Below are 144,179 nucleotides of genomic sequence, written 5' to 3' on the forward strand. Positions count from 1 at the left end.
AATGCTCCATAACACTGGTATGGGCAAAGATTTCTTGGATATAACCCCAAGAACACAGACAACAAAAAATACATGGCGCTGCATCAAACTAAAAAGCTTCTGCATAGTGAAGTGAATGATAGAATGAAGAGACAACCCATGAATTCGAAGAAAATATTTATAAATCATACATCTGATAAGGGGCTAATATCCAAAATACATAAGGTACTGAAGCCACTAATAAGAAAATGAACTCAATTAAAACATGGGCAAAGGATGTAAACAGATATTCCTAAAAAAGACACAAATGGCCAACAAATATATGAAAAGATGCTCATCATCACTAATCAGAAAAATGCAAATTAACACAAGGTATCACCTTACACCTGTTAGAATTACTATTATCAAAATGATAAAAGTGTTGACAGGGTGTAGAAAAAAGGGAACACTTGTGCACTGACGTTGGGAATGTAAATTAAAACAGCCAATATTAAAATCAGCATGGAGACAGAAAACTAAAAATAGAATTACCATATGATCCAGCAATCCCACTTCTGGACATATAGCTAAAGGAACTGAAGTCAGTGTGTCAAAGAGGTATCTGTACCACCACGTTCACTGCAGCATTATTCACAACAGCTAAGATATGGAAGCAATCTTAATGTCCATCATCATATGAATGAAAACAAAATGTGGCATATATACTCAATGGAATACTATTCAGCCCTATAAAAGAAAGAAATCCTGTCACTTGTGACAGGAACCTGGAAGACATTATACTAAATGAAATAACCCAGGCACAAAAAGGTAAATACTATGTGATCTCAGCTATCTGTGCAATCTAAAAAAAAGGTGAATTCATAGAAGTAGAATGGTGGTTACCAGAGGCTGGGAGAGAGAAGTGGATGGGAAAAGGGGAGATGCTGATCAAAGGGTACAAAATATCAGTTAGACAAGAGGAATAAACTTTACTGATCTATTACACAGAATGGTGAGTATAATAAATAATGCATTGTACATTTCAAAAATATTAAGAGTAGATTTTAAGTGGTTTTTTTACCACAAAAAATGGTATGAGGCAATAAATTTATTACATTGATTTAATCATTCTACACTGTAAACATATATCAAAACATCACATTGTACTCCATATATATAATATACACAATTATCAATTAAATTTTAATAACACAAAGGACAAAAGAAAAAGTGGCATAGTTTTGAACAACTCCCATTTAAAATTAATTCATTTCAAATTAAACTATTCAACTAGTGAATACCTATTGCCAGGCACTTATAAAATAATGTTGGCTCTTTAGTACTTAGTAAATTTATTTTGATGCATGACCAAAATAAAAGGGAAATTTAACATGTATATCATATGAAAATAGGTTTTAGTGAAGAAATAAAAACTGAGTTTGATTTTAAAATCCATGACACTATAAACAAACTACTACTTCCAACATAAGCTAAAGTTAATTCATAAAGAGTTCTATGTACTGGTTAAGAAGACCCCAGAAACTAAGAAATGAACAACTTGATATACACTCATTTTTTTTTTATACATACATCTTTAATGATAAAAGAAGCTGAGATGCTATGCACCAAAAAATTCGTAAGGGTATTGTTATTTTACTTTTTTCAAAAATAATCCAAATAAACTATAGATACAAATTCTGCGGCAGGGCAACCTAACTTATTTCAGGGACAGATAATTCTAGTGTACTTAAGATCTGTCTAAGTATTTAACATTCCTGTAAGCATTATAAAAAAGAATAGGAAAAGAATGAAGTTGTCTGTTAAAATGTTAACAGTAGTTCTCTCTGAAAGAAGGGATTGTTGAGAGTTTTTTACCTTCTTTCTTATAGAGGTATAACCTATACTTATGAAGTCAGAGAAAGAAAAAATATTTAAGGGTAAAGTTATGTATTTTAAGTTTTGCATACTGAATGGTAAGGGATGTAGATTTTATTCTTATTGTGAATGAGAAGTGTTGAAGGATTTTAATCATCGAGTTGACGTGTCATGAACAAATACTTGAAGCAACCCTGGGTACCGAAGCCTAGAGACTTTGAGTACATTTGAAAATTGCTTTAAGTGCATGACTAGACAGCATAAACGAGTGATTGCATATGTACTCTGCATTATTTTGGACATGTTTGGATCCTAAGTTAAAGAAACAATCAGATTGTGAAATAAGACTTTCTAACTAGAGTCACCTAAAAAAATGAAAGGTTAATCTATCAAATCATGAGCGCTTCAATGATATGGATGACTAGCTGTGAGGGGTATTTTAGCAAAATAGAAGTTTAGATCAAAAGCAATGTGGTAAAAGTGGGTTTGGAGTCAAACTTGGATCTGATTCCCAACTCCAACATATAGTGTCTGTTATTTACCCCCAATGTGTCATTTTAACCTCTAAACCTCAGCTTTCTTGTCTATGAGGACAACACTTACCCCACAGAATCATTGTAGTAATTAATGCTAATGCATGACCCAGCACAGATGTTGAAAACAGAAGAGCCTTATTATTATATACTCACTCCTATTTAAAGATCCAATGATTCAATGATTAAAAACAATAACATGATTGGTTTGGCAGAATAATACCAAACATAAAAAGTAATACATCTGGACCAAGCACAGTGGCTCATGCCTGTAATCCTAGCCCTTGGAAGGCCGAGGTAGGAGAAATGCTTGAGCCCAGGAGTTCAAGACCAGCCTGGACTTTGTTTCTACAAAACAATTAAAAATTAGCTGGGCATGGTGGCACACACCTGTAGTCCCAGCTACTCAGGAGGCTGAGGTGGAAGGATCAGTTCAGCCCAGGAAGTCAAGGCTGCAGTGAGCTACGATCACTTCACTACACTCTAGCCTAAATGACAGAGCAAAACCACTTCAAAAAAAAGTATTAGATCTGGAAAACTAGTCTTTACTTATCTGTATACTAATTGGTAATACCCAGGAACATCCTTTCCCAAATGAAGATCAGCACTGCTGCTCTGGCCAGGCCAAGGAAACAGATGAAGGGAAAGAACATAAGAAGAGTGGAATACAGAAGACAAGAAGGTGGGATAAAATAAAGATCTGAGTCCCAAACTGCTGCCTTTATCTAGGTGAATAAATTTCAACAAAAGAAGAAATAAATGTGCCAGAACTCTTAGGCTTTCTAGTTAAAAGGCTAACTTCCTTATTCAAAGAAGATTCAAATAGCTCAAAGTTGGAAATACAACTGGTGCTCAATAGGTACTTATCAACTGATAAATGTACATTTTACATCCTAGCCTAATGGTAAAGCTATTACGGAGATAACAGTGTCAAAGTCGGCTGGATCATCAAACATATTTGTTAACTTTGTTCCTGAAGTAAGAGGTATATTTAATTCCACTACATGAGCCCAAAAAAGTATTATGAAATCAGAGATCTTGCCAGGAATATCCCATGCCCTTCCCACTCATCCATCCCCTATTTTCACACGCTTAGGGAAGAAATATTCTATTCATTTACAATAAGACATCCACTCCTTGCATAAAGAAAAATGAGTACATTGATCAAATATGATGAACAATAGAATGTACTGCTGTGAGGACAAGGACTTTTATCTTTATTGTTCACTGTTGTCTCTACAGCATCTAGAAACATATCTGCCACATAGCAGTTGCTCAATAAATACTTGCTAAATGAAGGAATGAATGACTCTTTGAAGAAATAATTTTGGGCAACCTAAAAAAAACTGTTTTCAATGTTGATGTTTTTATTAAGGCTTTGGAAGAGTCTTATTATTTTACATAATAATTTTCCCAACTACTTTTATGGAATACCTCAAAAGAAAGAAAATTTCTTTTACATTATAGAACTGATGATACTGCCCTAATTGAGCCAAACATAGAAAACTTTGGAAAAAACTTTCTATAAAACAGTTTCAATATAATTTTATTAGCAGTTATTACATCAAAATTCACATTTAGAGGATCCAGAGGACTGTCTTAGAAAATTCTAAAGCATATTTAATTAGGTTTTAACAGTAAGGGAGAACTTAATATAACACAGCCCTTAAAAAGTCAAGACTACTACTGAAAATTAAGTGCAGTTCTATCAAGAACTAGAAATGAACTGCACGCGTAGTGTCACTTAAAGCAAAGCTTCATGAAAATATAATACACTTCTATGAATGTATCAGTGGCAAACATCATTGGCTTCCAAAAAACTGACACTAAAGGAATTTCCAATCAAAACACAAGCACAGTGGCTTTCATTCAATATAGAGCTATGATAAGTCTATCAAGAGACCCTGAATCCTTACGTACTTGTAATATGATTTTATGCTGTGACACTAGTACAAAACACATCAACTCTAATGCATAGATGACGACACATGATAACACGATACCAAGGAAAGCCTTTTTCTATATCAGAAAATGCCAAGTTCTCCAGTACTGTGTAGGCTCGTCATTGCTGATCCAGTGAAATTCTACGTCCTCCAGCTTGAGCAGTATTATAGGATTCACAAATCTTACATTTCATGCCTAATATATGAAACTGAACAGTGGATCGTCCATTACAGTCATTGCAGAGAATCTGAAAAGAGATTAATTCAAATTAAGTATTTTAAACCTTATAAATACAAGTAGCATTGTCTACTCATAATCCCTTGAAAATCATATTAAAGATGTGAAAATACATACATAAGTCTAAAAATTTCCAAAAGTAGAAATTTCTTCTTATTTTTTCACTGAAAACTCTAAAAAGCTATTAAGGTGGCTCTGAATTCAGAAAATGAAAAGGCAGATTTGAGCAAAAAAAAAGCTTATTTTAAAATAGTTTCCAAATATTAAATAGTATAAATAGTACAAGCAAGAAAATTAACCTAGGCATAATCAGATGAATACCTGATACTTATAATTCAAAATAACAACATGATTTCATTATTTTTCAGTCAGAAATGTATCTCAATTAATAAAACCAAAATTTTTACACAAATAATATTTTTGCTTATTTTTTAGGTTTAGTATACTGTTCCCTGTCTTCTCTGCCTTAGGAATGAATTAAATTCCAAAAAGAGTGTTCCTAAAATTGAGTAAACAGAGAGGCTCTTCGCTCATCCCTACAATAACAATAAGATGCCGTTTAAGAATTAATTTCTTCTAGTGCTAAGTAAGAACCTGAAAAATAACAAAGGTGTTAACCTGAAAATCAATACATTACTATGCAAGAAAAGCACTAGTTTTTGAATAGTCACACTATAATAAGCAGAAAATTTCCAAATTTGCTCTAAATTATAATTTGGAAAATAATTATTTAAAAAATATGATCTAAATGGAGAAAGTGGATTAGTGGTTGCCTAGGCCTGGGGCGTTAGGGAATGACTGCTAATGGGTATGAGTGTTTCCTTTTTGGGATGATAAAAATGTTCTAAAATTGTGGTGATGTTTGCATAACTACATGAATATTTTAAAAAGCACCAAATTGTACAATTTAAATGAATGAACTATATAATATGTGAATTGTATCTTAATGAAGCCATTATTTCCAAAAATTATCTACATGGAACATAGCACACTTCGGCCTCTAGTCAATCACATGATTATCGGTTAGTATTCCAAAAGTGATTTTTCATTGCCCTAACAATTATCCACATGAATTATGAAACACTCCAGTGTAAATAAAACAAAAAATAATTTTCATTTGGCTTTGCTACGTGGTTTTTATCCTCGTATGCTGAAGTATCTGAAGATGTTCAGAAAATGTGTAATATAACCAAAAATTATCTAGCCAGAATACTAGGCTTTCCCATTCTAATCTAAAACTCAATACCATGTATGGCTGAGAAGAGACAGCAACACATCTTAATTAAACGAAAAAAGATGATCACTCTCCATAAGCCAAAAGGCACAGAAACAACCTTTTATGCTTTAGGTTGCAAGCTAATTGCAACCAAATAAAGAAAGTCAAGACCCTCTGAATCTATTCTGGTTCAGGGCTGCCTGATTCACAAACTGTTTCTCAATTAAGTTCTGTTAAATTTAATTTGTGTAAGGTTTTGCTTCAAACAGCTGGCATCAGAAGTGGGATTTGAAGTACAGCTTTCAGTGACCGCCAGGAGCACCAAGGGGACCCAGTAAGGTACCGTTAGGCCCTTTGTGTCCACTGCTCTCTTGCAGCCATTAGGAATCATGGTAAGTTCTCAGATTCTAAAGCTCTGCGCATTTGTGTTTTGAGCTATCCAAGTTTTTTTGAACACATTTTCTATCTGAACTGAATTCAGAAGTCGCAACAAAAACTGGACTGGGTCCAGGATCCAACTGCCTTGGATCTAGCTAAAGACCTCTTATGCCTGACTGGGTCGGGCAGAAGCACAGTAAATGGCAAAACAGCAGGGGGTGGGGGTGCAAATTTTGGCTTTTGGAAATTCACAGGGTTTTTTGTGTCCTGCCCTCTTCAATTCTTCTTCTTGCACATTTAAGTAGAGAAAAATCACTGGTTAAGTTTACCAAGGAAATATGAGAGCCAAAGCCAAGATTCAAGGTGAAAATGGGATCCTTAATTTCTGAAGAACTGAGCAATCTACCTTCTGGCTCTGCCTACATTTACAAGTGTAAGTATTAGGCCCCAGAAGCAGCACTTTTTAAACATTTTATAGAAGGATAAAATGCCATTTGCTTATAGAAATGGCAAAACCTTACTAAAAGTAATTTAAAATTATAATGGAACGTCCCAAATGAACACTTAAAACTACACTTTAAGAAGTGCATTTGATGATGGCCATAAGCTGTTAAAAACCAAACCAAAAAAAAAAGTGCATTTGAAAATGAGGGCTCCCAAATTAGACTCATCTAAGAATGCCTATTGAGTGAAGCTTCTAAAAATATTTCAATATTTTTATTGCCTTAAAAAAAAGATGTTTTAAAAGGCAAATAAAAAGCTTAACTAACTGATAAGACAAATTAAATCTACTAGCCTTTTGGCTTAGTTACTATACTGCCCTGAAGGCTAAAAGAAAGCTAGCCTGGATTAAATGTTTATAAAATATAGGCCCTTAGGTAAAGCTGACTTGCCTCTTTTTCAGATCTATCCATACTGTGCCCAGGCATGGACATGGACACTAAGATACTTCTGTTTAATTTCTGAGTAAACTGCAAACAATAAAAAAGAACGCTGTCTTTCCCCTACTGTCTTAGTGGGCTCCACCCTGAACTCAGTAATTTTAGCTAAGAAACAGTAGTTAAATTTTTAAAAACGATCTATGGAACTAAAGTATACCTTTCTGGCATTCAACTGGCTATACTGAAGGCTATCCTGAAACCCTTTTGGTAAAATCAATTTATATCTATAAAGGAAATTTACATTTGTAAAGGTGTCTGTGTACATTAGGAACTCTTATCACTATTTTAAATTTATATAGTAAGTCATACCTTTGTTTAAGGTGACTGGCCATCTTGTCTTAACTTTTACTCACACCATTTTTTCCTTGGTTTGAGCAAATGATGGTACAATATTTACGTCTAAAGTCTTAGCTGTGTGCTTTTGAGATATACATTTTCTACCTTGTTTGACCTAAGAATTGGCCCTTTAGAAATGCATATTTAGGGCTGCCTAGCTAACAATTGCTTAGGGCAATGAAACAGGTTAATTGGTAAACTGATAGTCTGAATGGTGAATAGAAAAACTATTTAAAAGCCAGCAAATGAGAATCCTTTAGGAAAGCTCTAAGATCTGCTTCTGTCTGTGTCTGTATTCCTATAGGTGTTATGTGTATGTGATAACATTTGGTAAATAAAGCCAGTTTTTATATTGTTAGTAAATAGGAATGGCTTCAGAGGTGTCTGTTGAATATAATTCAACACTTGCTTGATTTGACTGTGAGCTTGTTTTGGGTTTTGAACCTCTAGATTCTCAAGTCTGGCTAGGTGAGACCTGGGTACATGTTCTCAGTGCCTAGACCTGTAGCTACAAAGCAGAATCAAGCCCACTAGAGCTTCTTCTTCCCTGTCTTAGCTTTGCCTCCTGGCTATTCTAGGAGGGGTTCCATCCTCCAAGCATCATCTTTACAGCTCTGTCTTCTGTTCAAAGCTCTGTAAGTGGTACGTAAATTCAGGACTCAGACAGGCTCTGCCCTTCATAGCCCTCCTGGTTGACATATGACTACTTGAGACTCAAGATGACTGAGAAAACATTCGGGAGGGTACATCTGTGTCCTAATTTCAAATTTTTTTTCAGTAATTTAAAATCTTATAGTCATATGTTTAAGTAAATAATCATAAAACTTTTAAGTCATTTATAAGTTAAAATGCTAAAACATTAATTATAAGTTTAAGTTTATATACTTTGGCATCTTATTTTTATATAGTATAGAAAAACTAAATATATTTAGATATCTTAATAAATAATAATTTAAGGAAACATCCTTCCAAAAAATTAAAATGGCTTCCATCTATAAATACTGATACAAAACAGTTCAAAATTACTTCCTAGGGTTTTCACTGGAAATTAGGATTACTAAGAGTTAAAACTGTAGTTAATATATGTAATTAAAACTACTAGATGTAAGAAAAACAATTCCCTATAAGGAGTGTAAAAACAAGCAAGATATACTTTTGGTAAGACAAGTTGCAAAGGCATGTATTTAAAAAAATTCAGCTTCAGGAGGCCAAGGAGGCCAAGGCGGGTAGATCACAAGGTCAGGAGTTTGAGACCAGCCTGGCCAATACAGTGAAACCCCGTCTCTACTAAAAGTACAAAAATTAGCCAGGCGTAGTGGTGTGCGCTTGTAGTCCCAGCTACTCGGGAGGCTGAGGCAGAAGAATTGCTTAAACCCTGGAGGCAGAGGTTGCAGTGAGCCAAGATTGCTCCACTGTACTCCAGCCTGGGTGACAGAGAAAGACTCCGTCTAAAAAAAAAATTTTGGTCTAGTTTGAAGTTACTTAACGGTTGTTTCAAATTGAAGGAATAAAAAAGTGTAGATTAAAATACAGAACGTTCAAAAGAAAGAATTTTAAAAGTTTATAAGGGAATATAAAAGATTTATGGAAATCTTACGTGGTAAAAAACTGACAGATTGGATGGATTTGTTTACAAGGTTTTATTAAAATTCGCTTTAGTCCTAACAATACAAAAGTAAAATCTGGTTTTCTCTCTTGAACAAAGATTTCATGTAGTATTAATAAGACAGTTAAATATTTTTGTTTACTTTTGGGTAAATTTCAAACAATAAAAAGAGGAGACAAGGGGAAACAGATTTTGTCTCACGCTGTCTCAGGACTTTTAATTGTTTAGAAAACTGAGTTTCGAAGAGTAAAGGTTTTTGCTTTTTAAAACCTGTTAATTCTCATATTGGCTATATAAATGACTATATATAAATATATATATAGTCATATATATATTCACAATATATATAGTCATATATATTCATAATATATATATTCATAATATATATATTCATAATATATTCATAATATATATATTCATAATATATTCATAATATATATATTCATATATATATTCATAATATATATTCATATATATTCATAATATATATATTCATAATATATATATTCATATATATTCATAATATATATATTCATATATATTCATAATATATATATTCATATATATATTCATAATATATATTCATATATATATTCATAATATATATTCATATATATATTCATAATATATATATTCATATATATATTCATAATATATATATTCATATATATATTCATAATATATATTCATAATATATATATTCATAATATATATTCATAATATATATATTCATAATATATATTCATAATATATATATTCATATATATATTCATATATATAAATGTGATCCTATTTTGGTCAAGTATTTTAAATCTTCGACACACTTGACAAGCTTCCCAAAATCAAATTTCAACTTCAAAATTAAGTCTTTTTTTTTTACCTCTAACTTTGGCATGCTACAAAGGGCCCCTGCGGTATTCAAAAGAGAAAAAAATGATTATTTGATCTGTTAAATTACATAGGAAGCACTGTCAAATAAGAAATGATATTTAACCTTTGTGTTATATTTTTATTAAGATTTATTCCAAAATTATATGAGATTCTAAAATTCTTTATGTCGGGGTATATGCTATCAGTCTTAATTATGGTTACTGTGTTATTGCAGGCCACAGAAATAACCAAATTTCCTTGTCAATCATGTCTTTAACTATAACCATTTTAAGTTGTTTCCACAGTTAACTGCTTAATTCTGATGCAGTTTCTCTGAAAACTAGACAAGCAAGCAAAATCCTACAGTACTGTGTCTTCAAGGAGGTTCATGAAAGGATGAAAAGGACCCTGACAAACTCTCTTAAATATAGACTTCTGACAACTTTAGGACTTGGACTGGATAACAATTCCTAGAACTCTAATGGAGAGACTGACTGGTTTATAAAACTGCCAACCCAAGCAGGATAAAAATTGATTGAATACCAAGAAAATACTTTGCCAGATTTTCACACTAAAGCAGCCAGTACTGAAATTGTTTAGATTTCAATCAATTCCACAATCCAAGTCAAATTACCTATAATAACCCTTCAGTTATCAGTGGTAGGCACCTAACCTGGTATTTAAGAGGACACAAATCCAATGTTAAGCATGGACTCATGGAGAACCTGGACAGCCACCTGGCCCTTCCTAAATCCTTAAAGCTTCCATTATTAAAAGTTCTGCATTCCAGCCAGGCAAGGTGGCTCATCACTCCTATAATCCCAGCACTTTGGGAGACCGAGGCGGGTGGATCACGAGGTCAGGAGTTCAAGACCAGCCTGGCCAACATGGCGAAACACCGACTCTACTAAAAATACAAAAATTAGCCAGGTGTGGTGGCGGGCACCTGTAATCCCAGCTACTTGGGAGGCTGAGGCAGGAGAATCGCTTGAACCCTGGAGGCAGAGGTTGCAGTGAGCCGAGATTGTGCCACTGCACTCCAGGCTGCACAACAAGAGCAAGACTCTGTCTAAAACAAACAAAAAAAAAAAGTCTGCATTCCATGGCTCATCATGGAAAAGATAAAATATTCCAAATTTTACATGTATATATAAAATTTATATATATTGCTAAATTGCTAAAATAATTTATGACCAATGTTTGCTTTGTCGAAACCATAATCCTGGGAAGACAATCAAAACTTCACGTACATTTCTGCTACCTGATGGGCCATTTAAGTATTTATAGAAGGATTACATTCAATTGTCATTTTGAATGCATGTTTTCTGGTTGTATAGAAGGTATCCCATGCAAGAGGGTTAACTCTATTACAGTACCTAAAAGGTTATTATAAAATGTGTTTCTCTCATGGGACATTCCTAGAGAAATCTCCAGTGACACAGGTACTTATTTCACTGGATAAGTTGTAAAATAGTTAAATAAGATACTACAGATACAATAGCATTAGGCAAAACTAACTGAATTGACTGGATTGCCTTGGTCAAAGATATTGCAGATTGATGGTAATCAGATCCCCTTGGAGTGGAAAACGTAAGTTGACCCCTTACGAAATAATCACTGGAAGGCCTGTATACCTAATAATAAATAGAATCTCATGTATCTTCCACTACCAAACTCTGATATGACTAAATGCCGCAAGGCTTTTATGCATTATGCCAAAGTGTATTTTCACCAAGTAAAGAAAATTTTGATGGTCCAATGACTAAGAACAATCAAACCCTTCACAATCTAGAATCTGGAGACTGGGTCTCTGAGAACAACATCAGAGAAAGACTGCCTTTTCCACCTACACTAAAGCTTCTGGACTTTGAACTTAGGTTCATTATCTCACATTTCAGAAGGGACCCTCCACACTCTTGGAAGTGGACACCCATGAGAGACCTTAAGACAAAGTTAACCAGGAAAGTTTCTCCCCAGAAGCAAGCAGCATTTTAGTGTGGACAGTTTTTTCCCAAGATCATGAATCAAGACTTCTCTGTAATTATGACTCTTATCTCTCAATTTGTTCCTTGCTTATGATTCTGTGAACAACAGAAGTGAAAAAGGGGTCTCCTGTGTGCACTCCATAAAAATAAGTCTAAGATGGAATAAAAAGGGTAATAAACACTAAAAACCAAAACGTAATCTCAAAAATCAGCAAATATGTTCTCCTGAAATAAAATGTAAAATAATTAAAAATAAAATGTACTTAAAAAGTCCCACCAGTGATCCAACCCTAGTCAGTTATATTACTGACTGACTCTGGCAAGTAATATGTAAACAATTCAGAATGAAGTTTTTGCCTGCCATCTAGTGTTGGGAAAAACTACATAAAGGTATTCTTAAGACTTTTTTTTTCCCGATCTGAGCTACTTAACTAAAATTTAAAAATCATTTTGTGCTTTCCATTAATCATCACATTAGCATCTGTGTCAAACCAGTATATATATATTTTTTTTTTGGCAAATTCAAGCAGGAGGGCAAAAATAAGAGTGCCAACAAGGAGTCTACAAAGTTTTAAGTATTGATTCTACTCACATCCACAGTCATGTTCTGATATTCTGATGGCATAGGAGTCTGTGCTACTTCATCATCCAGCTGTCTCCAATACCTGGTCATATCTAAAGCAGAGTGCATACATAATGGACATCTGTAGCCTCTGAAAGAGATAGAAAGGTTATTTTCCAAATATTAAACAAGAATATATTAATTCAGGTATACAAGAAGATGCAGGCTAACTGCCACATGAACCATTCAAAACAGGCATTTTCCTCCATTTCAAGATAATCTCTTAGGAACCTGGGAACTTTCACACTATAAAACTTTTAAATTAATTCCTGTATACTTATTTAAAACTAAGTCTTTTTCCTCAGTACTCTAAAATGGAGAGGAATTAGTCCATATTCTTTGTAGAATACACTTCATATATTTTTATAAACTAATTAAGCTACTCCTTATCTAAACAACCTTAATTTCTTAATACACTCATGTAAAGAGACTGTATTTGTTTAAAATTATTCAGATATTATTTCCTTTCTAAAAATTTGAAAAAAAGAATGCTCTCTCTAGCTCTTCACATTTTTGCTCATCAATATGTAGGACCAAAATACAGTCTTCTCTTTTCAATTATTTTCATCTAATTTTAATATCTTTTCCATTAATAAAGTCTTAGCTTTAATGATCACTTCACCTACTTTCTTTTAGTTTACTATACTTGGCCAATATAACAACCTAACAAATTTTTGGCAATATTTTTCAGCATTTTTACAACACTATAACTGCATCTGGCAAAAACTGCACTTCCTGGTATATATGGCCAGAAAAAAAAGAGGTAACTACCTCAAATTGTGGGAGGAGACAAGATTTAAGAGAAACATATGGCAAAAGTGTAGTTCTATATCCAAGACACTTTGTCCTGTTTTAACAATATTCATCTACCCTACCCATTTCAATATAAATATTGCCATGCCCAATATAGTATAAGTAACAATGTTTGTCCACCTCCCCACACCACACACACAAAAAAGTCAAACATCTTACAATTATTTTTAAAATCCCAAACACTCACTCTTTCAACATTTCTTCATAACACGTTCTGAAAGAAAATATAAGATTATTTTAGTAAAACAAAAACTGTCTCCACTATTTTCAAACATCATTGAGAAAAAGATGTTACTTTACCTATGTAAAAGATGTCCACATGGCAAGACATGAGCAACAACACGGGATGTGTGAATGTCCTGTAAATGAAATAAATGTTAGTGCTTGTATGAAGACAATATAAACATCCAAGTATTTTAAATTCAAGAGCTGAGACTTCCAAAGTAAAAAATATTTTAAGCCTACCTCCAAACATATTGGACAATTCTGTCGGGACACATTTTCAATACACTGTTTAAAAGAGAAATTCACATTAACAAAAGCTTAACTAGATTAAAATGTCAGGTATAAAAATATTAATAATAAAAATTAACAAAACCAACTTACTAAAAATAATAGCTAACATTAATATATGCTTTTTATATGTAAGAAGAGTTTTTTAATAGTTATTTAAATCTCACACTATTTCAGGCTTGGCATATTATCTGATACAATGAAAATGTCAATAAACATTATTGAGATTACCTTCATTTCACAAATAAGGAAAGTGACTTAGGAATTCAAGACACTTACCCAAGATCCAAAGATAATAAGATTTGGAACCTTTGCATATTATGTATGTTTTACTCCAAAGCCAGTGACCTAAATTAGTAAGCTCAACTTACTAATAATATTGGTAATAATAGTTCATATTATTGAAATTTACTACATGCCATGTTCAGCACAGTACCTGTATAAGATCAATTAAATCTCACAATCCTAGATGAAATAGGCTATGATTGTTATACCATTTTACAGTTAAAGCAGTGGAGGCCTAGAGAAGCTAAGGAACTTCCAAAGTCACACATTAATAAGAGGCAGAATTAAACTGGAGCTCCAGCAGGCTAACTTCAGAGCCAGAGTTCTTAATTTGACAAGATGTAATGTCTGATTAAATCCAAGGAGGTAAGGGAAAGCACTGTGCCATGGAAGACTCCCAGGTTTTTAACGGAAGCACTTAATAGATGGCAGGACCACTTAGTAATATAGACAATAAAAGATAACTGAAAAACAACATAACAAAAAAAACCATAACAAAAAAATAGATGTAAGTTTTTGAAAGATGACAGTATAGTGGGGAGAAAAACCCTCAAAATAATAAGCTTAATAGTAAGTTTAAAAATCTAGACTGTAATCCTAGCTCTGCTATTTACCAGCCCTTGAGATTTTGGACTAGCCACCACTTTAGTCTTAACGTTTCTTATTTATAAAATAAAATTAATACATATTTCATTTGATTCTAAAGTGCACCTCACACATACATTTTAACATCCCCACAATTACAACATATCTGATCATCAGTGGCATCTCTGAGTTGATGGAATGTAAATGCTGAGGTGAGGATGCAATGAATTAGTGTGTGCACACACACTACACATGCTTTGGAAACCAGAACATCATAGAAATGTAATCTATAAGATACTATTGACTCCTGGCTATCTCCATTAGCATAGCTTGCCATCACCCCAAACTCAAGTTTAAAAACCAAACTCAATCTTTTATCTTCAAAAAATTTACAATCTACTAATCAAGTACCTTAAGCTGGGGCTGAAAATCTTCAGAGTCATCTTTACTCTGCCTCATTCTTTTTCCTTAATACCATTACCACATCATATATGTTCATTATTCATCTCAATTTTCCTCACCACTTTACTATTTAGGCCAAGTTCTAGCTAATATTATATTTCTGCAATAACTTCTTATTCTTATATTCTATCGAACCTACTATACTGCTAAGTAAATGATTTCAAACAGTCTCTTTCCAATTAATGTCTATCTGTCTCTCTCTCTCTCAACAGCTACAATGTTGCTACTTATACTGTTCTGCCTTATCTGGAATTTCCTATACTTGAACAAGTACGATTTACACTTCACTTTACACCAATCCTCCATTCTCTTAATTAAATTCTTACAGTAGATAGAATCAGTACTATAATGTAATACTTTATTAGATTTTTTTTTAAATAATGAAAAAGGGCCTGGGATTGTGACATAATTCCTACATCCAGATTTAAAATATGTATGTCTTAATTATAAAAAGAAATAGTAAAATATTTTCTGAATTTTCTTAGAATGTTGTGCTAATTAGGTTACACCATTCAGTATTTCTCCTGTTTTAAAGTTATTCTTAAAAGCAGTACCAATGGTAAGAATCCATAAACTAACTTGGAAGTTGCCAACATTATGCTAGTAAGTGATATAAGCATTCTTACACTACAGAGAAGAAAAGGAACTGTAGGTCAGATATTCTGAGGTACATATTTTAAAATATCTACTTGTTAATACTGCTTTTCAAAAAAGCAATATAGTTGCACTTGGAAATACATGAAAATTAGCATGCTTCCAAAACATATTAGAAGTTAAGCTTATTGCAAAAACACTGTAATATTTTTAAAATTATACAAACTAAATTATATACCTTGTGTCTTCCTTGAAGATTCATAGCTAGGCATAAGTTACATTTCAAACAATGGAAAAAATCTTCCTTTGGACCAATCCTAGCAAAACACATGAAAGCCAAAAGATTAGATTATTTTTTACTACAGTCATGATTTGTTCATTATGTAAAACACAAGTTTAGTCTCTGTAAAAAAAATTTCCAGCCACAATGGAGAATATGGGATAAATCCCTATCTCCCCAACATCCCTCTCCAAATGTAAGCACTATACACAGAGTGGTATCTACCCTTCTAGGGCTTTTTTTTCTTTTTCTATAAAATTGCAAAAAGAGAGAAACACAGACACACACACACATTTCGGGTTTGATTTCTTACATTAATGGATTCTTTCTACAGATGCCATTCTGCAACTTTTTTTCACTTGATATATTCTGAGGATTTTATGTCTGTCTACACAGAACCACTTCATTCTTCTTAATAGCTACATTAATGGCATGGATGTATACTAATTTTTTTAAATATTCCCTCAGAAAGATCATAATTTATGATCTTTAGTTGCTACAATGATACAGTAAACATCCTTGTCCAGACATCACTTAGTTCACATGTTGATTATTTTTTACGAGATTCCTAGAAGTGAAACTACTGAGTCAGAAGATGTTGCAACATTAATTGTGATACTGCCAAACTGACCTCCAAATAGACAGTACCAATTTATACTTCCACCAACACTGCATGAGAGTAACCATGTTCCCCACACTTTGGGTAACATGGTTACTTGTATTATAGACAAACAAAAGATGTCATTTTAATTTGCATTTCACAAATAATGAGACAGGGACTGTACATTAATGAACTACTTGGATTTCTCTGTGGATTGTCTGTTCATATGTTCTGTCCATTTTTCTACTGAAGTATTTGTTTTTAACCAATTTACTGGTAAAAAATATATCATGAATATTAGTTATTTATATAATGAATATCAATGTTTTCATTCGCATGTATTATATTTATATATCACCAATATCAATTTTTTATTTGCATATTTTATATTTACTTTTCTGGTCTGTGATTTCTCTTAACTTTGTCATATAGCCATTTTTAATTACTATGTGGTAAAAAGTCATCAATATTTTCCTGTATAGCTTATGCTTTCTGCCTCTTGTTTAGGAAACTTTTGTAACCTATAGATCATAAACAGACTCTCCTATGTATACTTCTAGTACTTACAGCTTTTCATTTTTATATTTTTCTTTAATCCATTTGAAATTTGCTATATATGGCAAAGGTTAGATTGCTACTTGTCCCTAAATTTCTATTCTCCACTTCTTCTACAATGATAGGGTATTTAGCTAGGCACTGAGCTATTCAGAACTGTCCTGAATAAAGACTATTTTCCAACATACCTGGACGTTGGGAACAGAAGAGATACATGAAAATTCTGCATTGTACCCTCAAGAGGAAAAATATGCCTTCCCTTCACCTAACTAGCCTTTCTACAGACCAGAATATGAGGCATTTTAGACTACAGAGACAAGAAAATATCTTATGGGTGACAAGGCAAAAAACAAGAAGAGCCTGAGTTCCTGTTTAGCTACACAACTCAGATTTATTTCCATGAGAAATGAACTTCTGCCTTTCTTGAACCACCATTACTTTGGGTTTCTGTCACAAGATGCTAAATCCATACTCTAATGAATACAGTTTGAAGAGTCAATTTTTGGTTTCCGAATGGATAATCAATTATCTTAATACTACCCTTTCCTGATTTGAAATGTCACTTTTGCCATAAATTCATATGTATAAATATTTGTCTGTGTATATACACACACACATATTTATCTATTCGTCTATTCCTGCACAAACAGCAAACTATTTGAATTACTATAGCTTTATCATGTTTTGATATGTGGAACGGCAATCCACTCTTCGTTGTCCTTCCTTCAAAATTTACTCAGCTATTGTGAATTTTCTCTTACAAATGAACTTTAGAATAGGCTGTCAAACTCCATAAGTAAAATTCTGCAGGGACGTTTCCACTACTGCCAAAGATAGAATAACGGAGATCAGACCTACCCTCCCATCTGAAAAAATAATGACAAAAGACAGAATATATGAAACAGCAGTTTCACTGAACATCAGGCAACAACACAGAGTGATCTGTGAGAGATAAGAAACAAAGTAAGTGAGCCCTAAAATTGCTCATTTATTGCCTAGAGAGTTTTGAGGCCAGGACAGGTTAGAAGAACTAAGGGTGAGCTAGGAAGACATCATGATTGAAATGATGAGCTGAGACAGTCTAGAGAAACCAAGACAGATTCATAGGACAGAGCATCAGATAGGAGAGAGCTGCACAGAGAAACCTCTGAAATATTTAGTAGGATACCCATCAGCACATGGATGTAAGAAAACTACCCAAAGCCAGGGAAACAACCTTCTAAAGAATGAGAACAGTACTACTCACACATGGCTAGGAACAGTGCCTGATCCCATCAAACAGACTGGGGAAACTCATAATTCGCAGGCTCCGGGTGGAGTATTCAGAAGGATATTGCCTCAACAGTGGAGAATAGCCCTGGGATAAGCCCTTCTGTAGATCTACCTAACAAATTAGAAAAGTAAATCCCAGAAAGTCTAAACTGTTTCCAAGTAACTTAACTGCATCCCAAAATAAAGCTCAAGAAGATTTATAGGAATACAAAAATACCCAGCACTAAACATGATAAAAAGAAAAATCACATCTGATATCCAACCCACAATAACCAGGCAACAAAGAGGCAGAAAAACACAACCTAAAATGAGAAGAATAATCAATCAATCAACCCAGAACAGACACAGATGTTAGAATTAATACAGGGCATTAAAAGTTATTATAACTGTATACCATTACATTAAAAAAGTATTAAATATGAAAAATATGTTTAAAGACCCAGATCAAACTTCTAGACATAAAAACTACAATGTCTGAGATTTAAAAATACACTGATGAAACTAATGGCAAGTTTGATATTGCTAACAAAAAGGTTAGTCAACTTGAAGGCACAGTAACAGAAACTATCCGAAATGAAATAGGAAGAAAAGGGAATTTTTTTAAAACGACAGAGCATGAGTAAGCTGTGAGACAACTTCAAGCAACCTAACATACATGTGTTCAGTTGAGCCTAACGCTGCCTCCTACATATTTTAAGATCGTCCTAAAAGGCTTTGCTGTACATAGTTAACTGTAACCTAACTGGATGTGTTTACCTACAGTAACCTACTCTAGTACCAATCAATCACCAAGTTTCATCCAATCACAGGCAGTCCTCGGTTCAAACTGTGTTTAAATAAGGCAAATGCTGAGCTGTAACCAATCCAGCTGTTTCCATACCTTACTCATTTTCTGTCACTTTCCTTTGTCTGTCCATAAATCCTCTCTGACCACATGGCAGAGCCAAGGTTGGTCTGAACCTATTATCATTTTGGAGCTACCCACCTTGCAAATCGTTCTTTGCTCAATTAAACTCTGTTAAGTTTAATTTAAACTCTGTTAAGTTTAATTTAAACTCTGTTAAGTTTAATTTGTCTTAAGTTTTTCTTTTAACACATGCAATTGGAGATCCCTAAGGTAGGAAGCAGGGGAAGGAGGAGGACCGAAAAAACATCTGAAATAGTAATAGCCAAAACTTTCCTGAAATTAATGAAAAAAACTATAAACCAATGGATTCAAAAAGCTCAACAAACCCTAAGCACAAGCAACATGAAGAAAACTATACAATGGAATGTCATAATCTAATTATCAAAACCAGAGACAAAGAAAAAAAATCTTAAAAGCAGCTATTTTGAAAGAAAGAAAAGAAGACGTGCACAGGAGAAAAATAAAAATGACTGGATTACCCCCGGGACAGACTTCACAAACTCAAAATTGGTAAAAGGAAAGAAATAATAAAGAGCAGAGCAGAAAAAAATGAGAGTGAGACTAAAAACACAATACAAAAGACCAATAAAACAAAAGCTGGTGTTTTTGAAAAGATAAAATCAAAAAAAAATGTAATAGACTAAAAAAAAAAAAACCAGAAACAAAAGAGAAGACGTAAGAACTCAGACCACAGAAATACAAAGATAGATACTATTACGAACAACTATTTAACCACAAATTGGAAAACCTAGAATAGATAAATTCCTGGACACATCCAACCTTCTGAGATTGAACCACAAAAAAACCTCAATAAGCCAGTAACAAGTAATGAGACTGAAGCCATGACAAAAAGTTTCACATCAAAGAAAAGCCCACAATCTGATGGCTTCACTGCTGAATTATAGCAAACATTTAAAGAAAGGAAGGAAGGAAGAGAAAGAAAAGAAATCCTAAAATTTATATGGAGCCACAAAAGACCCTGAATAGTCAAAGCAATCCTGAGCAAAAAAAAAAAAAAAAAACATAACTGGAGAGGCTTCACACTACCTAACTTCAAAATATACTACAAAGCTATTGTAATCAAATCAGCATGGTACTGGCATAAAAAGAGACAAGTAGACCAATTATGCAGAACAGAGAATCCACATATAAATGTATGCATTTACGGCTAACTCATATTCAAGAAAGGTGCTAAAAATATACAACAGAAAAAGGACAATCTCTTCAATAAATGGTGCAGAAAAAAACAGGATACCATATGCAGAAGCATGAAACTAGATGCTTCTCTCTCACCGTACACAGAAATCAAATCAAAATGGATTAAAGACTTAAACCTAAGACCTGAAACTATAAAACTAATGAAAGAAAACACTGGGGAAACTCTCCAGGACACTGATCTTGGCAAAGATTTTTTTGTGTAAGATCTCAAAAGCACGCACAACTGAAACAAAAACAGACGGAATTACATCAAGCTAAAAAGCTTCTGCACAGCACAGGGAAACAAACAAGTGAAGAGACAACCCACAGAATGAGAGAAACTATTTGCAAACTATCCACCTGACAAGGAATTAATAACCAAAATATATAAAGAGCTCAGACAACTTAATAACAAAAAAAAAGATTTAAAAATAGTCCAAAGACCTGTACAGTAATTTCTCAAAAGACAAACTAATGGCCAACAGGTATGTGAGAAAATACTCAACATCACTAATCATCAGACAAACAGAAATCAAAACCACAATGAGGTATCATCACACCCCAGTTAGAATGGCTTATATCATAAAAGACAGGGAATAACAGATGCTGGTGAGGATATAGAGAAAGTGGAACCCTTGTATACTACTTGTAGAAATATAAATTAATACAGCCACTGTGGCAATCTGAATGGAGAGTCCTCAAAAAGACTAAACATAGAGCTACCATATGATCCAGCAAGTCCACTAAAAGTACATATCTAAGGGGAAATCAGTACCTCAAAGGGTATCTGCACTCCCATGTTTACTGCAGCACTATTCAAAATAGCTGAAATATGGAAGCAACCTTAGTGTCCATCAGTGGATGAATGGATAAAGAAAATATGGTATATGTACACTACGGAGTATTACTCAGCCATTAAAAAGAATGAAATCCTGTAATTTACAGCAACATGGATAGGATGGAGGTCATTATGTTAAGCGAAACAAGCCAACCACAGAAAGACAAATATCACATGTTCTCAATCATATGTGGGAGCTAAAAACAGGATGTCATGAAGATAGAGTAGGCTGGAAGACACCAGAAGCCTACAAGGGTAGGGAGGATGGGGCAGGGGAGGGGATGAAGAAAAGTTGATTAATGGATACAAATATACACTTAGAAGAAATAAGCCCTGGTGTTTGATAGACCAGTAGGGTGACTACGGTTTACATTAATTGATTATACATTTCAAACTAGCTAAAAGAGAATTAATTCAAATGTTTCTAGCACAAATATTTAAGCCTGGGCAACAAGGGGAAACCCCAACTCCACAAAAAATTAGCTGGGCATGGTGGCACATTCCTATAGTCCCAGCTACCCAGGAGGCTGAGGTGGGAGGATCACATAAACCTGGGAGGTCAAGGCTGCAGTGAGTCATGATTGTGCGATTGCACTCCAGCCTGGGCAACAGAGCAAGACCCTTTCTCAAAAAACAATAAATATTTAAGGTAATGGATAACCCAATTAGCCTGATTTGATTATATGAATGCACTGAATTACCACATGTAGTCCAAAAATATGTACACCTAATACATGTCAATACAAATAAGGATAATCAGAACACAGCAACCACTTCTGCTATGCGACTCTGTCTTATAATAAGCTCTGGTGCTTATTTAATAACAATGAGAAACTGGTTACTTCCTCACTTTTTAAAAAGCTTATTCTTGTACATTACAGTAAGGATATATGTTCATTACCAAAAAATTAAGACCAGATGTTTGCCCGTATTTACCGAAAACTGAAACCCCATCTTTAGGGCACATCTGTCTTTGAGAAATATAGCCACAGTCCAAAGATTATCTATAACTATAATGAAGCTATTTTAAAACATAAATCAGGAATAATACACTATTAAACTCTGTACGAAGCACTTGAATTGCTTACAGTGATTCTTGCCTAAGGATGAACAGCAATTTTTCAAGCCCACACCTCCAGATGAGAGTCAGATATATCTTAGATGAAGCAATAGGGTCAAGAGTAGAAATTTCAGTAGGAGAGCTATACCAAGAAGACCTGTTCATCCTTGCCTTATAGATTTATTTAATGAACTAAAAGCAATGACAAACTTTCATGATATACCTAAGACAAAAATGTTTAATTCCCAAAAAAGACTTGGTGCAAAAGACTATCAAGAATGTGCAGCTCCAAAAAGACTGATTTTCAAACAAAAATACAGGAATTAATACATTCAAATAACATGATTTTTTAAAAAGTTATCATGAAAGGATAGTTTTCAACTCTAACCAGTTTCTCAAATATATATTTATAATTTTTATACATACTATATACAATAAAATATGTATATATTTTTAGACAGAGTTTTGCTCTTGTTGCCCAGGCTGGAGTGCAATGGCACGATTTTGGCTCACTGCAACCTCCCGCCCACGGGTTCAAGCAATTCTCCTGCCTCAGCCCCCCGAATAGCTGGGATTACAGACATATACCACCACGCCTGGCTAATTTTGTATTTTTAGTAGAGACAGGGTTTCTCCATGTTGGTCAGGCTGGTCTCAAACTCCCAACCTCAGGTGATCTGCCCGCCTTGGCCTCCCAAAGTGCTAGGATTAGAGGCGTGAGCCACTGCGCCCAGCTCTTTTAATATTTTTATTATCTAAAAAATAATAGTCATTATTGATGATCATATGTCATTTGACTAAAGACAGTATTTGTCAAACTTAATAGATTTTGCTTCCAATATCTTTTGGCAGATTTTTTAAAAATCAAAAGAACTCAAAAATCCTCGAGGGTAGTTTTTCAGTATGCCATATGCACTCATTAAAAGCAACTGCAGAAAATAAACATTTCAAATATTTTTGAACAATGACAAAAGATAAAATGCCTCCTAAAATGCCTACTTGAAGTGAACATAATTATTTGTCTATAACGTGAGTCACATATTACAATACCCAATAACATAAAACAACTTTTCTATTTGAAAATTCTGTTATTCTATACATTAAACATCTCCTAATTATGTTCCACTGAACATGAAAAGGATTCTATAATCAAATACTGTTATTAGAAACTCAATATACTTGGATATTTGCACTGTACAATTAACAAGTTAAAAGTTCTGAAAAGGCTCAGTGCGGTGGCTCACGCCTATAATCCCAGCACTTTGGGAGGCCAAGGTGGGAGGATCACCTGAGGTAGGGAGTTCAAGACCAGCCTGACCAACATGGAGAAACCCCATCTCTACTAAAAATACAAAATTAGCCAGGCATGGTGGCACATGCCTGTAATGCCAGCTACTCGGGAGGCTGAGGCAGGACTTGAACCCAGGAGGCAGAGGTTGCGGTGAGCCAAGACAGTGCCATTGTACAACAGCCTGGGCAACAAGAGTGAAACTCTGTCTCAAAAAAAAAAAAGTTCTGAGAAGGGATTTTGATTAAATTCAGCATTTAACAAAGCTTTTATGACTGCAAAAGCCTTTTTATACAATATTCACTCTGTACCCAGGTCTAGTTCTTTTTTTAATCAATTCTGTTTTAAAGATGAATATTTTGTGACATTTATTCTTTCTTTAGAAATCTTCCAAAGAAGGCCAGCTGCGGTGGCTCACACCTGTAATCCCAGCACTTTGGGAGGCCAAGGCAGGTGGATCACGAGGTCAGGAGATCGAGACCATGCTGGCTAACACGGTGAAACCCCGTCTCTACTAAAAATACAAAAAATTAGCCAGGCATAGTGGCGGGCGCCTGTAGTCCCAGTTACTTGGGAGGCTGAGGCAGGAAAAAGGCATGAACCCAGGAGGCAGAGCTTGCAGTGAGCCAAGATCGCGCCACTGCACTCCAGCCTGGGCGCCAGAGTGAGACTCCGTCTCAAAAAAAAAGAGAAAAGAAATCTTCTAAAGAAGAAAATCTACTTTTTCTTTAATAGAATAAACTCATTCTATTCTGTTTGCAATTATCATATGGGTCCATTGAACCCTTTCATAAATCTGATACATTATGGAATCTTAATCTTATTTTTCCTAATTTTGGTATTTCAGCATCCTAGGAATCCTTTCACATTATCAATCATTCCCAACTATCCTAACAAAAAGACTAAAATGCAAAGCATGGTAGAAAGACCTTTCATGTAGAAACATGAAAGAATGACATGAAATAATCACTAATGCATAATCCTTCGGTTTTCTTTCTGTACTGCTCAAAGTATTACATCATCTTTCCAGAAGGCATTAAAGAGTCCGCAGATACCTTCTTTGTAGTTTTCCTTGAACACAGTTGAGAAATCAGAATTTTTCATTTTTCACAAATAGAAAAAAAAAAAGGAAAATTTAGACAAAGCAGAAAATAAATGCAAAAAGGCAGATAACCATTCTAGACTGAAGGTTCTCCACCTAGGCAATATTTACATTTTGAACCAGATAATACTTTGTAGCAGGAAAGCGTCTTGCACATTATAGGATGTTTAGTAGCATCCCTGGTCTCTATCCAGTAGATGTCATTAGCATCTGCTACCCCTCACTCCCTGGTTACAACAGCTGAAAATGTCTCCAGGCATTGCCAGATATCACCTGGGAAAAAACTCTCCCCAGTTGAGAACCAGTGCTCTGGACTCTAATTATAATGATGGTGAAATCAATCCTATAAGCAATAAATCAGATTATGATTTTCAGATGATGTACCATATGAATGGTCTCACTGAAAAAAAGGAATGAACAATATATTTCTAAGGACAAAAAGAAAATATGGTGGCCAGGCACAGTGGCTCACACCTGTAATTCCAGCATTTTGGGAGGCCAAGGTGGGCGGATCACGAGGTCAGGAGATCAAGACCATCCTGGCTAACAAAGTGAAACCTCATCTCTACTAAAAATACAAAAATTAGCTGGCTGTGGTGGCGAGTGCCTGTAATCCCAGCTACTAGGGAGGCTGAGGCAGAATTGCTTGAACCCAGGAGGCAGAGGTTGCAGTGAGCCGAGATCACGCCACTGCACTCCAGCCTGGGTGACAGAGTGGGACTCCATCTCAAAAAAAAATTAATTAAAAAAAAAAAGAAAATATGGTATCCTCACTTAGTCATTTATTAGGAAGGACTTCAAATTACATTATTTCATGACAAAAACCTGGACATCCTTAAAGAATGTGTGATAATATTCTTCCATCTTTTATGACGTTTGTACACCAAAATTTACTTAATATGGTTCATAAGTGGACAAACGTTGAAGGCAGGTACATATGTTAAAGTACTTAAAAGGAAACAGATGATGTAAAAATGAAAAAAATTCATTAAAATGTTTTGCAATTACAGAGCATGCAATTATGAAGAAAGGTCGTCTTTTCTTCAACCAAATTACGACTCTCAAAGTTCTCAAATGTATTTGAATTTGGTAATATGTGTACAGAAGTAATGATAAGCCAAGACTTATCAGTGGTGTATTTGAGATCTGGAATTAGTATTGCATTTTGATGATACAAATACAAGAAGAACCAGAAGTAATTACAAGCTAGAACCTATTAGAAATGTATCTAAAATCTAGTATCAGTTATTTACACGATGCACATGTGCCAGATTCAAGCATGACAACTGACAAGTAAATACAGTTGACCCCTTGAACAACACAAATTTGAAGTACACAGGTCTACTTATAAGCAGATTTTCTTCTACCTCTGCCACCCCTGAGATAGCAAAGCCAATCTCTCTTCTTCCTCCCTCTTTTCAGCCTACTCAACATGAAGAAGGATGAAGACCTTTATGATGATCCATTTCCACTTAATGAACAGTTAACATATTTTCTCCTTATGATTGTCCTAATATTTTTCTCTAGTTTATCCTAAGAATATAGTATATAATACATATAACATACAAAATATGTATTAATTGGCTATTTGTGTTATTGATAAGACTTCCAGTCAGTAGCAGGCTATTAGTAGTTAAGTTGTGGGGAGTTGAAAGTTATACTCAGATTTTCAACTGAGCTGGCACTTGGTGCCCTTAACCCCCAACATTGTTCAAGGGTCAAAAGCAGTTACAGAGGACACTGACATATTTGAGCACACATTATCTTCAACTTGGAATACATGGAATTAAAATTTGGGTTTGCAGTGTTCAAATTCTTAGTAAAATTTCCAGTGAAGTTAATTTTCACTATCCTTTATTCTTTCGTCTGCACATTATTCACAAAAGGGCTTTAAAATATTTTTTAAAGTAAAAAGAATCCATTATACTTAAATGGTAAATGGCGATGACTAATTTTTCTAGTATATTCAGGGTTATCATAATACTGAAAACACTGCCAAAGATATACTGCCTACACATTACTGTGCACCTACTGTATATACGGCAGCGGTCACCAACCTTTCTGGCACCAGGGACTGGTTTCATGGAAGACAATTTTTCCATGGACCGAGGTTGGGGGATGGTTTCGGGATGAAACTGTTCCACCTCAGATAATCAGGTATTAGATTCTCATAAGGAGTACACAACCTAGATCCCTTGAATGCACAGTTCACAATAGGGTTTGTGCTCCTATGAGAATCTAATGCTACTACTGATGTGACAGGAGGCAGAGCTCAGACAGTAATGGTCGATCACCCACCACTCACCCTGCACTGGGCGCAGCTCAGTTCCTAACAGGCCATGCACCAGAATCCGCACCCCAAGCACTGGGGACCCTGATATAAGGCACTCCCAGGTATAGAAATTTAAAATATGAAAATACCATGATCTCATGAAGTTTAATATTTACCATGTAGCATGAGATGTGTACTTTGCAGTAACAATAACTTGAATGTCAATAAATCAACCAATAAAAGAGGGTATGATTTTCTTGGTTGTGTGTGGTAATTAGAAGCTATGTGTAGATATGATATACAAAATAACACTACAAAAGTGAAAATGAATTAGAGTTAATCAAATAGGATGAATCTTAGAAACAGAGCTCAGTAAAAAAACAAAAAGAAAAAAAGGCCATATATATGATTTTTAAAATAAGCAAAATGAAACATATATTGTAACTTCTACTTCCACAATGACGAAATAGCTTCTATAGGACTAAAACTCCTACTGAGAACTAGAAAAACTCAATTTAAAGAAAACAAACAAGCTGTTTAAAAGTAGTAAAGAGCAACTGAGTGCTTGAAGGGCAAAGATCTCAGAGAGAAAGCAAATATACTGAGGCAAAGTCAATAGTCTCTACTTCTTTCTTCCTTGGGAGATTTTTAGACCCTAAACTGTGCTGTGACAAGCTAAGAAACTAAACAGAGAGCAACAGGTAAGAGCCTAAGAAACTAAGTAAACCCTCTGAAAGTACTCCTATGCTAGGGGGCCAAAATTTGGAGTCCAGATTCCACCACGAAAGAGATGGGCCTGGTAAACAACCCTAGCTTTAAGTCAAGATCTCCAAGGGACTATGTCCTAGGAGCATAAGAATAAAGGGAGGAAAAAAAAAAAATAGAACAGGACATACAAAAAAAAAAAAAACAAAAATTAGTCTCTAATCATATCAATGCTAAATTGGATTAAGGTTATCCATCCCTACATTAACTGCCTTCTGAAAGAAAATTAAATTCTCTCTGAAAAAAAAATAGCATCGAGAGCTTAATAAATTTTTACATATTATGTCCAACAATCAACTAAAAAAAAAAATCAAGCATGTCAAAAGGCAGAACCAAACACCAAGGGAGAAAAAACAGAAAACAAAATTTACCCATAGATAATCAAGATATTGGAGTTATTAGGCACAGTCCTTTAAATCATCTGTGATCAATACATTCAAAGAAAAAAAAGGTAAAGAATTTCACCTGACAACTAGAAAATAACAAGAATGAAGATAAAATATAAATTTTATAACTTAAATAAATAGATAACTTGGTAGGCTTAAAAGCAGATTCAATGCAGCAGAAGAGAGACCTGGAAGTTAATCTGTGGAAAGTATCCAATTTAAGCATAAAGAAAATCAAAGTAGGAGAAATACAGGAAAAAAAAAAAGAGACATGGGATGTAGTAAAAAGATCTATGGGATGGAGTCTCAGAAGAGGTGGGAAAACGGTACAGAAACATTATCTGAAGAGAAACTGGCCAAAAATATTTCAAAATTGACAGAAGACATCAAGCCACAGATTCAACAAATGCTACAAACCCCAAGCCAGATAAATATTACACTCAATCAAACCTGGACACACGGAAAAAATACTAACAACCAATGACTTAAAAAACAGCGAGAGGAGGATAAAAGACATTTTAACTTCAAAGAAGCAATAATAATCCTGAGAAATGATATTTTTAAACAGAAACCATGGAATCAGAATATCTTTAAAGTGTTGGGAGGTCAGGGGAACCAATACCTGTAAACTTAGAATTCTACACCCAGCAAAAATATTCAAAAATGGAGGCAAAAAAAAGACATTTTTCAGAGACAAAAAAAACTGAGAGAATGTATCATCAGCAGGACCTCACTAAAAGAAACACTAAAGACAATTCTTTAAGCAGAAGAAAAGTAACTCCAAAGATAATGCTGGAGACCTACAGGAAAGAAGGGCAATAGAAACGGTAAATATATAACAACAATAGCATATAAAGACTCTTAGTGTTTAAGGTCCTAATATTGTCCAAGAAGTGATAAACATATTATTCTAGTAAGCCAATGATGTATGTTATAATTTCTAGGATAACCACTAAGAAAATAATTGAAAAATGTATAACTAACAAGCCTATAGAGAATAAAAGCAAATAGGAAAGCAACAGATTAATCCAAAGAAGACAAGAAAGGAGAGGAAAAAAGACAAATACTAAGGCAATAGAAACTACCAAAACTGTAGATTGAAACACGAACATATCCTAACTACCTTAATAAAAAACGAACTATATACTCCAATTAAAAGACAGTTTTATCAAACTGGATTGAAAAATTAAAATTCAACTATATGCTGTTTTACAAGACACATGACTTAAATGTAAGTATACAAAAATGTCTAAATGGAAAAGGATATACATGCAAAAACTCATCGAAAGAAAGCTGATATAGATACAGTAGAGCCTAGGGCAGGAAACATTACTAAAGATAAAAAGACACATTATATAATAATAAATGGGTCAATCATACAGGAAAATGTAATAATTTTAAGTATGTGACCGCTGAAAGACATGGCCTTAAAACATACAAAACAAAACACAAAAGAGCATATACTATATGATTCCATTCATTAAAAACTTCCAAAAGTCAGCATACTGGTTACCTTTGGGGAAGTGTATTAATTTGGAGGGGGCACACAGGAAGCTATGAAGGTGCTATGAATGTTGTGTTTCTTGATCTGGGTAGTGGTTACAAAGGCATGTTCATTTGTTAAAATTCATAAAATCATTTGCTTATAATTTCTGTTATCTTTTGGTAGGTTGGTTATCCTTCCTTAAAAACAAACTATATTTTAAAAAAACAAAAAAAACAAAAAAAAAGCAAGAAAGTGATTTAAAATATTCAAGACAGTGATTACCTCCAGCAGGGACAAGAAGAAAGGACTGAACACGGAACACCTTGGGCTTTGACAGTATTGGTAACATTCCTTTCCTAAACTCGGTGGCTTATTCACTGTACTGTACTTTAGACACACTTTACATACATGCTTTAATATACATCTAAAATACTCGAGATTTTTAAGAAAGAAAATAATTCCTTATACACCGACATGTCAACAGTAGCTTGTCTGTGGTTAGGCTCTGGTTATTTTATTTTTATTATTTCTACTTTTCTGTTTTTTCCAATTTTTATAAAATCACCTGTATTTCTTGATAATTTTTTAAATACTAATTTTTACAAAGGAAAAATTTATCCCAATTCTCTACCTCAGTTGCCCATAAAACACTTTATATAAAACATATTTTATAATCCAAAGGTAAAATTCTAAATAGTTATACAATAATTGATGGGTAAATTAAATTATTAACAAATTATGAATAAACTTTTTAGAATGGATATGTTCTATAGCTTGATTGTGCTGATAGTAAAAGAGATACCGGTATTTATCAAAACTCACTTAATTGGACACTTAAAATGAATGTATCTTATCAGATGTAAATTACACCTTAATAAAGTTGATTTTAAAAACTATTATTGCATATACATTAGAAGCAATTAGATAAGAACACTTTACATACAGTACCTACAAATTCCACAGTTTTCACAGTGATACTGCTTCTTATCTTTGTCAAACAAATGGCATATATCGCAATAATATTCTCCAAACAATGTGCTACATTCTTCACAAGTCTGTTGGGCCTAAAAAAGAAACATAATTAAAAACTGCAATAAACTAAACATTTTGAGTTACCATTTGAATATCTAGAACTTATGTTCAACTATATGCAGTTTATTTTTATAAGTTTTGAAACACCTAAACCAAAGATATTGCTTATTCTAGAAGTTAAAGAAATCTTATTTATGATACTTTTGATTAAATTTTTTCAAACCACCTTAATACAGCTTTTAAAAAGAAAATAGAAATGTCATAAAATCTTACATGTTGAATTTTTTCACAGTTTATGCACTGCACTTCCTTCACTTTAAAGCGATCTAGTTGATGATCTTCATTGTTATCATGACACAAGCGGCAAGTATAAAGCTTGTCACAGCAAGGTGCCTAACACCCACGGAGAAAAAAGAGATATAGTAAGAAGCAAAAGAAACTAAGTGTGCAATACAAAAAGAAAATTTCTTCCTCCTCCTCCTGGATGGAACTGAAAGATTACAACCAATAGATCAGTTGCTAAACTGATCCTAAACATAACATTTCACTAGTTTCTTGGCATATTTTATGTTAATTCTTCCCTTCAACATCACTACGTCTGTATGAAGTTGAACACAACTTTAAAACAAAAGAATTATGAAGGAAATCCCTAGATTGAAACACTAATCCCACAACACCTGATATGCTTTGGCTGTGTTCCCACCCAAATCTCAACTTGAAATGTATCTCCCAGAATTCCCACGTGTTGTGGGAGGGACTTAGAAGGAGGTAACTGAATCATGGGGGCCAGACTCTCCCGTGCCATTCTCGTGATAATGAATAAAATCTCATGAGATCTGATGGGTTTATCAGGAGTTTCCACTTTTGCTTCTTCCTCATTTTCTATTGCCACCACCATGTAAGAAGTGCCTTTTGTCTCCCGCCATGATTCTCAGGCCTCCCTAGCCATGTGGAACTGTAAGTCCAATTAAACCTCTTTTTCTTCCCAGTCTTGGGTATGTCTTTATCAGCAGTGTGAAAACAGACTAATATAACACCCCAATTTCATTCTGAGCCTAAACAGCAAACAGGCAACCTCTTCTTAGACATTTCCAGATAAATTCATTTACATTAAAAATAATAAAGATTATATTCTTATTTTACTAGCTTTTATTAATCATCAACCTCATATCTAATATTGCACAAAATGCAACAAATGTAAGAGACAGCCCTTGTTTTCAAACACGGCAAAGACTGCCAGTTGTCCACCAAAATCTATCCTCTCCTTCCTGGGCACAATTGTTCAGCTATATCAGACAGATGGCCACATGCCCTAAAACATGACAAAATGATACAACAGAAAAATCTCATCCCTGGAGTGACCATGTGGAGCAAAGCCTCATCACCAACCTGCATCACTCGCCTTGGAATTGTTAAATGGAAAGAAATAAAACCTTTACTCTTTAATCTACATCACTGTTGGGTTTTTTCATTACAGCAACTTTACCATTACAAGTATATCAAGAGATTTCCAGGCCAGTGACTTTCCAATACACTGTGACCTTGCAGATCCACTCATTTCTGAAGGCTTCCTATGCCTTGACTTACCATAACGTAGTTCATTCCTTAAAGATTTTAACACTTAACTGGCTTCCTTTTTCTGCAACTCTCAGTTCCTTAACTTTGTCATTTCCAATAACCTTGTCCTCCAACCCACTATTCTCATAGTTATACCGCAGAACAGTAGTTCTCAAATGGTTTGGTCTCAGGATCCCTTCACACTTTTTAAAATTACTGAGAATCCCAAAGAGCTTTGGTTTATGTGGATTTTATCTATTGACATATACCACATCATAAATTAAAAAGAATAGGTTTTTAAAATATTACTTCTTTTTAAAAGTAACAAACTCATTACTTGTTAACATAAATAACATGTTTTAATGAAAAATAACTATATTTTTCCCCCCAAACAGCTGAATTCTTCTATCTGCTTATGCATTCAAACAGTTGTGGCTGAAGTACAAAAAGAAACTCTGGCCTCACACAAATATGTACACTGGAAAAGAAAGGAGTATTTTAATAGCCTTTTTGGAGAATTATGGATATCATTCTCTGATATTACACTAGAACAACAACTCTTAAAGGGTAGTTGCAACATGAAATCTGAAATCGTATCAAGGAATATGATTGATATGATGCCTCTTTTCTTCCTTGGTTACATTAAAATCTATTGCTCTATCTTGCACTTCAAATGGATGTTTTACTCATGCATTGGTCATCTGGAGAATACCAGTTCAGTGAGTTATTTACATCTTCTAAATGTTCACACATTTAACATGCAATATCAAAAAATCATATTCATTAAAAGTCTTTAGGTATTGAAGAAAATCTCACCAAAAAAAGTCTTTTAAAAAGCTTCCAACCTCACAAAAGCTAGTAAAAGTTTTCCAAAATTCTAATTTTTGTGTGAAAGCTTGAATTTTATCACTGGCAACAAATACTGTCATTTTCATTTGTAGTGAGTCTCACTTTTCTCCTTTTTGAGAAAATGTCTGCCAACTACCCAAATGTGAATGACTACAATTTTTTCAAGTAAAAAATGCTGTTCCATGAAAAAAAGCAACTAGTTCACTTTACAATCCAATTTGCACAAGAGCTTTTCCTCAAGACAACCCTCTAATTTCAGTTTGCAGAAGTGTTTGATCAAAACTTCCCATGTCATTGAACAGCATATTAAAAGATATATTCAAGGGTTGAGATTTGGTTAAAATTAACGATTTTACTGCTTTATCAACATTTTTAAGTGAAGCTGGCTTTTTAAAAAAACTATAGGTGTAGTATAGTTCAGTGCCACTGTCTTGATTCAAGCTAAGATACTAGCAATACTAAACAGTGCTTTTCCACCATCAATGCGTGTGTCAACAGACTGAAAAAAAAAAAAAACAAATATCTTAGTGTTCATAGAAAGTAGTTTTGGCCTTGCAGAGCCCCTGAAAGGACTTCAGGAATCCCCAGGGTTCCATTCACCACACTTTGAAAACCAATGCTACAGAACAACGGCACCCTCTTTGCATCTCAATTCCAAGCATGAAATTCTCTAACCATTACCTCCTCCCTAACTTACTCCAAGTCTCCCCTTGCAACACCCTAGTTCCCTTCTCAGTTCCTCTACACTCATAGATAACAATCCCAACCCTAGTTAAATCCTATTTGACTTCTATCAGAAGCAGGTGAATATGGCTAGAGAAAAAGCATCACCGTCCTTGCTGGTTCATATGAGGTGGACACTTACTACCACGTTTCCCTGGTCAATTCTCTCATTCTTCCAGAGTCTAAGACCTAAGATTTAGATGATCATTTCACTTCTTCTCCTCTGGCTTTAAAACTCTAACAACTCTTCCTCCTTAACACTCTGCTGATGACCTTATTTCACTATAAAAACAGTAAACATACTTCCTGCTGACAGGCCTGAAAAGAACATCCTCCTATTATCTCTATTAACTTACTTGCAAATATACCTCATTCTCTGCCTTCCCTTAGGAAGAACTGACAGTCTATGTTTCTAAGGCCAACTCCTTCACTTGTGCACTGGATTTCATCCCCTTTGGCTACTCAGGGACAATGCCCTTACAGTTTTCTCACTCTCTCCTGCATTATAAAACGTTCTCACTCTATTGTATCATTTCCTAGAATATACAAACATGCTGTAATACTTCCTCTCTTAAAGAGGAAAAAATATGGTGCCAGATCTCCCAGCAACCACATCTTTTTTTTGCTCCCCTTTACAGCTAAACCCCAAGAATACCCTATAAGTGCTATTTTCAATTCCACTCCTCCCATTCTTTCCTAAATTCACTCTAATCCTGATCTCTCCACTAAAACTCCTCTTGTCAAGATCACCAGTGACCTCTTCCTTGCCAAATCCAAAGGGCAATTCTCAGTTATCTTACTCAAACAGCTGCATTTGACCCAGCTGACCACATCCTCCTTGAAATACTTCACTTGGCCTCTGGTATTTAAGGGGGGGGGGGGGGCGGGGGAAGGCAAAAACTGTTTGACACCTAGGGCGAAGTATCTTAGTGCTATGATACACAGATCTAATTGTGTGGTTTATGGGGGGCACCAAGATGTTAAATTCCGTTTTAGACCTCAAGTTTGAAAGAATAATAATACATCTCAGTAGAAATTGAATCATAAGGATAGCATTCAATTTCCTTACACAACACTTGGTGGATGACCAACATTTTTAAGGAGCTTCATCCAGTTCAGTGGAGCAATGTTCGTCAAGCCATGACCTATAGAAAAGAGTTTAGGATGCACGTACAGGCCTGAGACTTGAACTTGCTTCTAATAATGAGGCAGTGACCAGCAAGGCTGACTTGTGAAGTGAAAGAACAAAAAATAATAATACTCAGATTGACGATGATAGTAACAGTCATGGTGGTATATATTTACTACTCATTTACTTCAGGGAATGCGCCCTGTTAAACACTATACACGCCCTTTAGTATATAATCCTCATACACTTTTATGAAACAGGCGCGATCATCTCCATTTTACATACGGGGTAGAGAGGAGCTAGCTAAAATCAGTTATTAAAGAGGAGAGCTAAGATTTGGGGATAGGGCGGTTGAGGTTCCAAAGCTCAAGTTTTCTAAGCAAAATTTTTGTACTGTTTCTTGCAAGGAAAATCAGGAAACTTCAATTGAATACGTGCCAATTTAAAAAAAAATACAGATTAAGAAGTTTTCTCAGAGTAACAATACATGCTTATTAGGCACTTTCCTATGCATAATTTCCTATTTAATGGCAATTACATGATTGTCTTCTTTTTTGGGACACACGTTTTCTCCTACGTCTGAACATGTGCACTGCCTTTAACATGAAGCTGGCAGGCTATAAAACTTTACCACAGGAGCTGAAATCGTATTCGGGTTCTCCACTTGCTTATTTCCATTATCTCCACTTCCATTATTTCATCACACACCTGAACGGAAAACCCCAGTACAGGCCCGGGGCTGCCTCAGTCTACTTCGGCAGCAAAAGACGAATAAGCCCACTGGCAGAGACCACTGTGCAAGCCTAATCACTTCCCAAGAAGGGTTTTGCTTTAAAGGTACGAAGCAGGTAGGAAAGGTGGGGCTTATCGCCTTGCCAAAAACGTTCTCCTCAAGAAGAACCCAGTTCCAGGTGGAAAAGGTATCCTGAAAATCAGGTTAACCTCAAACTTAAATCCAAGCCTAACCACCTGCCCAGCCCGCCCCAGCCCAACCTGACGGAAGCTTGTCAGGGAAGAGTCCATAGAAGGCGTCACCTTTAGGAGACATCCTCTGTCATAGTGCTCGCAGCCCCGCTGACCTCGCTCTTGACCGCTGGCGCCATCTTCCCGGGCCGTCGCCGCCATCTCCTCCACCTCCCCTCACATTCCACCGATCCTTCCCCCAGGATAAAAACCACGCCCAGAGAAGCTGCGCCTCTCTAGCACACCCCTCCCAGCCCCAGCGGCCACTAGCGACAATATGGCTCCTAAGCACGTGACCCGGGGCAGACGGATTTCCGGTTCCCGGGGCTACGAGGCGGAAGCGAAGGCAGACGCAGTCTCCGTCGTTGACGTTAGTCGCAGTCTTCGCTGCTAACGGTAATAACTCTTAGGTTGCCTGTTTTCCCCCAATCGCTACCCGCCCAAATCTCAGGGCGTAGTTCGGCGCGAGGTTGGCGGCAGCGGCGCGGAGACGCTGGTTGGCCCCAGAGGAAAGGACGCTCACTGGGCGCATCGTTACCTGTGACGGGTCCTCCCTCTCTCCCTCCGGTGGCGGGGAGCCTGGAGAAAGGGGCGGAGCTCGGCCCGGGCCCTGGGCTCAGCGGGTCCCGCGCGCTGCTCTTGGACGCCAGGGTGCTCGCTGGCACCTCGAAGTGCTTCTTGCTTCCTCCCTTTCCCGTTTACTTGCTGTTCTTTCAAAATATGTACTGACATTCACTATTGCCAGTCACCAGCTAAACCGTGAGGACAAAAAGTAAGGAAAAATAGACACACTCCACCATGACCTCATGGAACTAACAAGACTGGTGGAGGAGGAAGACATTAATAAGAGCAATCACTGCAATAAATGTAAGATTACAACCTGGAGAAGTGCTAGGAAGAAGTGTGTGTCCTGTGAGAGCTAATATTAGAGCAGCTCTGACAATCTGAGTGTCAGTGAGGGAAGGCTTCCCTGGGGAAGCGATGCAAGCCGAGGGCTGAAAGATGGGTAGGAGTTAGTGTGCAAAAGGCTTTGTGGCACAAAGAACATGGTACCTGTTAGAAGGTGGAAGGAAAATGTACAAGCCAACAAAATTGAAATCATACTCGGGGTACACAGCTAAATATGTTTCTCCTTATTAAAGAGTCAAGGCCCTGGAAAATGATGTAAGCAAAGCTGCAGGTGTTAGAAGAAGATATTTGTCTTTAGCTTTCTATCCTGATTTTGTGTTTCCTAAAACACCGGGAAAGGGAAAATATTCCCCTTCAGCTTTCCGGTTACTAACTCTTAACATTCTAATTTTCTTTCAGTTTTGTTATGAGTTGCTAAAATGGTGAAATGCTGCTCCGCCATTGGATGTGCTTCTCGCTGCTTGCCAAATTCGAAGTTAAAAGGACTGACATTTCACGTGTAAGATTTTGCTGTAGTTAAGCCAAATACTTTGGCCATGTTATAAAAAGCAAAAGACAGTTCTACTTAAGTCTTCAATTTTGAACTTTAGTTCCCGAGTCCTTTTTAAATAACCTTTTTGTTAAATTTGAAGTGACAATGTGATACCTTTACATGTTTATAATTTAGTTTAAAAGTTTTAAGATATCAGAGACTTTAAGATATCAGAGACTGGTTTACAAAAAATACCATAAGGCTAACTTTTGCTAATATTATTACTTTGTATTTTATCACACCGCCAAAGAAATTCAATGTTGTTTACATGTAGTTTACAATCTGAATGAAGGAGCTTTGCTCGAATATATTGCCCTCTCTATTTAGAAGTAGATCAAGCATAGGTTATAGAGAAAAAATACAAATTACAAGTTAAGACCAAGGGATCTTTAGCTGTGTTGCAAATAAATCAAAATGATTTTAGTTTCATATTTTAGCCATTCTCTTGACAGCCATGAAGGAGTAAGTGAAGGAGTAATAAGATTTAATAGTTGTTCACTTGTTAAAGGTTTATTTTGCTGCTTTTGTGCCAGGCACTGTCCTATGTGTTAGAGAAAGATCTCCTAGCTATTTTGTTAGATATAATAAATCAAAACTGAGCATATATATCCTACCTTATTTTAGAAAAATTTGAACCAGCTTGAAAATTGAGTAAGATATGGCTATTAGGCCTTCATATCTCTCAAAATAGCTCTGATCTCCAGAACTCCACACTGCAGCTATTCTCTGCATTCATTCACTAAGCATCTGTAGACCTGCTATGTATTAAATGCTGTACTAAGCAATTTTCTGGTGCTGACAGAAGAATGGAATTACAAGGGGCCCTTTTTATCGAGGATAAATTCTGGATATCATTTCAGATAGGAAAAGGCCCAAGTGATAATTCTTTTATCATCTATAGATGAATAAATACCTTCAATTGTGGATCTTACTATAAGATGCTAAATATCCATTGAAACTTTTCTTCCTTATAATGTGAGAAAAAATGAAATGAGGGCCATATATCTGCAGCATGATTGGCAGAAAATCTGAATATTAAAACGGAAAGTAACAAAAGCATGAATTATGGTTTCCTAAATATTATAATTCTCAAGACTAATAAACTAGTTAACGAATCAATTTAGTCACAGTTGTATAAGGCAGCTTTAATTCAATTATATAGCAATAGTATTTGATTTTAAAATATTTTTTGTATTTTTTTTCTAGATTCCCCACAGATGAAAACATCAAAAGGAAATGGGTATTAGCAATGAAAAGACTTGATGTGAATGCAGCCGGCATTTGGGAGCCTAAAAAAGGAGATGTGTTGTGTTCGAGGCACTTTAAGAAGACAGATTTTGACAGAAGTGCTCCAAATATTAAACTGAAACCTGGAGTCATACCTTCTATCTTTGATTCTCCATATCACCTACAGGTTTGTTTATGAGATACTGTTTACCATCATTGCTCACTTTTTTTTTTTTTTTTTTTTGAGATAGAGTCTCGCTCTGTCACCAAGGCTGGAGTGCAGTGGCGCGATCTCAGCTCACTGCAATCTCTGCCTCCAGGGTTTAAGCAATTCTCTGCCTCAGCCTCCCGAGAAGCTGGGATTACAGGCACCTGCCACCACACCTGGCTAATTTTTGTATTTTTAGGAGAGATGGCGTTTCACCATCTTGGCCAGGCTGGTCTTGAACTCCTGACCTCGTGATCCACCCTCCTCGGCGTCCCAAAGTGCTGGGATTACAGGCATGAGCCACCGTGCCTGGCCATTGCTCACTTTTTATGATACTATTGAAGAACCTTCACCACTCTTGCTAACATTTTTATTGTTTGCTTATTCATTTGAAGTCTGTTCTTGAAGTTTTAAATTTGTAGACTGCATCTTCAACTTTTGTAATGTGTAGTAGGAGTATTTTACCAGTAACCACTCATAAATATTTGTATATTACTAAGGTTTGATGAAGTGGGCTGACTTTAGGAATTAGCATAACTGAAGATTTTTGTCTAAAAATGGAAGTTAACGTAAGAAGGTTGAACTGATGTTCCAAGTTGGCAGTCCTTAACACTGGGGCAGAAGTCAGGAGTAGAACCACTAACAGGACTAAAGTACTTGTAAGAGCCACATACATGCAAGCATAAAGTCTAGGTAGGATCAAAAGGAAGAAAACCAAAAAAGAGATCTAAGAACAGGAGAAGAAAAGGTCAGGAAAAGAAAGAACAGTCAAATAAGTAAACGCTAATTGAATTCCATGTTTTTTCTGGGTAATATTCCCATGGGTTGGCTGCCTCACCCTCAGTATCTCTCTTGACTTTGTATACCTGAAAGTGAATTTCTAGAACCTATAGACATTGATTGATTGATTCCAATGTGGAAAATTCAGGGAGAGCCTCCATTGAAAGGGATCTCCTTCCTGGCAACTAAAAACAAGAGAAGTAGCCAAAAGCGTACCCGCTCCCATGCAGTCCTGGTCACTTTCTGCAGTTGGTCATATTGTAGAACCTGAGTGATCAGGTAGAGAATGCCTCACTTTCTTCGGTGCTAATAAATATACAGTATCTTGGGAAAGTTGGTCTAGGGCTTTTGTTTTTTTTCCTACCACCAAGGTGTCATCTAGCCGTAATGTTAAGGGGACCTTAAGAAATATGGGCATAATAAATCAAATAAACCATAAGTTACCAACTTTCAAAAACTATTGATTTTCTTATAACAAATAAATTTTTCATTTTAGAAAATAAGATTATAGGAGCAAAAATAAAATAATCACATAATCCATAGATAATACTGTGAACACTTTGATCTGTATCTTTGTAATTATCCGTAAATATGCATCTATACTTATATAGATAATCTTCTGGAAATAGAATTATACTGTATACCTTTTCCTTTATTTGCTTTATTGGGTTTTTTAAAATAGTGTGTACTATGTGCCAGGCACTATTCCAAGTACTTTACATGTCTATTAACTCAGTCCTTGAAAGAACCATGTCAGGTAAATACTATTATTATTTTCATTTTATCACTTGAGAAAACTGAGGCCCAGAGAACTAGAATGCCCTTCCCAGGGTCACACCTCTATTAAATGGCAGAGGCTAGATTTGATCCCAGGCATTTTGACTTCAGAGTCTACTATTAACTACTACTCTCCATGACATTAAATATTTTCCTACACCGTAGCTTTCAAACTTTAGTCTACGTAAGGATTATCCAGTGAGTTTGTTTAAAATACAGAATCCTACATCTTCCAGAGAATTAGATTCAGTAAATTGGAGTGTACTTTCTAAAAAAGCATCCCAATCTGTTTGTGCTGCAGATCTATGGATCACATGTTTAAGAGAAACCTATGTAGAACATCACTTTTTTTTAACTAAACTTTATGTTGAAGTAAAATATATTTGTGGAAGAGTGCTTGTAAGTGTACAAATCAATGAGTTTTCACAAAGTGGGTACACTCATGTCACTCCCCTCAGACCAAGATATAAAACATTGCAAGTGACCCAGAAGCCTCCCTCACATGCTTTCCCAGTCACTACTGTCTTGACTTTATCACTGTCAATTATATACATGGAGTCCTGTCTACAGTATGTACTCTGGCTTCTTTAGCTCAACATCTTGTATGATTCATCCACATTGTAGCATGAGATACTGGTCCATTAATTTTCTTTGCTGTATGGTATTGCATTGTACAATTTCTTCATTCTACTATTGATAAATGTTTGGGTAGTTTTTCACACTGGGGTTATTATAAATTGTGCAGCTCTGAACATTTTGGGGCACATCTTTTTTTTTTTTTTAATTATGCTTTAAGTTTTAGGGTACATGTGCACATTGTGCAGGTTAGTTACATATGTATACATGTGCCATGCTGGTGCGCTGCACCCAGTAACTCATCATCTAGCATTAGGTATATCTCCCAATGCTATCCTTCCCCCCTCCCCCGACCCCACCACAGTCCCCAGAGTGTGATATTCCCCTTCCTGTGTCCATGTGATCTCATTGTTCATTTCCCACCTGTGAGTGAGAATACGCGGTGTTTGGTTTTTTGTTCTTGCGATAGTTTACTGAGAATGATGATTTCCAGTTTCATCCATGTCCCTACAAAGGACATGAACTCATCGTTTTTTATGGCTGCATAGTATTCCATGGTGTATATGTGCCACATTTTCTTAATCCAGTCTATCATTGTTGGACATTTGGCTTGGTTCCAAGTCTTTGCTATTGTGAATAATGCCGCAATAAACATACGTGTGCATGTGTCTTTATAGCAGCATGATTTATAGTCCTTTGGGTATATACCCAGTAATGGGATGGCTGGGTCAAATGGTATTTCTAGTTCTAGATCCCTGAGGAGTCGCCACACTGACTTCCACAATGGTTGAACTAGTTTACAGTCCCACCAACAGTGTCAAAGTGTTCCTATTTCTCCACATCCTCTCCAGCACCTGTTGTTTCCTGACTTTTTAATGATTGCCATTCTAACTGGTGTGAGATGGTATCTCATTGTGGTTTTGATTTGCATTTCTCTGATGGCCAGTGATGGTGAGCATTTTTTCATGTGTTTTTTGGCTGCGTAAATATCTTCTTTTGAGAAGTGTCTGTTCATGTCCTTTGCCCACTTTTTGATGGGGTTGTTTGTTTTTTTCTTGTAAATTTGTGTGAGTTCATTGTAGATTCTGGATATTAGCCCTTTGTCAGATGAGTAGGTTGCGAAAATTTTCTCCCATTTTGTAGGTTGCCGGGGCACATCTTTTGGTCCATTTATGTACACATTTCTATAGGGTATATATACGCTTCAATTAGAAGTGGGAATTACTGGTGATGTGGATGTTCAGCTTGGATACATATTGCCATAGCTTTCCAAAGTACTTTTGCAAATTTATAGTCTTACCATCAGCATATAAGAATTCCTTTGGTTCCATATCCTTGATAGTAGTTGGTGGTGTCAATTATATAGACGATTTTTTACTGACCATATAGTAGTTGATCCTACATATGAACAATAGTATGTGTAATCAGTCTTCAATATTGTGTATAGGCTGTCATCTTTCCTTATTTTAAACAGGACTAAAATGAACATTATTGTAGCTGGCTTATATCCTTATTTCCTTGAACTAAATTCTGCAAATAAAATTGTTGGATCAAAGACTATATACACTTTTTAAAGATTTGCTTTCAATAAAGATCATCCAAAGCCTCATTAGAAGGCTTGCACCAATCTATCCCCCTACTAGCTATGTGTAAGAATGTCTGCCTACCCTAATCGTTGGTATAAGTTGTGTTTGTAAACTTTGCTAAAATTGATAGGCAAAATGTTATCTTTTTGTTTTAATGTATCTATGAACACTCGTGCGTGTCTATGTTTTTTCATGTGTTTATTGGATATTTGTATTCTTTTGTGAGTTACTTATTCAGGTCCTCTTCTATTATCTTTTTCTATGCTGTTTTGTAAAAACACTGGATATTGAGGATAGGAATCATTTAACTGCCATCTACATTGCAGTTCCTTTTTTTTCTCCCCTTTCTCCCACATTCCTTCCCAGTTACTTTTTATTGTTTGTCTTCAGTTCTAGTTACGGCATGGGTTTATTTTTTTTTTGAAATTCAGGCTTTTTTCAATGTAGTCAATTCTATATTTTCTTGTGTTATATGACGTTAGCCTTTCTCACTTTAAGATTATATAAATATTCTTTATATTTTTTCTACCTCCTCATGGTTTTCTTTTTTACATAAAATTTCAGTACATGGAATTTCATTGTGGTTTATTATGTATAAAGGATACAACTGCTTCTCTTAATTAGTTGATTTTTACATGGTTTGTCGCCTTACTCTACTTATTTAGAATGCCACCTTTATCCTAAAGGCATCTATCTACTTGATGATCTATTTCTAGGTTTTTCTGTCTAGTCCTAACAAAAGAACACACTGTTTTAATTATTGTTACTGTATATTATATTTTTAATAGCTTGTAGGGTGTTTCCTTTTTAGGAAAATTTGTGTTTTCAGATAACCTTAGAGTTGATTTCAGAAAGTTCTTTTAAAATTATCTGGGTGGAATTTGCTGACTTTTAAAAGCAATTTCCATGAAAAGAAATGTGGTATTAACTTCACTATACAAAGTTAAGAAGGAATAAAAATTTAAGAAAGAACAAAAGTATCTCACTTGATGATTATTATTAACTACTCTTAACAGGGGAAAAGAGAAAAACTTCATTGTAGAAAAAACTTCACCCTCAAAACCGTTCCAGCCACTAACTACAATCACCATCTTGTTGGTGCTTCCTCATGTATTGAAGAATTCCAATCCCAGTTCATTTTTGTAAGTAAATTACTTGCTGAGCTCATGTTAATTCTTTTAAGATGAATATGTCCTCTCCATTACAATCAAATTTTTCAGAATCCTAGCAAAATCTAGGGGTTAATATGTAATATCTACAAATAATATTGCTTCCTAGAGTCATTGTAATTTATATATATGCAACAGCAAAATAGAGGTAGTTAATCCTTTGGTTACATATGTAGTTCACTGAAGAAGGCTTTTGCAAGGATATTTCTACCAAGGAAATAATTCTTCCCTCTAACTGCTATAATTTCCGTATGAAATATGTAATAAAAAATAGCTATTTAAGTTTTCTCAGTCATACACATACAGAGTATTCAAGCTTGCATTTATTTATTCATCTCATTGCTTATTCATGTTAGAGGCAGGCATGGAATCTAGATCTCTTTTACTATCTTGATTAATACAGGTTTATAATAATTTTTTCTATTTTTGTGGGTACATAGTAGGTATGTATATTTATAGGATACATGAGATTTATTTAGGTATACAATGCATGATAATCACATTAGGGTAAATAGGGTATCCATCACATTAAGCATTTATCTTTTATGTTACAAAAAATCCAATTATACTTTTAGTTATTTTTAAATATACAATAAATTATTGTTGGCTATCGTCACCCCATTGTACTATCAAATACTAGATCTTAGTCTGTCTAACTATATTTCTGTACCCATTAACCATCCCCACCTCCCCCCCATCCTACTACCTTTCCCAATCTCTCGTAACCATCATTTTACTGTCCTGTCCCTGTGGGTTCAGTTGTTTTGATTTTTAGATCCTGCAAATAAGTGAGAATATGTAATGTTTGTCTTTCTTTGCCTGGCTTATTTCACTTAACATAAAGTTCTCCATTTCTATCTGTGTTGTTACAAATGTCTAAATCTCATTTTTTTTAATGGCTTAATAGTACTCCATGGTGTTTAAGCACCACATTTTCTTTATCCATTCATCTGTTGATGGACACTTAGGTTTTTTCCAAATATCGGCTATTGTGAACAGTCTGCAACAAACATGGGAGTGCAGATATCCCTTTGATGTACTGGTTTCCTTTCTTTGGAAAGGAAAGGGTGTATACCACACCCAGCAGTGGGATTGCTGGATCATACAGTAGCTCTATTTTAGTTTTTTGAGGAACTTCCAAACTGTTCTCCATAGTGGTTGTACTAATTTCCCCCGACAGTGTACAGGGTTCCTTTTTCTCCACATCCTTGCCAGCATTTGTTGTTGCCTGTTTTAGGTATAAAAGCCATTTTAACTGGCATGAGATATTTTCTTATTGTAGATTTGATTTGCATTTCTCTGATGATCAGTGATAATGCGTACCTTTTCATATGCCTGTTTGCCATTCCTATGTCTTCTTTTGAAAAAATGTGTATTCAGATGTTTTGCCCAGTATTTAATCGAATTTTTAGATTTCTTTCCTGTTGAGTTTTTTGAGCCCCTTATATATTCTGGTTATCAATCCCTTGTCAGATGGATAGTTTGCAAACATTTTGTCCCATTCTGTGGGTTGTCTCTTCACTTTGTTGATTGTTTCCTTTGCTGTGCAGAAGCTTTTTAACTTGATGTGATCCCATTTGTCCGTTTTGCTTTGGTTGCCTGTGCTTGTGGGATATTACTCAAGAAATCTTTAGGCCGGGTGTGATGGCTCATGCCTGTAATCCCAGCACTTTGGGAGGCCAAGGTGGATAGATTGCTTGAGCTCAGGAGTTCGAGACCAGCCTGGGAAACATGGTGAAACCCCATCTTTACCAAAAATACAAAAAAATTAGCTGGGGGTGGTGGCATATGCCTACCCAGCTGCTCAGGAGGCTGAGTGGGAGGATCGCTTGAGCCCTGGAGATCAAGGCTGCAGTGAGCTTGATCGCATTCACTGTACTCCAGCCTGGGCAACAAAGTGAGAACCTGTCTCAAAAAAAAAAAAAAAAAAAAAGAAAAGAAATCTTAGCCCAGACCAATGTCCTGGAGAGTTTCCCCAATGTTTTCTTGTAGTCGTTTCATAGTTTGAGGTCTTAGATTTAATTCTTTAATCCATTTTGATTTGATTTTTGTATATTGTAAGAAGTAGGGGTCTAGTTTAGTTTTTCTGCATATGGATATCCAGTTTTACCAGCACCGTTTATTGAAGAGACTGTCTTTTCCCCAGTTTATGTTCTTGGCACCTTTGTCAAAAGTGAGTTCGCTGTAGGTGTGTGGATTTGTTTCTGAGTTCTCTTTTCTGTTCCATTGGTCTGTGTGTTTGTGTTTAAGTTTATGGCATCTTTAACTTATCACAGGCTATGTTAAAGTGGTATTACTCCCCTTTATGTACAAAAATCTTATAGTCGTATACTTTCGTTTTTCCTTTCTCAATCTTTGTGCTATTGCTGTCATGCATTTCACTTTTACATATGCTATAGACTCCACACCATTATTGTTATTATTTTTGTTTAAACAGTAAATTATTCTTTAAAGAGATTTAGATAATAAGAAAAAAATTGATATTATCCATATAGGTGCCATTTCCAGGGCTTTTCATTCCTTTGTGTCAGTCCATATTTCCACCTGTTATCATTTTGCCTACAGGACTTACTTTAACATTTCCTATAGTGCAACTATGCTGGTGATGAATTCTTTCAGTATTTCTGTTGCTTAAAAAGTTTAATCTTCACTTTTGAAAGATATTTTCACTAGGTAATCAAATTCTAGGTTAACAGTTTTGGGGGCGGGGGCAGTTGTTTTTGGTACTTTTTAAGACGTTGCCCTGCTGTATTCTTACATGCACCATTTCTAATGAAAAATTTAATTAATGTCATACTCACCTTTATTCTCTGTACCTAATACTTCTTTTTTTCTTTGCTTTTAAGAATTTTTCTTTTTTTAAATTTTTTATTTATTTATTTTTGGAGACAGGGTTTCCCTCTGTCACCCATGCTAGAGTGCAGTGGCACACTCACAACTCACTGCAGCGTCAACCTCCCAGGCTCAAGCAATCCCTCCACCTCAGCCTCCTGAGTAGCTGGGACTTACAGACATGTGCCACCATGCCAAGCTAATTTTTGTTTGTTTTTGTAGAGACCAGATTTCTCCATGTTGCCCAGGCTGGTCTCAAACTCCTAAGCTCAGGCGATCCCCCTGCCTCGGCCTCCCTAAGTGCTGGGCCAGGCGTGAGCCACCGTGCTGGACAATAATTTTTGTTTTTTTCTACTGCTTTTGCCTAATCTGATGATGATATGCCTTGGTTTCATTTTCTTCATATTTCTTGTAATTAAGATTTGTTGAGCTTTTTTATTTAGCAGTTTATACTTTTTATCAAACTTGGAAAAATTTTGGCCATGATTTCTTCAAATATTTCTTTCTATCCCAATTTTTCCCCTCCTTCAGGAATTCTAATTATGTGTATATTAGGCTGTCTGAAATTGTGCAACATGTTACTGATGCTTTATTTTTTTTCTATCTCCTTTTCTCTCTGTAGTCCATACTGGATAGTTCCTGTTGCTGTAACTTTACATTCACGAAATCTTTTCTTCTTCAAAAAATACACTGCCATTCTCTCCAGTGTATTTTTTTACCTCACACATCAGTTATCTGTAGATATTCTATTAGAGTCTTTTTTATATATTTTATGTACTTAACTTTTTGAATATATAGAATACAATTTTAATAACTTTCTTAATTGTCTGCTAATTCTAACATTTGTGTCAGTTCCGGCTTGGTTTCCATTGATTGATTTATCTCTTATTATGACTAATGTTTTCCTGCTTATTTGCATGCCTGGTAAATTTTGCATGCCATGAATTTTGGGTTTTAATTTGCCAGATGCTAGATATTTTTGTATCATGTTTTCTTGAGCATTGTTCTGGAGTACAGTTAGTTAGAAACTGTTCGACCCTTTCAGATTTTACTTTGTTTGACAAGACTGTTTTGCATACTTAGTGTCCATGAATCTTGACATTTTCAAGTCTGGCTAGTGGGAATAGTGGCTATACCCTGTGAGCACAGGGCACTCCTAATCTCTGGTTGTTCTTTCCTCAGCCTTGAGTAGTTTCCTCATGTGCATGTGCTGATCTTACTCCATGGAATACTCAAAGGGGAGCCTCTGAAGATCTTGAGTTTTTTCTGTGCAGCTCTCACCTGTCTAGTACTTTGTCCTGTGAACTGTAGCTACTTTGGTCTCCCTGGATGTTTTGCACTACCTCCTCAGCTCAGTCTGCTAAGCTCTGCCTGGGTTTCCCTTCCTTGCCCTGAGGCCGAGAAACTCTCAGGCAGTTAGCTGGAGCAGTCTTAGGTCTCACCTCTTTGCTTCCCATCTGTCCACAATAGCTGCTGTCCTTGCCAAATATCCATTATCTTAAGAGCTATTTTTTTCTGTCTTTTAGCCTTGTGTTGGTTCTTGGAGGTAGGGGTCAATCCAGTCTCTGTTACTTCATCTTGGCTGGAAATAAAAGTCTTCTTTACTAATTTTAATATTAAATAATAGCTTTTCAAAATTATTTTATAGTACCTTTATAAGCTATGTCAGTGTTATTTTCCCTATTCTCAAATGAAAAAGGAATAAAAGCATACCCAGCAAATTTAAGCATAACCATAATAAACACCAAGAGGAGTTGTCTCTTGAAAATTCCAAGACCAGAGTCCTCTCTAAATCCCCAACACCGAGCCTGAGAACCTGCTGCAGTACTCTTTTCCTGTCACACCTTATCAAATGCAATAGCCATCCAATAAAGTAACCCAGTTAAAAACTTAATTTAAATTTGTTTGATAGGTAAAAATTAAACTTAGCAGCACCACATTGAATGAACAAAAGCTGTAGAGTCATTGCAAGTGTCATGCTATTCATAGAGATAAGTGCTTCCCATCCATAATATTCTGCAGTCTTTGTGTATGCCTGGCCTTAGTAAAAGGAGGGATGCCCTTAGCACCCTAAATATTGCTTCTACCCCCATCTTCTTCCTGTGTTCCTTAAACCTCTATCACCAACTTAAAAATGTTCTCCAGGCATTGTAAATGAAGAAACAGCTTAGACCTAGTTATAAGCTTTTATCCAACTACATATCTGTCTGATTTAATAACTTGGTGTTTATGTTTTTAGGAACATAGCTACAGTGTAATGGACAGTCCAAAGAAACTTAAGCATAAATTAGATCATGTGATCGGCGAGCTAGAGGATACAAAGGAAAGTCTACGGAATGTTTTAGACCGAGAAAAACGTTTTCAGAAATCATTGAGGAAGACAATCAGGGAATTAAAGGATGAATGTCTGATCAGCCAAGAAACAGCAAATAGACTGGACACTTTCTGTTGGGACTGTTGTCAGGAGAGCATAGAACAGGACTATATTTCATGAAATAATTTCATGTTACGTTCCACCTAAAATTGTCATTGGTACAAATTTTTATAAAATCTCATTTACCATCACTAAATAATATCCATCATTTAAAGTGCTGCTTTGGATTCTCTGGAGCATTATGCATTATAGTTGTTATCCAAAGACTTTTTTGAAAATATGCAGAAATTTGTGGTAATTATGTATTTGTGTCTTGTGACAATTATGTTTTATAGACCTACACTAGTGCCAGGTCACTATTGTAAGATGTTAAAATCTCAAGAAAATTTCACAGAGCTAAAGAAATGATGTCAAATTAGTCACATTAAGCTATAGTAGAAGGAATTGGACACTTCTCCAGATATTTGGCTTCAAAGGAGTACCTTTACTTACATGTGCTTTATGGTAAGTACATTGAATTTTACTTTAAATGCATTTTACTACAAAGCACAATTCATTTGTAATGCATATCCATCTTGGATTCAATCCAAGGTGCTTTAGCTATCAGTAGTACCAAAGGATCTTTTTACAAGGCTTCCTGTGGTATTGACTCTGAGAATAACACATAGTGAAGATCTGTGGGCTTTTAAAATTGTTCACAGCCAATTTAAGAAGACCCCTCATGAAGTCTCAGTTTTCAGTACAGTACATCATTCCTCCTCACTAGGAGCACTTTGATGTAAACCAGAATAGCTTTAAAAAGACAAAAAGGATCGTAGATCTGATTTTTAAATGGTTGGTTGCTCTGACAGATCTGAACACTTTGCTTCATGACTATTTCGTCATAAAGGTATATGTTTAAAATCTGAATGGCAGTACTAGCTCTATACTTTTAATACTGCTTTGTATTTTATATGTAAAGTAGTATTGCTGACATTTTAAAAAAATACAAAATACAAAAGAAACCATTAGAAATTAATAACTGTGGCTCTTCCAGTTGAAATAGGAATTGGAGAGAAAGGATTAGAATATTTTAATTAGGGGAGTAGATTATTGTCCAAAGGCTTTTATTTAGAGAAACGGGTAATTAAAACAGCAGCTTTAGAATAGCTTCTTACTGAATATGCAAAAGAATAATTCCTTGTTATTTCCTAATTGATCCAAGTCTCATAAATTTAGCTTTTGTCATAATTCCTTACCGAAAACAACTGAAATTGAGAGTCATAAATACTGTGGGTTAGAATAAAAACCATTTGCCAAAGCAACACTCTACTTAGAAGCACATGTACATACATGGACCTCATTCAGAAGTCCATGTTGTAGCAGTTAGAATTTGAGTATCAGCCATTTCATTGTAGTAACAAAAATTGAATTGCATTTTGTGCTCAGTTGTTTATTGTAATTTTATTTTTGTTACATTAATATTAGTTAAGATATGGTCACTTGAATTTTTTGTATTTAAGAATTTTCTGTTTTAATGCATGTTATACTTTTATGTAGGATTCCAAACCTTCCCTCTAAATGGGATTTAACCCACATCTGCGAGATCAGCGTTATGCTAAGAGGAAATCACTGAGGCCATATCTTTTTACAATCTGAAAAAAAAGTAGTAAAAAGGTAGTTAAAAAAAAAAAAGGCCGGGTGGTGGCTCATACCTGTAATCCTAGCACTTTGGGAGGCCAAGGCAGGCAGATCACTTGAGGTCAGGGGTTCAAAACCAGCCTGGCCAAGATGGTGAAACCCCATCTCTGCTAAAAATACAAAAAAAAATTAGCCGGGCATGGTGGCACGTGCCTGTAATCCCAGCTACTTGGGAGACTGAGGCAGGAGAATTGCTTGAACCCGGGAGGCGGAGATTGCAGTGAGCCAAGATCACGCCGTTGCACTCCAGCCTGAGCAACAGAGCAAGACTCCATCTCAAAAAAACAAAACTACTTTCATTAATTACCCATTATTTATTTTAGTTACTTAATTTTGAGTTCATAAATGGCCACCCTAATGGAAAGTTTGGGTATGATCTTAGGTTTTATGGAGATGTTTTCAATAGAGATTATTTTTCCCTCACCCTATTTGTGAATATATAAATTAAAGTAAGACAATGGAGTAAGTAAGAGGGTAGATCCAAACACAGTATGTCTAAATTCTAGCACTCTACTGGCTGCTTAGAATACACCAAACCTGGAAGACCTTTCCAAGAGTAAAATCCCAGTCTGCCACTATCAAAATTGCCACAGTCACTTTTACTACTTGTGTTCATAGTAGACTCAGCACTTCTTTTTCACTGGACCTAGTATAACTGAGAAATAAATAACTGTGTGCAAAATATTGGTATCATTAAGGACCCAGAGCTGCCCATTTTCTCTTTGTTCTAATAGGGAAGCAATTACTGATAGAAATGTGAGATTAAAAATAGGGTCCTCCCTGCTGCTCCAAACAAATGCCTAAACACAGTATGTATCTCAGTCCTCTGTTCCCAGAGATTCCACCCTAGCCCAGGAAAGAACTGGCCTGTGTAAAGCAAAACCCAAGTCATCCCCCTCCAGAAATTTCTCTGGCAGCCAAGCCTGACCCTAAGGGTTCCACTTTGCTTTAAAAGCTAGGAGTGGCCTCTAGAGCCAGGAACACATTAATACAACAGTTCAACCTCAGCACCAAGTCAGGTACGAAGCGCTTGATACGTGGAATTTTTCTCTATATCAAGTTTAAATTTCTGGAAATAGACTTTGGTTGCTAATGACAATTACAGTTATACCATAGTCTGTAATTTGAGAAAAGGTGAAATGTATTTAATATATATTTAGTTTTAATAAAAAGATAAAATTATTACAGAAATAATTGAGAGAGAGAAAATCTATTATAATTTATTTGAAAAATAAAACATTTTATCCAGTAATGTGTTATGTGGTTTTATACATTGAGTTATTCAATAAAATGGGCAGAGAAAAATGAAGAGTACGTACGTAGAGGTTTTGCTCTAATTTCTCCTCCACCAATAACTCTAATATGGGGTCTGCAAGGTTAGATGACCCACGTAGCAGGCCAGCTTTCAGCACAATATGGACCTATCATAGAGCCCTTTTCTGCATTGGCCCTCACTCAAAACTGTCAGATATGATGTCACCCAGTATATAAAGGAGAGCAGCATTCCTAGGTGTGAAATATGCTGCCTTTAGAACCCAAAGAGGCCTGTCAGGCATTGTGCTTTCTTCTTCATAGTGGAACATACAGGTTGTAAATAACTTGTCTCTTACTTTAGAGGGGATGTCTTAGCATGCCGCAGATCACTGGATACTTCTCCCCCAAAATTTTACTGATGTTTATAGGCCCCTGAATTTCATAAGTTTTATCTCACCATCTGGAGCACATGTGCTTTATCAAGGCCTCCAATTAACTAGTCCTCCCATTGGATTAACATAATCCATCAGTAGAGTGAACTAAGTGATTTTCCATAGAATGTCTGTCTGGTCTAGACTTCTTTCAATTATAACAGAAGCAAGATCATTAACATAACCTTGGGGACAAGACCATATATGTATACTGTGGTTTTTTCCATGTGAATGTGAGCTGTTTCTGATCCTTTAATAGGGATGGAAAACCATGCACCCAATGGTTGTATGGCATCTACCCATAGACATGTTAATCTGCTCTAACAAAGATGCCACATCATGCATAGCAGCTGTAATCAGGGCTACTCGTTGGTTGAATTGTCCTTAGTCCAACTGTCATCTTGCAGGGTCTGTCTAAATTTTGCAGGGGACAGAATGGTGAATTAAATGAAGAGAGATGGTGGAGGCCACCATTCATGTCTATCTTGTATGTCTGTAAAGGTAGCACCTCAGTGAGCCCCACAGAAAACTCTGAAACTGGGGTCATACACAAAAATGAGTTAACATAGGCATGAAACTGCTATCCTTGGAAAGGCCTGCAAGGTTGCAAGGTTAGTTCTTGAGTGGCATCTGGAAATTTGGATTCCACCATTCCCTAACTGATAAGAGTAGCTCACTGTGCCAGACTGTTTGTACAGACAAGGTGGTTTATGCAGAACACCCAGTTTCCTTCTGGGAGTCTGGATTTGAGAATCTGTTAGGTAAAGGGGGGCTGTATGACCAGCCCCAAATAAAACCTTGAACATTGAATCTTTAATGAGCTTCCCTGGTAGGCAACGTGTATTGTCACAGTTCAGCACTATAAGACTTAAATGTGTCCTGTGTGATTACACTGAGGAAGGACTCAGAAGCTACACCTGGTTTCCTCTAGACTTTGTACCATGTGCCTTTTCCCTTAGCTGATTGTGCTTCTTCTTTGTATCCTTTTGCTATAATCATAGCCTTGAGTACAACTATATGCCGAATTCTGTGAGTCCTTCTAGTGAATCATGAAACTTGTGTGTGTGCTCTTGGGGACCTCAACACAGATGACCTTCCAAACTTGTCCTGCATTAGGGCAAAGAAGCTATATTAATCCGTTTTCACACTGCTGATAAAGACATACCCGAGACTGAGCACTTTATAAAAGAAAGAAGTTTAATGGACTTATAGTTCCACATGGCTGGGGAGGCCTCATAATCATGGCAGAAGGCAAGGAGGAGCAAGTCACATCTTACATGGATGACAGCAGGCAAAAAGAGCTTCTGCAGAGAAACTCCCCTTTTTTTTTTTTTTCTTTCAAATCATCGGATCTCATGAGACCCATTCACTATTACCAGAATGGCATAGGAAAGACCCGCCCTCATGATTCAGTCATCTCCCACTGGGTCTCTCCCACTGGGTCCCTCCCACAACACATGGGAATTATGGGAGCTACAAGATGAGATTTGGGTGGGGACACAGAGCCAAACCGTGTCATTCCGCCCCAGCCCCTCCCAAATCTCATATCTTCACATTTCAAAACCAATCATGCCTTTCCAACAGTCCCCCAAAGTCTCAATTCATTTCAGCATTAACTCAAAAGTCCACAGCCCAAAGTCTCATCTGAGACAGGGCAATTCCCTTCCGCCTATGAGCCTATAAAATCAAAAGCAAGTTAGTTACTTCCTAGATACAATGAGGTACAGGCATTAGGTAAATACAGCCATTCAAATGGGAGAAATTGGCCAAAACAAAGAGGCTACAGGCCCCATGCAAGTCTGAAGTCCAGCAGGGCAGGCAAATCTTAAGCTTCAAAATTATCTCCTTTGACTCCATGTCTCACATTCAGGTAATGCTAATGCAAGGCATAGGTTTCTATAGTCTTGGGCAGCTCCTTCCCTGTGGCTTTGCAGGGTACAGCCTCCCTCCTGGCTGCCTTTATGGGCTGGCATTGAATGTCTGTGACTTTTCCAGGCTCACAGTGCAAGCTGTTGGTGGATCTACCATTCTAGGGTCTGGAGGACGTTGGTCCTCTTCTCACAGCTCCACTAGGCAGTGCCCAGTAGGGACTCTGTGTGGGGGTTCCAACTCCACATTTCCCTTCTGCACTGCCCTAGCAGAGGTTCTCCATGAGGACCCTGGCCCTACAACAAACTTCTGCCTGGGCATCCAGGCATTTCCATACATCTGAAATTTAGGCGGAGATGCCCAAACCTCAGTTCTTGACTTCTGTGCACTCAAAGGCTCAACATCATATGGAAGCTGCCAAGGCTTGAGACTTGCACCCTCTGAAGCCACGGCCCAAGGTGTATGTTGGCTCCTTTCAGCCATGGCTGGAGTGGCTGGGACACAGGGCACCAAGTCCCTGGGCTGCACACAACACGGGGACCCTGGGCCTGGCCCACAAAACCATACTTTCCTCCTAGGCCTCCAGACCTGTGATGGAAGGGGCTGCCTTGAAGATCGCTGACATGCCCTGGAGACATTTTCCCCATTGTCTTGGGGATTAACATTCAGCTCCTCATTACTTACGCAAGTTTCTGCAGCCGGCTTGAATTTCTCTTCAGAAAATGGGATTTTCTTTTTATTGCAAGTTGGGCTGCAAATTTTCTGAACTTTTATGCTCTCCTTTCCTTATAAAACTGAATGCCTTTAACAGTACCCAAGTCACCTCTTGAATGCTTTGCCGCTTAGAAATTGCTTCCACCAGATACCCTAAATCATCTCTCTCAAGTACAAAGTTCCACAGATCTCTAGGGCAGGGGCAAAATGCTGCCAGTTTCTTTACTAAAACATATCAAGAGTCACCTTTGCTCCAGTTCCCAACAAGTTCCTCATCTCCATCTGAGACCACCTCAGCCTGGATTTCATTGTCCATATTGTTACCAGCATTTTAGTCAAAGCCATTCAACAAGTCTCTAGGGAGTTCCAAACTTTCCCACATTTTCGTATCTTCTTCTGAGCCCTCTAAACTGTTCCAACCTCTGCCTGTTACCCAGTTCCAAGCTTGCTTCCACATTTTCAGGTATCTTTCCATCAGCACCCCACTCTCGGTACCAATTTGCTGTATTAGTCCATTTTCACAATGCTGATAAAGACATACCCGAGACTGGGCAATTTACAAAAGAAAGAAGTTAAATGGATTTACAGTTCCACATGGCTGGGGAGGCCTCACAATCATGGTGGAAGGCAAGGAGGAGCAAGTCACATCTTACATGGATGGCAGCAGGCAAAAAGAGCTTGTGCAGAGAAACTCCTGTTGTTGTTTTTTTCCTTTTTTTCAAATTTTTTTTTATTATACTTTAAGTTCTAGGGTACATGTGCACAACATGCAGGTTCCTTACATATGTATACATGTGCCATGTTGGTGTGCTGCATCCATTAACTCGTCATTTACATTATGTATATATCCTAATGCTATCCCTCCCCCTCCCCCCACCGCACAACAGGCCCCAGTGTGTGATGTTCCCCTTCCTGTGTCCAGGTGTTCTCATTGTTCAATTCCCACCTATGAGTGAGAACATGCAGTGTTTGGTTTTTTGTCCTTGCAATAGTTTGCTGAGAATGATGGTTTCCAGCTTCATCCATGTCCCTACAAAGGACATGAACTCATCCTTTTTCATGGCTGCATAGTATTCTATGGTGTATATGTGCCACATTTTCTTAATCCAGTCTATCATTGTTGGACATTTGGGTTGGTTCCAAGTCTTTGCTATTGTGAATAGTGCTGCAATAAACATACAATGGAACAGAACAGAGCCCTCAGAAATAATACCACACATCTACAACCATCTGACCTTTGACAAACCTGACAAAAACAAGAAATGGGGAAAGGTTTCCCTATTTAACAAATGGTGCTGGGAAAACTGGCTAGTCATATGTAGAAAGCTGAAACTGGATCCCTTCCTGACACCTTATACAAAAATTAATTCAAGATGGATTAAAGACTTAAATATTAGACCTAAAACCATAAAAACCCTAGAAGAAAACCTAGGCAATACCATTCAGGACGTAGGCATGGGCAAGGACTTCATGTCTAAATCACCAAAAGCAATGGCAACAGAAGCCAAAATTGACAAATTGGATCTAATGAAACTAAAGAGCTTCTGCACAGCAAAAGAAACTACCATCAGAGTGAACAGGCAACCTACAGAATGGGAGAAAATTTTTGCAATCTACTCATCTGACAAAGGGCTAATATCCAGAATCTACAAAGAACTCAAATAAATTTACAAGAAAAAAACAACCCCATCAACAAGTGGGCAAAGGATATGAACAGACACTTCTCAAAAGAAGACATTTATGCAGCCAACAGACACATGAAAAAAATGCTCATCATCACTGGCCATCAGAGAAATGCAAATCAAAACCACAATGATATACCATCTCACACCAGTTAGAAGGGCGATCATTAAAAAGTCAGGAAACGACAGGTGCTGGAGAGGTTGTGGAGAAATAGGAACACTGTTGGTGGGACTGTCAACTAGTTCAACCATTGTGGAAGTCAGTGTGGTGATTCCTCAGGGATCTAGAACTAGAAATACCATTTGACCCAGCCATCCCATTACTGGGTATATACCCAAAGGATTATAAATCAGGCTGCTATAAAGACACATGCACACGTATGAGAAACTCCTGTTTTTTAAGAAACTATCAGATCTCATGAGACCCATTCACTATCATGAGAACAGCACAGGAAAGACCTGCCCCCATGGTTCATTCATCTCCAACTGGGTCCCTCCCACAACACATGGGGAACTACAAGATGAAATTTAGGTGGGGACACAGAGCCAAACCATATCAGAAGCTATGCCTTTATACACTTGTATCACCAGTTATTTGATGAGGGCTGCCCCATGAAGAGGGCATGCCATCCAGCAAGGCAGTTCAACTGAAGCAATTTCTGAAGAAGGCTGAGGTCTGTCTTCAGGAGCACTCCCAGCAGCTGGAGGAATAAGTCCTTTGTTCCTGAAGGGAGTTCTGTACCTCAGAGTTCATCATCTTTTTGAACTCCCTAGCACTCACTTCTTTCTATTCTGCTCTAACCCAGAGTTACTCTGTAATCTAATGCTCTCAGTAATGAAGAATTAGTGATATGTCAACCAACTTCAGAGTAAAACTGCTCTAGCAGGTCCCTCTAGTTATGAAAAGATGCATTTCCCAAAGATCTGTTGTATGTTGGAGATTTACTATGGTATTAACCATAGTTAATATAATATGTTAACTTACTATGGTGCTTACTTAGTACTAAGTACTAAGGTACTTTTTGTACCTTTTGCATTAGATTCAGCATAAACTGGGTAAAGATGGAAAATCAGACATGAGCTGGTATAATACCAGGCAGTCTGCAAAACTATCCAGACATCTAAAACAATGCCTTTCTGTACATTGCAATCTACCTGGGTACCTACATCATAACTGACAAATTTCTCTGTCCTAGCTCCACTTCTATTGATTGTATACCCTTAACATCTCTCAGATACAGCCCCTTTCCCACTCAATCTCTAGGACCATTTCCTTGGTTTAAGCTGTTATTTGTTAACTTGATTACTGCAAGAAAGTCTTTGGTCTCCCTGTTTCCAGTCTATCTCCAGAGGGGTTTTTCTAAAATGCATATATCAATAATTATATTAAACACAAGTGATCTAAAAATCCCAATTAAAAGGCAGGGATTGTGAGACTGGATTAAAAAGTAAAACCCAGACTGGGCACAGTGGTTCACGCCTGTAATCCCAGCACTTTGGGAGGCCAAGGCAGGCAGATCACCTGAGGTCGGGAGTTCAAGACCAGCCTGACCAACATGGAGAAACCCCATCTCCACTAAAAATACAAAATTAGCCAGGTGTGGTGGTGCATGCCTGTAATCCCAGCTACTCAGGAGGCTGAGGCAGGAAAATTGCTTGAACCTGGGAGGTGGAGGTTGCGGTGAGCTGAGATCATGCCATTGCACTGCAGCCTGGGCAACAAGAGCAAAACTCCATCTAAAAAAAAAGAGAGAAGCCCAATCATATGCTGGATACAGACAGTTACTTCATTTTTAATTTATTTTATTTAGTTAGTTATTGAAACAGGGTCTCACTCTGTCTCCCAGACTGGTGCAGTGGCATGATCACGTCTCACTGCAACCTCCACCTACTGGGCTCAAGCGATCCTCCCACCTGGGACTACAGGTGTGCACCACCGTGCCTAGCTAATTTTTGTATTTTTTGTAGAGACAAGGTTTCACCATGTTGCCCAGGCTGGTCTTGAACTCCTGGGCTCACGCAGTCTGCCCACCTCAGCCTCCCGCAATCTGCCCACCTCGGCCTCCCAAAGTGCCGGGATTACAGGTGTGAGCCACTGCGCCTGGCCACAGCTAGTTTAAATACAAAGAATCCAGTAGGTTAAAGGATAGAAAAAGATATCCCTGTGATAACACTAATCAAAAGAAAGTTGGGGTAATAATAGACAAAATCGATTTCAGAGCAAAGTATATAAACAGGGAAAACGAGGGTTATTTCACAATGATGAAAGGGTCAATTAAGAGGATATACGGTCCTAATATTTATGCACCTAATTAGAAAGCTTAAAATTCATATGCAAAAACTTGCAGAACTGCAAGAAGAAATAGATAAATTTATACAAGTGTTGTCAAAAAAAAATATGAGTATGGGCAGAGCTGAAAACAGTCCTGCAGGGAGAAGAACGTGGTCTCAGAAGTCTAGGGGGGGCACCAAAACTAACGGGGACTGTGAAAGAATAATGCCCCCTGCAAAGATGTCCAGGTCCTAATCCCTAGAACATGTGAATATCACTAATATGGTTTGGCTCAGTGTCCCCACCCAAATCTCATATTGAATTGTACTCCCATAATTCCCATGTGTTGTGGGAGGGGCCCGGTGGGAGATAATTGAATCATGAGAGCGGTTTCCCCCATACTGTTCTCATGGTAGTGAATAAGTCTCAAAAGATCTGATGGTTTGATAAGGGGAAACCCATTTTGCTTGGCTCTCATTCTCTCTCTTTGCCTGCCACCATCCTCTTAAGATGCGACTTTCTTCTCCTTGCATTCTGCCATGATTGTGAGGCCTCCCCCGCCACGTGGAACTGTGAGTCCAATTAAACTACTTTCTTTGGTAAATTGCCCAGTCTCAGGTATGTCTCTATCAGCAGTGTGAAAATGGACTAATAGGATCACGTTTCTTACATGGTGAAAGAGAGCTTGCAGATTTGATTAAATTAAGGATCTAAAATATGGAAAGATTATCCTGGATTCTCCACCTGAGTCCTTACAAGAGACAGGCAGGAGACTCAGCGTCCAAGGAGATGTGACTATGGAAGCAAAGGTTGTGGTAATGAATAGCCATGAGCTAAGGAATGTGGACAGCCTCTAGAAGCTGGAAAAGGGAAGGAAATGAAGTCTCCCAGAGAGCATCCAGAGGGAATGCAGCCCTGCTGTCCCATTTTAGATTTTGGACCTCCAGAACAACTGTAAGATAATTTGTGTTGTGTTTTACTCCACTAAGTTTGTGGTAATTTGTTACAATGGCAATAGGAAACTAATACTAGGCTAAGACAATATCAGAGAACCAAGCCAAGAAGTGGGAGCAACTGCAAAGTTAGTCAAATATAACAAGAGGCAAAGAGAGAATCTAAAGGAAAGACTGGTTCTAGCTTGTTATGATGAGCCAGGTAGGGCATGGCACATGAGTAGACAGCCCAGTTTGGGAGACAGCATTAAAAAATATCCTGAAACACTCAAAAAAGTGTCATATTCCTCTAGCAAGGGACTCTGGACATGCACATACAGTGCCCCAAAACAGGAAATTACGTACATGACCCAGATTGTAGGATTTGAGAGTCTCAAAAACAGATAAAGGTGAGCTGAACTAGGAAGCCCTGTGTTTCACAGCCTCAGTATTGTGAAAAAAAAAAAAAACAGGAACATAAGAATGTCATTGGAGTGGGCCAGGGAAGCCTGGCTTGTGCCTGAGAAGATAAATTCTACTTGTAGAGGGCCTGATTCTCTGGCCAAAAGAAAAAATATTCTATCCCTAGGAAGATGAGAGGTATAATTGGCTCTTCCACTGGACTAATGGGAAGAGGGAAGCCAGGTTTCTAAAACCTAAAGGCAAGCCTGGGTAGCGCCTGAGCCATTGATGCCTCTTGTTGACTACCCTCTTCATAGGTCTCATTATTTTACTTTCACATTGCTGCCTCAAACTTCATTTAATATTTTAACAACTGTCACAGCTCCCTTTGGAGAACACGCTCAAGATAAACAACTGTCCCCCTGCTGCCACATCCCTCACCTTCCTGCTAGCTGTGCTTCTGATCATAGAATTGTGCCTGATGCAGAGCAGGAGCTGACAGAGATTGAAACGAATGAAGAAAATGTTAGATTAGGACCAGGAAACCCAAGAGCAGAAGACCTACAATTTGTAATCTAAGAACCACATGAGGGTCCATGATGAGCACTAGTCACAGCAGTTGAGGAAGAAATGCTGAGAACCTAGCACATTCAACATTTCCACACGTATTTTTCAGGAGCCAGGAACTGTATGCCAGGGAATATGCTAGGCATTGGAGAAACAACATAGATTCACTTCCTGTCTTCAAGGAGATTACATGCTAGTATGAAGTTCCAAAAGCCATACTCCAAGGATACCAGGGAGCGCAGCCATATATCTCAAGACAATGGGTTCTTGAATTCAGCCTAATGCCTTTCTCCTCATTGTGCACTACTTTATTGGACAACACACATGGCTCAATAGATTTATACCACAGCATCTTACAGTTTAAGTGTTTGGGTCTATCATTTTATATCTGTCTTCTCAGGTACATGAAGAAGTTTACAGACTAACATGTTTAGTGTAATAACCCATCACATATACTGCTTTCGAAGCCCCATACGATAGTGTGAGAGAACAACAGGAATAAGGTGAAGACATTCACAACCTACAGGGACATACAAGTACATAACACAAATACAGATAAGTGGGCAATATAGCAGGGTCTGTGGCAATTAAAGGTACTGAAACTATGAAATTAATGGAGCTTCAAAATTACAAAATAGAACATAAGTTTGTCAGTGTGGGCACTTTGAAAGTGCTGTCCCAGAACCTGGATTATGTAAGCACCTTCCTGGGATGTGAGAGTAGGAGACCAAACCAGCTGGGGAGAACCAAACAGACTTGGGTTCAAGTTCCCAGCCTCCCACTTCATTATATATGGGAAGTGGGTCAACTTGCTGAACTTCTCTGAGCACTTACAAAGTAGACAATAGCACCTTACCCATTGGTGGTGAGAATTTTATTTCATTGCGTATAAAACGTAGACCATACAATGAGCCATCCACATACTGTTTTTCTTTCTTCTTTAAATTCCATCCCATCCCAGAAACACAGGAAAAGGAAACAAGAACAGGAAGAAGAACAAAAACCAAGAAGAGAGAAATGCATTTCATAGGGAATGGCAAGTGGACAGGCAACAGTGGTCAGGTAGGCTATTTGTGCCTTAAATAATCTTCCCTCTCTTGTGGCAGCTCAGAAGCAGGCAAGGAACATTGTATCACTGAAAGGGAAAATTTCAATCACCATCCTCCTCTTCATCCTCTCACTCCAATACTGACAAGCCATTTAATCTATCTTAGATATGTTTCGTTCATTCACCCGTTCATTCAACTTTATAAAACATCTTGACAGTGTTACTTAGAATGTTCCCAGATCAGTGTATACAAATCAAGGCACTTGGAGCAGAATGTAGATCGACTACATCACAAAGCACACCATTTAGCTCAGTCAATTTTTTTTTCAGTCAGAATGTTTTCTGAGCAAGACTTCCTTAGTAAATGAAATCATATGTTGATTTACATTCTGGAACAAGAGCTTTTTCTCATTCTGAACCAGTCAGAAAGAGTTCATAGGCTAGCTACTTTGTGTAGCAGTGTCTCAGAGCATCAAGTCACTTACTAAACAGATAATCCTTGAACTCACCTGAGCTCCATGTTCTGTGGTCAGTTAACAGCAGAGGAGTTCCTGACAGATTTGTGTCCAATAATAAACTTCTCAAATCCTTGTGGTACAGCTTGTGCAGTTGAAAGGTAATATCGCATCTGAATTTGCAGATTTGGGCCTTGTGCTTTTTAAAACAGAAGAGTTTTATTAAATAAAGAGTGAAGTGTATGTGCTATGCAGGATGCTAACCACAGATACTAGTGATTAGTACCTTATGGAGACAAGCATTCAGCTACAGACTTGCCAGTAAAATGTACTCAACATAAAATTTCAATAAAAATAAGGATACTGGTGCTTATTAAACAGGTAGATTTTATAACGGTATAAAATGTTGCCAGGCTACACAGCTGAAAGAAATTACCTTTGAAATCCTGAGGATGTAAAAAAATTTTGGATTGTCACTCTTATTATAACACTTGTAGATGGGTCTTAAGAGTAGGGAATGTCTTGATTATTGAGATGTACAATTCAAGTTTCTATGGCCATCACCATCATCTGGACATATTTTGTTGAAAATCACATGGGAAAATGGTGTAACCAGAAACAAGACATGGCTATCCAAAGGATCAAACTCACCAGGACACCATAAAGACTGGTAAATTTTAGGATGAAATGCAAATGTATTCTATATATTAAAACTAAAAACCATTTTAGTAAGTTATTTTTAAATGTACCTGATAGCAAAGGGGCTCTGTATGTGCCACGTGAGGGCTACGTGAGGACTGTTCATGAAAGCATAAAGTAGAAGGCAACCCAAATACCCATCAAGCAGTAAATGGATAAATAAAACCGTGGCGTGCCCATGGAATGAAACAATAAGCACCAATTCAAAAAGACATCAATCCATATTATCGCCATGGGAAAACAAGACCTTAACATGGATAAAAACAATATAAAGCACAACTCAAAATAGTATCTCACTTATATAAAATGTTTTGAAACCTACCTACAAAACAATTTATAAGTGTGTACGTGTGTGTGTGTGTGTGTAAGTATATAGAAAAAGAAAGAAAAGATATATGCAAACTTTTAAAGTGGTTACTTCTAGAGAGGGGGTTATATACTTCCTGGGAACAGAGACAGAGAGTGCACATGAAAGAAAGAGAGATGAAGGGAGGGAGGAAAGGAGAATAAAAAAAGGAAAGAAGGGAGGAAAAGAAAATTATAATAACAGCATTCTACAAATTTAAATCAAAACCAGCCGGGCACAGTGGCTCATGCCTGTAATCCAGCACTTTGGGAGGCCGAGGCAGGTGGATCACTTGAGGTCAGGAGTTCAAGACCAGCCTGGCCAACATGGCAAGACCTCGTCTCTACTAAAAATACAAACATTAGCTGGGCATGGTAGCAGGCACCTGTAATCACAGCTACTCAGGAGGCTGAGGCAGGAGAATCGCTTGAGCGCAGAGGGGCGGAGGTTTCAGTGAGCCAAGATTGCACCACTGTACTCCAGCCTGGGCAACAGAGCAAGACTGTCTCCAAAAAAAAAAAAAAAGAAAATCAAAACCATTTCATCTCTGAAAAATGAGGTATTACTTGTTATCATTACCTTCATCATCCCCCTGGGACATTGGCTAAAGTTGGATGTAAGTCTTGAATTACTAGTATTTCCCGTGACACCTACATATTTCAAAGAAATCTCCCAAACCCCTGCCAGCCCAACTATTTGAGATTTAAGAAACCACTGTCTGGGTAGGTGTGTTTTAAAGATTTTAATTAGCTTGCCTGTGACTGGTCACCAGCAGAACCCTACAAATGACTGCCTCCATCCCTTGTTGAGAACCTCACAATACAGCTTTCCAACTGACCCAATACCTCAGAAAACTAAAGAACGTGACTTCAGAGTACTGATATCTGGGAAGTATTGCATGCTCTAATAGAGCTGATCGCAATTTTCATAAATCCTCGTATTTCTGCCTGTGTTTTGTTTCAGATATCCATGTTCAAGAGGAAATGTTTGTTCAAGGCAAAAAATTATTTCTCAGTAACCATCATAGCTAACATTTATAAGGTGCCAATCTTTATTCAAAGCACTTAAACTTTATTAACTCATTTAACTTCACAACAACCCTATAAGGTAGGTACTATTATTATTATTCTCATTTTACAGAAGAGGAAATTAAACAGAGAAAAGCTAGGTAATTTGCCCAAGGTTTCACAGCTGGTATAACGATGTCTTCATATCATTATATGAAGTCACGTTGTTGTTTGTTCTGATCTACAATGCAAGAGCCAGAGACTTTTGTTTTGTTTTGTTTTGTCTTTTTTTATTTATTCTGGAGACCCAGAGACTTTGATTCACTCATTGTTGAATTGTTGCTGAACATTCACAATGTCTTAAAGGCCAGACTTCAGTCACTCCATTTGGAAGCTCCAGTTGGGGCATTTAGAGGCTGAAGGATAAAATGTGAACTCATCTTGTGTCTGAAGCTGAGGAAAGCCCATAGTTACTCATTACCACAATCTGGATCTGTCTGATGCTACTGCCAAGCATAAACAGGGCAGATGCACACTCAGGATGAAGTCACCTTACCACATACACAGGCAAAACATTCAAATATCCACAGGTCTCACCAGCAAAGGAGTCTGTCTAGTCACCTGGTTTCTCTCAGCTCTCAGGAAGAATGCATGGAATGATAAAAGATTGGTCCTGATCTCTGCTAATGCTTTACTCAGCCACTGGAACTGACACAATTTTTTACTCTATGTCTACATCTCTAGTCTATAATCAAATACAAGAGCATAAAAAATTAATAGCTCTTCTTCCTCCATTTTAATACTAGGCTTAAGAATTTTCATTCTCTATGTGATTTGCTACTATAGTATATTAGTAATATTTTAGAACCAGTTTTAGCAAACCACTTGTGGCATACTGTGTATGGCTTCAGGTACAGCTGGATCTAGGAGTTCAAATGATGTTTTCAGAATCTGGAGTCTCTCAACTCTGCTTTATCAAGCAGCCTCTCCCTTCATGTAGGTATGTTCCTCACAACTTCAAGTCCAAAGACAAAATGTGTGCCTCCTTTCCAGTCATTCATATGACAGTCCCAGGACTAGTTCGGACTGAGTCTGATTGAAATGGCTTGAGTCAAATACTCAACCCTAAATAAATATCTGTGGCCATAGGAATGCTATGCTATGATTGGCAGTCATAGATTACAGCCGATTCCTGGAACCAAGAGAGTAGAGAAATGATGGTTTTCCAGAGGGAACTCAGGGTTAAGTCCTCAGAAGAACTGGATAGGTACTGGGCTGGGCAAGCCAAAATAATGGCAGTGGAGCAGAGAGAAGAGAGTAGGCTGGCTCTGTAGTGGTAGAGCATAGCTGCAGAGTGAAGATTTTTTGTTAGTAAATCGCTTCGTGTACATTTGTTTACCAGAACAAGGGGAACAGCATAGAAGTATTCTATCCTTGTTATGGCCATGATAGACAATATAGGCACTATGGGTCGCCCCCAGTAAATTACATTCTTGGAAGCTGACTCTTCTTAGCAGTGTCCCATCCACTCCCTCCCTGTGGACTATTGCTCTTCCCACTAGCCATGAGGTAGGTCCATGTGACATTTTGACATTTCTCAGAATAAACCAAACATTTATATAGGGTGATTTTTTGAACACTTTTTATAATGGAAAGTTCCAAACAAAAGTAGAGAGTATAATATACTCTAATGCATCCATCACCCAGCTTCAACAGTTATAAAACATGGACAGTCTTGTTTTATCCACACCCTCACTCTCTCCCCTCCTCTGATTATTTTGAAGCACATCCCAAACAACATATAATCTGTAGCTATTTCAGCATGTATCTCTAAAAGATAAGGACTTTATTTTTTAATTTTTGTTTGTTTTTTAGAGACAGAGTCTCACTCCATCACCCAGGCTGGAGTGCAGTGGCGCAATCTCGGCTCATCACTCCGTCGCCCAGGCTGGAATGCAGTGGCGCAATCTCGGCTCACTACAACCTCTGCCTCCCAAGTTCAAGTGATTCTCATGCTTCAGCCTCCTGATCAGCTGGGACTACAGGAGTGCACCACCATGCCCAGCTAATTTTTGTATTTTTTGGTAGAGACGGAGTTTCACCATGTTGGCCAGGCTGGTCTCAAACTTCTGGCTTCAAGTGATACCCCCCAACCTCGGCCTCCCAAAGTGCTAGAATTACAGGTGTGAGTCCCCACCACCACATCTGGCCTAGGACTCTGTTTTTTTTTTTAGACAAAGGTATATATCACTGTTTCATCTAAAAACATTTAACAATAATCTCCCTCCAAACATTGTAATGGGTTGATATGTCTCTAAAGTCTCTTTTAATCTGTAGGTTCCCACTCCATTATTTATTTTACCTTGAAAAAAAATTAACCAAGTGTTTTGCCCTACAGAACCTGGGTGAATTTTAAGGATACTATCACAGGGCTCTCACTGCAATAGGACAACAGCCAGAGTCTCAAGAGCACACCTACTATAGAAATTAAAATCAAGAATTCTGGAGCCAAATTGCCTGGGTTCATAGCATGGCTCTGCCACTTCTTAGCCACAGGACAACCTCTCTGTGCCTCGGTTTTCTCATCTCTAAAATGGGGATGACAATAGTAACTACCTCATTGGGTTGTTTTAAGAATTACATGACTTAATGTATGTCCAATTCTTAGAACAGTGATGCTTAGGATATAGTAAATGATAACATAGATGAGGAAATTGAGAGGCAGGGAAGCTGACTGGTCCAAGGTCCTGCAGCTAAACAATGGCAGGGCAGAGAGCACAGCGCGGATTCACCCCACTGGTTTAATACTCTGTTTCAAACCATCGATGAATGCAGGCTCTTGTTGACGTGGGCATTACTCTGCCCCTCACCGGGATGTTACTGCCATTCTGTTGCTAAATCACCAGGATGAGGTTAGGAACCTTCTCCAGGCCTCAGGCTCCTGCTCTGCAAACTGAAGGAACTAGAGGTGTGGTTAAGGTGCCTGAACCCCCTTTTAGGAGAAATCCCAGCAGAAGATGCCTAAGCAAGCCTTGCAGGAAGTCATCTAGGCCACCTTCAAGTCAGTGCCAACCGCAGAATCTTTAGATCCCCCAAAAGAGCACCTGTCCCTTTGTGGTGCTTCTGACAGAGAACCCCAAGCAGCCCTAGACCTCCCTCAACCTGACTCAGGGGTGCCCACCACTCCCCATCCTCCCTGACACACATAATCCTGGCTGAGGCAGCCCAAATAGCAGCTTCCCCGGATTACTCACCGTGGCTCTGTGAGAAGAATGCCTCTCCCAGGCAGCGTCCGCAGTTGTGACCACAGATGGGAGACTAGCCTAATTGGACTTACCAGCAGCTCACCTTGGCTTCCTCAAGGCCCAGCAGCAGGACAGGGCCTTTCTCTGAGCAGAACTTGAATGATAAAAGAAGCAGGTGAAGCTGATCCAGCCTCAGACAGACCTCCAGTGGGCCCTTGAGGGTGTGAGAGGCAGCTCTGCGGGCCCACCCTAGAACTGCGTGTGGACAGCTAGAAAGCCTAGCCTTTCTGACATTGCTGGCCTAAGAGGTTTCATCTTTAGGGTTTTTTTCCTTCTCAGGCTGCTAGCTTCCATCTCACTTAATACAGAAGGATGGTCTCAATTTAAGCATCTGAAACAAATTACTTAGCAAAAACCATTTTCGTTGTATCCAAACCCAGTGTCTTCAGTTTGAGCTCTCTGAAATTCCAAACACATGTTCAAACCACCAGGAAAGAGGGAAAGAGAGACTGAGAAGAGGGGGACTGAAGCAGGGAAGTCACTATGAGATTCTCCCCAAAATCCCGATGTTCAGCCTCTGGGTGAAGGACATTCCATCCTGAGACGGAGGGATTGCTCTCTTCACCAGCACCTTTCTGAAGTGTCTGTGTTAGAGGCAGTTCAGTGCTCACACAGCAGCCTGAAATTCTTAGTCCTCCCACACATCTCCAGTCAAGGAGCACTGTCCATGCCCCTTCATTGTCCATAAACACCCAAGCTCTTATTTAGAAGCAATTGATTTCTCAAATCTTTTCCTATGTATTTATTCACTAAACCTGTCAAGCAACACATTTAAGCATGACAGAGAAAGAATATGGGCATGTGTTAGGATTCCCTAGAGAAACAGAACCAATAGGGTGAGTATATGGAGAGGAGAGGTTTAGTTTAAGGAAGTACCTCATGCAGTTACGGAGGCTGGCAAGTCCAAAATCTACAGGGTAGGCCAGGCAGGCTGAAGACTCAGAGAAGAGCCTATACTGCAGTTCCAGTCCAAAAGCTGTCTGCTGCACAGTTCCCTCTTACTCAGGGAAGCTCAGTCTTTGATTCCATTCCAGCCTTCAGTTGATCAGATGAGGCCCACCCACATTACAGAGGGCCATCCGTTTACTCAAAGCCCACTGATTTCAATATAAACCTCATCCCAAAACACCCTCCCAGAAACATCCAGAATAATGTTTGACCAACTATCTGGGTACTAAAGCCCAGCCAAGTTGGCACATCAAATTAATCATTGCAGGGTGTGAGCAGGAGAAAAAAGAAGAGATGAGATTGCCCTGAGCCCAAATCCAGAAAGCAGGGCACAACCAAGAGAGCTAAAGACCCCTGGGTAAAGCCACCTCCTGCCCCCAAGTCCTTCCCTGACGCAGACTTGCTGGACAACCAGGTGCGTCAACATGCAGGTACAGGGGCAGACCCTTCTCCCTTCCCTCCTCCTCCATGCCTTTCACAACTATTTGCTGAGTGTCACTGTGCCAAGCCCTGGGGCTAAAACTAATCAAGATTTGGTTCTTCTGTACACTTAAAAGTGGTTAAAATGGTCAATTTTATGTTACGTATATTTTACCACAATTTAAAATAAATTTGAAAAAAAATTAAAAGACTCTGTTCTTGCCATCAAGGGTCCCAACGTTCAGAGAGGGAGGGCATACACAAAACACAATTTCAGTCTAAGTTCTCACTAACAGCGTTGATAGCAGTTTCTTGGAAACCACGATTTTAAACGAAATAACTATAAAGAAACCAATTTTACCATAAGCTAATGGATAGAAACAGGAGTTAAGATTCTACCGCATATTTCTGGTCATAAAAATACTACCAAACCTTACTACATAAAGTAGTAAACATCAGAGCCAAAACACTTCTAATATTAAACATTGAAATAAATGTGAGCTCTACATACACTTAAGAAAAATTAATAAAAACGAGTAAGTTATTTATTCACCCAATGATTCCAGTTCAGGATTACCGGTGGCCGCAGCCTGTCCTGACAGCTCAGGGTTCAAGGTGGGAACCAGCCCTGGCCAGGACACCATCCCATTACAGGGCAAGCTCCTTTACACAGCAAGACTCACTCACACTGGGACCACGTGGACACGCCGGTTCACCTAACCTGCACAGCTGTGGAAAGTGGGAGGAAACCAGAGCACCCAGAGAAGACCCATGCAGACCTGGGGGGAACACTCAGACTCCACACACACAGCGGCCCGAGCCAGAAATCAACTTTTTTTCCCCCTCATCAACTTTATAACAAAACTTTGTTATTCAAGGGCCTGCTATTATAGGAGGTCACAGGTGGTAAAACAGGGCAAGCCAGAGAATGCAGAGCCCATGTGGGTCAACAGAAACTGTGCCTTACCCACCGGCTCATCTGCTCACCTCGTCCTTTCTCCCCCAACAAAGCTGCTCTGGACACAAGGCTCCTGGCACACTGCCAACCAGGCCTTCATGCCCAGATGTGGAAATCTCACTTCCCCATTGTTGACATTCCACAGCGCTCGCCCCTTATCCATCCTTCCACAGACGCTTTTTTTTTTTTTTTTTTTTGAGACAGGGTCTCTGTCACCCAGGCTGGAGTGTGGTGGCACAATCATGGCTCACTGTAGCCTCGACCTCCACAGGGTCAAGCGATCCTCCCACCTCAGCCTCCCAAGTAGCTGAGACTACCAGCGCCACCACACCTAGCTAATTTTTATTTTTTTTTTTTTTTAAGAGACGGGGTTTTGCCATGTGACTCAAGCTGGTCTCAAACTCCTGGGCCTCCCAAAGTGCAGGGATCACGGGCGTGAACCACTGTGCCCAGCCCCCCTCCACACACTCTTTCAATAACTTGTTGTAAAATTTCTTAGTATTTACTCATTAAAGTGTCTAGGTATCTTCCAAAACAAGACATTTTTATTCTCCCAATTTTTTATTTATTAAAAAAAAAAAAAAATAGGACCGGGCGCAGTGGCTCACACCTGTAATCCTAACACTTTGGGAGACTGAGGCGGGTGGATCACCTGAGGTTAGCAGTTTGAAACCAGCCTGGCTGACATGGTGAAACCCTGTCTCTACTAAAAATACAAAAAAAAAAGTTAGCCGGGTGTGGTGGCGCGTGCCTTTAATCCCAGCTACTCGGGAGGCTGAGGCACGAGAATCGCTTGAACCCAGGAGGCGGAGGTTGCTGTGAGCCCAGATCATGCCGTTGCATTCCAGCCTGGGCAACGGAGCAAAACTCTGTCTCAAAAAAATAAATAAATAATAACTTTTTTTTAATTCAACCGTAATCTCGTCATCTGAACACACCTAACTCCAGCGGTCAAATGCTCAGACCAAAAGCCATGGTATTATCTATGACTCCCCAGTGTCTCTCACACCCTTTTCCAGTTCATCAGGAAATCCTGTCAATTCTACCTTCAAAATATGTCCTGAATTTCCCCATTTCTCACACCTCCACCACTACCATCCCAATCTGAGTCACATCATCTCCCCACAAAACTATTGCAGCTGTCTGCTATAACTGGACCGTCCTGCCCCCAGCCATCTCTACATAGTGATCAGAGTTGTCCTTTTTAAATGTAAGATCATGTTACACCTCTCTGAAAAACCCTCCAGTGGCTCCCATTTCACTCAGAATAATGATCTCCCCTCCCATTAATCCTTGACCTCTTCTATGCCTGTCCCCCTGACTCACTCAGCCTCAGGTACAACAGTCTCCCTGCTGTCCTACGTTACATCCCAAGCCTACTTTGGTCTCAGGACCTTGGCACTGGTTGTACTCTCTGCCTGATACATTCTTCCTCCAGATATGCACATGGATAATTTACCCACCTCCCTCAAGTCCTTGTTGGAATACCTATTTTTTTCTTTTTTTTTTTTTTTGAGACAGGGTCTTACTCTGTCACCCAGGCTGATGTGCAGTGGTACCATCAGCTCACTGTAGCCTCGACCTCCCAGGCTCAAGTGATCCTTCCACCTCAGCCTCCCAAGTAGCTGGAACTACAGGTATGGGCCACCACACCTGGATAATTTTTGTATTTTCTGCAAAGATAGTGTTTTCTCATGTTGCCCAGGCCAATCTCGAACTCCTAATTCCTGGGATCAAATGATCTGCCCACCTCAGCCACCCAAAGTGCTGGGACTACAGGCATGAGCCACGGTGCCCACCAGAATATCATCTTCTAATTAAAATTCCAACTCCCCCACATTCCTTACCCTGATCATCTTTTATTTTTTTATAGCACCTATTTTGGAATATTCTAACATATTAACTAACTTACTCATGTGTTGTATTTATTGTTTATTCTTTGTCTCTACCACACTAGAATGTTAACTCCACTGGAACAGATATTTTTACCTGTATCCCAAGCCCCTGGAATAGTGTCTGGCAGATAGTGGGCACCCAATAAATAGTTGTTGAATGAACTAAGTGATGAGACAGCAAAGTTCAACTCCCTAAGCTACGCTCCCAGGTGCCAGAGGCCCTGCTTCTCTGGGCTCCAAACCTGTTGTGGAGGACATCAGGAACTTTCCCCTAAGAAGTTCAACAAAGCCTTCTTAGATTAGTATTCCTTCTGTGACAATATGTCCCACTACATATATTGGAAACTTTTTTTCAAGGTGACTTAGATACAGACACTGAACAGACAAACCAATGAATAATTCCGTCTTGGTTGACAATTGGTTGGGACAAGTTCACATGCCAAGATGTCACTGAACCACAAGATCCTACAGTCACTGACAACTATTTCCTAACATTCTCCCCACAAGGAAGCATTACAGTGTAAGTATTGTTTATAGCAATCCCAGGCTTTGGGTCATAAACAGTTGTTCTCTTTTCTTTTTCACAGGAACGTTGATTGTCCTATACCTGTTATCCGGCATTCTGAGTAACACACACATACTGGGATTGATTGTGTGGGAAGGCCACTTGACGCTATAGGTGCACTACACACGAATCAGGGTAGCTCCTCGGCTGACATCCCCAGTGGCCCAGTCTCTGCTGTCCCCACACTTCCTCTAGTAATGGACACTTCCCGCCCTCCCCAGGCACAAGACCTAGGCTTGGCCAACCAGAGATCTTCCCTGGGACTTTCCTAAGTGGTGCTGGCAGGAAAGAGCCTCCTTTCTCACAGGTTGTTAAGAAGAAGGATATAAAACAAAAGAGTCCATTAAAATAAGAACATAAATACACTAATGAATTACTGAGTAAATGAATGAATGAATGAATGGATGTTTAAAACAAAGGGAATTCAGTCATGAATTGCTTAACAAAATGGATATTCTCTAAGAAATGCATCATTAGGCAATTTCATCATTGTGCCAACATCATAGTAGGCATTACACAAACATAGTTGGTATAGCCTACTACGCACTTTGGCTATATGGTATAGGCCTATTATTCTTAGGCTACAAACCTGTAGAGCATGTTACTGTACTGAATACTGTAGGCAGTTGTAACACAATGATAAGTGTTTGTGTATCCAAACATAGAAAAGGAAGAGTAAAAATACCATATAAACGATTAAAAAAAATACACCTGTAGGGTACTTACCACAAATGGAGCTTGCAGGATGGGAAGTTGCTCTGGGTGGGGCAGTGAGTGAATGAGTGGTGTGTGAACGTGAAGGACATTACACTCCTAAAGACTTTATAAACACTGCACACTTAGGCTATACTAAATTTATGGAAATATTTTCTTCAATAATAAATTAACCTTATCTTACTATAACTATTTTACTTATAAATCTTTAAATTAAAAACATTAAATTTGGCCAGGTGCGGTGATTCACGTCTGTAATCTCAACACTTTGGGAGGCCGAGGCAGGTGGATCATCTGAGGTCAGGAGTTCGAGACCATTCTGACTAACATGGTGTAACCCCGTCTCTACTAAAAATACAAAAATTAGCTGGGCATGGTGTTGCATGCCTATAATCTCAGCTACTCCGGAGGCTGAGGCAGGAGAATTGCTTGAACCCAGGAGGTGGAAGTTGCAGTGTTGACCCGAGATTGCACCATTGCACTCCAGCCTGGGCAAAAGAGTGAAACTCTGTCTGAAAAAATAAATAAATTTTATTTATTTAATTAATTTAATTTTTTTTTTTTTTTTTTTTTTTTGAGACGGAGTCTTACTCTGTCACCCAGGCTGGAATGCAGTGGCCTGATCTCGGCTCACTGCAAGCTCCGCCTCCCGGATTCATGCCTTTCTTCTGCCTCAGCCTCCTCGGTAGCCGGGACTACAGGCGCCCACCACCACGCCTGGCTAATTTTTTTGTATTCTTAATAGAGATGGGTTTTCACCATGTTAGCCAGGATGGTCTCGATCTCCTGGCCTCGTGATCCGCCTGCCTCGGCCTCCCAAAGTGCTGGGATTACAGGCGTGAGCCACCGCGCCCGGCCAAAATTAAAAATTTTTAACCTTTTGACCTTTTGTAATAACACTTACCTTAAAATACAAACACATTGTACAGTAGTATAAACATACTTTCTTTGTATTCTTATTCTATAAGTTTTATTCTATTTCTAAAATTTTAATTTTTTTTTTACTTTTTAAACTTTTTTATTAAAAACTAAGACACAAACATATACATTAGCCTAGACCTACACGGGGTCAGGATCATCACTGTCACTGTCTTCCACCTCCACATCTTGTTCCACTGGAAGATCTTCAGGGGCAATAACATGCATAGAGCTGCCATCTGCTATGATAACCATGCCTTCTTCTGGAATACTTCCTGAAGGACCTGCCTGAAGCTATTTTAGAACAGACTTATTTTTTGTAAATAGAAGGAGTACAGCCTTAAGTAACAATGAAAACTATAGTATAGTAAATGCATAAACCAGTAATGTAGTCATTTATCATTACCAAGTATGTACTATGCATAACTTTAAGTGCTATACTTTTTTCATGTCTAGCAGTGCAGCAGGTTTGTTTATACCAGGATCATCAGCACAAACATGTGAGTAATGTATTGTGCTATGACTTTATGGCATCTACAAAGTCACTAGGCAATAGGAATTTTTCAGTTCCATTATAATCTTATGGAACCACTGTCATATATGCAATCTGTCATTGACAAGAAGTCATTATACAGCATATGACTGTATATTTAATTAGAAGAAAAAACATAAATTTTGGAATCAGAAAAATCTCAGTTCTGACTCTCAATCTTACCACTTAATGTCTTTCAGTCTTGAGGAAAGAAATGTTAACTCCTCTCAATACCTCATAATTTCTCATTGTGAGAAAAAGACCTAACACAAACTGGCCTATGTACATGGGCTCTTCCCCTTAACACACTGGATTAACAACTGTGACTCAAAGCCATTTATAGCCTTCTTGACATTGGGAAACATACACATTAGAGTCTCATTGATCAGTCTGCAACTAAATGATTTGTGGATAATTAAAGTATATGACTAAAAAGATATTTTTACCAAAACTACTGCATTTGAAATAAGCTTTCAGAAATATTTTCATATTTTTAAGGTATGAGGATTTTTGGCAAATGAATCTGATAACTTCACAACAGTTTCATTGATTTTACATGTTGGGAAACACTTGGCTCCACTGTATATATAACATACAAAGACATAAGATATGCCGAGACTTAGTTATTCTATACACTAATAACAAAGAAATGTTGGAATTTTCTGCTGGATAAGAATTTGATAAAATTTTTTTAAATTGTGTTCCTTGGCCAGGCGCGGTGGCACACACCTGTAATCCCAGCATTTTGGGAGGTCGAGGTGGGCAGATCACCTGAGGTCAGGCATTCGAGACCAGCCTAGCCAAAATGGTGAAATCCCGTCTCTACCAAAAATACAAAAAAATTAGCTGGGTGTGGTGGCACACCCTCATGCCTCAGCCTCCTGAGTAGCCCTGTAATCCCAGCTACTCGGGAGGCTGAAGCAAGAGAATTGCTTGAGCCCAGGAAGCAGAGGTTGCCGTGAGCCAAATGGTGCCACTGCACTCCAGCCTGGGCAACAGAATGACACTCCATCTCAAAAGAAAAAAAAATGTATTCCTTTTAAAATTTTGTTCCTTTATTTTATAAACTTCAGAACAACAGATTTGAATGAAAAAATAAGTTATTTTGCTTTTGTTATTTATTTTCATCAACATTTAAGATGAAAGCTCATTAGCACTCCAAAACAAAAAAGAAAGAGAATCAGAAGAAGTAATAGAAATGTCCATCAGTTAAAAGTTTGGTTAAATAAATTACAGTAAATCTATAAAATGAAACACCAGGCAGTGGCTGAAGTGATTATGTGAATCTAATTCTATTGGCATTGTGGTGTATTTACAATGCAGGGGACAAAGTAGCATATGTGATACTGACCCGTTGATGTAAAATTACAGACTGTGTTTGTCTGCTTCGTTCTCCCATAGCCTTCAGTCCTTCCCCTCTCTTAGCACTCAAAACGCTTTATTGTTATTCCTGAGTTAATTTTTAATGTCTCCTAAACTATAAGTTCCATGAGAGCAGGAATCTTATCTTTAGCCCCAGCACCTTGACCAGTGTCTGACACTGAATAAATAAAAGTCAATACAGAATTATTGAATGAATGGGTAGTCTAAGGAACTCAATTTGTCCTGGATGTTTCCTGATTCCTTTTCAAACTGCTGACAAATCATCCATCTGATTATCTGTTCTGGAAGTTTGCCTAGGACTAACATCAAGCCTGAGGAACTTTCCATTTTCTATCTGTGAGTGTTTGCATCCTTATTCATTTAGACTTTCAGTTTGCACAGCCTCTCTTGTTAGATTGTCAGTCCTTCAAAGACAGGGACCATGTTTAGTTTGTTCTTTTTTTTTTTTTTTTTTTTTTTCCATGATACCCAGGAAAATGTTCTGCTTAAAGTGGAGGTCTTTCCAGTGATTAACTGATTTGGCAAGTACAGCCTCCTAAGAGAATAAATTATCAGTTGGGATTATTATAATTTAATGACAATCACAAACACTCCCTTTCACAGGCCAGGCACTGTGGTTGGAGCTGTATGTCAATTATCTCCTTGATATGAAACCAACTAAGTGGCCATCGACCAACGAGTGGATAAAGAAAATGTGGTAGAAATACACCATGGAATACTACTCAGCCATAAAAAAATGAAATAATGTCTTTTGCAGCAACTTGGATGGAGCTGGAGGCCATTATTCCAAGTTAAGTAACTCAGGAATGGAAAACCAAATATCGTATGTTCTCACTTATACGTGGGAGCTGAGCTATGAGGACACAAAGACATACAGAATGATATAATGGACTTTAGAGGCTAGGGGTGGGGGAGGTTGGGAAGGAGGTGAGGGATAAAAGACTACATATTGGGTGCAGTGTACACTGCTCGGGTGACGAGTGCACTAAAATCTCAGAGTTCGCCACCATAGAGTCCATCCATGTAACCCAAAACCACTCGTACCCCAAAAGATTGAAATTTAAAAAAAATTTTTTTTAAAAGCATCTCCTTAATTCACAAATTCCTCTGAGGGTAGTACCACAAGTCCCATTTTACAGGTGAGGCCCCTGAGGCTTCAGCAAGTCTCAGGGACTCACCACAGTCACTCAGCTAGTAAGAAAAGGAACAAAGACTGGAATTTTACCTGACTCCAAGGTCCATGTTCTTAATCACCTGTGACAATCCCCTCTCATATATCCAGCAGCTGATGAAGTCTTTCTCTCAGGAAACCAACTGGACATAGACATGTCATGTCCATTTTATATGCAATATGGTGAATCAGGAGGAGCCGTGAAAGGACGACTCACTAAGTTACTCTCCCAATGTTTATGTTTGTTTAGACAGTGACCATCATGACCACTAGGGAAGATCACTTTCTGATTCTGCTGCCCTCACCTCCTGGACAAAAGCAGAGCAGAGAAGCAGCATAAACCCTGGTTGGGGGCCTAAGAATGATCCCCAACTCTCCACTGCAAACCACCGGGGTCAGGAAGCCTCCGGGTAATGCCCTCTCCCTCTTGTTTCGCTTTTTAAGTAGGTAAGCTGCACAGAGAGAAGCACTGTTGCATATTTCTGGACAGCTTATTTCTCTTGCAGAGGAAGACTGATATACACAACTAAAAGGCACTAACATGGGAGAAGATTTGAGAGATTAGAAGGATGGTGAAGGTGCGGTTGTCCAAAATCCCCCTCTGGGGGGAGATGATTGATATCTGGCTGTCATTCCAAGAAGCTTCTGGTTGACAAATACTGTCTGGTATTTCCTTGCTGATTTCTTACCCTCACACCGCAAGCCCTGATCTCTGTGGTCCACTGTGCAAATGCAAATTACCTGAATCAGGCTGCTGGTGACTCACCAGCTCCCCTTTAAAGCAACATCAGGTTCAACGCAGTGACTGCTCAGTAGAAGCCATGGCTCGCAGACACTGCTTCTCCTACTGGTTACTGGTATGCTGGTTGGTGGTAACTGTGGCAGAAGGTAAGGGTTTTGCTTTTATTCTACTGTGGGTCCACTAATTAATAAGTTGTAGGAAAAGACAAAACTGGCTCCATGATTATACGTTCCCATAAATTGGAAATATTTACCTCAGCTTCCATCAGCCTGTGTGGTTAAAGAGAAGGAAGTTGGATTTTGTCACCTGAAGACCTTGGTCCTCGTCTCAGCAATAGCTCTGTGACTTTAGACACACTTAAAATCTCTGAGTATCAGATTCCTCATATGTGAAGTGACAACATTAACAATATCCATCGTTATGGGGTTTGCAAGGACCAAATGAGCTATCATCTGTGAAAAACTCTTCAAGCTAAAAACACTGTACAAATACTAGTTATTATGGTTACAAAGCTAACAATTCCACTTTGAATTACAGCACTGTCCACTTTCTATCTCCAGCAGCATATTAATTTGCACATGGTGGGTATTTAGTCTTTGTTCATTGCTTTAATTAATCACATCTATTGAGCTGCATTTTGGTGCCACAGAGGTGGGCACAGGTTTCTTTCTTTAGGATTTTATTAGATTCCATTTCTCAACTGTTCCTATTCTCTTTCTTTGTTCCCACTACAAAATGTGTCCTGAGCCTTACAATTGGTTTGCAAACCCCTAGGAAAAGGAAAGAAAAGGCTGGGGAAGGGATGAAAAGAGGGAAATACAAGGGGAGGAAATCTTGGGGAGCCTAGATCTAACCTTTTCTTCAGTTTATTTTAATTCCAAAACTAGATGCTGTTTACGGAAGATGGACCTAGGAGTCAAACAGAGCACTTCACCCCTTTCACATGTCTTGGGTAGGGGGCTTTGCAGGGGCTCAGCCAAACCCTGCTCATCCCCAGACAGATTCCCCGTTCCCATCCCTCAGAGCTCACAATAGACAGGAGGAGGGGAGAGACATAAGAGCTGGTTGTGGAACACTCAGAAACCCCCTGATCCAACCTCTGCACACACTCTGGCAATCAGGGGACAGGGCATAGATTATGAACAAAACCTGCCCCCATATCCCAAGGCAAGGCCCCCAAGCCTCACCTACTAAAAGTGACATCTAAAAGAAGCATCATAAAACAAAACTAGCCACCTGCCACTTTCTCTGCAAAAAGTGAACCGCTCTTCAGGAGGCTTTGTAAACACATAGCTAAACAAGTTATAATGAGATTAGAGATTTATTTTATTCACATCTTAAAAACACCCACTGAGGCTGGGTACAGTGGCTCACACCTGTAATCCCAGCATTTTGGGAGGCCGAGGTGGGCAGATCACCTGAGGTCGGGAGTTCAAAACCAGCCTGACCAACATGGAGAAACCCCATCTCTACAAAAAATACAAAATTAGCCAGGTGTGGTGGTGCATGCCTGTAATCCCAGCTACTCGGGAGGCTGAGGCAGGAGAATCGCTTGAACCCAGGAGGTGGAGGTTGCCATGAGCCAAGATCGTGCCATTGCACTCCAGCCTGGGGAACAAGAGTGAAACTCTGTCTCAAAAAACAAAACACCCATTGAAACACCAGATTTGATTTCCGAATTTGGCTCACTTTTCCCTACAATCCCTCGAAGTCCTTCAAATGTAGCTTCATTCTATCCCAGCAGCCCCTGCTTCCAGTTCATCGCTCGTTCACACACACCCTGGGTCTGCCCGACAAGGTCATGTGTGGATCTCCATACTCATCCTCTTCTCACTGATGCACGGCAGCAACCACAGCTGCTCCCTCCACTTGCTTTCACCTCTGTTTGTTGCAGTTCCGCTTTAAGGCACAACATTTAAATGCCACTATGATTTTGCCTTGACAAAGTCTTTGTTAAGACATAATAATTTTAAAATTGCAGTTTCTCTTTCTGACACCTTTGAATTCTTACAGCTATTTGTGCATCACCTACGGCACGTATGGCATCTGCTCTCTGCTGCAGATCCCTGGCTTCATAGCATCTGCCCACTCCTTGAGCTCAGGCTCTTAATCTTAATCATCTCTGCGTTTGCCAGAGCCCCTAATGTAGTAACCTGTACCTGTTGAAACAACTTGACTCACAGCATAGAATTGAAAGGGGCCTGTCTGATACTTTCTGGGCTCTGATATTTTATCTGTGAAATTAGAGATTTGACCAAGATAGTCATTCTTTGAGTCTACAAAATAAATTGAGTTTTGCAGTTATTGTGAGTAAATCAATCATAGAACTTATTCTTTCTGGCTCAAGTCTGAAAGCACATGAGAATTAGTTTCTAAGACTCCATGCACCATGTAAGGGAAGAACTGCACACTTAAACTTTAAGTAGAAAGCTGACTTCTCTTAAAATCAGTATAGTTCACTGCAAGCCAGCTTTGTCTGCCCAAATAACCACAGAGTATAGGTAATTATAAAAAAAAAAAAAGGTCTTTCATCATTACCTTTTTTTAAAAAAGTACTTGTTTTTAAAGTAGTTGTTGGTATGCTGTGAATTTCATGTCTAGACTATAATAAACCACCTTAAAACTGATATTCAAATTCCAAGCAATATTTTGCCTTGTTTTTTCTATTATACTCTAATTTTTTTGTTTGTTTGTTTGTATGTTTGTTTGAGACAGGGTCTCCCTCTGTCGCCCAGGCTGGAGTGTGCAGTGGCACTATCTCAGCTCACTGCAACCTCCGCCTCCTGGGTTCAGATGATTCTCCTGCCTCAGCCTCCAGAGTAGCTGGGATTACAAGTGTCTGCCACCATGCCCGGCTAATTTTTGTGTTTTTAGTAGAGACGAGGTTTCACCATGTTGGCCAGGCTGGTCTTGAACTCCTGAGCTTAAGTAATCTGCCTGGCTCAGCCTCCCAAAGTGCTGGGATTATAAGTGTAAGCCACCACGCCCAGCCAATTTTTAATATAATTTATTATTGCAGATTTTCTGCGACTGAAATTAAATACTCACTGAACTCCACAAAATATACAGAGAGGAACATTCAAGGTCGGCCTGACCATTTAACTCATCAAGTATTTACTGAGCACCACTATAAGCCAGGGACTATTCTAGGTGCTGGAGACACCGGCAGTGACCAAGAGTCAACAGTCCCTGTCATTGGCGAGGTCCTATTCTAGTAACGTGTGTCCCCAGTAGCCCTATCTTTAATGCACAAATTTTATGGGCCTAAGAAAATGGTGCTCAGGCTAACAGAATGTTTCCATAACATTCAAGATTAATAACCGTAGCTAACACTTATTAAGTGTGAACTGTATGTCCAGCAATGTTCTCAGCACTTTACACATTTTATTTCCGGTAACACTCACAAAGAGATGATGAGATGGGTAGTATTCTTTTCTTCATTTTACAAAGGAGGAAAATGAGACTCAAAGAGGTTAAGGAATCTATCTGTGTTCACCCAGTTATGAAATGGCAGAGCTCAGGAAGCCTGGCTCTAGAGCCTATCCTTTTAAACACTTTGCTATTCTGCCTCTCAAAATGTTTTTAATCTACATTTAAATATTTGACCTACTTTGGTCTTATTAAGCTTGCAGAAGAGCTCTCATCTTTGACATCCAGTGCCTTTGATAGCATGTCAGTATGTTACATACGGGGAAATATTTGCTTATTATTCAACACACTACTCCTGAGAAGTAGGAACTTGGTAACTTTGCAATTATAGAAACTGAGATTTCTCTCAATCAATTCAATTGTACTGGAGGCACCGTGCTAGGGATGAGGAGGCAGCAGTCTACAAGACGGTCACGTAGATCTTTCAGTGGAGCAGGCATATAGCCACTGAATAATAATCACACAGCTGATGAGTATGATGAAAGTGGACTCACAGGGTGCTAAGAAAGCATGTTGCAAAGGGTTTTAACCAAGCCTCTGGGTAGGAAAGGCCTCCCTGACAAAAAGAGAGAGAGAGAGAGACTTGAACAGGAGTTAGCCAGGCAAAGAGTGCTCTGGGCATCTGCAACCACCTTTTCAGAAGCCCAGGACAATTGATGACTTTTGCCAAAGTGGTTTTTGGAGAGGGAAGGAGGCAGGGTTAGATTCCAATGGATTAAATAGGGGGAGAAGTGGAATCAGTAGGTGTACAGACTTTAAAGAGAGAGGAGTAGGAACCAAAGAAGTTCATGGCAGATTACCTCAGCTTTCTCTCCGGAATATGAAGCTGATTAATCAACTTAGAAAGGTAGAGAGAGTTTCAAAGCAAATTCTTCAGATGAATGAAGAATGAAAATTTTGAGGGAAATTTGAGAAGATAGCAAAGGTTTAGAAGATAAGGAACAGAGAAGAACAAAGATAAAAGAATTAATGAGCAGTGTTAGATCAGCTGAAGTCACAGACCATAAATGGCATCAACCCACTTTCTCAGATGTGTGGCCCTAACTTTGTAAGATGTGACAGGTTCCCAAACCAATCACTATTGTTCCCACATTTTAGGACACTTGTGCTAGCTAACTAGCGACCCGATAGGATCACCATAGGTCTAGTTTGTTTGGAAGAATGTGGTTTTATGGGGTCCTGCCCACATTCCTGGGTAAGTGATTGAAGCAAGCTTATACCTTGATCTTGAACCCTTGAAAATTCCCAGAAAAAGAGAGCACTGAACACTACTGGACATCCCAGAGTCAGAGAAAACTTGCCTTGCAGGCTCTGAAACCCAATTGTTAGAGGAGGATTTAGAGAGTAGCTTCAGGTTTCTAGAAATGAAATGAGCACAAGAGGCGGGTGGGTGGGTGGTTTTTAACAGCTGGAGCACAGTTAACCTAGTGGCAGAGCTCAAGGCCTCGTTAAGCCTGAGCTGACAGCAAAATGTCAAGATGGGGCTTAAAAGAGAGGCTAGCTTGGCCGGGCGTGGTGGCCACGCCTGTAATCCCAGCACTTTGGGAGGCCGAGGCGGGCGGATCACGAGGTCAGGAGATCGAGACCAGCCTGGCTAACACGGTGAAACCTCGTCTCTACTAAAAGTATTTTAAAAAAAGAATTAGCCGGGCGTGGTGGCGCGCGCCTGTAGTCCCGGCTACTCGGGAGGCTGAGGCAGGAGAATGGCGTGAACCCGGGAGGCGGAGCTTGCAGTGAGCCGAGATCGCGCCACTGCACTCCAGCCTGGGCAACAGAGCGAAACTCAATCTCAAAAAAAAAAAAAAAAAAAAACGAGACTAGCTTCTCTCCTAGCGACTAGATTCTTGGCAGAATGTCTTCTTCCTGTAAGGTTCAGAACTTAGCAGGAAAAAAGCTACTAATGTGGGATTTGGTCGTTTTCTGCAGTTTAAAGTGTCTCAATCTAGTTTCAGTTTTAGAATTTCAATGTACCCTGAGTAGCTGTGGGAGAAGGGGTTGGTATTTTGTTCAAGGAACAGACACCCATTCAAGCTAGCTTTAGAAACAAGTAGAGCTGGAGGTAGATTGATTATTATAAGGATATCTCCAAGAAACTTAAGAATAGCTAGGGCTCCCTGAAAAGCCAAAAACTGGCCGGCCATGGTGGCTCACGCCTATAACACCAGCACTTTGAGAGGCCCAAGGCAAGTGGATCACTTGAGGTCAGGAGTTTGAGACCAGCCTGGCCAACATGGGGAAACCCCATCTCTACTAAAAATACAAAAATTAGCTAGGCGTGGTGGCGGGCACCTGTAATCCCAGCTACTCAAGAGGCTGAGGCAGGAGAATCACTTGAACCCAGGAGGTGGAGGCTGCAGTGAGCCGAGATCTCACCACTGCACTCAAGCCTGGGGAACAGATGGAGACTCCGTCGAAAAAAAAGAAACACACACACACCAAGGCTGCTGCTCCCAACATCACTCTGTTACCACAAGGCTCTGGTCTCTTCCTCTGTCCCGGAAGCCTTCCCTATTTTGCTGCTTCTATGTGCAGACTGGCTTCTCTGCATTCTCAACATTCCACAGGACAAAACCTGACACTCCAGCCCCTGCCCTACACCTTCCACTGACGTCTTCCACTGTGGCTCAATTCTTAAGTGAGAATCTGATTGGTCACTGACCAGACAGTGAATGAGTTGAGTGTCTATCAGTGGTCCAATCAGCCATAGCCAGAAGGTGCGTAGGACTGACAACTGACATTTCCAGGGTTCGTCGATGAAACAGAATATATGTATGAGGGACTGTGGACATAGGCAAGTAACAAGCGTATCCAATACAGCCAAGAAACCTGAATTCAACTGTCCCAAATGAGAGGGGAATCTAGTCCTTTATAAGTGCCTCAGCACTCTCAACTTCCTGTGGGAAGTTCTTTTTTTTTTTTTTTTTGAGACGGAGTTTTGCTCTCGTTGCCCAGGCTGGAGTGCAATGGCGCAATCTCGGCTCACCGCAACCTCCACCTCCCGGGTTCAAGCAATTCTCCTGCCTCAGCCTCCCGAGTAGCTGGGATTACAGGCATGCACCACCACGCCCGGCTAATTTTTGTATTTTTAGTAGAGACAGGGTTTCTCCATGTTGGTCAGGCTGGTCTCGAACTACTGACCTCAGGTGATCCGCCCACCTCGGCCTCCCAAAGTGCTGGGATTACAAGGGAAGTTCATTTTATCATCATTCACACTGGCAGCCCTTTCCAGGCTGTATATGTAAGCCTCTAAGGGAGTGAAGGAACAATTTTCTAAAGAAAAGATTACTTTTTTGTAGCCAATTTGATTCAATGACACAGCCAAGGAAGACTATGACACTTGGGTTTGATCCAAATTTCTTCTCAAAAAGTAATTGTATCCTGGTTCTCAGTGCTCTTTCTCCTGCTGCTTGTAGATGGTCCCTCCCTTCCCCTAGGAAATTATTTCACTGCTTGGGCAGTTGAAGCAGAACTTTTGAACAGTTATTTTTATTTTCTTAACATTAATTAAGTTCTTTTTTTCAGCTGAATTTTCTTTATTTAGTTATAATTTACATGCAATAAAATCCACACATCTTTTTTTTTTTTTTTTTTTTTTTTTTTTTTTTTTTTTGAGACAGAGTCTCGCTCTGTCAGCCAGGCTGGTGTGCAGTGGCACGATCTTCGGCTCACTGCAAGCTCTGCCTCCCGGGTTCACGCCATTCTCCTGCCTCAGCCTCCCGAGTAGCTGGGACTACAGGCGCCTGCCACCACACCTGGCTAATTTTTTTGTATTTTTAGTAGAGACGGGGTTTCACCATGTTAGCCAGGATGGTCTCGATCTCCTGACCTCGTGATCTGCCAGCCTCGGCCTCCCAAAGTTCTGGGATTACAGGCATGAGCCACAGCGCCCGGCCAAAATCCGCACATCTTAAAGGTAAGGCTTGATTACATTTTACATATGGGTACATATAAATGTGTGTATGTGTATAAACATATGTATGTACATATATATCTGTTTATATACAAATTATATATGTGTAGGTACACCTGTGTGTGTATACATGTAGATATATAGATAACCATATCTATGTAACAACCACCCAGATCAAGATATGAAACATTTCTAAAGAGTGGTCCCTGGCTACACTTTCTGCTAAAAAATACCTATCCTTTCCCTAAGCTGAATTATTATTTTGACTTTTTCTTAACTATAGATTAGTTTTGCTTGTTTTTGAACTTCATATAAAGGGAGTCGTACAGTATGTACATTTCTGTGTCTAACTTCTATTGCTCAACATTCATGGGATGTATCCATGTTGTGGGTATTAGTAGTTCTTCCTTTTTATCGCTGAGTACTATTTCATTGTATGAATATACACAGTTTCTTCATGCATTCTTCTGTTGATGGACACTTAGATTGTTTCCATTTAGGCTATTATGAATAAGGCTACTGTGAACACCCCGAACAAGTCTTTTTATAGACATAATCATTCATTTCTCTTGGGTAAATTCCCCACAGTGGCAATGCTGGGTCATCCAGTGTGTCTGTGTCTCATTTCATTGAACGTTGGCAGTTCTTTCAAATATACATTGAGATTTCTCTAATTCTCTCTTCCCATCTTTCTCCTCTGCCACCACTCTAAACCACTCTTCTGCTTCTGTTACCAGACCTGTTTCCTGACTTGCGTTTTCCTCTCCACAGGACAAGAAGAGGTATTTACGCCTCCTGGAGATTCACAAAATAATGCGGACGCTACCGACTGCCAGATCTTTACACTCACCCCTCCACCTGCCCCGAGGAGTCCGGTCACAAGGGCCCAGCCCATCACAAAGACACCCAGGTGTCCCTTCCATTTTTTTCCACGAAGGCCCAGAATCCATTTTAGGTTTCCAAACAGACCTTTCGTCCCTTCAAGGTGTAACCACCGTTTTCCATTCCAGCCATTTTATTGGCCACACCGTTACCTTACTTATAGGTATTTCCCCAGAAGAAGACTCCAGAGAGGAAGCTCATCTGAGGAAAGCTGAGAGGGAAGAGAAACCCAAACATACTGAAGCAAAAAAAAGCCTATCCTTCAGAAAAAAGCAACAAAAAGATTTCTGTTTTATCTTTCGAAACTAAAACTATTGGATTTGAAGATTAAGTATCCTAAACATCACTGACTAGAAACTGTTCTCTTTGTCAGCAGTGAAGATATTGGATCATAGGTTATTGATGGTTGCAAAATTGGACAATAACCACGTTATTTTTATCCTCAACCTCTTATGGTCACAGGATATTTATGCAAATAAAATCTTTAAATGGGTGGCTCTAGTAATTCCTATCCATACTAAGATGCTGAGAGAATCCATCTCCTCCTCTAAATTAAACAGGATTTAAATAAATTGAGATCATTATAAACCACACGAAGAAACTGATGACACCGTTTTTATACTCATTGGAAAACATACAGAGCAAGGTGCATTGACAAAGTAAACTTTAAAAGAAATTATAAAGCTTAAAGCAATTAAAAAGTTATGAGGAGTCTGACTGTAGCTAATACTTTAAAGATATAAACTGACTTGTCTAACCCAAATAATAATAATTATTATTATTTTCTTGGAGACAGAATTTCACTCTTGTTACCCAGGCTGGAGTTTAGTGGTGCTGTCTCGGCTCACTGCAACCTCTGCCTCCCGGGTTCAAGCAATTCTCTTGCCTCAGCCTCCCAAGTAGCTGGGATTATAGGTGCTCGCTACCAAGCCTGGCCAATTTTTTGTATTTTTAGTAGAGATGGGGTTTCACCATGTTGGCCAGGCTGGTCTCGAACTCCTGACCTCAGGTGATCCACCCACCTCGGCCTCCCAGAGTGCTGGGATTACAGGCATGAGTCACTGCGCCCAGCCCCAAATAATTACTTTTAAACTATAGTATCTAAATTTACTTTAATGTTGACTTCAACTGATGCAAATTAATTTGATAATTTTCTCACTGTTTCCCGTTATCATTACATAGATGCTGGCTAAAATAATATACTTCCTCTCAAACTTTTAACGTAATTCCAGGTTCAAAATGCCTGATTAAACTGCTACAAGAATATTCTGGTACCTCTAGAACTCCACAGAGATAAGTTCACTCAACTCTTGGAACCTTGTATTCTCAGGGTGCAATATGAGAAACAAATCCCACAGATTGCATTGATTGGTTATTTGTTTTGGCCACTCTGTAAAACACATCTTCCTGTTTATGCCACTTATCTTGCCTGTAACATAAGAACTTTAGTTCTGCATATGTGGTCAGTGGTTTGCACTTTTTCCTCCCAAGATCTACATGCAAAAGTTGCTGTTGCTGCTGCTGCTACAAAAACAGAAAAAAAAAAATCAGGATGAAGACATGAAAGGACTTTGGGAATGGTTGCCCTAAAAAAGGAAAGAGAGATAAAATCATCATGCTATGTTTCTTTGCTTTATTAAAATGATCAAAAAAGAAAAAAACTATTTAATTCACATTCTAGAAAATATTCATTTTAAGAATAGATTTTTGCTTCAAATTTACAGGCTTCAATAAAAACCTACTTGAAAGTCTCTTCAGAAAAACAAAACAAAACTATATTTTGAAATAAACCCTACCTGCTCTCTTTTTTTTGGTTGATGGGGACATACCAGAAAAGGGCCAGCTTCAGGCAAACTTGAAGACAGATAAAGGTTTGTATTTGAAACCCACCTCCCCTTCTGACTCTCCTCCTTTATTCCGGCATGCTCACCACTCACCTAGGTACTCAGTGTCCTCATAGTGCCAGCAACTGCCAAAAACTAACCTACCTTTGACTGGGCTTTCTCTTCCCAAATGTTAGAACTTTTGCAATTCAAAATTTAATCGTTCTGAAATCTAGTCCTTGAAGGACTTGCTAAGTAATATGCCAGCCTCAGGTAAACTAAGACAAACTAATGATGGATGAACAGCTTCGATGCATTAATCACTGCATTAATTATAGAAGGCAGGCTACTCCTACAGTGTTTCAGAGTAAGGGCCTTTCAACATAGCTCTAGGTAAAATTGCATTATTCCTCACCCTGGAACATGTATAGAATATGAGAAGCAGCCCACACCTGCTATTAAAAGTATAGGCCTAGGAGTGCAAAAGGCTTATTTGGGGGAGGGAAGAATATGCTTTTGTGACTTAGAAAAATTTGCATCATTCCTTTGGATTCATAAATTCACTTTTTAAATACAGAGATTCCTAGCAGGTTTATTGAATTAGAAGGATAATGTGGAACCACTAATACCTCCATGTGAATTAGTTTCTCAAATTAGTTCCTTTCGACTAGCTGTTTTTGAAGCAATGGGAGTCTGTGGGATGGGTATAATAACTCTTCAATGCATTTTTTTTCTTTTGAGGCAGGAATTACAACAATAGTATTGTAAGTCTAAAGTTCTAATTATGCCCAAAACACATAACCTGAATCTAATCATCAAAAAAAAACTCAAATTAAGGAACATTTGCAAAACTGGCATCTTCAAAAATGTAGATGTCATGAAAGACAAAGATTAAAGGAGATTGAAGTGGATGACAATTCAGTGCAATATGTGATCTCCGATTAGATCCTGGAGGTCAGAAGGGGAGGGACAGGACATTTTGGCATAACTGGGACAACTGACAAATTTTAAATTTGGACCATGTATTGGGTAATAGTATTCTGTCAATGTTAAACTTCCTGAATTTCATAATTCTGTAAGAGAACATTCCTGTTCTTAAGGAAATAGATTTTGAAGCATTTAAGGGTAAATAAGTATGATCTCTGCAACTAAATCTCAAAAGATTCAGGAAAAATATGCATAGATATGCAGATATGTGCATATATATGATAGATAGATACATAGATAGATATATAGATAGGCAGACAGATGGGAAGTAATAAACCACATGTGGCAAATGTTTTTCCAGTTGATGTATTTGACTAAAGGGTATATGGGAGTTGTTTGTACTATTCTTGCAGCTCTTCTAGAGTTCGATATTATTTCAAGAACAATATTTAAAAATTATTTGAGGAGGTCTACTAGCTTGCTAGGGCTCCCATAACAAAGTGTCAGACTGGGTGGCTTAAACAACAGAAATGTATTTCTGGAGGCTAGAAGTCTAAGATCAAAGTGCCATCAGGGTTGGTTTTGATGTAAGGCAGGTGAGCCCCAAAGTGGGGCTTAGCCTGTGAGGGTTCTTGGCTTTGCCTAGGAAAGAATTCAAGGGCAAGCCAGAGGTAGAAGGAAACAGCTTTATTGAAGAGGCAGTGTTACAGCTTTGTGACTGCTCCTGCAGAGCAAGGCTACCCTGTAGGCAGAGAGTAGTACCCCAGGGCAGTTTTGCAGTCATATTTATACTCACTTGTAAGTCCATGCAGATTAAGGGGTGACTTATTCGGGAAGTTTGTAGGGAAGGGGTAGTAAATTTTGGGTCATTGGGTCAGTGCCATGGAAAGGGGCAGTAACTCCTGGGTGTTGCCATGACAATGGTAAATTGACACAGCACACTGGTGGGTGTGTCTGATTGAAGGGTATTGAAGGGTGCTTCCTCCTCACTTTCCACCCCTGTTTTAGCTAGTCCTCAATCTGGTCTGATGTCTAAGCCCCGCCTCTGGAGTCCATTCCTGCTTCCTACTTTGTTTCCTGTGAGGCCTCTCTCCCTGTCTTGCAGATGGCCACCCTCTTCCTCCTCTTCACATGGTCATTTCTCTGTGTACATGTGCTACTGGTGTCTCTCTTGTGTGACTAGATTTCTTCTTCTTATAAAGACACAAGTCAGATTGGATTAGGGCCCTTCCTAACAGCCTCATTTTAAATTAATCACCTCTTTGGTGAGGCCGAGGTGGGTGGATCATGAGGTCAGGAGATCGAGACCATCCTGGCTAACAAGGTGAAATCCCATCTCTATCAAAAATACAAAAAATTAGCCAGGCATGGTGGTGGGCACCTGTAGTCCCAGCTACTCAGGAGGCTGAGGCAGGAGAATGGCGTGATCCTGGGAGGCGGAGCTTGCAGTGAGCCGAGATTGCGCCACTGCACTCCAACCTGGGCGACAGAGCAAGACTCCATCAAAAAAAAAAAAAAAAAGTAATCACCTCTTTAAAGGCTCCATCTCCAAACAGTCACATGGTGAAGTATTGAGGAGGCTAAGCCTTCAACATGTGAATTTGGGGGAACACACTTCAGTCCATAACAAGAAGTATCCAATTTTCATAGCAGTAACTACAAACTCCCAGAGCAGCTACATAATCTAGAGAAACCTGGCTCTGATTCTAAAGAAGACAGGGTTACAATGCTCAAGCACCTTTTTTTTTTTGAGATGGAGTTTCGCCCTTGTCACCCAGGCTGGATTGCAATGGTGCAATCTCGGCTCACTGCAACCTCCGCCTCCCAGGTTCAAGCAATTCTTCTGCCTCGGCCTCCCAAGTAGCTGGGACTACAGGTGTGCACCACCATGCCTGGCTAATTTTTGTATTTTTGGTAGAGACAGGGTTTCACCATGTTGGCCAGGCTGGTCTGGAACTCCTGACCTCAAGCAATCCACCTGCCTCAGCCTCCCAAAGTGCTGGGATTACAGGTATGAGCCACCGCACCTGGCTCAAGCACTTTTTTACATAAGAAAAAATAGGCCAGGCCTGATGGCTTACACCTGTAATCCTGGCATTTTGGGAGGCCGAGGTGGGCAGACCATTTGAACCCAGGATTTGGAGACCAGCCTGGGCAGCATGGTGAAACTCCATCTCTACAAAAAAAATCCAAAAATAAAAAATTAGCTGGGAGTAGTGGCATGTGGCATGTGCCTGTAGTCTCAGCTACTCAGGAGACTAAGGTGGGAGGATTGCTTGAGCCCAGGAGGTCGAGGTTGCAGTGACCCATGATCACACCCCATTGCACTCCCACCTGGATGATGGAAGGAGACCCTGTCTCAAAATAACAACAACAACAACAATAATAATAATAAAAGAGAAAATAGGCCAGACCTGGTGGCTTGCACTCATAATCCCAACACTTTGGGAGGCTGAGGCAGGCGGATTGCTCAAGTCCAGGAGTTTGAGACCAGCCTGGACAACATGGCAAAACCCAGTTTCTACAAAAAAAAAAAAAAAAAAAAAAAAATTAGCTGGGTGTGGTGGCGCATGCCTGTAGTCCCAGCTGCTTAGGAGGCTGCAGTGAGCTATGATCACACCACTGTACTCCAGCCTGGGCAACAGAGAGATACCCGGTCTCAAAAATAATAAGAATAATAAATACAGATAAAATTAAGAGAACTACCATTTTTTCAAGCACAGAGCATATTTTACTTAGTTTTACAATCAAACGTAAGTGGAGATCAGATTCCTATAGGAAGCTCCAGGTTTGTTCTAAACAGCAGAGAGACAAACCAACCAAGCGTGGGAGGTATGAAAGAGTAGACACAACTGAACAATGTGCATGGGGCAATCAGTTCTATAAACCTCAGCAACACATAGGGTCATCATCAAGTAAAACCACTGAAGTGGCCGGGCACAATGGCCCATGCCTGTAATCCCAGCACTTTGGGAGGCCGAGGCAGGCGGATCACCTGAGGTCTGGAGTTTGAGAGCAGCCTGGCCAACATGGTGAAGCCCCATCTCTACTAAAAATACAAAAAATTAGCCAGGTGTGGTGGTGGGCACCTGTAATCTCAGCTACTTGGGAGGCAGGAGAATCACTTGAACCCAGGAGGCAGAAGTTGCAGTGAGCCGAGATGGCGCCATTGCACTCCAGCCTGGGCAACAAGAGTGAAACTGTGTCTCAAAAAGAAAAAAAAAAAAAACAAACAAAAAACACTGAAGTGTGACAAAATAGCTCTAAACTGAAAACAACACAAACGTCCACCTGCAGTAGAATGGGTAAATCCATTGCTTTCGTTTCCTACGCCGAAATACTACGCATCAATGAAAACCAACAGATTACTACTATTAATACATAGATGATTCTCACAGATTCCATACTGAGTGAAAGAAGTCAGTCACAAAAGGATACATAGAGTAAGATTCCATTTACATGAAATTCAGGAACAGGTAAAACTAATCCATGGTGATAGAGGCCAGAATAATGATGACCTTGGTTTGAGAAAGGGGCAAGAGAGACTGTGGTAGGAGCTGGAAGTAGTCTGTATCTTGCTTGGTCTGGGTGGTGGTCACAGGGGTGTATACATTTATAAAAATTATCGTGTTATATATGTAAGATTTATGTATTTTACTAGATATAAGTTACATATTAATTGGAAAAATTTTAAATGCTACCATGTGGTGGCACACACCTGTAGTCCCAGCTACTCGGGAGGCTAAGACAGGAGAATCGCTTGTACCCGGGAGGCGGAGGTTGTAGTGAGCCGAGATCGCACCACTGCACTCCAGCCTGGGCAACGGAGCGAGACTCTGTCTCAAAAAACAAAAAATGCTGCAGTGTGCAGGAAATCAGTAAATGCACCCTAATTACAGTTGTAGCTTTCGTTTATCAAACAAGCATTTGAATATTCTGTGGACTGGCAGTTACCAAGGCCATATTAAGTAGGATTTCCCTGAATATTTTTTAGTATATATCAATAAATATTTGTCCCTCCCAGCTAGGGTATATTTAAACCAGAAATCTTTCAACAGTCTTAAATGTAACCCTAGCAGAGGTTACATTTGGCTAGCCAGACATCATACAGTTGGCTAGCCAGAGAACCACAAAAACAGATAGAGACACATTCCAAAGAGAAAACCTCTCTCTCAGATTCATCATTGGAAAAATGTAGATTGGAGAGTAGGAGTTCAATGATTTGTGTGGAAGGGATCATCACAAACAAATAATCACCTCTGCAAGCTTTTGACACAGATCTCCAGATCTTTAGGGTGGCCTGCAGGACCTGGCCTACCCACTCCCCATCCCCACCCTCCTCCTCTCTGAACTCATCTCACACCACTCTCTTCCTTTCCCACTCCAGACACACTGTCCTCCTCGCTGTTTCCCAAACTAACCAAGCACACTCCCTCCTCAGGGTCTGTGCCCTTGCAGGTCTGTCTGCTCTTCCCCCAGATATCCACATGGCTCCTTCCCTTTCTTCAGGACATTCATAAAATTCTATCTCAGTTCCCTGGCCACCCTATCAAAATGTGCAGGCAGAGACTCCTCTCCCTGTTCCCAGCTTTATTTTTACACCCAGCATGTTTCACATTTAAGCATCCATAGATATTCTTTGTTATCTTGGTTTTTTTAGAGATTTTTGTCCATTTTGATCTTTTTTTTGTTGTGTGTTTTTTTTTTTTTTTTTTTTTTTTTTTTTTTTTTTTTTTGAGACAGGGTCTCGCTCTGTTTCCCAGACTGGAGTGCAGTGGCATGATCACAGCTCACGGCAGGCTCAGCCTCCCAAGCTCCAAAGATCCTCTCACTTCAGCTGGGACAGGGACTACAGGCAGGCACCATGATGCCAGATCAATTTTTGTATTTTTTTGTGGAGATGGGTTTTTGTCATGTTGCCCAGGCTGTTCTTGAACTCCTGAGCTCAAGCAATCCACCCGCCTCAGCCTCCCAAAGTGCTGGAATTACAGGCGTGGGTCACCACACCCGGCCTTTGTTCACTTCTTATCCCCAGGACTTAAAACATGGTCTGCACTCAATAAATATTTGTTAAATAAATGAATTTTTAAACATCCTGCTGTTTAACCCTATTTGCTTCTACATATCAGTTCATATATATCAAGGGAAGCCTCAAGATTTTAAAATCTTCACCCAGAAAAAAAAGAACTATTGAGGAGAGAAAGATGAGGCACACACGTCTCTCCTGAATAAAATAGTTACTGGTCACCGATGTATGCTTTCAATCTCCTTTCAGGATTTTTTAAATGAATTTCTCTTTTAAAATGAATTATCTGTTTCACTGTAGATGCAATTTTCTCTCTTTCTGTAGTCTGTTGCAAGGTAGGTAGGAACGGCAATAAGAGATAGAGAAGGCTCCGATTCAATTGCTGACTTAATTTTGTAATTCTCTCAAACTTCTATTAGCAGAATCTATCACTCTCTCTTTTTTAAACTGAGTCCAATCCTATTTCTAAAACCCCTCCTCCAGGGCCAGGTCAAGATACATAGGTTTCCTTGGAAGGCTAATTATTTGAGATGGCTCCTCAAACTGTTATTCTTCAAAGATCTGTTCAATAAGCACAGAGAAGTTGATTTTCTGCCAGCAAAATTTATTTACTTCCTGGCTTATGTTCTAAATTAAAAGATTATTACATGTTCTGCACATAATAAATTTTTTAACTTCTTTAGAAACATCTTTTACAATTTACTCCACCTGGATAATTAGATGCTCACCCTCACTCAGGATAGAGATAGATTTCATAGAGTCATAGCAATAAAAATTTAAAGTTCTATTTCCGTATTGGCAATACATTTCTCCTTTTCTACAGTCCCTTTGCATTTTTCTTTGGTGATTCTGTTTTTCAAATCAACACGTTGAGAAGTGTTTCAAGGGTTTAAATTTTAGACACAAAATACATGGCTTATTTTCCCGAAACAACATTATGCCCTGCACTTTTTCAGATTCAGAATTTGAGTGCACTGACGGCTAAATACACATATTAACCAACTGCTATAAAGGTTGGAAATGTGTCTGGGGTTGCACCATGCAAACTCCCTATGCTGTACTCCAAACATAATCAAGAAAGAAAGCCAGTGGCAGTGCAGACTTATCTTCAAGTTTCCAAGCATTATGAAGATTGACTTACATTTTGCCACTTACACAGATATCACAATTGAAAACCATGTTTCCAATTAATTCCAAAGATGTTCAGAACCCTTATTAGGCTGGCATCCTTGGAAGTGAAATTTTTCCTTCCACTCTGCCTTTACTCACCTGCCAACATTTCATTTTGTGAGGCAAATTTACTTTCATAATTCTCCAACTTGTTTTTCTTGTTCGGGATTCTCAGTGAAGTCCACAGCTCTTCCCCACCACCCCCATGCTCTCTCCAGCCTAGACCCCCCTCTAGCCACTAGTTCTGCCTTGCTGACCTCTGAGTTTACCGGCCACCTGCTGACATTAGGGAGGCCCTGACATAATCGCAGAGACTGAGCAGGTCAAGTGCATTGGATCTCTTCTGCTTCCTAAACACCTAGGAACCTGCACTACTAGTGTTTAACTAACAATGTTCACCCACCAGGGGGCGCCCCTCCACCAGCAGTGCCGTCTGATGGCCTGTCTTACAGTTCTCCCTGGCCACGCCTGTAGTTCAAATAGTTTGAGCGCTCCTTAACACTGCTCTTTAAAATGGAAAAAGAAGACCATTTATTGATTGCATGGACAAAAAGAAACAGATAATACCCCTCAGGTAAAATTCGTCACAGATTTTAGTATTTTTGCCCTTGGGAAAGCTATGGCTTGCAGTAAGAGGGGCTTTACTGCCACCTCCCGGATCACGGCTTGGCAGCACCAGGCAGTCCTCAACAGAGCCAAGGGAATAAGGTGTCATCCTAGTGAAATAGATGTGAGGTCAACGGCGCAATCCCAGAGCTCAGATCTTTCATAACTTTCCTTAAATAATTCCTGTCCATCCAAGCAGAACTGGCTTCTCCATCCCTCTGCCCCAGGAGGGAGACGTGTTAATCTCTCATTGACTTATTTCCTCCCAAAACCCAGAAGAAGAAAGGGGACCTATCGTACTTAAAACAAGTGTAATTTTAAAATATATTCTGGTCTGGCGCGGTGGCTCAAGCCTGTAATCCCAGCACTTTGAGAGACCGAGGTGTGCGGATCACCTGAGGTCAGGAGTTTGCGACCAACTCGGCCAACATGGAGAAACCCCATCTCTACTAAAAATACAAAAATTAGCCAGGCGTGGTGGTGTATGCCTGTAATCCCAACTACTCGGGAGGCTGAGGCAGGAGAATTTCTTGAACCTGGGAGGCGGAGGTTGCAGTGAGCCAAGATCGCTCCACTTCACTCCAGCCTGGGCAACAGCGGGAGACTCCGTCTCAAAAAAAAAAAAAAAAAAAAAAAAAAAAAAAAAAAAAAGCATTCTTCTGGCTGGGTTGCATTTCTAAAAAATCATTTTTTATCCACAATATGTTTTGAGCCAAACCTTATTATCTGAATCTGGTTTCTCCCTTGTTGTCAGATATAGGAAAACCAACTACAGAGGGAAGCCTCCAATACTTAAACTAAAATCTGCCTTACCTTTTTTAAAGACCTTAATATTTTTTATTCACAGTAGGAATTCAAATGACATATATATATATAAAATATATCAGAATATGTGTAACCTCAGTAGTAATCAAGAAAATGTAAACCAAAGCAAGATAAGTTTCACCCATCTATCTGGCCAAAATGGAAACTATTAATATCTAAAGTGAGAAAATTTTCTCATATACTGTTGGTAAGAATATAAATTAGTACAGTCTTTTTGAGGGACAATTTGGTAAAATCAATCCAAATCTAAAATAAAGCATCGCTTCTGCAGCTTCAAAAATGTCCATCTCTGGTTAGCACTGTGATCGTTTTTCCAATGTCCATTCTGTGCCTGCCCTGCTTTGTGGAAGCCATGTGGTTCCATGGGTGGGCTGCAATTGGCCTAAGCCAATCAGTATAATCCGGTTTCCCTTTGATCCCATTATTAATTCAAGGAAGGGAATTTAACAGAGGCCCAAGGTTCAAGCCCATCAGTGCTTGTCATTCACCTAGCTACTGTGATTGATTCAGGGATGAGCAGTATCCAAATTAGGCTCAATGACAGTGAAGTGTTGTTTAATGGCTGGGGAAACTCCTTCTCTTCTCCTCTAGAAGTAAATGAGGAAGCATGTAGCTCCAGGAGTCTAAGCTCTCAATGTTATATTATCTAAACAGATTTTAAAAATTAATTCCAGCTCTAAATAATCATAATCATATATTTATTTCAACACTCATGGCTCTATCATTTATTGAGTGACACTGAGTCAATTCCTTAAGTTTTCTAAGCCTATTATCTTGCCTATAAAACATGAATAACATTCCTACTTTCATAGGGTTATTACTGTGCTAGATGGTGTAGAGCAAAAATAGATAAATAAGGTTCCCCATCTTTATAGACACTGAAAATTTAGTGAGGCAGTGACACTGGGTATTGTTCTTGCCTGTGTGCCTTCAGAATCTAACCCTGACTCTTCTGGTGGGTTGAGGAGCAACTTAACTCCTTTCAATAAATGGCTTTTCTAGTTAAAGGGGAAAAAAAAATCGGGGGAGATAGGTATACATGTAAACAAAAGAGTGAGAAGCCAAGGAAGACAACTAAAAACAGGTTGAGGAAGCCAGGTATGGTGGCTCTTGCCTGTAATTCTAGCACTTTGGGAGGCCAAGGAAGGAGGATCGTTTGGGCACAGGAGTTAAAGACCAGCCTGGGCAACATAGTGAGACCCCGTCTCTATAAAAAATAATAATAATAAAATAAAATAATAAAACAGGTTAAGGAGGGAAGTGACCAATTAAAACATTATTTTGTGGTGGGGGGTGGGGGTGGTCAGGGGATACTTTTAAATCCTAGCAGCAAGATTAATGAAGATCACTTTCCAGGTCTAGAGCAGGTGGGATAGCTGGATGGAGGTAAACTGATATGAAAGCCTGTTCTCCAGACTGATAGGAGAACCTACCCTAGCTTAGGGATAGGAAAACATGCTGAATTGAGATATGTTGTTTTCATTTCCCTGAACCTTTCTTATATGTTCATATTAATCGACAATACATTTTCCAAAATGTTACCAGAAACTTCACTTCTACAGGAGATGGCCCTGAGTGCCAAAGTAGAGAATATAGAAATTAAGAATGTGCAATGGGCAAAACTAAATTTTCACTGAAAACAAAGAAAAGTGCTGTCTCGTGGATGGGTTTTGGTTTTAAAGAAAATTTCTCAGAATATATTCAACATCAGATATCCACAAATATCTATAAACACAAAGCTCTAAATCACAAGTTACCCACGAGTGATAACATAAGGTACTTACTTCTCAGAGGGCATGTTAAGAAAAAAATATGCTGTACATTAATTACATTTTCTAGTTATTTCATGTCTGAAGCTGTCAAGAGAAAAAATAAGACCCTTGAGAAAACAATGTGAGAACATAATTTTTTATTCATATAGATAGAGGAGTGTTAAGCACCCTCTTCTAGTGCAAAAACACTTAATGCAAAAAACAACAGAGAAAAATCCATTCAGTCCAATTCACTAAGACTAGCCTAAAGCCTTAGGAGCAGTGCTCTGTTGCTTCTCTAATCCCCTGACCATGGTTCAGTTATATAGAGGAGGACTTAGAAAACAAATCGATCACATTTTTCAGTCTAGTCTGATACATAGTGTATTACAGGTCCAGCCTTATATTGTAGCACAACTAAGATAAAGGAACCAATAATGAGAGTCACATAAGAAAACACATTTTCTATGTTCCATTTCAATGGGAAGTCAGATATTCTAAGCAAGCAAGGGATTCTCAGTCAGGAAAACCAGGTTCTGTCACAACTATTACCAGTTAGTCTTTATAAGAAATGTTATTTTATGACCATGCTGCTTATATCACCAGCTATACAAGAAAATTAGCTTGCCATCCCTACATCCAAAGTTTTCCAGAAGAATTAACAGATTTAAAACTTATTTGTTAAATACCATACAGTAGTGTATATATTATTTATAGCCTCTTAATTAAATAAATCTAAATTTAAACCATCTATGGAGCCCAGTAAGATAATATTTATTAATTTTAAAACATACATACATGCAGCAAGCCCACTGCTCCCCACCAGTACATACACATATTCCCTATTAGTGTGTGACTAAATCATATCCTTGCAAGAGAAACTAAATAACCTTAAACTTAAAAAAAGGATCATTTTGGTTCAATATCTATTATTGTTGATTATGTAATCTTGTTGATTACATCAACAAGAATCACTGAAACCAATTTGCAGAATCTTTTTCTAGTAGTTCTGCCACAGTTCTAATCAGATATGATCCTCAAGTCATAACTTGGACTTATGGTAAATATTTTTTAGTTCCTTAATTCTAAAGTTCACAAAGTGTTTTAATAGGCAAAAGATATCAAAAGCTAGTATAAAAACTGCAAGGCAATTGATCCTAGAACCTCAACCATTGAGCTGATATTCTCACACTGATCTTTACATAAAAATAGTATTGAAATAAGCCGAAGCGCCATTTGGCTTTAAGTATTACCTGTTTGCCATGCTGCAGAATCTATTGGCAGTGTTTTTCAAAGTAAAAATAAAGTAGTAACTTTTTAATATGCAGCCTATTAATGCTGATACCCTAGTTTTTTCAGCATGTTATCCATACTAATGTTGTCAAACAGCTGGTCACAGATTAAAAGTAGAGCTTTTAAATCAAGACCAATTTTAATTTAACCACCACCTATAGACTTGTACATTGAAACCCCTTATTTGCCTCCTCTTGAATGTCCTACTCTTTTGAGGCTTAAATATCCAAGGTCAGAATTTCAGTATTAAGCTCCTCAGAGTAATAAAGAAAAGTTCTAGTTAAATTCTTCAGCTAAGTTCTAGTCAATGGCTTTGGAAAAAAAGCAACACACTATTAATTAGTTAAGGCAAAAAAAAAAAAAAAACTCACAAATTCTGGTTCCCTAAACAACCATTCTCTAAAATGATAAATGCAGAGCATGTGTAGAAACCCAGAAATCAAGAACCTGTAGCCAACTTAGTTTATTCCTCCCACCTAAAAAGTTTTGGATCCATGCATTGGAAAAGATGTGTGGAATGCAGGTAAATGATTTTGCACCTTGGTGAAAAGCTTTTGAGACGGCCTGAGTGTTTGAGGCCACAAGGAGACAGGAACTTCTCTGGATTCTAGTATCACCCTTAAACTACCAGGGGACAAAAGTGGAGTCCATAATAATGAACGTTCTCTCCCCAAACCCTCTTCAGCTGGGTAGTTCAATAGCAATTGGTCCACAGAAGAGTAATCAGTCCTGATCAATTCTGTATGGAGCATTAGCACCAGAATCTTACAATACATGGAACTAACCAATGCCAGAGTTGTAGTAAGTCATTCGAAAGAGGTTTCTCTGTCACGCTTGCATTAGTGTGGTTCTTAGAAGATCTGCAGGGAGGCCAGAGTCTCATAATACACTGATAGAATATCAAAAATAATTACAGAAGTCAAAGATACACATCTACCCATGGACAGGAGTTACATATTCACTTAATATCTAGAAACGTGTAAGATTGTTAAGTGTGTTTTCATAGTTAAATTCAGGTAAAGCAAACAGTTTCTCTTACTGATCCTAGTTTCTTCAATTTTCTTCAACTGATCCTAATTTTTATCACCTACCCCCAAGAAACCCACTCCTAAATAAATGTACACATTTATACAGAAAACACACAAAGTTCAATGCATGAGTAACATGGCCTTTTATAGTATTTCTCTCTGTCCCCCTTTTTTACACACTTTTAATCATGGTAACTTAAAATATACAATCTCCTAACAGTAAATACACATTCATGTAACAAGAACCATATCACTGTTATTCCACTGGATATGTCTTGAAATAGCATCGGTGGACGTGAAAGGTAATGGGATAACAGTTGGGGAGGGCCATTTGTTCAATCTTCCTTTGAAACATTTGGAAGTCTTTGTCTTTCCTTCTTCTAGAAGGCCTTCCTCAGAAAATGCAGGCAGTTCAGAAGGAAATGATCAAAACCATGAATCTCTCCTCTTGGGATATCAGCACTCTTGCTGCAAGAAGATGTCATCTCAAGTGCAAGAGCATCATCTAAAAGCACAGGAGGATATACCACCAACTATTTTACAAAAAATCTTTCTAAAAATTAATTTCTATCTCACTTGCTTTCTCACATCGTATATATTGATAACATTGGTGGGTACTATGTAGTTTAAGAAAACCTTAGATTTCAATTAGATGTATCAAAAGCAAATTTTTAAGACAATCTTTAGAATAATTACCAATCAAAACTATCTTGCGTATGGCTGGGTGCAGTGGCTCACGCCTGTAATCCCAACACTTTGGGAGGCCGAGGCGGGCAGATCACCTGAGGTTGGGAGTTCAAGACCAGCCTGACCAACATGGAGAAACCCCATCTCTACTAAAAATACAAAAAAATTAGCCCGGCATGGTGGCCCATGCTTGTAATCCCAGCTACTCAGGAGGCTGAGGCAGGAGAATCACTTGAACCCGGGAGGTGGAGGTTGCAGTGAGCAGAGATCACGCCATTGCACTCCAGCCTGGGCAACAAGAGCGAAACTCCGTCTCAAAAAAAAGAAAAACTATCATGTGTAACACACATCTCCTTTTATGCAAATAATGACTAATTTTGACAAAATGCATCCAAGTTTTGCAGACCCTGTAGTTTACACGGTTTGTATGAATTAGTTGTTCATTGCTCAACATGAATTAACTCAAATGAATGCATTGCAAAGACTCTCCCACGGCCTTGAAAGGACCTGTGCAAATGAAAGATCAAAACTTAAGCTTTGTTCACTTCACAGTACATTCACCTTTGATGTCACAGATGCTCAAAATGCTTTGTAAAGGTTAACAGATTAATTCCAATAATACAGTTAGGGGCTGGGCATGGTGACTCATGACTGTAATCCCAGCACTTTGTGAGGCCAAGGTGGGCAGATCACCTGAGGTCAGGAGTTCAAGACCAGCCTAGCCAACATAGTGAAACCCCATCTCTACTAAATATACAAAAATTAGCTGGGCGTGGTGGCACACACCTGTGATCCCAGCTACTCAGGAGGCTGAGGCATGAGGATCACTTGGAGGTTGCAGTAAGCTGAGATTGTGCCACTGCACTCCAGCCTGGGAGACAGAGCAAGACACCGTCTCAAAAAAATAAATAAATACAGTTGTGAGAATGTGGGAATTTATCATCATAATATTTTACATAATGAGATATTAAACATTGAATGACTTGCTTGAGCAAATAAATTATCATTCAAAATGGTCTGATTGGCCAGACATGGTGGCTCACACCTCTAATTCCAGCACTTAGGGAGGCCAAGACGGGCAGATCATTTGAGCTCAGGAGTTTGAGGCCACCCTGGGCAACATGGTGAAACCCCATCTCTACCAAAAATACAAAAAATTAGCCGGGCTTTGTGGCACACACGTGTGGCCCCAGCTACTCAGGAGGCTGGGGTGGGAGGATCGCTTCAGCCTAGGAGGCAGAGATTGCAGTGAGCCGAGATCACGCCACTGCACTCCAGCCTGGACAATACAGTAAGATCCCATCTCAAAAAAAATGTCTGATTTTTGTTTTGGCTTTTTTTTTTTTTTCTTTTTTTTTGAGACGGAGTCTCGCTCTGTCGCCCAGGCTGGAGTGCAGTGGCGCGATCTCGGCTCACTGCAAGCTCCGCCTCCCGGGTTCACGCCATTCTCCTGCCTCAGCCTCCCGAGTAGCTGGGACTACAGGCGCCCGCTACCACACCCGGCTAATTTTTTGTATTTTTAGTAGAGACGGGGTTTCACCGTGTTAGCCAGGATGGTCTCGATCTCCTGACCTCGTGATCCGCCCGCCTCAGCCTCCCAAAGTGCTGGGATTACAGGCGTGAGCCACCGCGCCCAGCCTTGGCTTTTTTAATACTAAAAAAGTTATATTTAAAAGGAAGTCAATAATTTGGTATAGCACTGATCTCTCTTTATTGGGAAAAATATTGCCAAGTATAATCATGCACTGTATAACAATGTTTAGGTCAACAATGAGCTGCATATACAATGGTAGTCCCATAGATTATCATGAAGCTGAAAATTCTTATTGCCTAGTGACATTGTAGCTAGTAACATCATAGTGCAATGCATTACCTTTTCTATGTTTTGATATATGAATATTTACTATTGTGTTACAATTGCTTACAGTATTCAGTACAGTAACATGCTGTGCAGGCTTGTAGCCTAGGAGGAATAGGCTATACCATATAGCCTAGGAGTATAGTAGGTTATATCATCTAGGTTTGTGTAAGTAAACTGTGATGTTAGCATAACAGTGAAATCACCTAAGGATGCATCTTTCAGAACATTAACCGAGGCATCATTATAATCAATCAATCTTGCTTTACAGGCCCACAGGGCAAATGACTGATAAGGGAGATAGGTATATATCTTTCTTGAGCACTTGTCACCCTAAATTCACATTACTATATCCAATAAAATGCAGGAGATTAGTTTAAGAGCAAGAGATGTACGCTCTGCGAAAAGGGATTTCATCTCAGAGATAAATACTACTTCTGGTTTTCTAAGTGGCACAACTCTTTCTCTATCAGAAGTTCTCATGGAATCAATCACTGGAGACGGTTTCAGCTGAAAAATTGGTATTCAGCAAGCCACAAAATAGTACCTGTGAAAGGCTGCACAGCTTTAAGTATGGGAAATCACACCTACCCAGTTCAGAACCAAAATGGTTCTCAGTGCTGGTGTTCCATTTGAGGCAAATCAGCCCCTGAATCATCTGACAGGGGAGGTCCTGATACCTATAAATTAATAATAGAGCATCATAGGTTCTCAGTAATTGCAAAAGTTCCACTTCCCCAAAATTTCAATTCTATTTGTTCAAATATTAGATGTTTATAATTAACTATTCATAGCTCAAGTTGCCTACATGGAAAAGAATGAAGTAAGGGGACATTGTTCTTTTCCTTTTCTTTAGTCCCAAACATGACTGCTGAGTGGATGTTATTCTTTGATCTTAGTTTATGCATATGTTAAAAGATACTTCTGATCTGCCAAGGCAGTGTAAGCCCACTACAGCCCATCTCTTCTACTTATTACAAAAATACAAAAACAGAAACCTGTTGGAACCATCATATAAAGACTTTGAAGCAGCCCTTATAACTCTGCTACATGAAGTAAAGGAAAACATACTTGAAATGAATGAAGGGATAGGAATTCTTAGCAGAGAAACAGATGCTATAAAAGGGAACCAAATGTATATTTTGGGACTAAAAAGCACAGTATCTGAAATTTTAAAATCTCACTGGATGGACTTAATAGCAGAATGAAGATGATAAAGTAAAAAGTCAGAGAACTTGAGGATAGATGAATAGAAGTGGCCCAATCTGAAGAACAGAAAGAAAAATGATTAAGAAAAAGTGAACAGAGTCTCGGGAACCTATGAGAAAATACTAAATGGTCTACCATACATATCATTAGACTCTCAGAAGGAGAGGTGAGAGATTATGGCAGAAAAAAAAATTTCAAAAAACATGACCAACAACTCCCCAAATCTGGTAAAATATATAAGTTTAAAGATTCAAGAAGGCTGGCAAACCCCAAACAGGACAGACTCAAAGAAAACTATGTCTAGATACATCATATTTAAGCTAATGAAAAGAAAAGATAAAAATTAAATCTTGAAAGCAGCTAGAGGAAAATGAAACATTACATATAGGGAAACAATTCAAATGCCTGAGAATTTCCCACCAGAAATTACAGAGATCAGAAGACAGAAGAATCCCATCTTTATAGTGCTGGGAGGAAAAACAAAAACAAAAATATGTCAACCCAAATTCCATATCCAATAAAATATACTTCAAGAATTAAAGTAAAATAAAGTCATTCTCAAATGAAGAAAAACTAAGAACATTTGTCACCGTCAGACCTGCTCTGCAAGAAATGCTAACAAGAAGATTTTCAGGCTGAAGGAAAATAATACCAGAGGAAAATCTAGGGAAGAAGAGAGACCGACAGAAATGGTAAAGAGCTAGGTAAATATAAAAGACAACTTTTTCTCATAAATTGTTTAAACTATTTATGACTGTTTAAAACAAAACATATAACGTATTGGGGTTCTGGAGATATGTAAATGTAGTACATATGAAGTTCTAACTTAAAGTGCAAACTGGGAAGAAGGGAATATGTTAGCAATGTTCCTACTTTTTTTGTTGTTAATTATTTATCAAGAGAAACTATTTCTTAGACCACATATTCATGTTTCATAGCTCAGGAACACAGGTAAGTGACAAACTTCTAGGTAATTCAACCCAAAGAAATCCTTTGCATTCCAAAATCACTTTGTATTCTGAAAGATACCAGCCTTCCCCATCTCCTCCAAATCTTTCACGGAATCATAATTTCTGTAGAAATCTGCATATGTCTTCTTTCTTGGTTCAGCCACAGCAATCTTACAGACAGCTGCAACCCCCAGGGATACAATAAAGGCTCCAACAATATGAAATTGCAGACATTTGGCCAGAAGACCACACATCTGAGGTTTTGCCAAAGCGGTGGAAGCCATGGTAGTTACTGTCCTTTATAGGTATGTCAACCTCAAAACCAACGTCTTTCCTGGATGATGGAGAAATGGATGGGCAATTCGTACTTTTTATTTCAAGGGGTACAATGTAGACTACGAAAAATTAGTGATGTATATTGTAATTCCTCGAGCAATCACTAAAAAAAATATAAAAAGATATTGCCGAAAAAATACTGAAACTATTCAAAAACAAAAGAAAACTGGAAAGGAAAAACAGAGGAGCAAACAGAAAACAAATAATAAAAAGATGGGACTAGATTCAAAAATATCAATTATCACATTAAATGTTAATGGTCTAAACATTCTGTGATCAGCAGGATTGTAAAGCTATGCCCTTAAGATTCCTGTCCCTAGCTAGTTAATCAAACTAATTTCAGTACCGATATGAAGGGACTTTGTGCATGGAATAAATGTTACTAATTAGCTGTTAATTGTTACTAATTAGCTGTTAAATGTTACTAATTAGGATAGATTATCTTCGTGGGCCGAGTGTAATCATGTGAGCTCTTAGCATCAGAGTAAGTCAGAGATGTGGCAGAAGGAGTGGTCAGAGAGATTCAAGTGTAAGAGAGATTTGACCACTGTTGCTGGTTTTGAAGGCAGAGGAAGTGGGCCATGAGCCAAGGAATGTGAGTGGCATCTAGAAGGTGAGAACAACCCCCAGCTGTTAGCCAGCAAGGAAATAGGGACTTCTGCCCTACAACCATATGGAACTAAATTAGCCCAACAACCCAAGTGAACCTGGAAATGGTTTCTCCCCAATGCCTCCAGAAAATAATGCAGCCCTGCAGACACCTTGATTTCCACCTGTGAGACTCATTCAGAGAAGCAGCTGTGCCCTAGCTCCTGACCCAGAAACTGTGAGAAAATAAATAGATATTAATTTAGTGTGTTAAGTAGTCCCCCCGATCCATGAGGGATATGTTCCAAGGCCCCCAGCGGATGCCTGAAACCTCAGATAGTACCAAGCCCTAAATATACAGTATTGTGTTTTTTTTAATCTGAAAGCCTAGACAGCTACTAAGCAATAAAAGGGTAGGTAGCATACATGGATACACGGGACAATGGGACAATTCATGTCCTGAGCAGAACAGAGCCAGACAGCTCAAGATTTCATCAGGCTATTCAAAATGGTGTGCAATTTAAAACTTAAGAACTGTTTATTTCTGGAACTTTCCACTAACATTTTCAGACCACAGTTGACCATAGGTAACTGAAAGTGCAGAAAGCAAAACTATAGATAAGGGGGGACTACCACATCTCTAAGGTAGCAGAAATAATAAACGAATACACATTCCAATTAAAAGGCAAAGACTGACAGAATGTATACAAAGGAAAAATCCTATTTATATGCTGTCTGTGAAAGAAACACTTTAAATATAAATATAAAAAACAGATAGGGTGAAAGTAAATGAAATCAACAAGATTTACTATGCAAACATACGTATAAGAAGTTTGGAATGGCTATTTTAATATCAGATAAAATAGACTTCAAAGCACAGACCACTACAGAGATAAAGAGAGGCATTTCATAATGAGAAAAGGTACAATGTATCAGAAAGACAAGACAATTATGTGCAAATACCTAATAATAGAGATTTAAAATACATAAAGCAGCCAGGCATGGTGGCTCACTCCTGTAATCCCAGCTACTCAAGAGGCTCAGGAGGAGGTCAGGAGTTTGGGTCAGGAGTTTGAGCAACACAGCAAGGCCAGCCACAACATCAGAGCAAGACCCCATCTCTCAAAACAAAAAAGAAAAAATTAGCTGGGTGTGGTGAGCTGTGCCTGTAGTCTTAGTTACTCAGGAGGTTGATGGGGGAAGATCGCTTGATCCTAGGAATTCAAGGTTGCAGTGAGCTATGATCATGCCGCTGCACTCCAGCCTGGGCAACAGAGTGAGACCCCATTTCTAAAAAAATAATAATAAAATACATGAAGCAAAAATAAATAGATACAGGCCAGGTATGGTGGCTCATGCCTGTAATCCCAGCACTTTGGGAGGCCGATGTGGGTGGATCACTTGAGTTCAGGAGGTCAAGACCAGCGTGGGCAACAAAGCGAGACTCTGTCTTGAAATAAATTAATTAATTAAATTAAATTAAAACAAACAGATATAAGAGAGAAATAGGCAATTCTACAACATAATAAAAGATTTTAACAGCACTCTTTCAAGAACTGATAGACCTAAACAAAAAAAATTAAGAGCATAGATGACCTGAAGAATACTGTACTATTAACCACCTTGATCTAATTTCACATTTATAGAACAATTAATCCAACAACAAAGAATATACATTTTTTCAAGGGAATGAAGTCAATCACCAAGATAGACCGTAGACCATAAAACATGTCTCATTGAATCTAAAAAAATCAAGATCACACTGAGTGTATTCTCTGACTACAATGGAATTAAATTACAAATTAATCAGTAATAAGATATCTAGGGAAACCTCAAATACCTGGCTATTAAACAACATTTCTAAATAATTCATAGGTGAGAGAAGAAATTACAAGGGAAATTAGAAAACGTTTGGACTAACCTTTCTTTTTTTTTTTTTTTTAAGATGGAGTCTTGATCTGTCACCCAGGCTGGAGTGCAGTGGCACCATCTTGGCTCACTGCAAGCTCTGCCTCCCAGGTTCACATCAATCTCCTGCCTCAGCCTCCCGAGTAGCTGGGACTACAGGCGCCTGCCACCACGCCCAGCTAATTTTTTTGTATTTTTAGTAGAGATGGGGTTTCACCATGTTAGCTAGCCAGTAAGGTCTCGATCTCCTGACCTTGTGATCTGCCCACCTCAGCCTCCCAAAGTGCTGGGATTACAGGCGTGAGCCACTGCGCCCAGCCTGGACTAGCCTTAATGTTAAAACATGACAAAGATATCTTTTTTAAAAAAAGGAAATTATAGTAGCAGTAATAGGAAGTTAGATATATACAAAATAATTAATCAAATAAGTAAATATATTAAATTATACATAGAATAACATACAGCTAATTTTCTCACTCTCAAAGAAGAGGATAGCAAACTACACCAAACTCTGTGATGTTGGATTAGAATTAAAGGTATCTTTGTAGATTTCAGTAAGCATAGAAATGAAAATACAACATATCAAAAGCTGTGGGATGAAGGTAAAGCAGTGCTTAGAGGAAAATGTGTAGCTTTACATGCTTACATTACAAAACAAAACAAAACAAAAAACAAAAAACTAAGTGACCAAGTGATGGGTTTCCTTAAGAACCTAGAAAAATTGAGAGAATAAACTCAAAGTAAGTAAAAGGGGAAAACTAAGAGGAGACATCAATAAAATAGGGAACTGACAGATAACAGAGGAAATTAACAATGCCAAAGGCTTGATTTTGTTGAAAAACACAACAAAATTGACAAACTCCTAACTATACTGATCAAGAAAAAGAAAGTGAACATAATAAAGTAAAAATAAATAAGGAATAATCATCACAGTCCTTACAGATATTAAAAGGACAATAAGAGGCCGGGTGCAGTGGCTCACGCCTGTAATCCCAGCACTTCGGGAGGCTGAGGTGGGTGTATCACTGGAGGTTAGAAGTTTGAGACCAGCCTGGCCAACATGGTGAAACCCCGTCTCTACTAAAAATACAAAAATTAGCCGAGTGTAGTGGCTCATGCCTGTAATCCCAGTAACTCGGGAGGCTGAGGCAGGAGAATCGCTTAATCCCAGGAGGTAGAGGTTGCAGCGAGTTGAGATTGTGCCACTGTACTCCAGTCTGGGTGACAGAGCAAGACTCCGTCTCAAAAGCAAAAACAAAACAAAAGGACAAGAAGAGAATGCTATGAACAACGTCATGCCAACAAATTTTAAAAATTGTATGACACGAACAAAAGGATTAAAAAATACAACCTACCAAAAGAGACACAAGAAGAAACAGAAAATCTGAATAGCACTGTATATTTTAAAGAAATTGAGAGGCCGGGCGCAGTGGTTCACACTCCCAGCACTTTGGGAGGCCGAGACGGGCGGATCACGAGATCAGGAGATCAAGACCATCCTGGCTAACACGGTGAAACCCCATCTCTACTAAAAATACAAAAAAATTAGCCGGGCATAGTGGCGGGCGCCTGTAGTCCCAGCTACTTGGGAGGCTGAGGCAGGAGGATGGCATGAACCTGGGAGGCAGAGCTTGCAGTGAGCCGAGATCGAGCCATTGCACTCCAGCCTGGGCGACAGATCAAGATTCTGTCTCAAAAAAAAAAAAAAAAGAAACTGAAATCAGGCTGGGCGCGGTGGCTCACACCTGTAATCCCAGCACTTTGGGAGGCCAAGGCAGGCGGATCACCTGAGGTCGGGAGTTCAAGACCAGCCTGACCAACATGGAGAAACACCTTCTCTACTAAAAATACAAAATTAGCCGGGCGTGGTGGTGCACGCCTGTAATCCCAGCTACTCAGGAGGCTGAGGCAGGAGAATCACTTGAACCCAGGAGGCGGAGGTTGCCGTGAGCCGAGATCGCACCATTGCACTCCAGCCTGGGCAACAAGAGCAAAACTCAGTCTCAAAAAAAAAAAAAAAAAATTATCCAAAACTTTCCCCAGAATAAAGCTCTTGAGACAGATGGCTTCACCAGTGAATTCCATTAATATTCAAGGAACAAATAACACCAACTTATTAAACTTTTTCAGGAAATAAAGAGAGACCACTGCTCAACTTGTTTTATGAAGCTAACAAAACCTTAATGTTAAAACATGACAAATATATCTTTTTTAAAAAAGGGAAATCATAGTAGCAGTAATAGGAGTTTAGATATATATAAAATAATTAATCAAATAAGTACAAATATTAAATTATACATGGAATAACATACAGCTAAATTTCTTACTGTTAAAGAAGAGAATAGTAAACTAGGCCAAACCTGGGTGTTGGATTCACAATTAGAGGTATCTTTGTAGATTTCAGTAACCATAGGTAGAAATAGAAATAAACTCACAGTAAATGTGTATGTATATACATATGTCTATGTACCTAGCTCTGTCCACTAAGAGGGCCTTGGAACAATGACTCCCCCCAAATCAGTGGACACACCTAGAGCCCAGATCTTAATTTCTAAATATGATTTTCTACTAAAGGAAATTAGGGATCCTTAGAGAGATGGCTGATTTCTGGCTGGTACAAATCCATCTGCATTATCTGTTGTGCCAGATAGCAAGGAATTCCTCAAAGGAATTCCTCAAAGGAATTCCTCAAAGAATGATGAGGACTTGTCAAAAGGAGACAGAAGCTACCTTGAAGGGGATCCCACTAGAAAAACTGGACTAATTTGAACATCAAAATAAATAATGACTCAACAATGTGAAAACAAACAACCATTAAAAATGGGCAAAAGATTTGAGCAGATATTTCATCAAAGAAGATATACAGCTCTCTCATGTGCAAATAAGCACATGAAAAGATTCTCAACATCTTTGTCGTTAGGGAAATACAAATTAAAACCACAATGAGATGCCACTTCACACCTATTAGAAAGGCTAAAATTAAATTGACAATACCAAGTATTGGTGAGGATAAGGCACAACTGAAATTATTATGCATTGCTGGTTGAAATACAAAATAGTGTAGTCATTTTGGAAAAATTTGATAGTTTCTTTTTTTTTTTTTTTTTTTTTTTGAGACGGAGTCTCGCTCTGTCGCCCAGGCTGGAGTGCAGTGGCGGGATCTCGGCTCACTGCAAGCTCCGCCTCCCGGGTTCACGCCATTCTCCTGCCTCAGCCTCCCAAGTAGCTGGGACTACAGGCGCCTGCCACTACGCCCGGCTAATTTTTTGTATTTTTAGTAGAGACGGGGTTTCACCGTTTTAGCCGGGATGGTCTCGATCTCCTGACCTCGTGATCCGCCCGCCTCGGCCTCCCAAAGTGCTGGGATTACAGGCGTGAGCCACCGCGCCCGGCCGATAGTTTCTTATAAACATATACTTACCAAGTGACCCAGCAAATCCATTTTCAGGTATTTACCAACTAAATGTGAAACTGTATATTCACACACAAAAAACACATTTACAAATGTTTATATAACACTTCACGTTTAATTGTCAAAAACTGCAAACAACTCAACTGTCCCTCAGCTGGAAAATGGATAAACAGATAAATAGACTCCATCTCTAAAAAAAAAAAAAATTGTGTTAGCTGGGCATGGTAGCCTGCACCTGTAGTCCCAGCTCCTTGGGAGACTGAGGTAGAAAGATGGCTTAAGCCCAGGAGTTCAAGGCTGCAGTGAGCTATGAGCATGCCACTGCACTCCAGCCTGGGCAACAGAGCAAGACCATGTGTCCAAAAAAAAAAAAAAAGAGGCCAGGTACAGTGGCTCATAGCCAGGTGTGTTGGTGCACTCCCGTGGTCCCAGCTACTCAGGAAGCTGAGGTGGGAAGATTGCCTAAGCCCAGGGGATCAAGGCTGTAGTGAGCCATGATGTTGCCACTGCACTCCAGCCTGGATGACACAGCAAAACCCTGTCTCAAAAAAAAGAAGTAAAGAAGTATATAAGAAATGTATTGATACTCTATGGTTCCTAAATGTGGAATCTGTGACAGTGATTATCTCTTCACATGACAGGAATTTGTTCAGTTTTAATTAAATGTTGCTATAGAAATTGTTGGCAAGAGATAAGGCAAAGCAATCACGGCAATAAACCCTTTCATCAGCATCTCTAGATAATTTGTTATCCTCACAGTAACACTACTCCTTTGTAGAGCTCTACAGAACTATTGAAGAGTTAACAGTGAGGCTGGGGGCAATGCCTCATGCCTATAATCCCAGCACTTCAGGAGGCTGAGGCAGGCAGATCACTTGAGGTCAGGAGTTCAAGACCAGCCTGGCCAACATGGTGAAACCCTGCCTCTAATAAAAATACAAAAATTAGCTGGGTGTGGTGGCATGCACCTGTAATCCCAGCTGATTGGGAGGCTGAGGCACAAGAATCACTTGAACCTGGGAGGCAAAGGTTGCAGTGAGCTGAGATTGTGCCACTGCACTCCAGCCTGGGCGACAGAGTGAGACTCTGTCTCAAAAAATAAAAATAAAAAAAGAGTTAACAGTGGAAAAAGCATCACCGTGGATAAAGAACAACATACAGGAAATCTCTATGAAATGGAAATGTGTTAATAATGAGGATGGAGAATTAATTCTAAAACAAAAGTTGCCTAGCTTCAAGCAAAGGTGAAAAATCTGTCTGAAGCAGTAAAAGGAAAGTACAATGTCCATAGCCAAAGTTTGTAGCTAGTTATGGTTGGCTAAGGAGATTTAAGTTTGCCAGTTTTTTCAGTGTAAAAATGAGTGATATGGCTGTTGATATAAAGGTAATAGAAACACATATATTCTGAAAAGTTAAGAGCAATGATAGAAAAAAATGACTATATGGAATAGCAAATCTTTAACATGGATAAAATGGATTGTCTTGGTGAAAATATGTCAAATAGATAATCTATTCTGGAAGAATAAAAACAATTCCAGAGTTTCTCCCTTTGAAAGGTAGGTTGTTTATTACTTTGGAGTTAATGTAGTGAAATACTACGAAATATAAAAAAAACCCCAGTAGCTAACAAAAACTGTAGCTAGGCTGCATACCCAGACACACACATTTTTAACCTATAAAAAATGGATTACTGGCCAGGAGCCATAGCTCACATCTGTAATTCCAACACTTTGGGAAGCTAAAGCAGAAGGATCGCTTGAGGCCAGGAGTTTTGAGACCAGCCCAGGCAACATAGCAAGGCCTCATCTCTACAAAAAATTTAAAAATTAATTAGATATGGTGGTGCATGCCTGTAATCTCAGCTACTTGGGAGGCTGAGGTAGTTGGATTGCTTAAGCTCAAGGGTTTGAAGCTGCAGTGAGCTGGGATCATGTTACTGCACTCCAGCCTGGGCACCAGAGTGAGACCATGTCTCTAAAAAAAGAAAGTATTATGGGAAGTTAGGAAATGTTTATGTAAATATATATGTAATAAAGGTACTAAGTGCAATGAATCAAACAACATTTGCAAGCAAAATGTTATAGATCCCACCAATAAACCTGCACAATTCTTAAGAGCAAACTCTCCCTAAAATACTTTACTAGTAAGTAAGAGAGAGACCCGAGTTCTGTCCATCCTATAAAGAGTATTTCTGTACCTGATGTAATGTAATACTGGGGGTGTGCAGGTCAATAGCAGCCAGAGAAGGAATTCGAGATTCTGAAAGAATTTTGCTCTCTTTCTTTGTTAGCCTGGAATTTCGAGCTAGATAGAAATGACCATAAACACAGTGAAAATATTAGACATTTTGTTAGTTTTTAGTTTTTCACATTCTCTACGTGTTCCTCAGTATGTACTTATTATAACAGGTATTTACATACTTAAATATGTAAAGTTAGTATGAATTTTTATTTTTAAATTCTGTCTAACATACATTTTAAATAATCTAAACAGACTACACAAAGTAAAAGCATTATCAACACACCTATGCCTCCCAGTGCTCTTAGTTCAGGGAGATGATTATAGTTTAGTTCAGGCAAACGGACATCTGTCCTGGAGTATTCTCTTCTTTTCTTACTTGCCCAAAAGAGGTTTTTTTCACTAGAGACCTAATATCATCAACATAGTCAACAAAAAAGAATTAGTTTCAAGGTTAGCTAGGCTTTCCTTCTTCTGTAACTCCTATGTTCATATCCTAAAATTTGTGAAATTGAAGGTCTATAATAAAAAATTTGAAGGACATTAATAATACAAAAAAAATTCATCCAATTATTTCAAATGTCTTCCTCATTAAATTCATTAAAATTGCTAACAAGTAGATAACTTGAGTGCTATGAGTTTCTCCTTCTTCCTTTGCCAATTATCAGTGTGTAAGTCCCAGCAAGTAGTAAAAGGTTAAAAGATGGGCATTGATGCGCTGGTTCTTCAGGCCAGCAAGGTCGGGCCTTACACTTCCTAGGCTTTTCAGCAAATAGTTGCTGTTGTCTTCATAAATTTTGAACAGTTTATCTTCACATGTATATCATATCTCCCCCTAGCTTATTTTTCACTTTCCCAATATAATTTTGTTGTTCATTTTTCTATATATGTCCTTGTCTTGCTCCTCAGAGTTAGAATATAATACTATCTTCCCAGGAATACAATTTATTAAGACACAGAAAGAATTATAACTTCAATTATTTTCCTGATCTTTCTTAGTACTATTATTTCACAGTTGATAAAGTCAGAAAAAATAGTGAGGAATAGCAGCAGCACTTCAATTCTGCATCCTTATGAATTTGACACTTTTCCAATATTTTTCATTCGAGAATCACAGAAAGCCTGTATTCATATGTATGTATAATGAGCTACATACACACAAACATATGTATAATGACATTAAGTTATGGAGGTTCCTTGATGCCTCAAACTTAATATTCTGTGAATTATGCCATTCTGGCTACCAGAAAGTCTTCAAGAGTCCTGCAGTGAGCTTTTGAGTTTCTTTCTTTTGGATGTTTCTGCTTACTCTTTTCATAGAACAAGCGCTAAGGCTATTGGTTCAAGTTGGTTATAAAATAAAATAGTTAAAGAAAACTATATGCAAGTACAAAAAATAAAATTTAAAAATGAGTTTAAACTACCAGATTAACATATTCAAAGAGTGAAAATAAAACATATATAATATATAATATAATATATTTATTCACACATCAGAATGGGGGCATAAAGCATGGGAGAGAGGTATTGATCTTTAACATACAAGTTGAAGAAAGTCTAGGCTTAGCTCTGCTTGCATTAATTTTCGTTAAGGAAAGACTCCACTGGGTCTTCACCCTCCTAATCTTCACCTCCTCTCTTGATTACCTCTTCCAAAGAAGAATAAATTACCTCTTCCAAAGAAGAATAAATCAGATCTAAAATTATCAGCCAGCATTGATTATGCAATACCTGAAAGCAGGTTGATATCAGTTCTGGCAAAATGGTATTGAACCAGCTATTTTGAAAAGCCTTCCTGATTAAAATAATCTTCCAAAGCAAATCAGGATTTTAAAACACAAATATCCACAAAGAAACCAAAAAAGAAAGTACTATTGGCACAGAAATTATAAACTAAGAATAATTAAAAGAAAAACAAATACAATGTCCAAATCATGAGAGAGATGAAAAGGCTGTATTTTTCAGCTCTGAAGATAGTGAGAGAAATAGAGAGGGAAATTTGTCTCACACACACACAAACACACACACACAAGGAATATTCCTTTGGGAATACATCCATACCTCCCTTTGTTGTGAAAAGCATTCATTCATTCAGTATGGAGTCTTTCCTTAATGAAAATTAATGCAAGCAGAGATAAGCCTAGACTTTCTTCAACTTGTAGGTTAAAGGACAATACCTCTCTCCCATGTTTTATACCCCCATTCTAAGGTGTGAATAAATGTATTATTATAAATATTTATTTTGTGTTTTATTTTCACTCTTTGAATATATTAATCTGGTAGTTTGAACTCATTTTTAAATTTTAGGCCAGCCCTGGTGGCTCACGCCTGTAATCCCAGCATTTTGGGAGGCCAAGGTGGGCAGATCACCTGAGGTCAGGAGTTCGAAACCAGCCTGGCCGACATGGAGAAACCCCGCCTCTACTAAAAATACAAAAATTAGCTGGGTGTGGTGGCAGGTGCCTGTAATCCCAGCTACTCGGGAGGTTGAGGCAGGAGAATCGCTCAAATCTGGGAGGCGGAGGTTGCAGTGAGCCGAGATCATGCCACTGCACTCCAGCCTGGGCGACAGAGCGAGATTCTGACTCGAAAAAAAAAAAAAATTATTTTTTCTACTTGCATAGGAAGGAAAAGTACAGTGAAGAAAACAAAAGCACAAATCTCTGCCTTGGAATCTTACGTTCTAGCTGGGGGAGACAGACAATATATAAATAAGAGTATATAGACGATGTCAGGTAAATGCAATGGAAAAAAAAATAAGCAAGGAGAAGGCATCGAACATAAAGGGAGGCATAATGAGTTACAAGACTTCACAGTAAGGTTTCATGTGAGCTAAGAAGAGAAAAAGCAAATCCATTGGGTTATCTGGGGGAAGAATGTTCCAAAGCAAAAGAAATAGCAAGTGCAAAAGCCCAAAGGTGGGAGTATGTCTGACTATGTTCCAGGAATAACAAGGAAATCAGTGTGGTAGAACAGATTGATGGAGAAAGAGTAGGTGGAGATGGGATAGAGGGTTGGTTGGAGTCAATCCTGCAGGCACTTATAGACCCTATAAGGACTTTGGCCTTTCCTCAGTGATAAGAAGCTAATGGAGGAAGTTTAGCAGAAGAATGATGAGGGTTTCACCTAACTTCAAAAGAGAAACATTCTGGAGGCCATGCTGAGAATAATAATGGTCCTTCCTGTGCTCTGTCTAAATACAATATGATACTATGCTTTAATTTGCTGATCCTCTAGATCATGAAGTCCTTGAAAAGAAAGATTGACTTATTTATTTCCAGTGTCTCACACATAACGATTGATAAATATTTATTATATAAATAAATAGAATCGTTTCTTTCTTCTTTTTTTTTTTTTTTTGAGACAGGGTCTTGGTCTGTCACCCAGGCTGAGGTGCTGGGGCACAATTACAGCCACAGCTTACCACTGTAGCCTCAACTTTCCAGGCTCAAGCAACCCACCCATCTTAGCCTCCCAAGTAGCTAGGACTACAGTCATGTGCCACCATACCCAGCTAACTTTTTAAAAAATTTTTTGTAGAGACAGGATCTTGCTATGTTGCTCAAGCTTGTCTCAAACTCCTGGGCTCAAACTATCCTCCCACCTCGGCCTCCCAAAGTGCTGGGATTATAGATGTGTGCTACTGTCCCTGGCCAATAGAATACAGCCACCAAAAATCTGGTGTGGGTGAGATAAGACAATTTATCTTTTCATCTACTCTAAAAAAGAACTGACCAGCAATCATCAAGTTGAGAAAATTTACTATGTTACTAAAGAAAAAATAAAACAAGCCAGGCACAGATGGCTCACACCTGTAATCCCAGCACTTTGGGAGGCCAAGGCAGGTGGATCACGAGGTCAGGAGTTCAAGACCAGCCTGGCCAAGATGGTGAAACCCTGTCTCTACTAAAAATAAAAAATTAGCTGGGTGCGGTGGCAGGCACCTGTAATCCCAGCTACTCAGGAGGCTGAGGCAGGAGAATCACTTGAACCCAGGAGGTGGAGGTTACAGTGAGCCAAGATCTCACCACTGCACTGTAGCCTGGGCAACAGAGCAAGACTCCATGAAAAAAAAAAGAAAAGAAAAAGAAAGAGAGGAAGGAAGGAAGGAAGGAAAGAAGGAAGGAAGGAAGGAAGGAAGGAAGGAAGGAAGGAAGGAAGGAAGGAAGGAAGAAAGGAAGGAAGGAGTTTTTAGACTCATAAAACTTAAACTTTCAGAATTTCACGTTTATGACTATGATGGGTTGGGATAATATATGCACAATTAAGGTTTCACTTTATGTGTATCCAAACAAAATTCTCAATACTTCACTATCATATTTAATTTTAATAAAAGTCTAGAGCTGACTGGTGTTTGCTCTTCTACTACTGAGAACTGCTTACTTACTAATGTGGTCACATTAATGTTATAAATGCCTGATGGGGAATGTCTGTTCGGTTTAACAAATGGAATAGAACACTTCTTAGTTTTCTCATCCACTCTGTAACGACAAAAAAAAATGTTTTTAAGTTAGAACCAGCAATAATTATTTTTTCAAGCACAAAACTAAATGACACAGCACCAACTAACAAGCAGTTTAACCAGAGTGTAATGTCTATTCTCAAATATACAATGCACATAAATCTGGTGAAACATTCTATTCTTTAACACTACCCTCATGCCTCCCAGCAGCCCCCAACTCCTACCAAATACATTACCCTCCTTTCAGCAAAATTCCCAAATGGAGCTTCCTTATACTACTATAGGCTCACAGTCACACCATGCAGCAGCAGCCACTCAAAAATTATCTCTTTTAGTATGACAACCTGCTTTCACATTATTAGACTATATAGCTGTAGATTCTCTTCACCTTAAGCAATAAAACCCTACTTTCTCAGGACTTTGGTGAATTGTTTTGATCAAATGCTAATAATCTTCATCACACAGCCAAAAAGTCTTTTGAAACAGCTACCTGACAAGAATGAATAGCATCCAGAATTCTGAGAATAAAAACAATGTGGATGAATTGACAAACCCTTGCAATTTGCAAATATGTCCTTAAACACTTTTTTGATCTTATTTTACTAATTCATACCTGTAACCCTGAATTGGTATAGTCTCAGTCCCCATTCCAGAATTAATGCTGGGAGCAACTGCAGAAAGATTGTGTGTAAGTGGGGGAATTGCCACGCTTGGATTCCTTGTGTGGTCCACGCTGACATTGCTGCAGTCTTTGAGGCTTGTTGAAGGCACTATTTTGTTGTGGCTTGTCCTACTGTCATGGAGACAGCTGGCATTTGAAGCTCTATTGCCTTTTTCAGCTTTTTCTCCATCAATTTTTGAGCCTTTTATTTTAAATAGTTTATAATCCTTAATTTTGGGATCAGCATTGGTATCCTGATCATTAACAAAAATATTAATAAGGTTAATGATCTGAAGAGAATGAAAATTTACCTCTTCTTATAAAGTACTTGTCAACTAGAGCAGAATATCATAAGTATCACCTTTTTGAAACTGTTTTCTTTATTCTTCCTAGGGGATTAAAATTAAAGCCAGATTCTTATTCAGATAGTTATTGGGAAAATACAAAAAGAATGGAAATGCAATTCACACAGCTCACTCAGACACACACACACACACATACACACACATCAGTGGAAAAACTCATGGAAGAGGAATCAAGAATTCCACTTTTGTTCTTACATATTCAGAGTCATGGAACACAAAACTGATAACTCTTTCTTCTTTTGGTGTACTTGATATAAGTGGATTGGTGGTGGATTTGAATTACCTTATCAAGAACAGATCCTGGGTAGTTCACCAGGAAAAGCAAACCTAAGTTAAGTATCCAAATCTCACTTTTCAAATTTTTACTTCATATAAATTTCTACAGACAATATTTTTCACTCATATCCTTTAAGAAAGATAAGTGGGGTGAGGGTTGTTTGTTCCATGTGTCTGTGTGTATATGTGTTCATGAAAACACATATCTAGATGTTCTTGGATGAATGTGATTTAAGCACTGTTGCACAGTCTGGCACATAACAGGTACTCAAAACATGATATGTTAAGTTTTCTAAACAGGTAATATCTACTGAGAAGATACATTTTTACAACTAAACTAAAAGTTAACAATTTGCTCACTGCTCAGAAAACTTTTTTCAAAATCATATTTTTTCTCAAAAAATTTAAAAAAATAAGTATATTAAATCTAAAATGTGAAACATGAACATTTACCTGTACCACAAGTGTTTTTCTTTCTTCAACTAAGGAATCATCTTTTTCTTTTTCCTTCTTTCTGTTTTGGGATTTTTTAGATAAAGAAACATTTCTGGCATCTTTCTGTACTTTTAACTGTAGTTCTTGGGAAAACCTACATAAAAATATAATAAAATAAAATTGTAAGACATGGATAAACCTACAAAAAAATTGACTTTCAAGATATTTATTTTTTAAAAATTGAATGTTAAACTAGTCTATGTTATTAAAAATGAGAAAAATCCTGGCCTAGATCAGCAGTTTGGAAAGGGTGGTGTGTAGATCTTTGGGGATCCCTAAGAACATTCAGAAGGTTCACAAAGTCAATGCTATTATTTTAACATAAAGATGTTTGTCTTTCTCACCAGGTTAACATGAAAGCAGTGGTGGATAAAACTGCTGACACCTTACCAAGAAGAAAAGCAGCAAAACCAAAATGTACTAGCAGTCATTACTTTCTTGATAACCACACATTCTCAGTTGCTTTTTTTTTTTAAAAAAAAAAAAGGCAGTCTTGCTTAAGAATGTCTCTGATGAATCAGCAAAAAGGTATTGACTTCATTAAAGCCAAACTCTTAAACGCATCCTTTTTTTATGGTCTGTGTGACAAAATGAGAATATACGTAAAGCACCTCTGCTACAAACCGAAACACTATGGTTGTCTTAAGAAAAATGCTTGCATAATTATTTGTGATACAAACTAAACTAGATATTTTTACTTGAAAGAAAGACTGACAGAAAAACTATGGTTATTAAGACTTTGGGTCTATGGGAAACATTTTCTTTTAACAAATAAACAAAGTGATCTTGTCACTTCAAGGAAAACAGAAATAATTGTGTTAATGATAAAATTCAAAATTTTATGCAAAAATTACAATTCTGTTAAACTTGTATCCACCACTGTGAGCTTAGCAGCTTCCCAAAACTCACAAAACTTTTATGAGATAGAATGTAATTTTTGATGCTGTACAAGAAATATATCAATATTTTTAAGATCTGCTTAACTCAGCAAACTAATATTTTCCAAATGACTAAAGCATGATATTACAAAAGCATGCATGGGTAAAAGATCCATTAAAAAGGCAAGACAGACAAATGGATTTTAATTTAACAAAGGAAGAAAGACTCAATGATATGGTTTCACATTCCACAATGCAACCAGCCTTTAAGAAACTACCACTGGGCCAGGAACGGTGGCTCATGCCTGTAATCCCAGCACTTTAGGAGGCCCAGGTGGGCAGATCACCTGAGGTCAGGAGTTCAAGACCAGCCTGACCAACACAGAGAAACCCCATCTCTACTAAAAATATAAAATTAGCCAGTTGTGGTGGCACATGCCTGTAATCCCAGCTACTCGGGAGGCTGAGGCAAGAGAATCGCTTGAACCCAGGAGGTAGAGGTTGCAGTGAGCCAAGATTGCACCACTGCACTCCAGCCTGGGCAACAAGAGCAAAAAAAAAAAAAAAAAAAAAAGAAACTACCACTGTCAAGTTTTGCTATGGTATCAGAGTTTTGGTATAGAATCAAAGAATACCCACAATTATCTACTTACGTGAGGCCAGAGTTTCTTCATATACTTCCACAAAAACAACATATCACAACTAATTGAGTACAAAAGCAAATAGGAAAACCTAGCTACCTTTTATTAAGCTACGTGTTACTGCCACTCATCTCACTATTCTTTGTTTCGTCAGCTGCACTGTTGCCAGCAGCTTGAGCAGCACAGAAGACCATGCCAGCAACTCTGGCACCCACAGGTTTGGCATATCAAGGTCTCCAACACATCAGCAGTGTCAGCAGTATCAAAGGACTTGGTGTGGTATGAGTTTGGCAGCAATAGGAGATGGCACTTTTGTAACTACATCAGCATCTAAGATGATGGCATCACACAGTTGGTAGCAACATAGAAATCAATGATCTGACTGGTAGACGTCACCACAGGGAGACAGAAAGAAGACATAAAATGACCGCTTCATGAAAACCAAGAGCACTAATTTAGTAAATGTAGGAGACCACCCCTAGGAACTGCATTATTGCTAAGGGAATATGGGGGTAGAGTGGTAGATATCTGAGATCCTGCAAAGTAGGTGGGAACAGAAATAAGAGAAGTGCTATTTGTGACTATTGTGGAAGACTTTAACCCTAGGTTGGTATGGCCTGAAAAACATGGGTAAGTACTATACCTCTCAGCAAATCCATCCATTTGAAAGAAATCATGGTGTAGGAGCTCAGCACAGAAGGGTCTTTTGTCGGGGTCAATATGTAAGCATTTCTGAAAAATTAAGAACACTTAGAGTTCATATCAAGAAAAACTACCTACATTTAAATTTATAAATATAGAAAAAAAATCCTCTTTATAGTCAACGATTTTTTTTTTTAAGACAGGGTCTCACTCTGTTGCCCAGGCTAGAGTGCAGTGGTGTGATCACTACTTAACCGCAGCCTTGACCTCTCTAGGCTCAGGTGATCCTTCCATCTCAGTCTCCTGAGTAGCTGGGACCACAGGTGCACACCACCACACCCAGCTAATTTTTGTATTTTTTGTAGAGACAGCGTTTCGCCATGTTGCCCAGGCTGGTCTCGAACTCTGAGCTCAAGCTATCCACCCTCCTCAGCTTCCCAAAATGCTGGGATTACCAGCGCAAGCCACCACACTTGCCCGCCAATGAATTTTACACATCAATAATCAAGGATAAAGAATAAAGCACAAATCTAGACAATGACCGTCAGTGGTTGCTAGTATCACAAAAAGACCACCAAACATTCAGTGTCTCTATATGGAAATACACAAACCTCCTATGAAGTAGTTTTGCCAAAAAATCAACCTGATTCTGATCGAGCTCTAGCTCTACTGTGAGTTTATAAGAAATACAGGACACAGAAGAACATGTATACTGCATTATGTAGAAAATTCTAAGGACAAACAACTTAGTTTCTTCAACAAATAAATTGCAAGATTTAAACAAAAAAGAAAGAGATGAAGAGAAGCTTATAAATAAAGTTTTAAAAATATATCGACCAATTGCAATCTATAGTCTTCATTTAGATCCTAATTCAAACTATGAAATGAAATAAATTTTGTGAAAATTAATGAAACTTTAAACATCAATTAGATATTTTATGATAGTAAGAAATTATTTGGAATTTTTAAAACTTAAGGCTATTACAGAATGGAAAGGAAAGGATTTATCCTGTGCTTATCACTATGCTAGATGCTTTACAAAGATTATTTTATTTTATTTTATTTTATTGCAAAGTCTTGTTCTGATTCATTAAAACCCCTAACATGCCAGTAAAAATAGAAGGGACTCAATAAGTAGCTTTAAATGAACAAGAAAATTTCTCTGCATAACTGTGCTACTTATAAGTAAAATAATACATCTGGGATTTGCTTCAAAATACTCCAAAAAAAGTTAAAGAGTGTAGATAAATTAAACAAGATTATCAAAAGGTTGATAATTGTGGAAACTAGATGATAAGTACATGAAGGTTTGTTAAACAACTATTCTTTCTATTTTCTTTTCCGTTTGAAATTTTCCATAATAAAATGTTTTAAAAGTTTTATATGATTCCTTAAGGTATGATTAAGGTACACAAGTTGGACAATAGTTTTACCTTTATTCCCTTTATATCTCCTTACAGATAGATCACAAAGCTTGTACCAATTAAAAATATTTGCATCTGTTAGAAGATTATGTAAAAAACTGGAAATGTATTATTCTAAGAACTTGTTTAATTAGTTATAAGCTTATTAAACGTCATGAGTTAAAGAATTAAAAAACAAAAAAATTGGGTAAATCTTATAGCCTAGTGTTTTAGAGGTACCTATCTTATCAATATTTAAACAATCTTAACTGATGAGAACTTTTTGAGCTAAAAATTCCCCAAAAAGGTCAAATTTTAGAGTTGATTCTCACTTGATAGAATGAAAACCTAACATCTTCCTTAATCAAATACAACAAAAAAGTATTGGCCATTTGTAAACTGGCTGCAGCCAATACAGTGGCTAAGCAAAAACCCCTTTGACAATATCATACAGATCATGATCCTATGCCCTACATTTTGTTTTTTTTTTGTTGTTGTTGTTTGTTTGTTTTTTTTGACATGGAGTCTCGCTCTGTTGCCCAGGCTGGAGTGCAGTGGCGTAATCTCAGCTCACTGAAACCTCCACCTCCCAGGTTCAAGCAATTCTCTGCCTCACCTTCCCGAGTAGCGGGGGTTACAGGCACGTGCCACCACGCCCAGCTAATTTTTGTATTTTTAGTAGAGATGGGGTTTCACCATCTTGGCCAGGATGGTCTTGAACTCCTGACCTCATGATCCACGTGCCTCGGCCGCCCAAACTGCTGGGATTACAGGCATGAGCCACCATGCCCGGCCATCCTATGCCCTACATTTTAATATTTTCCTACTTCTCTATCCTTTATTTATTTATTTATTTAAAGAGAGAGTTTCACTCTGTCACCCAGGATGGAGTGCAGTGGTGCGATCTCAGCTCACTGTAACCTCTGTCTCCTGGGTTCAAGTGATTCTCCTGTCTCAGCATCCCGAGTAGCTGGGATTACAGACATGCACCACCATGCCCAGCTAATTTTTTTGTATTTCTAATAGAGATGGGGTTTTGCCATGTTGGCCAGGCTGGTCTCCAACTCCTGACTTCAAGTGATCCACCGGCCTTAGCCTCCCAAAGTGCTGGGATTACAGGTGTGAGCCACCATGCCCAGACCCTTTTTATTTTCTTATCCTACTTTTATTTTCTTTTCCATTTAAACAAGGCGTGTATTTTAAATGTTAAACGTAAAAATCATACAGTGTTTTTATGTTTTTAATGTGTTTTTCAGTGAGGATGTTTTCACATTTACAAAATGCTAGATAACAATAAATGGTTTCTTTTTTTTTTTTTTTTTTTTTTTGAGACGGAGTCTCGCTCTGTCGCCCAGGCCGGACTGCGGACTGCAGTGGCACAATCTCGGCTCACTGCAAGCTCCGCTTCCCGGGTTCACGCCATTCTCCTGCCTCAGCCTCCCCAGTAGCTGGGACTACAGGCGCCCGCCACCGCGCCCGGCTAATTTTTTGTATTTTTTAGTAGAGACGGGGTTTCACCTTGTTAGCCAGGATGGTCTCGATCTCCTGACCTCATGATCCACCCGCCTCGGCCTCCCAAAGTGCTGGGATTACAGGCGTGAGCCACCGCGCCCGGCCAATAAATGGTTTCTTAATGAGTGTTAAAACAGGTAAAATTTTCAGTCCTTTTTCTCTGAAGTTACCCCCATCAAATTATTTAAATTGTTTCTAAATGTACAAAAATTAAAATTATTAGAGGAAATTGTTGACCTAAAAGATCAACTAGAGGCCAGGGCTGGTGGCTCACACCTATAATCCCAGCACTTTGGGAGGCCGAGGCGGGCGGATCACGAGGTCAGGAGATTGAGACCATCCTGGCTAACACAGTGAAACCCCGTTTCTACTAAAAATACAAAAAATTAGCCAGGCATGGTGGCGAGCGCCTGTAGTCCCAGCTACTAGAGAGGTTGAGGCGGAAGAATGGTGAAGCTTGCAGTGAGCCGAGATCATGCCACAGCACTCCAGCCTGTGTGACAGAGCAAGACTCCATCAAAAAAAAAAAAAAAAGATCAACTAGACAAGTAAAAAAAAAAAAAAAAGGTCTTGATAGTGCATAAATTCCCTGTCATAAAGTGTAAACAATAAGTATGATTACCTTTGCTAAATCTATCACCACTTCAGAGAGCTTAGGATAGCGTCTTTCAAGAGGTTCTCTTTCCTTGATTTCAGGCAACCTTACTCCAGCAAACACAGGATTTTTATTAAAAAGCTCCTGATGCCTTGGAATTAGATTACCTGGAAGTGAAAACAGCACATATCTCTGTTATTATACAACATGATAGAAATGGTGAAGAGACAGGTGGTGTGAAGTAGAGGAAATAGTGGAACACAGCTTATGGAGTTTGGGGCTCTCTCAACATGCAAAATTGACCAAAGACAATGCCGTTACTGTGGTGGTATATGGCAGTCTTAAGGAGCATAGGAAAAGGACAGGTAAAAAATATTTTATAACTTTCCAGATATAAGTACCAGCACTTCGTTTCTAACTAGAAAGCATAAAGTGCTGAATAAAACAACAAATATATTAATAGTCATATGGACAGGATCTAATCTAGATAAATCAGTTCTCCCCTTTAAGAATTTAATATTTGGTCAACTGATTTTGTGCTTATCTTAAAGTCAGATTTGAGCACTTTAATCTTTTTTCTCAACTTTAATATCTAGTTGAATGTAGAATATATCTGAAAATTCCACTGTAAGAAACTATTGTACTGCTTATTTAATTTCTAATCTGAAAACTTCAAATCAAATAGTTAAATTACCCCCAAGTATTTTCCCATTATTTCCATTTCTAAGCTCCATCTTCAAACATGAAGTTGATATTTCAACAAACGTAAGATTTTGATAGTCCAGCTTTGAAATTCTGTCAAAAGCACTAATAGCAGAAGTCCAAATCTGTGCCAAGATTAAATCAACCTTGGAAATCTCTGTGTCTCTCCTCTTGAATGTGAAAGTAAGGACAGTAGTCACATTACACCAAATGCTTACTGACTCAAGAATAATAAATGATCATTGCATCCTCTCTACATGTAATTAACGGTATGTAAAAGTACAGAGAAATGCACAACCTCTGCTCTTTTCCTCTCTCTTGAGGGGAAAGGGGATGTGAGCGTGATTAAGAACATGCACCAGGGCGGGCCACAGTGGCTCACGCCTGCAATCCCAGCATTTTGGGAGGCCGAGGCAGGAGAATCGCTTGAACCTGGGAGTCGGAGTTTGCAGTGAGCCAAGATTGCCACTGCACCCCAGCCTGGTGACAGAACGAGACTCCGTCTCAAAAAATAAAAAAGAACATGCATCAGATAGACCAATGCCAGACTGAAGGAAAAAATAAATTAAAACACACACGTGGCTGGGCGCGGTGGCTCACGCCTGTAATCCTAGCACTTTGGGAGGCCAAGGTGGGCAGATCACCTGAAGTCAGGAGTTCGAGTCCAGACTGACCAACATGGAGAAACGCCATCTCTACTAAAAATACGAAATTAGCTGGGCATGGTGGCACATGCCTGTAATCCCAGCTACTCGGGAGGCTGAGGCAGGAGAATCGCTTGAACCCAGGAGGCAGAGGTTGCAGTGAGCCGAGATTGCGCCATTGCACTCTAGCCTGGGCAAGGAGAGCGAAACTCCATCTCAAAACACACACACACACACACACACACAGAGTTTTCCTATATGCTCCCTACCTTCACTTAAAACATATATAATCTTTAATGCAACAGCTTAAAAAATCACAAACACACAGGCACAAACAAATATGCAGAAAAATCTCTAAAATTTAAAATGCAGATGTGTAACCTTACCTAAACACATCATAATATGATATAGCTGATCAATATCAGAATCTCCAGGAAATAGGGGTTCCCCCATGAACATTTCAGTTACCAGACAACCAATGGCCCACACATCAACAGCCCTGAAAGAAAAGCAATGTGGTGTAAAATCTGGCATCCTAATATGCTCCAAAACCCAAAGCTTTTTGAGCACTGAGGTGATGCTCAAAGGAAATGCCAACCAGAGCATTTCAGATTTCAGATTCTCAGATTTGGCATGCTCCAATGGTATAATGCAAATATCCCAAAATCCAAAAAAAAAAAAAAACCCATCTGAAATCTGCAACACTTCTGGTCCCAAGCATTTAGGATAAGGAATACTCAACCTATAGTAAGCCTTAAATTACCCATGAAATGATTTTTCCCTATTAAAATTCTAACTCCCAATTTTACATAAGTGAGCTTTCCAGAAACTTCAATCATGTGACATAAAAGGGAAATGCCTTCTGAAAAGCCAAAACAGTTATTATGTATACTTTATTCTGGAAATAAAACTCTCAGGCTCCATTTAGAGCCTATTCATTCTTTGTTTACGCATAACTCTAGCAAGCTTGACCAATCTATGCTATGCCATCATACACTGAAAACAGCATACCAGAAAGAGGAGGTGGCTGCTAAGGATAAATACAGTAACAATGAAGAGAACTGAGGGATGATAGGGATAATTTTTTTTTTTTTCTTGAGACAGAATCTCACTCTGTCGCCCAGGCTGGAGTGCAGTCGCGTAATCTCAGCTCACTGCAACCTCTGCCTCCCAGGTTCAAGTGATTCTCCTGCCCCAGCCTCCCAAGTAGCTGGGATTACAGGTGCATGCCACCATGCCTGGCTAATTTTTGTATTTTTAGTAGAGATGGGGTTTCACCATGTTGGTCAGGCTGGTCTTGAACTCCTGACCTCATGATCCTCCCGCCTGGGCCTCCCAAAGTGCTGGGATTACAGGCATGAGCCGCTGCACCCAGCCTAGGGATAAAAATTTTGAAACTATCTTAAAAATCAGTTACAAGAACTCAAAGAATATGCAAGCATCATTTGGCATAGGAACAACTACCTTAAAATGCTTAAGGTTATTGCTGAATTATAAAATGGCACAAAAATTATAACATGGTAGCAAAATAAGAACTCAGTAATCAAGAAAATAATAAATAATGTTTAGTGTGCTCTGACAACAGAACTTGTAGAAAATATTTTAGAAAGATTTCAATCAAAAGCAGTAAAAGTTACAACCCTTTCTTCTTTGAAGAATTCCCTTGTGAAGAAAATTTATGTTTTAAAAACATTTTACTTAATTATATTTCTGCCTCCACCCTTGCTTACTCCATCTTCCCCATTCCAACAATGTCACATTTAACCAATCAATGTTCACCTCTCTTTACAAGTGATAAATATATCTATTTCCAACCCACTGTATAAAATAGACCACTTAATTTCCCCACCTCTAAAATAAGTATACTTGTTTCACAGGAATGTTTAAAGGGGAAGCACCAAAAATGATTACAATTTACTTTATATAGTCCCTGAAACTCAAGCCTTCCTTTCAGTATTAGAGGGATCATTTACTATATCATAAACATATTCCACTATAGCAAGAAGCAAGAGTAAAAATCTACTCCTCCCCATTACTGATGTCTTACTTGCCATACTTGACATCACCAACCAATAGTTCTGGAGCTCTGTACCATCGGGTTGCCACATAATCAGTATAAACCTCCCCAGGAGCTGCCAATGTTCGCGCAAATCCAAAATCGCATAGCTTGACAACGCCAGACTGGGAGACTAATATATTCTCTGGCTTTATATCTCTGTGTATGATCTAGACAAGAAGCAGAGTGTGACGGATGTTAAATAAAATTAATTATTTTGGGGCACCTGCTATGTGCAGGGCATTGTATGTTGTCCCTATAAAGAATACAAACAAAAGCATAGAAAGTTGCTCCTAGCCCTCAACAACCTAGGACCTAGTTGGGCAAGAAAGAACATCTATACTTGAAATTTTATTTAAACAATCAAAAACATTGGATAAAATATATTTTTTCAAATTACTAAATCAACTGTTCAGTTAATGTACTGCTCTCAAGACTAAGAGAGTAAAGCTATCATTGAAGCTGAGGCAGTCAGGGGAAATTTTTATGAAAGGGGTGGGCTCTAACATAGGTCTTTAATACTAAGTATGACCTAGATAAATAAAGAGAAAGAAGGGCAGCCCAAGTGAATGTAACAAGGAGAGCAAGAATGGAAATGGGGATAGATAAGAGATTGTGGGGAAAAAAAAATTTTTTTTTGAGACGGAGTCTCGCTCTGTCACCCAGGATGGAGTGCAGTGGCGCGATCTCGGCTCACTGCAAGCTCCACCTCCCGGGTTCACGCCATTCTCCTGCCTCAGCCTCCCGAGTAGGTGGGACTACTGGCGCCTGCCACCACGCCCGGCTAATTTTTTGTATTTTTAGTACAGACGGCGTTTCACCGTGTTAGCCAGGATGGTCTCGATCTCCTGACCTCCTCGTGATCTGCCCGCCTCGGCCTCCCGAAGTGCTGAGATTACAGGCGTGAGCCACCGCGCCCGGGCCAAAAACCTTTTTTTTTTTTTTTTTTTTAGGCATCGTCTTGCTCTTGTCGCCCAGGCTGGAGTGCAATGGCGCGATTTCGGCTCACTTCAACCTCCGCCTCCTGGGTTCAAGCGATTCTACTGTCTCAGCCTCCCGAGTAGCTGAGATTACAGGCGCCTGCCACCATGCCCAACTAATTTTTGTACTTTTAGTAGAGACGGGGTTTCACCATGTTGGCCAGGATGGTCTCAAACTCCTGACCTCAGGTGATCCACCTGCCTCGGCCTCCCAAAGTGCTGGGATTACAGGCGTGAGCCACCACGCCTGGCCAGAAAACTGTTTTTTCTAGAGTATAGGTTGTGTGAAGTGGAGGCGGAATATCTCAGCTGACATACTAGGAAGTGTGGCAAGACCCTGGGAACCCATGGAAGTGATAGACAATGTGGTGTTTAAAATTGATGTTGGCCATAAATGAGCTAAATCAGAGAGAAAGACGAGAGGCAGGAAGAAGAGCAGTGGGACCAGTATGAGGTGATAAAGGCCTAACCTAGGTTGGTGCTCAGAGGAATGGGAAGGAGGAAATGCAGTTTAGAAATACAATAAATCAAAAATCAATAGGCCGCACGCAGTGGCTCAAGCCTGTAATCCCAGCACTTTGGGAGGCCGAGGCAGGCAGATCACTTGAGGTCAGGAGTTCAAGACCAGCCTGGCCAACTTGGTGAAACCTTGTCTTTACTAAAATACAAAAAAGTAGCTGGGCGTGCTGGCACGCGCTTGTAATCCCAGCTACTTGAGTGGTTGAGGCAGGAGAATTGCTTGTACCCAGGAGGTGGAGGTTGCAGTGAGCCAAGATCGCACCACTGTATTCCAGCCTGGGCAACAGAGCGAGACTCCATCTCAAGAAAAAAAAAAAAAAAGAAAAGAAAGAAATAGAATTTAGAAGAGTCGTAGATATTTTGTAGATATTTTGTTTGAACCTGAGAATTTAAAAGAATGGTGGTTTCATTTTCAAAATTAGAAAAGCCTAGAGAAAGTTAGTTTTAATGGAATAATTAGTTTAGTTTTAATCATTGGACTTTTGGGTGGAATGCTGAGCACCCAAGTATAGACATTCATCAGGCAATTAGAAATGTAAAGAGTAAACAAAAACATTAGTGATTAAAATTTCTAAAGGAGAGACTTTGTAAGAATAAAACAGGATGCTGATATTCAGATAATATTTAAAAATCTGGCCAGGTGCGGTGGCTCACGCCTGTAATCCCAGCACTTTGGGAGGTTGAGGTGGGTGGATCATGAGGTCAGGAGTTTGAGACCAGCCTGGCCAACATGGTGAAACCCCGTCCCTAGTCAAAATACAAAAATTAGCCAGGCACTATGGCAGGCACCTGTAATCCCAGCTACTTGGGAGGCTCAGGCAGGAGAATCTCTTGAACCTAGGAGGGGGAAGGTTGCAGTGAGCCGAGATTGCGCCATTGCACTCCAGCCTGGGCGACAGAGACTCCATCTCAAAAAATATATATATAAAAAATATTATATAGATATATATCATATATGATATATTATATATATAATATATATATATTTAAAAATCTACAGCTAGGCAAAAGACATTATTAGGCCTAATTCTCTAATATAAGCAAATTGTATTTTGAAAACTAAAAAAGATAGATTTGTTTTAACTCTTTCGGAAGACCAGCATCCTAAACGGCAATCTGCCATTGCTGAGCACGTTGTATAGGCTACCAACTTTATTACCCTAGATATCAGTGATGAGGACACAGGTCCAGTCTCAGACCACCTGTGCTGTAGTAGAAAGAGCTAAACTGGGGCCGGGTGCGGTGGCTCACACCTGTAATCCCAGCACTTTGGGAGACCGAGGCGGGTGGATCACGAGGTCAGGAGATCGAGACATCCTGGCTAATATAGTGAAACCCCGTCTCTACCAAAAATACAAAAAATTAGCCAGGCGTGGTGGCAGGCGCCTGTAGTCCCAGCTACTCGGGAGGCTGAGGCAGGGAGAATGGCGTGAACCTGGGAGGCGGAGCTTGCAGTGAGCCGAAATCGAGCCACTGCACTCCATCCTGGGCGACAGAGCGAGCCTCCATCTCAAAAAAAAAAAGAAAAAGAAAAAAAGAAAGAGCTAAACTGGGAGTCGGGAGACCTGGGTCTAGTCCCTGGTTTTCAGTACAGCCATAGACAACTCAATCTTTCTAAGTCTATCCTCTCGGCCCACAAATGAGAGGGCTAAAGTGCATGATCACCATGTTTCTTCCCAACTCTAATACCTTATAACTTAAGTAACACAATAGATTCTAAGTATAACCAAGATGATATGAGTTGAATTTTTCCTAAAATCCATCATTGCAGACTGGGGTGGCCAGAGAAAGTACTATGAAAAGGGTAGGCTCTGACATGGGTCTTTAATACTAGATATAACCTAAATAAATTATGATACCTAGTAATTTCAGTAAAAAAAGTCGTTTAGGGTTCTACAAACCTCATAATGTTCTGTACTATTTGGGTCAAACTTCAATGGGCAGCAATCTTAAATTTGTTTTTAAATATGTTATTCAGTCTGGCTCATAAAGGATTAAAATCATATTTATATTTTAAAAAATTCAAGTGCTCACATATATAGATACATTTAAAAATGAATAATATATTTGAGAATAAATGTTCTCATTTTCTTAAAGTCAAGCATCTCATCCTTATGTGTACATATATGTGTTTATATATATGTATGTATGTATGTATATATCTGTGTGTTTTATTCCAGCCACTACCGTTATTATCTGTCTACATTAAAAAGAGAAATGTTAACTGCCCAGAAAACAAAACCTTAAAATATACCTTTAATAATAATGGTAATAATAGCTGACACTTGAATACTTATGTGTCAGGCACTATTCTAAATGTTTTTCATGTTTTAACTTATTTTATTCTCATAATAACCCTAAGGATAGGTGCTATTATTATCTCCATTTAACTAGGGGCTGGGAGTAAGGATTGGAGAAAAGGTACTAGGGTTTGAGAAGAAAGAGGGTAAGAAATCACAATCTAGAAGAGTTTAAGAGTAAATGGAGGCTGGGCACAGTGGCACACGCCTGTAATCCCAGCACTTTGGGAGGCCGAGGTGGGCCGATCACTTGAGGCCAAAAGTTCAAGACCAGCCTGGCCAACATGGCGAAACCCCATCTCTACTAAAAATACAAAAATTAGCCAGGCATGGTGGTGCACACCGGTAATCCCAGCTACTTGAGAGGCTGAGGCAGGAGAACCGCTTGAACCCAGGAGGCAGAGGTTGCAGTGAGCCAAGATCGTGCCACTGCACTCTAGCATGGGTGACAGAGTGAGATTCTGTCTCAAAAAAAAAAAAAAAAAAAAAAGAGTAAATGGACTGGAAAAAAAGTAGTATGCCAGGCAACACTAATAACACTAATGCTCCCTTGAGACAAGTGTTCATAAGTTAGAGTGAGATCAGTTCTCCACCCATAAAAATTCACATTTTCTATAGTTTAAAGAGATATGTAAATGTTCTGAAGCTTAGCAGGGAACCACCTTTTTTTTTTTTTTTTTTGAGATGGAGTTTCGTTCTTGTTGCCCAGGCTGGAGTGCAATGGCACAATCTCAGCTTACCGCAACCTCTGCCTCCCAGGTTCAAGCAATTCTCCTGCCTCAGCCTTCCGAGTAGCTGGGATTACAGGCATGTGCCACCACGCCCAGCTAATTTTGTATTTTTAGTAGAGACGGGGTTTCACCATGTTGGCCAGGCTGGTCTCAAACTCCCGACCTCAGGTGATCCACCCGCCTCGGCCTCCCAAATTGCTGGAATTACAGGCGTGAGCCACTGTGCCTGGAGAAACACTAGATTTTAAAATCTTTTTTTTTGTTTTTGAGACAGAGTCTCGCCATGTTGCCCAGGCTGGAGGGCAGTGGCACGATCTCAGCTCACTGCAACCTCCGCCTCCTGGGTCCAAGCAATTCTCTTGCCTCAGCCTCCCAAGCAGCTGGGATTACAGGTGCCTGCCACCATGCCCGGCTAATTTTTTTATATTTTTAGTAGAGATGGGGTTTCACCACGTTGGCCAGGCTGGCTTCGAACTCCTGACCTCAAGTGATCAGACCACGTCGGCCCCACAAAGTGCTAGGATTACATGCATGAGCCACCACACCAGGCCTAAAATCTCTTTCCTTAAACACAGAATGGCACTCATGCCAGCAGTACTTGACTCTAAACTGCCTGGATGTATCTGTACATCTAAAGGTAGAATGTGTTATATTAAACATGGGTTGATTCATCATGAAAGTATAAAAATAAAGGGACACAGAAGCAATGTAGGCAGGACACATTCAAATGCGCTTCTAATGTGAGAGAGACAATGGTTCTTTTTGCTTACTGGTTCCACTGGCAAGCCTATCCTTAGTACAGAGATGAATGTAGGGCATTCAGCCACCTAACTCCAAATATTACAGGCCCATTGGGAAGATATCATCATTTTTATGAAGAAGGATGAATCAGTATCTTTTAAACTGATACATTAAGTATTTGATTCACTAACACCTCATGCTGATCTGATTTCCTGCAAATCCAACATTATTGTTATTCTACTTTATATATTTCACCCCGTAACAATTATCTCTCTTTGCAATTTACTAAACTGGCATTCAGTCTCCTGAGTTTGGTCAATATGAGTCTGCCCTAAGAGACAGATAGTCTCAAAATTAGGTTTCTCAAAATAGATTTTCTGGGCCGGGAGCGGTGGCTCACGCCTGTAATCCCAGTACTTTGGGAGGCCAAGGCAGGCGGATCACGAGGTCAGAAGATCGAGATCATCCTGGCTAACAAGGTGAAACCCCGTCTCTACTAAAAATATAAAAAAATTCTCCGGGCGTGGTGGCGGGCGCCTGTAGTCCCAGCTACTCCGGAGGCTGAGGCCGGAGAATGGCGTGAGCCTGGGAGGCGGAGCTTGCCGTGAGCCGAGATCGCGCCACTGCACTCCAGCCTGGGCGATAGAGGGAGACTCCGTTTCAAAAAAAAATAGATTTTCTGAGCCTGGATCATTAAAAAGTTGCCAGGAGGCCACTATGGAAGGCCTCCTAAAAAAGGGCAGTGTTTTTCCCAGTGGAAACTAGGTATCTGCCTCTACTGAGCAATTTTTTTATGTATGTAAACTTCACACTATAACTCAGTAACATAACAAAACTACACAATAAAAGACAGTTAAAAAATTAGAGACAGTGAATAATAATAATAACCGAAAAGAAATATATCAATTTAGGTGGCAGGTATGTAAAATGATTTTTTCTTTCTTTTATAATTATCTTTAGTTTTAAATTTTTCTACCATTAATATTTATTACTCTTATAATCACACAAAGAATGTCATTTAAAATATTTTGTAAAACTGGCAAAATCTATGTGTTGAGCTATTCATTTATACTTTATAGGTATCATTCTTCTTGTAAGTGCTTTTATATGATACTCAAAGTATATAAAATTATTGTGATAGACTACAGGGTAAGGGTAGAAATTTTCAAACATTCACACTTTGTAATTAGGCAAGAGAACACAAACTAACAAATACACAGACCCTTGGGTCTATACATTTCTCAAAATTCATCACTTAAAATTTGTGCATTTCGCTTAGTAAATATTACCTTAAAAAAGAACAGAAAATAGAGCCAGGCACGGTGGCTCATGGCTGTAATCCCAGCACTTTGGGAGGCCAAGGCAGGCAGATCACCTGAGGTCAGGAGTTTTGAGACCAGCCTGGCCAACATGGTGAAACCCCATCTCTACTAAGAATACAAAAATTAGCCAGGCGTAGTGGTGCATGCCTGTAATCCCAGCTACTCAGGAGGCTGAGGCAAGAGAATCACTTGAACCTGGGGGGCAGAGGTTGCAGTGAGCTGAGATCTTGCCACTGCACTCCAGCCTGGGCGAAAGAGCGAGACTCTGTCTCGGAAAAAAACAAAACAAACAAACAAAAAACTCAGAAAACAAATATTTAACTCCAATTAATAGATGCACAGATGAAGTATTTAGTGTTAAAGTATACTGATGTCTGCAACTTATTTTCAAATGCATAAATCAATAAGACAGATTAAAGGATTAATGAATAAATATGTGATAAAGCAAATTATTTAAACCCAATACTTACATTGTGACTGTGACAAAATCCAATTCCATTAATAATCTGAAACAAATACTTTTGAACTACTTGGTAGTCTAGTCCATTTGGAAAGAGCTCCAAGTCATCAAGAATTGTGTGGTCAACAAATTCAAAGACTAGGTACCATCGTTTTTTTTTCTTACACACTTCCAAGAGATTCACCAAGTTTTCATGCCTAAGTTGCTGTTATTAAAAAATGCAAAATAGCTGTTATTTAAAAATGCAAAATAGTTTATATAAACTAAGATCAAATTATTAGCAATTAATTATTTAAAATAGATCTCAGCGTAAGAAAAATATATAAATAAAATGCATACATAGTGTAAATTGTAAAAGCATATTCTGGTTTTTAAACTACAATTGAGAGACTATATTGCTCCTTTCTCCTCTCAGAGAACAAAATAAAGCTAATAAGAAAAATAAGTGTAACTCCATCTTTGCTAAAACTAAGAGGGATCTATGACCCCCTACTCACAACAAATGAGATGGGACTACTAAATCTAATCACGGTCAAACAGGAGTATAGGAAGGCACCAAAAGATCATCTGTGGCTACAAAGCTGGAAGCGTAAGAGTTCTCTGAAGCCAGTGACATACCCTGAAAAGACAAAAAAGTCCTCCTTTAATATAATGGAAAACTATGTATACATATATATAGTATATATATATATGTATATTCATATATATATATACACTATATATATATGAAATAAGGCTCATAGACAGCAGTGAAAACATCCCTAGAACTGAATGGCACCAAGAAACAGCATTGGGGAAGGGCTGGATAAGGAATCACACAGAAACACATTTGCTGGAAACAATCTCTCAGTGAGGCAGTGTAGAAGGCAAAACAATTCATTATGAACAAGCCTGCAACTGCAAGTTTTAGAGAAATTAAACCTAATAGAATTAAATCCCACACTGAGGCATATGTGATAAGGAACACCATTGTGAATTATGGTAAATTCCTGCTAGCCTGGAACAAAGTCATGGCCTCTCCCCAGAACCTCCTACAAATAGTCCTCCAAAGACTCAGACTTTATTATAAGAAACAATCAAAAAGGAACCAATCAAGGATCTATTCAAAGATGTAAGAAATGGGGAAGAAAGGAGAAAGAAACATAAATGGTAGATTAACACTCACCAGAAAAAAATGTTGCCACCTTTAAAGGGAAAGAAACCAATGGAATGCAGAATACAGCTCTCAAAATCCTCAAGAAAATCCAAGTATGATCCAGGAACTTTATACCCAACCAAACTGTCATTCAAGTAAAAGCATGAATGAGCATTCAAGTAAAAACAACATGAGCATTGAATCCATTTAAGGCAGGACTAAATCTTATACAAATGTGGGCATCATGGTTATGAAACAGAAAGTGAACATTTTAAATGCAACAATGCACAAATGATATAGAAGATGTAAACAAGATAAAAGTGTATATATACACCAGGTGCAGTGGCTCACACCTGTAATCCCAGTGACTTGGGAGGACAAAGCAAGAGAATCACTTGAGGCCAGGAATTTGAGACCAGCCTGGGCATGGTGAGACCCCATCTCTACAAAAAATTTTAAAAATTAGCCTGGTGTGGTTGGGCACACCTCTAGTCCCAGCTACTTGGGAGGTTAATGTGGGAGAATCACTTAAGCCCACGAGTTGGAGGCTGCAATGAGTGTGGTGAGCCATGATCATGCCACTGCACTTCAGCTCGAGCAACAGAGCAAGACCTTATCTTGAAACAAAATGAAAAAACAAAACACTAAAGTAAATAAGATATTTTCTAAAATCAGATGGTAGGTGAGTGGGAGAGAAAATGAAATAGAAATAGAATAATTAATTTACAAAGAAGTAACTGTGTTATTTAACACTATAGTTATCAAGGTAAGCAATATGGCTAGGCATGGTAGCTTATGCCTGTAATCCCAGCGCTTTGGGAGGCTGAAGTGGAGGGATAGCTTGAGGCCAGGAATTGTAGGCTGCAATAAGCTATGATCATGCCACTGCATTCCAGCCTGGGTGGGGCAGAGTGAGACTCTCTTAAAAAATTAAAAAATGAAAAAAGATTACCAAGGAAACATATCCAATATAAATATAAAAATAATATAAGGAATTCAGGGGCCGGGCACAGTGGCTCACACCTGTAATCCCAGCACTTTGGGAGGCTGAGGCAGGTGGATCACCTGAGGTCAGGAGTTCAAGACCAACCTGGCCAACATGGCAAAACCCCATCTCTACCAAAAATACAAAAAAATTACCCAGGCGTGGTGGCATGCCTGGCCACCACCATGAAGTAATGAAGTAATATCAATGAAGTAATCCCAGTTTCTAAGGAGGCTGAGGCAGGAGAATCGCTTGAACCCAGGAGGCGGAAGTTGCAGTGAGCTAAGATTGCACCACTGCACTCCAGCCTGGGTGACAGAGCAAGACTCCATCTCCAAAAAAAAAAAAAAAAAGGAATTCAAATATCATATAGAAAAATGTTTTTTAAAGAGTTATACATCATAGAATATTATGCAGCCATAAAAAAGAATGAGATCATGTCCTTTGCAGGGACATGGATGGAGCTAGAAGCCATTATCCTCAGCAAACTAATAGGAACAGAAAACCAAATACCACATGTTGTCACTTATAAGTGGGAGCTAAATGATGAGTGCACATAGAGGGGAACAACACACACTGGGGCCTACCGGAGGGCAAAGGGTGGGAGAAGGGAGAGGACCAGGAAAAATGACTGACAAATAATTGTTTAAACCCAAGACTTACATCGTGACTGCGACAAAATCCAATTCCATTATTAATAATCTGAAACAAGTACTTTTGAACTAGTTGGTAGTCTAGTCCATTTGGAAAGAGCTCCAAGTCATCAAACCCCATGACACATGTTTACCTATGTAACAAACCTGTACATCCTGCACATGTACCCCTGAACTTAAAAGTTAAAAAAAAACACAAACTTCTACCCTGCCTTCCCTTAAAACAGACATTTTACAATGTAAAAGAAGCGTTGCCAAGAAAAAAATAAAAGTTATAAAAGAGTATGATATTATACATAATAATAACTAATACTTACACAATGCTTACTATGTTCCAGGTACTATTCTAAGCACAAAAGCCTTATGAAATAGGTACAATTATTATCCTGCTTTATAGCTGAAGCAACTAACTCACACAGAGGTCAAGGAACTTGTCCAAGGTCACACAGCAATAACTGGTAGAGGCATGATTAAAACACCTTCTCAAAAAAACCAAAAAAACTAAACAAACCAACAAAAATGCCCCAAAACCCACAAATTTCATATCCTAATGGAACTATAAATTCTGACAAGTTCTATTTTATCAAATTAAGAAATCTAAATAATACTAGAATGTCACTTGTTCCATTGGGCTGTTTTGGCACATTTCTAATAGAAGAAAACATTACACTAAAACTTTTTACTCTTTAAAAATTCACACTATAGCACCAGATAATTTATCTTTCTCTACTCTATGTCAAGTCCTTCTTGCAAAGATTTCCACAGTAGCTCCAAACCTGCAATCATAATTAAAACAGACTATCGGCCGGGCATGGTGGCTCATGCCTGTAATCCCAGCACTTTGGGATGCCAAGGCGGACGGATCACGAGGTCAGGAGTTCAAGATCAGCCTGGCCAAAATGGTGAATCCCTGTCTCTACTGAAAATACAAAAATTAGCCAGGCGTGGTGGCAGGTGCCTGTAGTCCCAGCTACTCAGGAGGCTGAGGCATGAGAATCGCTTGAACCCAGGAGGCGGAGGTTGCAGTGAGCCGAGATCGTGCCACTGCACTCCAACCTGGGCAACAGAGCGAGACTCTGTCTCAAAAAAAAAAAAAAAAAAAGCACAGACTATCAGCTCCACAGGTTCTCTGTCTTTGTGCTTATATTTTTAATGGCAGATGGTTACCTTCTTTGGTAATGGCAGACTGAGTAACTCAGACCAGGCCTCCAATTGAAAATTCTTTTTTTTTTTTTTTTTTTTTTTTTTTTTGAGACGGAGTTTCGCTCTTGTTGCCCAGGCTGGAGTGCAATGGCGCGATCTCGGCTCATCGCAACCTCCTCCGCCTGCCAGGTTCAAGCAATTCTCCTGCCTCAGCCTCCCGAATAGCTGGGATTACAGACATGCGCCACCATGCCCAGCTAATTTTGTATTTTTAGTAGAGACGGGGTTTCTCCGTGTTGGTCAGGCTGGTCTGGAACTCCCAACCTTAGGTGATCCGCCCGCCTTGGCCTCCCAAAGTGCTGGGATTACAAGCGTGAGTTGCCGCGCCCAGCCATTGAAAATTCTTTAAAAGTTGGATTAATTTTCAAAAAATCTTCTTAAACATATAAAAGGCTAAAACGACAGTGAGGATTACTGGGCTAAAATCAAGAACATGAGAATCCAGAGAGTTAACCTCGGGACTCAAAGCTAATTTTGACATCAAGTAACAAGTGTGGAAATGAGCTTTGATTTTTGTGGCTCCCCAGGGCTAAAAGGGAAAAGCCAAAGTCCAAAAGCCTTCTAAAGGTGGGATATCTGAGAAACCACCTCCAATTAAAGCTAGGACCCAAAAAACTACATCCTCCAGAGTGAAAATGAACAGAAATAAACGAGGCATCACTAGACTTAATTTAACATCACGTTCAAGGAACTAAAAGCCTTGAACATGGATTCACATACTGGACTGGGAGCATCTCCATGTACCTGTCAGAAGCAAATGAATATCACCTCTGGACAAAGAAAACCCTACCTTAGCCTCAAAATATTTCTACAAATAAAATTTCAAAAACAACATTCAATTCTAAAGGATAATGAGAAACACAAGATAAAAAGAGACTATAAGCAAGAACTTTGAACTTACTAAGGAGGTCCTGAGCTGGTAGTGTGCTTGTATCAGACAGAAACCAGAACTGGGAAAATTTTAATGTAAATATTTTTCATTATGAAGGGTAGTTAATTACTAAAGGGGGTAAAAGAAGACTGTAAGGGATATGTTTAAACTAGCAAATACAGGAAGCCCCACTTTTAGGGCTGAAGGAAAATACATAGGGACAAGAAGGAACTAAAAATGTAGAAGAGCCCCCAATAACCACCAGACACATAGTCCTCATTGGAAATGGCCCAGCAGCCACAAAAATCTAAAGATTGCCAATAGTGAAAAAATTCACCAGAGCACACAGGCCAGAGATGGTTTGTAGAGTGGCCAGCAGTTGGTAGAGAAACTCACCAGAATGTGCAGGTAGGCCAGAACTGGTACTTGAAAGATGCTGAAGTGAGCTAACAGACCTCCCACATGGTGATGGGCTCACAGCTGTATAAAAAAAAAAAAAAAAAAAAAAAAAGCACACCAGAAGCTGGAAGAAAAGTCTCTTCCTCTTGCTAAGGACCGACAATGTCTTTCCATGCCCTCTATCTGTTGACAAAACCTAAAATCAAATCAGCGGGCAATAAAAAAGAAATGTTTACAGAGTCCAGTTCTAATATCACAAAGTAGGTAAAAAAAAGGAGTGATTTGGAGTTGAGAGACAATAAATTGATTACTGGCACAGTGCCCATGAACATGGAAGAATGAAATAAAAATTGTCTGTGGAGAAAAATATTTTTACCTTAGCCTCAAATTATTTTTAAAAAGTAATCTTTCAGGACAGGCGTGGTGGCTCCCGCCTATGATTCTAGCATTTGGGTAGGTTGAGGCAGAAAAATTGCTTGAGCTCAGTAGTTTGAGACTAGTCTGGGCAACATTCTGAGACCCTGTCTCCACAAAAAATTAAAAAAATTAGCTGGGCATGGTGGCACATGCCTGTAGTCCAAGCTTCAAAGCTACTTAGGAAGCTGAGGCAGGAGGACTGCTTGAATCTGGAAGATTGAGGCTGAAGTGAGCCATAATTGCACCACTGCACTCCAGCCTGGGTGACAGAGCAAGACCCTGTCTAAAAAATAATAATAATGATAATAATAGTATTTCAAAGATAAGGTTCAGCACAAAATTGAAGATAAGCAGGCACACAATGAAATAAGACACCATAAGTAAGAAATACCAGAACATATCGGCGATTGAAACAGATACAGAATGACTTCAGATATTGTAATTATCAGATATGGACTACTACTCTTTAAAAAAGAAAGCCAACCTCAAAAAATGGAGGGAACTTAAAACCATGAAAAGTAACATAACAGATGTGGACCCAAATAAAAATTCTAGGATAGAAAAGTATAATTACTTTTGTTCACAGTAACAGTAGACTTGGTAATTTGTAACAATTCTCCAACTGAATACAAGTAGAAAAGCTGGACAAAATATATAACATAACTACTTGGAGGAACGAAAAAGATAATATAGTAAAAAATACCTGGGCTAGGAAGACAGAAACCCAGAAAAGTGAGCCAGGCAATTAGGGCCAAATTTTTTTTAACCCAAGAAACATATGCCACTTTAGAGGGAAGACTAAGAGGATCAGTAGCACTTTTCACCATTTTGCAGGCCTAAGGTAGCAGTGATTGACGTTCAGGGGCCGTGAAGGTGAAAAGAAGGAGTACAGTGCTGGTGAAATCCTTTCATTTGGGTTAGCCCTAAAAGTCCTCAAGCTATCAGTAGTAGCTGATATGAATCTTAGTATATGAAGCTGAATTCTTAAATGGGACAGTAGCAGTATGTGAAGCAACAATTATAGCTGAGCATTTTTTTTTTTTTTTGAGATGGAGTCTTACTCTGTTGCCAAGGCTGGAGTGCAGTGGCATGATCTTGGTTTACTTCAACCTCTGCCTGCGAGGTTCAAGAGATTCTCCTGCCTCAGCCTCCTGAGTAGCTGGGACTATAGGCGCGCACCAACATGCCCAGCTAATTTTTGTATTTTTAGTAAGGACAGGGTTTCACCACGTTGGCCAGGCTGGTCTCGAACCCCTGACCTCAAGTGATCCGCCCACCTTGGCCTCCCAAAGTGCTGAGATTAACAGACATGAGCCACCATGCCCAGCATTTTTTTAAAATGACAAATGACATTATTTGATAGAAGCAAGAGCCATAAAATTAACAGACAAAAAAAAAAAAAAACCCACACCTAGGCATATTATTGTAAACTCCTGAAAACCAAAGAGAAAACCTTAAAAGTATCTAGAAGAAAATGGTTATTAAGGAACACAGTAAGACTGATGTCTGATTTTTTCAATACAAGCAACGGAGCCCAGAACAGTAGGATTCTATCTTGAACATACTGAATGTAATTAACTGACAACCCTGAATGCTATATCCTGAGAAAACGGCCTTTTTTTCTTTTTTTTTGAAGCGATGAGATCTCACTACAGTGCCCAGGCTGGAGTGCAGTGGCTATTCACAGGCATGATCATAGCACACCACAGTCTCAAACTCCTGGGCTCAAGTGATCCTCCCACCTCAGCCTCCTGAATAGCAAAGACTATAGGCCCACGCTATCGCACCGAGCTTGAAATAGTATTTTAAACACAAAGTAGAATACATACTTTTTTTTACACTAACAAAAATGAATAGAATTTCTTATCATCAGATTTGCTTTAAGGAAAATAAAGGAAGTGCTTTAAGCATAAGGAAATTGACCCCAGATGGAAACTCAGAAATGTAGGGAAAATTAAAGAGTAATAGAAAGGGTAATATTAGGTATATCCTAATAACTGCTGACTGTGAACAATTTTAAAAGGGATTTAACTATACACAGAATTTAACAATGTTACATAGCAGCAATAACACATATATCTGATGGGTGGAGGGGAGAAAGGAGGGGGTAACTGAAGTTAAAATTTCTAAGATTTTTGCATGTAAAAGTACCTGTTTGAGTATCAATAAGTCAAGTTTGTATATTAAAATATCTAGAACAATCTCTAAAACACCAGCAAAAGAATGTTTAACAAAATAATTTTTAAAAAGAAAAAACCTAGATATATGGAAGGCAACTAGGAAGAGAAGTATAAATCCAAATATGTAAGTTTTATATTAAATATAAATAGACCAAACACTCCAAGTAAAATACAAAGATTGTCAGACTGAATAAACAAAAG

General features: G+C 38.6%; 4 protein-coding genes, 1 long non-coding RNA gene and 1 pseudogene across 45 annotated transcripts in view, besides 6 other annotated features; 2 read left to right on the plus strand and 4 right to left on the minus strand.

The window, feature by feature from the left end:
• RCHY1 (ring finger and CHY zinc finger domain containing 1) lies at window positions 924-36,606 on the minus strand. 15 transcript variants are annotated; one of them, NM_001387136.1, is made up of 9 exons: window positions 36,554-36,606; window positions 31,068-31,187; window positions 30,715-30,826; window positions 15,992-16,070; window positions 13,780-13,824; window positions 13,615-13,673; window positions 13,502-13,528; window positions 12,472-12,592; window positions 924-4,557 (listed from the first exon to the last, which is right to left on the minus strand). In NM_001387136.1, exons 4-9 carry the CDS (start codon window positions 16,013-16,015, stop codon window positions 4,429-4,431), a joined length of 405 nt encoding a protein of 134 aa, NP_001374065.1. In that variant the 5' UTR covers window positions 16,016-16,070; window positions 30,715-30,826; window positions 31,068-31,187; window positions 36,554-36,606; the 3' UTR covers window positions 924-4,428. The 15 variants fall into 15 exon arrangements, 10 of the variants coding, with proteins under 10 accessions (NP_001374065.1, XP_047305992.1, NP_001265467.1 ...); XM_047450036.1 differs by having other exon boundaries at window positions 30,711-30,826; NM_001278538.2 differs by lacking the exon at window positions 36,554-36,606 and adding an exon at window positions 36,132-36,294 and having other exon boundaries at window positions 30,711-30,826.
• Window positions 35,403-36,333: an enhancer, noted in NCBI's record as "H3K27ac hESC enhancer chr4:76438722-76439652 (GRCh37/hg19 assembly coordinates)". NCBI's record gives its function as "activates a minimal SCP1, AML or CMV promoter by ChIP-STARR-seq in primed H9 embryonic stem cells {active_cell/tissue: H9 hESC(primed)}" and the evidence as "EXISTENCE:reporter gene assay evidence [ECO:0000049][PMID:30033119]".
• Window positions 35,403-37,264: a biological region, named in NCBI's record as "H3K27ac hESC enhancers GRCh37_chr4:76438722-76439652 and GRCh37_chr4:76439653-76440583".
• Window positions 35,799-69,219, plus strand: THAP6 (THAP domain containing 6). Of its 12 annotated transcripts, XM_005262774.5 has the most exons (6): window positions 36,364-36,411; window positions 37,324-37,423; window positions 38,663-38,870; window positions 43,627-43,752; window positions 61,750-61,850; window positions 64,300-64,385. In XM_005262774.5, the coding sequence occupies exons 2-5, from the start codon at window positions 37,344-37,346 to the stop codon at window positions 61,816-61,818; spliced, it is 483 nt and encodes a 160-aa protein (XP_005262831.1). In that variant the 5' UTR covers window positions 36,364-36,411; window positions 37,324-37,343; the 3' UTR covers window positions 61,819-61,850; window positions 64,300-64,385. The 12 variants fall into 12 exon arrangements, 11 of the variants coding, with proteins under 11 accessions (XP_011529969.1, XP_005262831.1, XP_047305608.1 ...); XM_011531667.4 differs by lacking the exons at window positions 36,364-36,411; window positions 61,750-61,850; window positions 64,300-64,385 and adding exons at window positions 35,799-35,889; window positions 48,851-51,917; NR_133920.2 differs by lacking the exons at window positions 37,324-37,423; window positions 43,627-43,752; window positions 61,750-61,850 and adding exons at window positions 66,219-66,583; window positions 68,865-69,219 and having other exon boundaries at window positions 64,300-64,443.
• Window positions 36,020-36,499: an enhancer, noted in NCBI's record as "active region_21617". NCBI's record gives its function as "activates an Ori minimal core promoter by ATAC-STARR-seq in GM12878 lymphoblastoid cells {active_cell/tissue: GM12878}" and the evidence as "EXISTENCE:reporter gene assay evidence [ECO:0000049][PMID:35858748]".
• Window positions 36,334-37,264: an enhancer, noted in NCBI's record as "H3K27ac hESC enhancer chr4:76439653-76440583 (GRCh37/hg19 assembly coordinates)". NCBI's record gives its function as "activates a minimal SCP1, AML or CMV promoter by ChIP-STARR-seq in primed H9 embryonic stem cells {active_cell/tissue: H9 hESC(primed)}" and the evidence as "EXISTENCE:reporter gene assay evidence [ECO:0000049][PMID:30033119]".
• Window positions 36,840-37,059: an enhancer, noted in NCBI's record as "active region_21618". NCBI's record gives its function as "activates an Ori minimal core promoter by ATAC-STARR-seq in GM12878 lymphoblastoid cells {active_cell/tissue: GM12878}" and the evidence as "EXISTENCE:reporter gene assay evidence [ECO:0000049][PMID:35858748]".
• On the minus strand, window positions 61,750-62,451 carry LOC124900717 (uncharacterized). Its single transcript, XR_007058142.1, has 2 exons — window positions 62,346-62,451; window positions 61,750-61,923 (listed from the first exon to the last, which is right to left on the minus strand). It is a non-coding gene; the product is annotated as an uncharacterized LOC124900717 (long non-coding RNA).
• Window positions 77,690-77,984: a silencer, noted in NCBI's record as "tiled region #12890; HepG2 Repressive non-DNase unmatched - State 4:PromP, and K562 Repressive DNase matched - State 8:EnhW". NCBI's record gives its function as "represses a minimal TATA promoter and a strong SV40 promoter by Sharpr-MPRA in HepG2 and K562 cells {active_cell/tissue: HepG2 | K562}" and the evidence as "EXISTENCE:reporter gene assay evidence [ECO:0000049][PMID:27701403]".
• ODAPH (odontogenesis associated phosphoprotein) lies at window positions 77,957-87,784 on the plus strand. Of its 5 annotated transcripts, NR_046429.3 has the most exons (5): window positions 77,957-78,040; window positions 78,432-78,475; window positions 85,126-85,236; window positions 86,005-86,143; window positions 86,279-87,784. NR_046429.3 is itself a non-coding variant. In NM_001257072.2 (3 exons), the coding sequence occupies exons 1-3, from the start codon at window positions 77,974-77,976 to the stop codon at window positions 86,328-86,330; spliced, it is 258 nt and encodes an 85-aa protein (NP_001244001.1). In that variant the 5' UTR covers window positions 77,957-77,973; the 3' UTR covers window positions 86,331-87,784. The 5 variants fall into 5 exon arrangements, 3 of the variants coding, with proteins under 3 accessions (NP_001244001.1, NP_001193910.1, NP_848592.2); NR_046430.3 differs by lacking the exon at window positions 78,432-78,475 and having other exon boundaries at window positions 85,101-85,236; NM_001257072.2 differs by lacking the exons at window positions 78,432-78,475; window positions 85,126-85,236.
• Window positions 98,387-144,179, minus strand: part of CDKL2 (cyclin dependent kinase like 2) — a 54,033-nt gene continuing 8,240 nt past the window's right edge. The window contains exons 3-14 of one of the 12 annotated variants that reach the window (XM_017008809.2): window positions 136,146-136,340; window positions 129,074-129,252; window positions 127,413-127,525; window positions 125,708-125,847; window positions 122,172-122,260; window positions 119,968-120,103; window positions 118,826-119,127; window positions 118,138-118,231; window positions 114,037-114,160; window positions 113,710-113,816; window positions 103,701-103,789; window positions 98,387-100,425 (exon numbers count right to left, since the gene is read on the minus strand). In XM_017008809.2, coding sequence (XP_016864298.1) covers window positions 103,724-103,789; window positions 113,710-113,816; window positions 114,037-114,160; window positions 118,138-118,231; window positions 118,826-119,127; window positions 119,968-120,103; window positions 122,172-122,260; window positions 125,708-125,847; window positions 127,413-127,525; window positions 129,074-129,252; window positions 136,146-136,340 — 1,545 coding nt within the window. In that variant the 3' untranslated portion in view covers window positions 98,387-100,425; window positions 103,701-103,723. Of the gene's footprint in view, window positions 101,070-102,938; window positions 103,790-111,607; window positions 112,051-113,709; window positions 113,817-114,036; window positions 114,161-118,057; window positions 118,232-118,825; window positions 119,128-119,967; window positions 120,104-122,171; window positions 122,261-125,707; window positions 125,848-127,412; window positions 127,526-129,073; window positions 129,253-136,145; window positions 136,341-141,378; window positions 141,463-144,179 lie in introns of those variants that run through there. The other 11 variants (NM_001330724.2, XM_047416386.1, XM_047416383.1 and 8 more) reach the window with 11 other exon arrangements.
• Window positions 105,328-105,552, minus strand: COX6CP9 (cytochrome c oxidase subunit 6C pseudogene 9; annotated as a pseudogene).

Source organism: Homo sapiens, chromosome 4 (genome assembly GCF_000001405.40).
Source record: "Homo sapiens chromosome 4, GRCh38.p14 Primary Assembly".
Taxonomy (NCBI): Eukaryota; Metazoa; Chordata; class Mammalia; order Primates; family Hominidae; genus Homo; species Homo sapiens.

Bases quoted from the DNA above. Each gene is read 5' to 3' on its own strand.
- RCHY1 (NM_015436.4), bottom strand. From the start codon at position 36,177: ATGGCGGCGACGGCCCGGGAAGATGGCGCCAGCGGTCAAGAGCGAGGT. The intron at 31,188-36,087 runs GTGACGCCTTCT...CGTGGGTGTTAG, and splicing joins ACAGAGGATGTCTCCTAAAG to GCACCTTGCTGTGACAAGCT. The intron at 12,593-13,501 runs GTGAGTGTTTGG...TATCTCTTTCAG, and splicing joins TATGAAGAAATGTTGAAAGA to AGGCTACAGATGTCCATTAT.
- THAP6 (XM_011531667.4), top strand. From the start codon at position 37,344: ATGGTGAAATGCTGCTCCGCCATTGGATGTGCTTCTCGCTGCTTGCCA. The intron at 38,871-43,626 runs GTTTGTTTATGA...TACTCTTAACAG, and splicing joins ATTCTCCATATCACCTACAG to GGGAAAAGAGAAAAACTTCA. The intron at 43,753-48,850 runs GTAAGTAAATTA...TTATGTTTTTAG, and splicing joins TCCAATCCCAGTTCATTTTT to GAACATAGCTACAGTGTAAT.
- ODAPH (NM_001206981.2), top strand. From the start codon at position 77,974: ATGGCTCGCAGACACTGCTTCTCCTACTGGTTACTGGTATGCTGGTTG. The intron at 78,041-78,431 runs GTAAGGGTTTTG...TTTGAATTACAG, and splicing joins GGTGGTAACTGTGGCAGAAG to CACTGTCCACTTTCTATCTC. The intron at 78,476-86,004 runs GTGGGTATTTAG...TCCTCTCCACAG, and splicing joins AGCATATTAATTTGCACATG to GACAAGAAGAGGTATTTACG.